Here is a 144,179-nt window from a genome sequence, read left to right as displayed (position 1 = left end):
TGCCTCAGGCAGTAACCTAGGACAATCCCAGTATTTATCTCATTTGTTTCTACTTTTTAAGGTATCACAGTCCTGTCCTGTCTGTTGTCTTATATCTCAAAATAGTAATTTTACATATTTTGTCCAGTTTTCTTCTTCCTTATGTTAGGAGGAAAATTAATCCTTGATGTTGGAAGTAGAAATCCATTCACAGCATTTTTGCATTTTTAAATTTAAAAATGTCAACTTCAGTATGCTTAAAAATCATTTGAGTGCCTTGATAAATTAAGATTCTCTGGTCCCACTTCAGAGTGTATGGGAAATGGTGCAGAATCTATAATTTTATTAACAGACTCAATAATCCTGATACAAGTAATGCTTAGGTAACATTTTGGAAACATTATTCAGGGAGCTAGCTAAATTCAAGATTTCTTTTTTTTTTTTTAAAGATTTTATTTATTTATTTGACAGAGATAGAGACAGCCAGTGAGAGAGGGAACACAAGCAGGGGGAGTGGGAGAGGAAGAAGCAGGCTCATAGCAGAAGAGCCTGATGTGGGGCTCGATCTCAGGACTCCGGGATCACGCCCTGAGCCGAAGGCAGATGCTTAACTGCTGTGCCACCCAGGCGCCCCTAAATTCAAGATTTCTTAAGGTATTCAGGATTTAGACAGGAAAAGATAACTGACATGGAAGTGAGGAAAATTGTAAAAACTAGAAGCATTTTTGGTAATACGAGTTACTATCATTATTCTGGAATATATTTTAATAGAAGCAATGATAATTTTTCACAACCTTTTTTTCCCTGTTATCTCTTGTGTGTATTGGATACTTACACAGAAGGCTGTAAATACTTACATGCTATGAGAATTGGAGTTTGAATACATAAAATTTTGGATTCAGCACTTTAGAAAATATACATAATGGGAATACTTCGAATGTTTCTCAGGTTGGCATGAGAAGAAATTGAACACAGTATCTCTATATTTTTTTGAATAAATGAATTAATAACCTTTGGGTAATCGTTATTTAACCTTTCATTATGCAGCTTTTCATACAAACATAGAGCGTTTTTTGTATGAACCTCTATACCTTCATTTATCCATTATCTAATTTGTATAATAGTCATTGTTTTGCCTTTTTTTTTGGTAATCACATGCCATTATCACATCTAACAGAATTAACAATAATTCTGTAGTATCATCCCAATCCATATACCGCATTCCATATGTTGTATTTGGTTATTATGTTTCTTGAGTCTTTTTTTTTTTTTAAAGATTTTTATTTATTTATTTATTTGACAGAGATAGAGACAGCCAGCGAGAGAGGGAACACAAGCAGGGGGAGTGGGAGAGGAAGAAGCAGGCTCATAGCGGAGGAGCCTGACGTGGGGCTCGATCCCGTAACGCCGGGATCACGCCCTGAGCCGAAGGCAGACGCTTAACCGCTGCACCACTCAGGCGCCCCTTGAGTCTTTTTTTTTTTAATTCTGTAAAATCTCCCTGCCCCTTTCTTGGTCTGTGATTTAGTAGAAGTTTCAGGTCATATGTTATATAGAATAGTGCTTCTCAACTTTAATAGTTGAGATATAAATTGTCCAGGGGTTTTGTCAAAATGCAGATTCTTCTTTAGTAGGTTTGGGAAGGGCCCTAGGATCTTGTAATTCTTTTTTTTTTAATTAAAACAAATTTTTATTTTTTAAATTCAAGTATAAGTAACATACAGTGTTCTATTATTTTCAGGTGTACAATAAATATAGTGATTCAGCAGTTCTGTTCATTACTTAGTGCTCATCATAATAAATGTACTCTTCATCCCTTTATCTATTTCACCCATCCCCCTACCCACTCACCCTGGCAACCACCATGTCTATTTTTAATTTTTTCAGAATTTAAACTTTTGATTTTATTTTTTTGTTGTTTCACGTTTTTACTTAAATTCCAGTTAGTTAACATACAGTGTAATATCAGTTTCAAGTGTAGGATTTAATGATTCATTACTTACATACAACACCCAGTGCTCATCACAAGTGCCCTCCCTAATACCCATCACCTATTTAAACCATCCGCCTGCCCGTCTCTCTTCTAGCAACCCTCAGTTTGTTCTCTGTAGTTAAGAGTCTGTTTTATGGTTTGCCTCTCTTTTTTTTTCTTAAATTTGTTTTGTTTCTTAAATTCCGTTTACATATGAGTGAAATCATGTGGTATTTGTCTTTCTCTGACTGAATTATTTCACTTAGCATAATACTCTCTAGCTCCACCCATGTCATTGCAAATGGCAAAATTTCATCCATTCTTTTTCTCATGGCTGGGTAATAGTCTATTGTGTATATATATGCCACATCGTCTTTATCCATTCATCAGTTGGTGGACATTTGGGCTCTTTCCATAATTTGGCAATTGTAGATAATCTGCCATAAACAACAGAGTGCATGTATCCCTTCAAATCAGTATTTTTGTGTCTTGTGGGTAAATACCTAGTGGTACAATTACTGGACTGTAGGGTAGTTCTATTTTTAACTTTCTGAGGAAAATCCATACTGTTTTCCAGAGTGGCTGCACCAGTTTGCATTCCCACCAATAGTGCACGAGGGTTCCTTTTTCTCGACATTCTCGTCAACACTTGTTGTTTCTTGAGTTTTTAATTTTAGCCATTCTGACCGGTGTGAGGTGGTATCTCATTGTAATTTTGATTTGTATTTCCCTTATGATGAGTGATGTTGAAAGATTTTGTATTTCTTTTTTTAAAAAGATTTATTTATTTATTTTAGAGAGTGAGAGAAAAAGACAGAGTGAGAGAGAGAATGTCAAGGAGACTCCCCGCTGAGTGTGGAGCTGGATGTGGGACTTGATCCCAGGTCCCGGAAATCATGACCTGAGCTGAAATCAAGAGTCAGCCACCCAAATGACTGAGCCACCCAGGTGCCCTGAAAGATGTTGTGTTTCTAATCAGCTCCAGATGATGCCTATTTTGATGGACAGAGAATCACACTTGGCATAGTAAAGTTTCATAGCCCTCTCTGTACATTAATTAATCAGAATCTGCGTTTAATAAGATCCCTGTTGATTCATATGCACATTAAAGTTTGAGAAGCGTGGTTATCAGATGAGAAAGCTGGACTGTATATAGTAAGGAAGATCTTTTTCTTTTTCTTCTTCTTCTTTTTTTTTTTTTTTTTTAACCTTTTCTTAGTCCCTTCAAAGTAGGGTCTGATTTGCCCTTTTTTTTTTTTTTTTTTATGGTCAGCTTCTGTTCTGATTGGTCAGTTTGCTTGTCTGATTGTCTGATGCCCATGCCATACTGGTTGTTAGCTTTTTTGAATATTATCTGTGGTTTTTATGTATACATGCATATGTTCATCTATAGATTACATTTTAATAGACTGCCAGATAGACATTTATGAGATACTCAAGGTTATAATGAACAAAATTTTTTTGTTTGTTGTAGGTTTTATTTTCTTTGCTTTTTTCTAAACACAAGGAAACTAATGTGTATTACTATTAAGTCATCATCAGATAATTAATAAGCATCTCATGGTTTACACAATTACCTTCTAGTACTTATAATTCCCTTTCATCAGCCAGTGCTTATAGTCCTTAATTTCTTCAAAACATTAGAAGAGTGTGTCAACTAATACTGAGAAATTAGATTGCATTTCTGTGTGCTCAACACTCAGACAAGCACTTGGCTTTCATTTTCTTACTGTCAGTGTTCAGGATTTTTCAGTATTAGGAAATGAAGAGAAGACATATTACAGAGCATAAGACTATTTGTTGAAAAATTGGATAGTAGTTTCAAACATTAGCTAGGTATATCTTAAGAAACCTTGAAATTACCAGCAAAGAGAGATATTCGATTTTTGAGGATTATTTAAAATACCAAAATAGAAATGTAATTTTAAAGCAGGGTATATTTAAAAAATAACTAATCTCAAATTACTTGCCTAAATTATATTATTTGATTTTCTTCATTATAGATATTCTTCTTTTCTAAACTCCAGGGGAAAGCACTTTTTAAAGATAATTTTTATTTTCATTTTTTACATGGTATTATAGTTGTATGCATCCATAAACAACATATACTGTTGTTGTTGTTGGTGGTGGTTCTTTCTTTCTTTCTTTCTTTCTTTCTTTCTTTCTTTCTTTCTTTCAGTGTGCTTTTGAACTTTATTTAGATGGTATCATACTTGTAGACATCATTATGAGCTGTGTCTTTTCTTCATTTAATACTGTTTCTGAGAAATTCCATGTTGTGGGACGCTTGGGTGGCTCAGCTGGTTGGGCATCTGCCTTTGGCTCACGTCATGATCCCAGGTGCTGGGATTGAGCTCCGCATAGGGCTCCTTGCTCAGTGGGGAGCCTGCTTCTCCCTCTCCCTCTGCCTGCCACTCCTCCTGCTTGTGCTCTCTCTCTCTAATAAATAGATAAATAAAATCTTAAAAAAAAGAGAGAAATATCCATGTTGTTATATGTAACAGTACTTCATTTATTTTACCTGCTGATCTATATCCATTATGAGTATATCATGAGTATTTCTTTTTCTGTTGAAGAACATTTAAAATGTTTCCAAATTTTGCTATTGCAAAGGATGCTGCAACAAGGTCAGGTAATTACTCCTTAGCATATATTTAAGAATTTTCCTTTTGTAAATACCTGGAGTCGGAATTGTTGTATTTTATCTGTGGGAATTTTCAATTTCATTAGATGATGCAAAATTGCTCTCTCTGGTGATTTTAATGCTTATGAACCCAGCAGCAGCATATGAGTTCTTGTTTTTCTTTATCCTTGCTTAACGCTGCCTTTTTCTTTTTTTGGTAATGCTAAGAAAACTGGCCTGAAAAACTGCTGTCTGTCTTCGCATGGTGTCTTGAGATAAGACACTCTGATACATGATTAATTTATTTAATGTTTATTGGTTAATTCCATTATTCTTGATGACTCAAGTTACCTCTTTCTAGAAAATTAGATTTCAAATTTCTTTTTTTTAAAAAAAGATGTGTTTATTTGATTTGAGAGAGAGAGTGAGAGTGCGTGGTGGGGAGGAGCATAGGGACAGGGAGAGAGAGTCTCAAGCCCACTCTGCACTGAGTAGGGAGCCCCCACTGGGGGCTTCATCTCATGACTCTGAGATCATGACCTGAGCCGAAACCAAGAGTAAGATGCTGAACTGACTGCACCACCCAGGCGCCCCACATTTCAAATTTCTTGACAATCTTTAACATACCTAAGTTTTATTTAGTTTTTCACTTTCAATATTGTTTAGTTTCAGCTTCCCTTTGTTCTGTAAGTCTTGTTGGAGATATATTTCTTTCATTAATTAAAAATTGTTTTCATGGATTTTTTCTTTGTCTTCTATAGAATGTCTTGTGTTGTTTCTTTATTTCGTCCTACCCTCATTTTGTAGATTTATTTTCTGATTCTTATTCTAAGATGTTGAATTGAACACAACTCACTTATTTTTTATCTCTTATTTTATAATACATGTATTTATGGCTGTAAATTAAGCTCTGATACAACTTTAGCTGCATCCCATGTGTAGTGCTTACATTGTTTAATTCTTAATATTTTGCTATTGCCATCTATTTTTTTCCTTCCTCCCAAGCAAGGCTGTTTTTACTTGCTGATTTCCACTTAAATTTTGTTATCAGAGAATACTGTGTCTGTGAAGCAATGCTTTGGCATTTTTGGACTCTTTCTTTGTTACCTCTTATGAGGTTATTTTTGTACATGTTTCATGTATATTTGAAAAGAAAAAGGAAGTCCAGTATTTATACCTCTTAGATCACAGTCGCTTGCTCGCTTGCATATATATATATATATATATATATATATATATATATATATATATATATAGGCTCCACACCCACCACGGAGCCCAGCACGGGATTTAAACTCACAACCCTGAGACAAGACAAATGCTTAACTGACTGAGCCACCCAGGCACACTGCTAGTTTTGTTTTGTAACACTTGATATACTCAGTAAATTTGTCTTGATCTATCAATATCTGACATATAGGGGTTAAAATTTTCCCCAAATGACTGAGGGCTTTTCAAATTCTCATTGTATTTGAACCCACTCTTGCTGTGTATGTATCAAAACTGAATACTTTATCTTATTTTTTTATTATAATTTTTTATTATGTTATGTTAGTCACCATACAGTACATCCCCAGTTTTTGATGCAATGTTCCATGATTCATTATTTGCATATACCACCCAGTGCACCATGCAATATGTGCCCTCCTTAATACCCATCACCGGCCTATCCCCATCCCCTACCCCCCTCCCCTCTGAAGCCCTCAGTTTGTTTCCCAGAGTCCACAGTCTCTCATGGTCCATTCCCCCTTCTGTTTACCCCCCCTTCATTCTTCTCTTCCTTCTCCTACTGATCTTCCTATTTCTTATGTTCCATAAATGAGTGAAACCATATGATTAATTGTCTTTCTCTGCTTGACTTATTTCACTTAGCATAATCTCCTCCAGTCCCGTCCATGTTGCTGCAAATGTTGTGTAATCATTCTTACTGATGCCTGAGTAATATTCTACTGTATGTATGGACCACATCTTCTTAATCCAGTCATCTGTTGAAGGGCATCTTGGCTCCTTCCACAACTTTGGAAAACAGTGTGGAGGTCCCTTAAAAAGTTAAAAATTGGGCTACCCTATGATCCAGCAATTGCACTACTGGGTATTTACCCCAAAGATACAGACGTAGTGAAGAGAAGGGCCATATGCACCCCAATGTTCATAGCAGCATTGTCCACAATAGCTAAAACAGAATGTTTTCGTATATACATAGCCATGATTGTTTTATCTTCATGAATTGTTTCTTTTATTATTATGTAGGAGCTATCTCAGTTAATGTATTCATTTTTTGCTTTAAGTTCTACTTACACTGACATTAATACTACCTCAGCCAGTTTCTTTTGGTTTGTAATGTTTGCATATCTTTCTTCATTTCTTTTGGGGTCTTGTCCTGTGAAGGTATTTAGGCTAACAGATCCAGCCTTTGAGTCAATGTGCACCTTGGTATGTTTTTAGTTACAGGGCTTGTGCCTGTGACTTCCATTTACTTAAGGGGCAACTGGATGGAAGTAAGCACTTTGCCAGTCTGGACCCTGGATCAACTCTGAATCTTCCCGTTGAAACCTTTACTTCAGATAGACAATATTTGATATTAATATTTCTTTTTCCTTAAATTTTTTTCTGCAGTTCTGTTAGATTTTAGAATTTCCTTCTTTTTAGATTTTAGAATTGTGCTTCATAAACTTGACTGTATATTGAATACACCTGCAGAGCTTTAAAAACTAGTGACGTCTGGTCTGGGTCTCTTCCCCCACCCTCAAACTATGATTTAATTAGTTGGGGGGTAAGGTCTGGGCACTGGGGTTTTTAAAAGCTTCCTAGGCAATTCTGATGTGTACTATTACCTAGCTCTGGGAGCTCTCCCTAGACAAACTTCTCTTTCTGCTAAAGCTGTTACTGGTTCTGGCTAGCAAGGGGAAGGAGGAGAATAAAGGGTCTTCTCGTTTAGCTGTAGCGTTACAAAGTTCTTTATTTACTTCAGGGCCCCTTAACTTCTCTTTTATATACTCTTTCTGAGATTTGCCTATCTTTGTAATTGTTCTTTCCTTTGTATAGATTTGTCCTGCATTCATTTGACTGTGGATTGACTGTGTTTTGTGTTCTCTGTCAATTTATCTTCTTCAAATGCCCCCACATATTTGATCAGGTTGATATCACTATTTATTGTTTTTTAGTACTATATTAATAATATATTGTGATATATTTTCTTGTATGTATAATATAGTTTAGCCCTAATACATATGTATTCTCTTTTTTAAGGGATTTCTGAAAGGGATGGTAGATGAATTTGGTCAGATTCTTTCCATTTTTTCTTAGAAAGAGAAAGAAGCGGGGGAGGGGCAGAGGGAGTGGGAGAGAGAATTGCAACCAGGCTCCATGATGAATATGGAGTCTGATGCAGGGCTCTATCCCATGACCCTGAGATCATGACCTGAGCCAAAATCAAGAGTCAGATGCTTAACCAACCGAGCCACCCAGGCACCCTGCTTAGATTCTTCCTTAATCTAATTTTTGCCTCTTCATTAAACTCTATCATTAAACTCTATCTTAAGTCATTGTATGAACTAATTGAATCTTTTTTGTTGTTGTTTCCTCATAAGCTATGCTGTATTCCTCAGAAATCTCTGCACTGGAAACTTACCTTCTTCTGAGATGACCCTACAGCTTAATAGTTTTCCTGGACTTTTTCCTCCCTGGGATTTTGGACCAAAGTAGGTCCTGGGAGAGATTTGGAAAGAAAGGGAAAAGATCATTTTCATGGCTCCAGAGGTCACACTCTCGCCATATTGAATTCCATATTCAGAAAGATATCAGATACATGCTTTACATCAAAGGAGGAAGATATAAAAAGGTTTAATATACCATTTTCAAGAACTAGTTTAATGTTTTAATACAAAAGAGAAATCTGCAATCATGAAATTTTATACTCTAGTAAAATGTCAGAGAAGATGAAATCATCCAGGTAAACTTATTCCTTAGGCAGTCTTAGAGGTCTTCTTGATGTGACATTATTAAAATTGGGGTGAAAAGTATGCATATAAGGTAACAAATGTGTTTTGCCTAAGACTGTGACTAAGGTTAATACATTTTATTATATTTTGTATTATGTATTTCTTACCTGATCTTTTGTTTTTCATTTTCTGTTGTGTTAAAACCTTAATTTACTATTTATTGTGCTTACAGAATATATCTAATCCTAGGTCCCAGGGAATGTATTTTGATCAGTACAGGGAACCATATAGTGACAGCTTTATGGATTAATATTGGGAAATAATAAATATTTACTAGATGAAATACACAAAACAGTTGAATAGATTTTGCTCAATCTTCTTTACAATAGTCACCAAGGGACCAGTTGAAAAATATCAGCGCTGAAGTGTTATTTTTTGAGAAAATTTATAACATTTGAAAGCAGAACTTTAAGATGAAGTTGCCAGCACAATCTTACAGCATCATCCCTAGGTACTGTCAGTAAGATTGAAATTTTTGATCCCTATCATTATTTTCTACATAGTACATTCACAGACTGGGCACAGGTAAATAATGTTCTTCTGTGAATTCAGTTCATCCTGCCAGTATCTTGAAAGGCACTTTACATCAATACTTTCTATCATATATCAACAGGGGATTACTAGTCTCAGCTCTTCTGATTGTATTCTGAAAACTCTGGTATTTATCTTAATCCTCTCTCTTTTCCCTTACCAAGATATCTTTTTCATATCATTCAGGCAATTTTGCTCAGCATTTTCTTTGGGGATTACAATTTCTTTTATGTCTCCTGGGGTCTCTTCTAATAAGTAGTAGAAAGGAATTAGGGACTCCACCTTTACTGATTTGTGTGTGTGCTAGTCCAATCTCACAGCAGTTCTTTTATATTCCTAATAAGCACTTTCAAAGATTCAGCTTTCCCAATTCTATGGTTGCCTCTCAGATGATTGACTTCTACCAATTAACAGCTGGTAAATGACTTTAGTATGAAAAAAAAGTCATGCTTGCTTTTTTTTTTTTTTTTTTTTGGTAGATGGGAGCCATAAACACAGTGTTATCATTGGAAATTTTTCTAAATAAAACATTGAGGGAAAAAATCCTATTAACTATTAAGAGGAATGAAGTAGAATTCAAATTTGACTGATAAAGACATATTTATCCTTTATAGCTTTAGTGGCACGGTAAATTTATTTATTTTCATGGTTCAATGATTCAAAGTTTAATTATAAAATAGTCTTTCTCAGTAAAATGACCTTTTTTTAAACCAGTAATTTTATTGTGACAATTTAGTGAGGACATTTAAATTTATTTTATTCGTTTTAATATGGAAACCAAACACAATTTTCCCCTCATTTTATTTAGGCTACCCTTAGGCAAAAACTGTAGCTAGTCCCTCTCAGTATCTTGGTTTTCTCTTTTCTCCACTTGTTCTTACTTTGTGATATTGATCCCTCTCAGGAACTCAGAGTTCTTATGTCTTCTGTTCTTTTGTCTTCTCTTTAAAACTCCATCTCAAGAAAGCATCATTTGATTCATTCAAATTAATAGACATTTTATTAAACTTTATGAATTTGCGTTTTAACACAGGACAAAGTTCTAATTTTGCTTACACACCTATAAATGAAATTCAAATTCAGCATAAGTTGGAGTGGGGATATTTGGGGGAAGTTTAAGCTTACTGTTGTCCTTGAAAATCATCCAATGAATGATTGCTTATCTGAATTTGTGCTGGGTTGTCTCTTGTCAAATCAATACCATTCCCGCTTCCTTCTGAGGCTGGGAACTATATTTTCAAGAATGCTCTGCTTCGAATGGTTCTAGATTAGCGTCTTCCAAATTCCAGTCTCCAAATTCCAAAAGAACAATAGAAGAAGTTCTTTTGCTATTGTCTGAGGAGATTAGCTTCCCTTTGCCTGAAGAACATATGATGAGGTCTCCTGAAGTAATCATCTTTCTGAAAAACGTCAATCATCCTTAAAATTCAGTTCCACGTCTTATCATTTCTTCTAGACCTTTAATTAGACAGAAAGCTCTATATGCCACAGGAAGATGGATACAAAATGTGACCTGGGAGGAGATACCAGACTTGCCAAAATGATCACTCTGTGCATATTTCTAAGCAAAGATTCTGGATTCATTGTTGTCTTGAGTACCTGGGAGAGGCTCTATAAGTTTGCTCAGTTGCTTGACTAAAACCTGAACCCAGTAGTGGCTATTGTTAGAGTCTGGGATTGATTTTACTTTCCTTACAAGCTAATAAGTTAGGCTATTACAGTTTCATGGAATACATAAGACTCTTGGGGTCAGATATAAAGAACTTTATTACTGTATAACAAGTAGTATGGGCATAACTTTTGCATCATTTCCCCTGTTCTCTAAGTCTCAGAAGGATCATTCAGAGGGCACAAGTAGATGATGTGCATGCTGTGGGTTTGTGTTTGTAGATGAGGAACAATGAGCTTGGGAATCTATGTATTCAATGGCAAGTGTATGCTTTGGCTGATGGAGACATTACTTCATACCTGAAGTGATGAAAACACACTGAAAACAGAACCATGGGAAATAGCTTGGGTAAAGAGCAATCAGGGCCTTGTATTCATGGAACTGGTAAGAGCATGAAGTTTTGCTCAGAGCCCATGGTGGAATGCCTTTCCCATAAGTCTCATCCTCTGTCCTACATGTTCTTGGTAAAACTCAGATTTTCAATCTAAGTCCAGGCTATTACCCATTATGACCTTTTCAAAGGAGTTTAGACTGACTTGCTGATGTTTGGTTTCATTGTCAGTGTTATAGGAGCAAGAGATGGTACATCTCTGCAATTAGCCAAATGTTTAGTAAAACAGTAACGGTACAAAACCAATCCTTATTCCCAATGGAGAGACGGTCTTGGATCAGTCTCTTCTACAGACAAACATACAACTTGAAGAGCACCTTCAGTTTGGGATTTGTTGGTAAACCTGATTTGGATGACCATTACCTTGCTTTGGTTTAACCACATGGACAGTGTAATCAAGTAGTTGCAGCCTTGATTGCTACACATAGCATAACCCAAGGCGGTTTGGATGTTAGAGGAGGCATATGAATTTGTCTCAGTTAGATTGAACCCCAGATGTGTCAGTCTTGTGTTTGTACACATACGAGAAGAGATACTTGTACTGAAGCTGATGTTGATAGCACCAGGAATAAGAGAATGGTTAAGGATCACTTCTGTCCAAATGGGTTTTTCTGCTTTTATAGCACATAGAGAGGGATGACAAACCCAGCAGCAAGTAGGATTGCCAGGTGCAGTTGCTGCTTGACTCAGAGCACAGTAATTGTTAAAATGCGCATATTCAACAATTAGTGGGAATGCTCATATTGGTTCCCTGACCTATTTAGTGACAAGGAGGGTCAAATGGAAGGCCCTGGAGCTGATGCTTCTTGCTATAATAATAAACAAATGCAGTAGAGCTTTTCTGCAGTGATTTCAGACATTTGTGGCGTCATCACACACTTGAAAGAAGTGAGAATGATGATTCATATTACATTCCTATTAAATGTCTCTTGTACAGAAGACAACAGCACTTGGAGAAGGTCTTAATCAGGTCGGGACTTCTTCAGCAGGTAGTGTTCTGGATGTGACTTCTTTACTTGAGCAAATTAACTTTGTCCGTAGTTCATGGTATACAGCTACTGATCAGGCATTCCTTTTTTTCTTTGTAACTTATTAACGAAGACAAATCAGAAGCAGTTGAATAAGAAGCAAAAAATGGAATACACAATAACTCTACAACAACAATAGCAAGAACAAAACAGAAACAGAGAACTTAAAAAGCAAATAAAAAGCCCCCCAAAACAACGGAATCCAAACCCTTTTTCACATTAAATACATCTTTGAACTACGTTCTAATTTTCCTTTTACCACTTATCTTCCCTTCAAAGTAACCTATATTCCAGCCACTCAATTTTATGCCCATGTCACTGTAGATTGTACCTCTCCCATTCCAGTAAACTGCTCTCTTAATGGTCATCAGTGACTGCAAAATTATATGTCTTTCTCCTCCTAAAACTTTCTCTTCTCTTGATATCCACAACCTTCTATTACATTGTTTCTCCCTTATAACATTTTTTCTTTCTTTTTTGGCTTGTCTCTCTTCTTTCCTTCTTCAGACTGTATTTCACCTTTTTTTCCTTCAGTTTTTATACATTCCTCCATACTAATTGCCCACTATCTTATAGTTTCAGTGACTTCAATTATCCCTTCAGCATGAGTGATTCATACATTTGAGTTTTAATCCAACTTCACTTCCAAGTCTCACACCAACATCTCTTTCTTATCAACATCTTCATTTAGATAGCCTGCAAACAGTGTGTTGCAGACCTGTTCCTCTTCCAAACTTTCTATGCGGTGAAGAAAGCAAGCTTTCATGAAGATAATATTTTTGCATGGAGTTGAAAGTTGTTCCAACATCAAAGTAAATTTTATAGGAATAAGAACTCCTTTGGAAATTTCTCCGTATTAGATCTTTAATGTTTAAATGTAAAATAGCTATTAGTAAGACTATTTTATTCCTACCAAATGCTAAGAGCCATGTAGAAAGCATGCTTTTATAGAGCAATTAGTCAAATGTTTAGTAAGACATTAATGGTTCAAGGAGGGATTATTGGTATAAATTTTAATTAGTGACAACACACTTCAGATCAGAGTGGAAACATGGTTTGAAATGTCTGATTAAACTGTTGAACATTGGGCATTTAGGGCACAGCATTTTCATTGTGTTTTAATGTAAGAATCATAATATATACATATGTATATAGCAAGTAAGTTAATGATTATGATTTTAATGAATTAAATTAAATTATAAAATATATTATAAATTGTATTTGCCTCAAGCATTTAGTTAATATTACATAGATATAATGGCTGTTCAAAATATTTTTGTTAATATGTAGCAGTTTTGCATTGGCAAAAGAAGACATTTTATTCATAATAAGTTGAAGGCATCCTAATGCAGGAGAAGCTTATGGGAAATAAAATTGATTTTTGTTCTTCATTCATTATATCAAATTGAATATGAGCCATGTAATGAAAAAATGCTTGGGATGAATTTATTTAAATACCAAAGATGTTATTAATCTGATAAGAAGATTCATTTAACTTTTCTATTTCATAAGCCTATTGAGTTCAGGGCTTCAGAGATCTTTTTCTGCATGGTGTACAAAGATGAATTCAAAGCTAGTAAATGGTGGGTAAAAGGAGAGTAAAGGTGGGTTAAAGGACATAGAAATAAAGAATCAGGAGAGTTTTAGGGGTAAGTGATATTTAGGAGGCCTTGAAGCGTGAGGAGGAGTTACATAAGAGGACATGGGAAAAACAGGTTCCAGGGAGAGAAAATAGAATGAGGCTTGAAGTGGAAACTGAGTGTCTGCATGGAGCTGAGATGAATTTAGCTTGACTGAATGTCTCTGGGTGTAATAAAGATGAAGATAAATTTGGGAAAAATATTATGAATAGATTTGAATACCTGGCTCTGAAGTTTGGACTTCTGGAGATAGTGGACAACTATAACATTTTTGAGTTGGGTGGGAAAATAAAGGGACTTAGGCTTTAGAAAATGTAATCTGACAGTGGTATGTAAACTGCATTGGTAGCTGGAGAGGGAGGAGATGGGTAACTGGTTTCCTTGCAGATGTGAGCTATGTGTGTGGATAGGGCACCATGGCGTTACTGCATTCCACATGGTGAAAATGGCTGTACTTTGCTCAGACCTGAAACTCCCGTTTCCTATGGGAATCCCGTATGAGCTCAACTATGTGCCACGTTTTCTTTGTAGAGCCCTTTATATGCAAATTGTTTTCTTTGTGCACATTTAACTTCCTGTTAATGACAAACCAACACAGCTTTCATTGGTTTTTGGCTTTCTACTGTTGAAGCCAGGACTTTTGCCATCCTTATTTTTCATTTTAGACTAATGTATGAAAATGTTAATTTTCTGGGACTCTCGGTTTTTCTGGTAAGAACAGGGTTTAAGAACCAAGCAGACATGTGTTTGATTTCCATTTCTTGCTCTTACTAGGAAAGTCATAATTCCTTGAGCTCCATTTCCTGACTGTGAGATGGGTCAAATAATACATAACTCAAGGTTTTTGAGAATTGTCAATGAGATAAATTATGTGAAGAATTTAGTGTATTGGCCTGTTCATATGGATGATCAATTGATGATGCTCGTTTTCCTCCTCATCTTAATTGACCTTTTGCAGAGTTCAGTGTTACTGATGATCTCTTTTTTTAAACTTTCCTTCCTCTTTCCTCTTCTGTAACACCTCCTTTTCTTGGGTCTTCTCACACCTCTCTCTGGCCTCCACATACTCTGCTCTTTGATTAGCTTTGCCCTCTCCTATATATTGACTTCTCTTGGAGTCTCATTCTTTGCCCTCTTCTCTAAACTATTCCTAGGTGATCTCTCTAATGCCCACAATTTCAACCAATTTCAGTCCAAGTTTTTATGTTTAGTAGAATCTGCCCTCTCTAGTTTCATATGCTTTTTTTCTACAGCAAGCTAAATGTACACTTCTAGGTATTATGACACAAATATTTGGAACTTAACATGTCCAAAACTTAGTGGGTTATCTTCTTCCCTTCCTGTTATATTTCTTCTTAAATTCTTAGTAATTGTGTCACTGTTACCGGACTTTTCCTAGGACAAGCCAGTGTCCTAGGAATTTTTCTGGATACTTCCTTCTACCTTACCTTCTTCTTGTGATCAACTGTTACCTCCTAAATTGTTTTCAAATATGCCTTTATTTTTTTCCTGAAAGGTCTGTATTTCAGGGCCTCTTTGCTTAGATTACTATAATATCCTGACAGGTTCACCTACCTCCTATCTCTTTCTTCTGCAAATCATTTTAGAGCCTTTTTCTCAAATGCAAATATTATCCCCATATCCATCAGGGTAAAACTCAAACTTCTTATCTTGACATACAAGACTGCTAGTGGTCAGACCATGCCTACTTTTTCAGCCTCATCTATCTCACTAAACTATTGCATACCTCAGGCTACAATATTAGAATGTTTTTGCAGGTTGTTTTCTCTATTTAGCATCTCTATCTTGTCTCCAAGTCTTTGCATATGCTTTAAACTCTCAGCTCAAAATCAACTCATTTAATATTCAGAAATTCTTATTAAGCGTCAGTTATGTGCCAGGCACTGTGCTGGTCAATCCTTTGTGAATAATTCCTTTACTACCAGTCAGTTTTCATTCTGACCTGTGCAGATCTCCATTATCAAATTGAATTGTCAAGATCTGTATATTTATCTACATCTTTTACTGAACCATGTGCTTCCAGAGGGCAGGAAATTTGTCTTATTCTTCTAGTTGTCATTAGCTCGTGACATACTCATAGATAATCATTAAATGTTGGACAAATAAATGAATGGTTATTTTAAGCAAAATGTTAACATTTCTTAGGGATATTTGGAACAACATCATTTTCCTTGAGCTTAGTAGAACACAAATACTGTTTCCTGAAATTCTAAACCTACTGGGCTAGAAAATGAGTGTTTTAAAATAGATGGAACACCTCAGCTTTCTAGTTAATTGGCGTGAATAATTTCTGACAGAAGGTTGAATATCAAATAGCTATCTACTTTGCCTCTCTTTTGTATTTATCATATATATTTTCATAGAAATTAGCAATAAACCAAAGAGATGTTTACTCACAGACACCATTGCTTTTCATTTGGGGGTGGATAATGAACACTAAGAAGGCAGGCAGAGTTTCCAGGGAGTAATTGATGTTGATGTTTTGTGCTACCATGTGGATATTCTAAAAAAAGAAGAGGCTCTAAACTATCATTACATGCCTAACAGTTACAAGCAAGGGCCATGCGGATCAATGATTCTTTAATGAAATGCTGGGTAGCACACACTGTCACTATCTTATTCTTACAAACAAGAAACAAGAATGAACTATTAAATTCATGGGCAAGGAGGGCTATTTGGATGGTATAACCCCAACTCCTCTTTTTATAAATGATGGAAATCAAGGGCCAGAGATGCTTAAGTATTAATTTGAGGTGACAAAACTAACTAGTGTTAGAGGGATGAGAGAAGTCAGACATTCTAACTAAAATTTCTTCTAGTTGTTTTAAGTTCTGGCAGAAGATCATACTCTGTACCATGTGGGAGCAAGGTTGATATTATATTCATTTTAAATAGGTACATTAATCAGTCATTAATTATATGTATACATTTATTACTCATATGGTTAATATTTATGTGTCAAGTAGCTCATAGTTGATATTAATTTTATATCATAAACCAAGATTTCACAGATTTTATTCACAGATTTTTCCTTCATTCGCTCTTGAAAAAAATCAGGATAATGTCAAGTTTCCCTTCAACTCTGGACAGATAAATGTGATTTTATAGTGCCTAATGTAGTTACTGACTTCAGGTCCTATGGAATGTCAAGTCTAGATTCCAGGTTTTATATTTCCAGTGGATTTCCTGTACTTCCTAGGAAAGTCGTTGAGGTGAGTTTGTACAGATGGTCAGGTCCTCAGGAGCTCTGGATTAGAACTTGCCTGGGAAATAATATGATATGAAGGTGGCCTGATGGTCTGGAAGTGGACAAAGATGGGGGAAGAGCAAGGTGGGTGGGGAAAGAGCAGTTGAATAGAAGAACTAAAGAAAAAAAAAAAGCAAGGACAATATTTAAGGAAGAAAGGAAAGAAGAAAGAATGTGAGGCGGGAAAGTTAGACCTAAAGGTGCATTGAATTCCTGCCTGTTATGGTAATATATCATGCTAGAAAACTTCAGTTATCTCATTTAATCTCACGCTTCAGGACTTACCCCATTTTATAGGTGAGGAAATGAGGCACAGTGGGGTGAAGTAATGTGTCTAAGCTACCTACTTAGTAACTGTCAGTACTAGGATTCAAATCCAGACTAAGTATCTTCTCTTGAAGAAGGAAGAAAAGGTCATGAAATTCTTCCCAGGATGCTAGTTCACAACTGGTAAGGACTACCTTGAAAATTTAATCCTTCCTTCTAGGCTGATTCAATGGCCCTGTAGTGCCTGCCTTTAGGAACTTAACTGGTTTCTTAGCAGTGGGGCCTGGAGAAAGTCCTGAATATTCTGAAGATTGAAAGATGGGAGGGGATTCTTCCATTGGCATATTGGTAGGAGTGTAAGAGTGAGAAAATTGAAATAATAGAAATGACAATAATGTTGGACCTCCCAGAAATGACGGAGTAATGGTTTCCTTTCTTTGGGTGCAAAAATCTGCATGTAAACAAAATGGAGACTAGTCTCCAAATAATATAGGGTGTATGTGTGTGTGGGGTGTGGGTGTGTGTGGTGGTGGTAGTGGTGGTAGTGGTTGTGGTAGTGGTCCTATTTATAAAACTGGGATGGGATTTGAAGCCTTATATAATTAAGATTGTAATTATACCTTAGATCTTGATTGTTCCAAAATAGGGTGTAACTAGGGAAGATTAGTAATTGCATTGCACACATTTAAGCACATCCAAATGCCCAACACCTGCATTAAAAATTTTTTTTAAAATTACAACTTAGAGTTTTTTTAAAAAAAGAATAATTTATATATTATTTTCATAAGAATGGAACAGTGTCATTACATGTAAAGAACTAAATATGGAAGATTACAAAGAAGAAAGTAAAAAAAACAGCAATTATTTGACAGAACAAGCACTTTAAACATTTGCTGAATAGCACTGAATATATCTTTGTGTGTATATACAGATAGAAAGCTAGGTAAAAATAATTTTGGAGCAGATGGGATAATTCTCTACTTGTAATTTTTAATTAAAATATAACATTTCCATATACATTTAATAAAAAATCTTGAAACTGAAGTAATTTCTTAACTTCAGACTAAATATTTGTTTTTTTAATCACAAAGTCATATTAGGCCTTGAAGTATCTCTCTAGAATTGAAAAATAAGAGGTTGGGTCATTGCATTTTGTTAAGTATACTTTTTCAACAATAAAGGGTAGCTACAGATTGTCAGCTACAAAAAAGACATTAGCATATTTAGACTTTCTTCCTACTCTTCATTTCCCTTTTATCTAGTTCCTTCAGACATTCCTGAGTTGATTTTACTTTTGCTGCATTTTTTGAACAACTTTAAATTTCTGCTGTCATGTTATATTTTATGTATTTTTGCAAGCCACCCTTGTTCACAGTAGGAACAAGGCAAAGTATAAATAAACCACAGATAAATATGAAGTATTGAAATTTATTATAATTCAGCATGTTGATAATCCTGACTCATGATTTACTAGTGATTTTTCTGTGTAAAGTTTTCTTCTGACATATCTTAATTACTGAAGGTAAGTTTAGAATATCACAGAAGTCTTTCTTTTTTAATCAATGTTCACCTATTCACTGATAAGTCCCATCATAAATTGTTGGGTCTCAATTTACCAATTATGAGCAGTAGGAAAAAATTTGCCTTTCTTTGTTTTGGTATTGAAATTATGTGTTCTAGTACAGTGAGGCCATGAGGTGAGTGACTTCTGGCTTGCTATTTTTAAATTATAGGTTGTTAAGTAAGATTTGTCAGGATCAGGGCCTAAAAATGAGTTACTTTTCACGTATCAAAATCCAAGTTGAAACACTGGCTTGCTCGTTAAGATTAATTAACTAGAGGTAATACTTGCACATTGGCTCATTAATAGAAGAAAAATTGGCTCACTCTAATCACTCACAGAATTTCAGTAGAAAAGTTAATGATCAATGTAAGCAAACCTCATATAAATACAACCCTTTTACTGTTGAGAAAAAAAACAACAACAACATTTTTTTCCCCTCCAAGGTAGAGATAATTACCTCATGTGCAATTCTCCTGCAGCTGTTTTCTCATCTTTATATGACCTCTCTTTCCTAGTGTTAGACATCAGAAACTTAACTGTTTCTGATCTTGTATGGTTGAGCAGTATTGGATGTAATAATAGTGGAATTAGACACACAGTGGCTCTGTCCTAAGTAGATTTGAACTTGGACAAGTTTCTTAGCCCTATGAGCCTCAGTTTGCATCTGAAAAAATGATGGAGGTGAACTAGTGGGTCTCTAAGTGTAAAATTTTTATTCTTAAGAAGAGCTTAATAAGCTCATTCTTAAATGAGCTATGTTGAAAATATAAGAGCTCTTGGGTGTTCCTTGTGTGAAGTTGCAATGCAACAATTTCAAAACATTCTTGAAACAAAAATATATTGACTTGCTTTAACTTGAGCTTTAAGTGGTTTTGTGGAATTGAGTGCCCAATCTTTTTTTTTTTTTTAAAGATTTTATTTATTTATGTGACAGAGAGACAGCCAGCGAGAGAGGGAATACAGCAGGGGGAGTGGGAGAGGAAGAAGCAGGCTCATAGTGGAGGAGCCTGATGTGGGACTCGATCCCAGAACGCCAGGATCACGCCCTGAGCCGAAGGCAGACGCTTTAACGACTGCGCTACCCAGGCGCCCCCTGAGTGCCCAATCTTAACACAGAGGGTCATCATTGATGATGTTTCTGTGATCAGCACCGCATTGCATCACTGAAACCCTGTAGTACTTAAAGCTATTGGATTGACAGTTAACTTTTTCCAATTCCCACTATGGTGGGAGCAGGTAAAGCATTAATTGTGGTGAAAAGGGGAATCTAGTTATTGGATAAAACAATATTCATATGCCTGGTCCCTCTGTTAAAGAAGATGTAGGATCCTGGAGGTCTGGCTACAGTGTTGAATTTTCATATATATTCTGTGTCTTCATTATTGTTCAATGAGAATGTTGTGTTACTCTTCTCCTTAGATGTTTTATATGTAGAAAACTAAGAGTTTTCTAGTTAGATGCTATCTTAATCACAAAATCGAATCCATGAGTCTTAATTTCTCTCACTAGGTAGAAAAAGTCAAACTAGATCATCTTTAAAGGTCCCTTAACTCCAAACTACTGTATTTGTTTAATTTGTGCTCAGAGTAATTGAGCCGTCTTTATTTTTCTCAATTAGTGATAATGTCACTCATTCTGAGTTTATCTAAACTACTGGATGTACACGCTGTGTGCTTGCAACCACTTTAAGATTGCTTTAGAGATGTTAGTAGATGGATACAATTAGATGTAAACCATTTAAAATGATAGAAAATTAGATGTGGTTAAGTCATTATTAGAAAAACAGTCTTTAAGAGTTCCATTCATCATCTGAGTTTAGCAGCCATGGTTCTCGTGTCTAGTTGGGGATTGCAGTTCTTTAATGCACTACTTCTCATGGGACTGAACATCATGCCCAATAGGAGTTACGTGTTTGTTTCTTCACTGAAAACCGAGACAGCTTCTTCTGGCAATCTTAGTGCAAAGTGATTTCAAAATAATGTTTAGCCTGTTCTTCCCTTCTTCCCTGCCTGGTGAGTGAGGAGATGTGGGCATGTTGCTTCCTGGTGTTGCATTGCTTCCACAGAGCACCGTTGTTGTAAATAAGGGAAGGATTAATGAAAATGGTGAAGTCTGCATCTCATTTCAGGGATTACTTTTTCAAATACAGTCTTTGTTCCAGAAGCTTAATATTTTTTCTGATTCTTTTTGTTGACAGAACAGTGGTATGTGGCGTAGTCAAAGAGTGCAAATAGTTTTGAGTCCACCATAAAGCTCTGTCTATCTCTGGTGCTCATTTTCTCCCTTTGTAAAATTTTGTAATATATGTAATTTTTTGAAAGATGGCATAGTACTTATGAGGAAGGGCTCTTAGATTACACAGGCTGATTTTGAATTTTGGCTCCAACCCTTAAGAACTGTGTGATTCCGTTTCGTTTACTTAGTCTAAGGCTCCATTATTTCAATGGTAAAAATGAGGTTAATAGTACTTTATGTACTATTAACCTATGTGCTATATTATTATGTACTATAATGCTCAGTACTTGTTCTGAGCATTAAATTAGATAATCCATGTAAAATATTTAGCACAGTGCCTGGTACCAATACATATTTATTAACTGTTGGCTATTATTATTAACTCTTACTAAATACAACACAGACCCACGTAGGAAGCACTCAAACTATTATGACTGAACATGTAGGAGGCTCGGTAGGTGTATCCTCAAGCAGTAATTATAGTCATTCTCTTTTCTTTGTATATCTATTATCTAATGTGTTCTGAGAAGATACTCCTGATAGGACATCTATTTAGGCATTAAATTATCGTGGAGATGACTCATGTTTGGCCTGTTCTACTTTTCCACTTCACTGGATTCTTTGTGATTTTCTTGAAATTAAATTGCCTTTCTTATTTCCAGCTGCATACCAGGTTGCTGTCTGGTGCCAGTATTTCTTAACCAAGAAATATCCAGTTAGTCCTTATTCTGATGAAGGAAGATCCTTAAAATTCTGAAACAGCTCTTTTATCTGGGACATTTAACAAATTCTAATTGCAAAGGACATATGGTACTGATTTCACTGGTAGTAAAGATCAGAGAACAACTATGATATAGTAAAGAGGGCACTTCTTTGCTTTTCCTAGAAAATGAATGCAGTGTATGGGAAAACCTTTCTCTGAGTAATGGGTGATTTCAGTTATTTAAAGCAAATGTTTTTCCGTAGAATATACACAATAGTAACGAGTAATATAGATAAACAATCCACAATTTTGCTTATTTATTTCATAGACTAATAGGTTTTTTTAAAAGGTAAAGTGTGGTAAAATATGTTTTTGGAAGGAATATTTATCAGAACAGTTCCTCTGTGGTAAGTTAATTTTTTTCTAAGGAAAGATGATTAAAATTTTCACAGTGTTTATGTATGTATATATATAAACATTAGAAAACATGAGGATTTGACTTATTTATTTATTAAATATTTTATTTATGTGATGGGGAGAGAGAGGGAGAGAGAGCAAGTACAAGCAGGGGGAGTGGCAGAGGGAGAAGCACGCTCCCCACCCAGCAGGGAGCCCAACGTGGGGCTCGATCCCAGAACTCTGGGATCATGACCTGAGCTGAAGGCAGACACTTAACTGACTGAGCCACCCAGATGTCCTGAATTTGGCTTTTAAAAATGTGTCATTATCCATTTTTTCAATTCTCACTATTAATGTGAGACTACAGTGTTGTATATACTGTCATTGCAATATACTATAGCACGGAGATTGATAGAGAGCATTTCAAATTACTGCTGGATTAGAGATACAAATAATCACATTTTTTGATCTATGTACATAGACAGAAACATAAACACATATACACTCACATATTTATATATGTAAAACTTTCTCTAACTCAGACTTTTTTGGGGAAAAGTCCCTATCAGCTAATCTAGTGAGAGGGGCAAACCTAGAGAGAGAGTTTGCTTTGAGCTCAGGACTGCCAATCCCACAGTCTTATATTTAAAGCGTCACTCCTCCATCTTCTGCCCTCCAACTCATCCTTTCTTTTTTCTTTTCTTTCGGAAGATATATGGGTTTATGACATACAAGCGGGCAGAGGAACACTTTATCATGATTACAGGATTCTCCTCAAACCCTGATTTTGTTGCTTAGTGAGCTAAGTGAGACCATGTTGAAGATCCTTTTTATCAAAAGGATATAGACTCCACCCTAGAATCAAAGCGATCGTCTATGTTATGTTTACCCTGAGTGTGATGGTCAGTAGAAGATGTAGGGCTGCTGGATGACCTCTAAGACTTGGAGCAGAATTGGCTTAGTACTTTCCTAGAGACCTTTGGCGGGGGTGTTGTAGCTCCTGAATAGCAGTTGGGTCTTCTGCGGCTGCATGGGAGTACATACTCAGAGGCTCCAAAAGGAAGCTGGGAAGGGAACACCTGGACAGGTCCAGACCTTTAACTTCTGTACTCATGACTGTGAATATCACATCCTACAATACTGAGATCCATCCAAATGTGCTTGCTTTTCACAATGACCCGTCCTGGAGGGAGGTCTAGGAAAGGGAAGGGGCAAAGAGAGGGTCTTAAGATCCTTTCTGCAATCTATAAGCCTCTGACATCCTTTTATGCATTCTGTTCTGTTTTGTAACTCTGGAGATTTCCCCTCCAAATACTCTTTTAAAAGTCTAATGATATATTTGATATCATACATTTATCATTATGACTTAGATGTATAAAAGTGAGCTTTTAAAGACTTTATTATTAAAGATAAATCATTTTATGAAAAAAGGAGAAAAATAAAGTAGTTGTTTATCTCTTTTAAATACTGTAGATTTGTTCACTTATTCCCTTACTTCTTGGTATTATAAAAATGAGAAGATCCTGCAATGTTCATGTTAATCTCTCATGGTTTCTCTGTGCCCTGGATTGTAGAATAAAATTTATCTTCTGTTTTAGTTACATACAGAGTTATCTGTCTGGTCTTGGAATGTATTGTTATTTCCCAGGGCAATAAATCAAGGAGGCTGACTGAAAGCTCTAAAATAGCTAAATAACCAAGTTGTTGAGTCACTAACAAGCATATGCAATTCATCACTTAAATGATATATGCCACAACAGGTAAGGCTTTGTGAATGATGTGCAATTGCCATCTTTTTATTTATTTATTTTTAGTTTTATCAGGTAAGTCGCTAGGGCAGAGAATATGAAGAAGAGGATATAAAGGGGAGAGAAATAAAAAAGGAAAGCTTTATATTATTGCTTTCAGAGGATAACAATTTGTTATTTTATAGAGCTAGAAGGGGACATTCAGGCATTAGCTCTTTATAATATAACACTGTGACTGTACTAAGGATGCTATTTTAATCAAGGGTCAAGAATAACACTTTTAACTGCTATTAATAAAGCACATATGGGGCGCCTGGGTGGTTCAGTTGGTTAAGCATCTGCCTTCAGCTCAGGTCTTGATCTCTGGTCCTGGGGTCCAGCTGCATCTGGCTTCCTGCTCAGCGGTGAGTCTGTTTCCCTCTCTCCCTCTGCCTCTCCCCGCTGCTTGTGCTCTCTCTCAAATAAATAAATAAAATCTTAAACAAAAACAAAAACAAAAAAACCCACATGTGATGTTGGTTTTAGTACATCTTAAAAAATTCACCTAAGCTGATTGTTCTCAAACTTTGATTTGCATATACATCAAAGCAAGGCTGTTTGAAATTCAGATTCTCAGGCTCCTTTTTAAGGTTCTGATTCACTCCTGGGGTGGGTTCCAGAAGCTGTGTTTTAAACTAGCATCCATGAGATTCAGTGTGGGTGGTTGGCACATTTCTTTCTCCTCTGAGTCCTGCCAGAACTTTGGAATGTCTGAAAAACAGGACAGTTGTTCTTAACAAAGTATAAGTAATTACCATAAAATAATATCAGTTTAAGGCTTGGTACCATCTCCTACCTACTATTAAATCCTGGTGTTGTGATTGCTTGTGTGACTTTGATGGTGTCCTCTTTGAGGCATCTTGCTATTCCTGTTGTTTGTGCCTGGTGGTCTATCTTTGTTGCTTAGGAACAGAAATCAATTGTGGTTAACTTAAAAAAAGGAACTCTATTCATAATCTTTTTCAAGCTCACAGAATTGCTGGGAGTCTGAAGGACCAATTTAGGGAAAGGAGCAGGACTCAAGGTAGTTGTGGGTGGGGCCAGGGAGACCTGTCAGGAAGACCCACCTGTGAGGTTGCCCTGCATGAAGACTCTGGGCCATGTCCTGCAGTCGCCCTTGCTGCCGAGAAGGACGTCAGCGCTAACATCGCTGTCTGACTTGCTCAAGAGTCAAGGTTTGGGGGAGAGTGTTTGTGATTTATTCTGTCCCCCTAACCCCCGCCCCCCGCCTGTTCTCTGGCTGGTGATACAGACAGGAGGGAAATCCTAAAAACAGACTTTTGAGACTGTTTTGAAGACTTACATCAAGCATCAGAGAGTACCTAATCTGTGCAGTTTTATTTCTTACAGTGATGCTGATGAGAAAGCATAGATATCAACTATATGATTTATTACTCAAGGAGACTAGTATAGAGTCAGTGGAAAAAGCAAAAGGTCATCTGTGTCCAGAAACTCAACTTTTAAATTAATTAATTCACTAATTAATTTGTAAAGATTTATTTATTTATTTTAGAGAGAGGGAGAGAACATGCATGTGAGTGGGGGAGGGGCAGAGGGAGAGGGAGAGAATTGCAAGCAGAATCTCCTCTGAGCATGGAGCTCAGAGGACATCAGGCTCAGTCTCATGACCCTGAGATCATGACTTGAGCCGAAATCATGAGTTGCTTAAGCTGAGATGCTTAATTGAGTGAGCCACCCAGCCACCTGCAGACCTCAACTTTTAATATTTTTCTTCATGACATTCAAAACGTAGAATTTCTCCTGTTAAGATATATATTCATGCAAGTTTTTTTCCGTTCTATTCTATATCATATCTACGTGTTTTAATAAGAATACGATGCTTTAAATGACTTATATGCAAGGAAAATGAATACATTACTAGAATACGACATATTTATCTTGTTATTTCATACACTTCTTTGGATGGTCCTGAATGTATTTATCGTAGTTGAAGAAGCATGATCTTATGCTATCACTAAAAGTGTATGACTACTTTTTTTTTTGCTTCTTCATTATATATAAATATACCAATCAATTTATGAAATAGACATTTAGATAACGAAGTTTGTTATCATTTGTTAAACAGAAAACCATTTAAGCCTTGTTAATTTTTTTTTGAAAATATTTCTTGACTGAGACAATATTGGATGCATGAAATAATTGAATATTTTTTGATTGATTGAAAACTGCAAGTTCCTTAGTATCTCTCTTTGGCTTTATATAGGAAAGTAAGCACTCCCTAAGGACTTCTGCTTATTCTTATTATTCTTCAATGTGCAGAACTAGGCGATGTGGCCATATCTGGTTTCCAGTTAATCTCTGTCCTCCTCCCTGTCCAAGAGGCAATCATTATGATTATGATCAAATTATGATCACATTTTATGAATTAGCTTTGCCTTCTCTAGACCTCATGTAAGTGGAATCATATATTATCTTTTGGATTAGGCTCTTCCACTTAGCATAATGTTTTCAAAGTTTATCTATGTTGTTGTGGATATCAGTAATTTGTTCCTTTATATTTCTGAGTACTGTCCATTCTGCGGATGCACCACACTTTGCTTATTAATTCTCCTTTATATGAACACTTGGGCTGTTACCACACCAGTCTTTGGCTATTATCAATGAAGTTATAATGAAAATTCTTACATAAGTCTTTGGGTGGACATTATCTTTTCTCTTTGGCTAGGATTTCTTTCCCATTGGATTTCACAAGGATGGGAAGCAGCATTAGGGTAGCTTGTATTATACCCATACTTTGAAATTGTGTGTGTTTCTGCAAAGGCTTATTCATTGTGATGCCAAGGAATCTGTTTCAGCCTGATCTCGTGAACTAGGAAATCAATCCTCAATGAGACTAATGTGTTATGTTCTACTCTTAGAGAATGTAACTTTAGGTTCTCTGGGAAGCAATGAGGATTGCAAAGGATTTGTTTTACTTAGGGCTGCCATAACAAAATACCATAGGCTAGGTGGCTTAAACAACAGAAATTTGGTTTCTTCAGTTCTCGAAGTCAGAAGTCCAAGATCAAGGTGCCAGAATGTTTGTTTTCTCCTGAGTCCTCTCCTTCACTTGTTGTCTTTTCACTGTGTCCTCAAATGGCCTTTTCTCCGTACACACACAACCCTGGTGTCTCATCCTTTTTAGTCCTATTGGATTGGGGTCCCATCCTTATGACCTTATTTAACTATAATTACTTCCTTAAAGGCCCTCCTTATTTCCAAAGACAGTCACATTTAACATTAGGTCTTCAACTTTTGAATTTTGGGGAGACACAAGTCACAATTCAGTCCAGAACAAGCTTTATTGAGATGTTAACACCTGTGGAAGATAAAAGGGAAAGATGCACTAATTAGGCAAGGAAAGCTTTCAAGCCATGGTGTAAGTTTATGAAGGGAATGAGGGAAGGAAGCAGAAGACGGTGGGGGAAACCTTTGCCAGTAGTATAGATCTTAGGAAACTCAGTGGAGAACTTTGGAGCTAATGCTAGCCCATTAGGACCTTGAATTGGGAAAAAATGGCTGAAACCTGGTACCTCTGCTGTGGTCTTTGGCTGAAGGCTTTGTGGGAAGAATATAGCCTTTAGGTTATAAAATATATCCATTTTATACCCCGATGGTTACCTTTGCTTATGTGACATTTTTCCCTGTAAATCTATAGATCCTTTGTTTGATTACCATAAGTAATCCCAAATCATGTACATCCTCCTCAGAATATTCCATAGATCAGGACTAATTGTCTATCAAATATGATTATTCTATTTTGTAGGCAGTATAATTACCAGCATTTTATAAGATCTTTAGACCAGGACACATGCCTTCTTTCTTTCCCCAGGAGAATCACTGCTGTCCTACCAAAAGAGAAGGGAAATGAATCAGTCCAGTTGCTTTAACTTTCTTCTCCCCAATAGATTGTCTAATACTTAAAATCCAGTTTATATTATTACCTTAAATGCCTAGGAAAGACAAGTTCATAAGATAGAAAGTAAATCAGTGGTTTTCTTGGACTGGGAGTGGGTAAAGGGATTAACTTAATGGACATAGGAGATCTTATTGGTTGGATGAAAAGGTACCAAAACTAATTTTTGATGATGGTTGCACCACTTGGTGAAATTACTAAGATCACTGAATTGTAAACTTGAAAGGGGTGAATTTTACTACATGTAAAATCATAAAGTTGTTAAAAAAATGAATGCTGAAAGTTAAAACACAAAGACAGATAAAAATATGTCAGATTTGGGAGAAAAAAACCTATCTGAAGAACATGTTTAAGTGCAATTCAGTATATCAGCCTTGTAAATCACAAACTTGCTTAGTTAACAGTTTTATCTTAAGATAATTCATTCCACGGGGCGCCTGGGTGGCACAGCGGTTAAGCGTCTGCCTTCGGCTCAGGGCGTGATCCCGGCGTTATGGGTTCAAGCCCCACATCAGGCTCTTCCGCTATGAGCCTGCTTCTTCCTCTCCCACTCCCCCTGCTTGTGTTCCCTCTCTCGCTGGCTGTCTCTCTCTCTGTCAAATAAATAAATAAAACCTTTAAAAAAAAAAAGATAATTCATTCCAATTATATTATTAAATACTCTATAATTTATAGGATAAATAATTTTCTTTAGTTTATCAAAAAAAGTTACGTAAAATTGAAACTAGGGTTCCAATTTCCTTCCGTTCCCATCCCAAATAAACAATGATAAGGATACAGTTATTTTCAAATCATGAAAGTAGGTCATTTTGAGAAAAATTGTAACAGGTATAAATAGCTTCCAAAACTCAAATTATAGCAATGAGGACGTTTGGTATGTCATGATATACAACGGATTGAGGAAATGCTCTGGAAGTGTTCCAAATACAGTGCATATGGCATATATTTGAATCCTACACTGAGAGGCTATTCTGCATTGTTGATCGTAAATTGGATGGTTAAGTAATTAAACTGTGAGTTTTTTGGAGGTGAAAGACATTGTTTTCGTGGCACGTTTTACTTGTACTGTTCTGTATATATTTAATAATAGTACCTTACTGAGCCAAATTCTTAAAGTAATTCAATTATAGTAAATGATAATACTCAACTAAGAGAGTCATTAATCACTTTTAATCTATCTCTTGCAGGCATAGGATTCTTTTTAGGGCATAGACTTTGCAATGATTTAGTTTTAGGCAATCATGTACAAGTGTATTTAGTTTTAATAATTCATGAAGTACTAAAATATTGAACAAATTTAATCAGATTCACAATCAATTTATTAGCTGGAAAAATATAGCATAGATTCATATATTTTAATTTGAGACTGTAAAGTTTATTATATGGTGAATGTTTGGAATGAATAATTTTTCATTGACTGTTAGAATTTGTAGGCCTCAGGAGAAGTCTAGAGATGCCCTCTTCTTTGTTACTTCTCCACTCATCTCTAGTAGCAAAAACATTTTTGTGGCACTGGGAATTTTCCCTATTCACCTGCTTGCTATATCATCCTATTATTATTATTATTATTACTATTATTATTATTATTAGCTTATGCCATTCCAGAATATTGGCTTCAGGTTTTTCCCCTTTGTCTTTGTTTCTCAAGGTTTGAGATAGGCACCAGGACCTTATTTCCTAGGCCTTCTAATGTCCTTCTTCACTGGCTTTAGGGTCCAGGAGGGAGTACTGGCAGGATCAGCTGCATTAATTGTCTCCTTGTCTCTCTGCAGTCCACTTGGACTTATTTGTTCTGCCTTTTGGTACTGAATGTTTGAGAGAAACTAGATTTTGGGGTTATAATAAAACGCATAGGTACATATGTACACATGAAAAGATATCAATTCATAAATTACTTGCAAGGCTTGATTGCTGGTTATCTATGGGTTCCCTGTTCTTTTATTTTTCTGTTTGGGGATTTTTTTTTTTTTTAAGATTTTATTTACTTATTCGACAGAGATAGAGACAGCCAGCGAGAGAGGGAACACAAGCAGGGGGAGTGGGAGAGGAAGAAGCAGACTCATAGCGGAGGAGCCTGATGTGGGGCTTGATCCCATAACGCCGGGATCACGCCCTGAGCTGAAGGCAGACGCTTAACCACTGTGCCACCCAGGCGCCCCTGTTTGGGGATCTTTAGACGTTTAATGGACCTTAAATAAATCATCGTGGGCATAGTTATCTCCAACCAAGTGTACTGGAGGGTAAAATCCTTCAATGAAATATGAAGAGATCCTTTGTTATGTGGGCAATTAAAAAAGAAACCAACTTAGCTCAAGATACAGAAAAACATATTGATTCAGGAAGGAACATACACACACACACACATATATATATGTATATATATATGTGTGTGTATTTATTTATTTATTTATTTATTTATTTTAAGAGAGGGACATGGGGGGTGCGCAAGGGGAGAGGGAGAGGAAGAGAGAATCTTAAGCAGGCTTCATGCCCAGCAAGGAGTGCAACTCAGGGCTGGATCTCACAACCCTGAGATCATGACCAGAGCTGAAATCTAGAGTTGGACACTTGACCAGCTGAATCACCCAGGTCCCCGCCCCCTTTTATTTTCAGGAAGGAATATTTAGAAGTCTTTGCTTGGAATATTCTGGATCTGAAAGTCATATTTGCTCAGACATATTGGGAAAACATTGGTTATATGTAAGTCTTCAGAAAATAGTGTGTTTAAAGAAAATTCTTACAGTGTGGAAGGCCAAAATTAAAAATGAAAGGTCAAGTTGAATTAAAAAAAACCCACAAAACTTGTCTTGGGATGCCTGGGTGGCTCAGTCAGTTAAGCATTTGCCTTTAGCTCACCTGGGATCAAGAGTCCTGGCTCCCTGCTTAGCATGGAGCCTGCTTCTCTCTCTGCTTGCCTCTCCCCCTGCTTGTGCTTTGATATCAACCTTCCAGCTACTCTAGGAATTTAGAAGTTGGGCTTTTAGGAGATAACAGGTAAGAGTTGCTTATAAGAGTTTTTTCAAGAAGAAGCTTAAGCTCTAATCAGATTCTGGAATGAAAGTCTTCTGGCTTTGACTAAACTGTGAAAGGTGAAAGGAGAGGACTTTCACTTATCTGAATTAATCTGTGGGAACAGAGGATTTAGAATATTGTTTTATTCACAAAGGAACAATGATTTAGTGCCTCATGTGTCAAAGAAAGAACTGAAAAAAGAAATTGAAACATCTTGGCAAGCTTTCTGTCTCTTCCCCTTGGATCCTTTTCATAGGAAGAGTGAGGATATTTTAATGAAAGGTCTCTTTGGGGTTTTTGCTCATTTTTTCTTTGTTGACATATTAAAATATTAAATGAAATATCAGATAATCTACTCTATTATTTCTCAATTTTTCCCCACCAAATACAACAACCTACACAAGAACAAACAAATAGGCAAACAGACAAATGTTTACACATCGAAAAGCTTAAGCAAATAGGAAACATGATATCTTAACTCTTCATTATATGGGTTAAATGATGATTTGAAAATCACATTGTTGTTTTGTGTCTTCTCCTAGAAGAACATTAAGGTATTAATAAAACTCCTGTGTGAGCAGCGTAGTCTGCTCAATATACCCATACTTGGTCTCTGTAGCAAGAGAGCAGAGCCAACTCAAAATTCCCCTCTGGCTAAATATGCTGTCTTTATATTCTTGTGCTCTGTCTCACTAAAAATTATTAAGCACATAATTAGCTAAATGATTTTAACAAGATAAAAATGATGCTCTTAAATTGAGATTTAAATTAAAAGTTTAAATTAAATTATGAGCTGTCCTTCTGGGGGCTGGAGAGACGCTTTTACAAATGGAAATTTCCTTTATAATGTAAATTTCCTATACAAGAAGGGAAATTTATGCTCTGTTTTTAGAGCTTTTCCTTCATCTACTCTTCCTCAATTGCCTTTAGCTCAAAATAATCCTTACCAAAGAGGCATATTTTGGGATGGCATATTTTGGTCCCTTTCAGTATATTTGCATTAATATAAGTATAATATATATATTGTGATCTAGACTGCATCTATGCTCTGTCTCTACCATCAACAAAATCCTTTCTGAAACATAAAATAAATCATTAAATAGTTCTTATCCTCTTCAAGCTTCCTTTTTTCTTTTTTTTTTTTTAGTAGAGATTTTAAGAGTTCTTAGGATAGGTTTTATCAAAGCAAAAATTGCATCGGACCAAGTTGAACAGGCAAAGACATTTTTCAAGTCTATTGCAGTTGGAGAATGGCAACAGAAGCAAAGGGCAGGAGGAGTTTTAAGCACAGACATAGGCTGGGGGAAAGTACTTGAGGCCGTTAGCGGGGGAGGTTGATTAATGGGATGTGCTGAGCACATTCAGTTATTTCCTGAGTTTGCAAATGTTTCTTTCTCTGTGATTAGGCCATCTGTGTTTATAATTGGTACTTGCCAAAGAAGTTAGGCTCTTACCCTCCTTAGAGACTGCGAGATAGGGGCTTTTCTTGATGATCGCATTTCAAAAAGGTTGGTTCCCAGGTCTTTGAGAAAGGTATTCTTGGGCTATAAAACTGACAAGAGGCCTTTAGAAAGATTTACATCTCAAAGGGGCAGAGAAATAATTTACAACTGCAAGTTTTCTAAAGAAAATGGTCCAAGAAAAGAGAGGCCAAGGCCTAGAGTCAGGAAGAAGACTGTTTCTTAGGCTGAGGGGATTGTTGAGACTCTTTTGGTCAGTTTATTTGATCAGAATCCTTTGCTTATGAATCTGAAGTTCCTAATTACACAGACAATACGTTGGTATTGAAGAAGCATTATGCCTGTATTTTGATCTTCAGTAACTTTTCTTCGCCTGCTAGACTAGATGATGTAAAATGTAAACAACTGGTAATTATTGATAATACCGATAATGGTGGATAACTTTATGTGAGCTTTTTTAGTAATGAAAAATTTTTAGACTACTTCTACCGTGAAGTTTTTGACATATTAATTGATGAGGGTTTTTCCTTTGCCTTACTGCTTTTTTTGAGAAATTTTGCTTCAATTTTCATCAAATATTTTTATTAGCACGTAGTTTAATTCCTTTGTAGTTGTCATTGAGGTAAATAGGTTGCTTTGATGTGAGAACTATTGAATTTCCTTTTATTAACCTACACAGATAGATTTAGCTAAGACCAAAAGCTCTGAATCTCTGAGCTTTTCAAACTCTGCTTTCCAGCATCCAGTATATAGCACATTAGCTCTATAATTTTTGTTCTTGCCAGGACAAGTACATCACATTTACTCCACTTTTAATAGACAAGAGACATTTCAATGACGTAGTCTGATTGTTTTGTTTTGTTTTGCTCATTTTTCTTGTTTTAACATAGCCTTTTCTTTCTGTCAACTCCAAGTTTATAGCAAAAATGAATTTTAAAAAATATTAGTATATCTGAATCTTGTTAGGAAAATATAATTAAAAATAAAATCTCCTGCCAACCCAGTGAGTCTTTTCTACAAAATGTAGATAGAAAAGAATGAAACAGTTTTATTATTGTATAGTCATTAAACCCAATTATGGTGCGCATCACAGTCAATATGCTAAAGAGATTGCAAAGACAAAAAGAAATACTACTTTTTATATAGCCAGGCAGACACAATCCATTACACACGTGTTAATTGTCTTTATCCCAGGAAGAATAAAACTGCATTTATCTTCTTGACAACCAGGAAGTTACAACTTGGAGCCAGGCACCTAAGCTAAACTCCTACAGAGACAGGGAGATAGGGCTTCATCCTCCCAAATGTTCACATTTTAAAGGGACAGCTCAGGACCCCAAGAAAGACCTTCCTGGGGTGCAAAACTGTCAAGAAACTCATTTAACTTTTTTTTTTTTTTGAGGCTCATTTAACTTTTAAAAAGATTTACATATATCTATATCTCGAAGAGACAGAGAAAGCATTTATAACTTTAGGTCTTTTAAAAGGAATGCTAAAGGTAAGGGAGGGCTGGGGAAGTGTAACCGAACCAATTGAGTCTGTTCCTTGATGAGTCACAGAAACTGCACCAGGTGAGTCGTTGCACAAAGAAAACTTTATTTGCTGCAAATAAGGAGATCATAGGGAATGGCTTCCAAAGCCCTAACTCCCTGAGAGAGGGTGAATGGGTACCTTTTGTTTAGGGTTAGGATGAGTATTTACATAGGGAGGCCTTGTCATTGTATATAGAGGCAAGCATAAAGTTGCCCACACACTTTAAGGAGCCATGCCTGTGCATACACTGTATGTTATGTAAGTGAGGCTGTGGCTCCTCCCTGGGTGGAGGAGCTTGATATTATAATGAGGTAAAGGTAATGGTAGGTCATTCTAGAGGTTCCTCCATGGTCAATCTGCGCAGTTGGGTGTCAGGGGTTTAGTTCAAGGATCTGGGAGGTCTGGGCTGACTGGAGGTCTCATCAGGAAAGTCACCATCCTTTGGGGTTTCAGGTTTCATGTACCTGAATTAAGAGGTAAGCCAGAAAGAAGAGCATAAGGAAAAATGTAAGACTGAGGTTAGTGAATTCAAGAGGGTGGGCGGTAAAGGTCAGGTCTTGGGGTCTAGCTGGCGACAGGACAGAAGTTCTGTTTTGCACACCAGGGAAACCTTTACATTTAAATATTTTAGATTTGTGTTCACTTTTATAATCTGTGCAACATTCTTTTAAATTATTTTCTCCAATTTTAACCTTATAGAACTAAAGGTAATCTATTTAGCCATATTTTAACAGATACAGCAGGTAAAACTCCCGAATAAGTGTTTTCTTGACTAAAGGTATCCTTTGTGAATTACTGAGACCACCTTTACATGTTATCAGAATCTATTTCTTTAAACGCAAGAAAAGGAATTAGATGCATATCTGAATTTTTGTAGTGATTTCAAATGAATGAGATTGAATAAGTAATTAATTGTGAGAACTTTTATTTGCCATAGGACTCTGTTTATTCTAGCTGTACCTAAATTACACAGCAAGATTCTTAAAGCTTCACATTTATTTATGAAATGGGAAAATTTGAATGGACATATTACTTTCAAACAGAATCATGTTTAGAGTCCATTTAAGGACTTTCATTCATTCACAGATTATTTATTGAAGGTCTACTGTATATAAATCATTATTCAGGGATCGGAGAAAGATTTAGTGAACAAAGGGACTAGATGTTTCCAGGTGCTAATGTTTACCATGATCTTAGAATGTTTAGGGAGTCAGGATGAAAATAATATTTGCATTTATATAATGTATTGGAAAGAAATATGTGTTCCTTAAGAAAAAATGTTAATAGATATTCATGCATTTCCATATTTTAAGGTTCCTCTGTTTGCAACTTTTCCACATATATCCCCCTGAGGTGATCATTTGCAGTGTCGCTGAGACATAGATTTGAGTTTAAGGTGCTGCAAAATAAGAGAGCTGCAAGTAAATTATCTGGTAAGTGAAGTTAGCTGGCTGCCGCAAAGCACATCACAATTTGACTCTGTAATTCTCTACTTCCTGTTAAGTGTGTATGTAATAATTCTTGTGAAGTTATTTAGTTTTTGAATTTTGGAGTTAATTTATATCCATTGTTTCCACATTTAAGAGAGTTTTAGGATATATCATTTTGTAAGCTGAGATTTTCTTATGCTTTTGGTGATTCATTGCGTCCTTTTTGTTTTTCACTTAGCATTTTTATAAAGCCTTTTTAGAAAGTTTAAATGCTAGGAGTGGAGGGATAAGAATGTCCATCGAAGATTTTTGTTTTTTTGTTTTGTTTTGTTTTGTTTTTTTTGAGGTTGTTTAAAGGAAAAACTTTAAGTTAGAGTTAGCAGAGTAGGGACTAACAATGGGATTGGTGGTACTGATTAGGGTAGAAGAATCCCATGGAGAAGATCTACCAGGACAGGAATCATTGCTCAAAGGAAGATTATTATCTAGGAATAAAAGAATTAGAACTTGTGTTTTTTCTTTTGTTTCTTTTTGTTTTTGATGCAGGAGATCATGTTCCATATGGATAAAACATGCAAGATATTATTCTGAGAAAAAAAGGCCATATAATTTTATTTAAAATGGTTTTATTCTGTTCAATGAGTTCTTAAAGTTTACACAAAAAGAGGAAGGTTGGGTAGTTTTTTTAAAACAATATTGGTTGTCACTCTTTGGCTTCAGACTCTTCAATCATTTTTCACTGCGGTTACAATGCAGTCCAAAGTCCTGAATGTGGGATGAAAGGCCTTCCACGGGATAGCCCTTAGCTACTTTTCTAGACCCGCACTCATGGGTTTACTCTTCTCAGCATCACCCACAGGCTTGCTGACCTTCCCTCAGTTCTCTATGCTGCGCTGTTTCAGTCCGCTGCGACTTTGCTTATCCTTTGCCCATCCTGCTGTCCTGGACGTGAGTCACACAGGAAAGGTTTCCTGGGTGAAAGGACACCATAGCAGAAAAGTAATTTAAACAAAGGGTTCTCAAGCTCCGGAGTCTAGAGAGTGCTCCAGACTCTCCCAGCAAGCTAGCTTGTTGAACTACAGATTCCTAGGCTTCCAGGGAATTTCAGATTCAGCAGATCTGGGAGGTAGACCCCAGAACCAGCATTTTAGCAAACACTACAGGGGCTTTGATGCAGGGGGTTCATGATCACATTTTGAAATAACCCACCTTAAAAGATGAGTAGCCCTCAGCTGGGCAGGAAGGAGTCTGGATAATGGAATAAAATGGCATTCCAGGCACAGGAACACCTTAAACAAAGCCATACAAAGCAGTGGTATGCTGGAGCTCGCTCATACTGGCTTGCCAAAGTTGGTTGGTAAATCTTCAGGAATTTTGTGTGCTACTTGTTAAACACAGCCATTAAATTAGATTTATATAATTTACAATGAAATAAGTTACATTAAAAGCAACAGTAAATAAACAGAAAACTCATCACTTTCTTATCATTTCACCACATTTACTATTATCTATGCTTTGTTAAGCTTATTTATGTCTATTGTGTCTGTGTGGTGGGACCGCTATGTAATTATGTGTTACTGTGTATGTTTTTCTAACTCCATGTTCAGTGACTCCATGTCAGTAGCTTGAAATAGGCTGTAACCAGAAGTATTTAACATGTAGAAATTGGCAAATGTTACAAATCAGGTTTTACCTACATCTCCTCCTTCCCCAAGCCTATTTATACCACATCACTGCATAAGGAGTGAAAGAGTTGGTTGTATCTAGTAAAATATAAGCAGTGTGATACTTTTGGAATTTTAGCTGGATGTAGCTAAATGTGGAGCTCAAGAAACATGTATCACCATATCACAGTGTGCTTTGTGACCCAGTTTTGAGACACATGGACTTTATTCTCTTGATGATAGGAAACCATTGTGTCAGTTGAGACTATAGAGTGCTGTCATAAATTTAATTTTGGAACGGTGGCTCTGTGGAGGATAATTTTGAAGCTGACAAAACTGAAGACCAGGAGACCATTCAGGAGGCTATATCCATTTAAGAGATGGTGATGAATCGGACCCTGGTATTGGGGAAATATTTAGAAGTTAAATTTGATAGTGATTAGATCATAAGAAAGAGGAAAGGGTCATGTATGACTGACATTTCCAACGTAGGTGACTGAATGGGTGTGATAACAAGCCCGTGAGATAGAGGATATAAGACCAAGAGCAAGTTTAGGTGAGGAAAATGATGTTTACACTAGAGATTTGTCGTTAGACATATTCATGCTCATTATAGTAGTTCCCAAACTTTTTCATGTTATGACACCTACAGAGAATGATAATGTGGCATATGAAAAAAAGGAAGAGGCTGCTTAAGGTTAGAGGCAACCGATTTCTGGAGGTTCTAGTCACCCCGGCTCCTGCTTTGCTTGGCTCAAAGCTGAGAAGATCAATATTGTGGCCCGCATATTACCTGCTGGAGGCATATCATTTGGAAGCTTCCATATTATACTCATTATCCTCTTGTATCTCTAAACTCGTAAGAAAGATTAGGGAAGAGGGTTGAGGATGAATGTGCATGTGTATGTGTGTATGTGTTACATAATATAATCCACATTGTAAAATGCTCACACAGCTTAGTTAAGTTACATATTTAATATTGATGTGACCTATTGGAAGGTAAGAGAGTTAAGAATGAGACACATATAAATTAAGACCCTAGCATTTCTTTCAAGTTTAGAGCAATTGCAGTTATTCTGATTGAGGGCTCTGTCACCACCATTGTAGCCTAGTGTTTCTTTGTTATTGCTGAAAAGAAGGAGGAAAATGCAATTGAGAATTGAGTTCCTTTAAGCTAATTGGGAGTGCAAAAGGAAGGAAGTTAATGTCTTTTTTTCCAGATAATCTTAATTGGCAATTATAGTAAAAAGAAAATTGAATATTTTTAGTATAAATTGAGGGAGAAGACTGCCCAAGTTCTGGCCTATGGCCAGAAGACTTCTAACAGCAAGAAATACCTAAATGTCTATTTCTTTAAGGCCTGAGAAAGTTGTCATTTTTATTTGCTATAAGGTACTACAGCATATGATTTTATTTTCTTTCTCAGACCCATATCCAGTTAAATCTATGTTTGTCATCATATTTTCTGTACTAAAAATGAGGAGATAGCATGGCTGGAATATTATTCTGTATTTATGGCAACAGTGAGATAAACTATATGATAAAATCAGGTTGTATAGATAAAAACTATATGATAAAATAAAAAATCCAGGTTGTATAGAAATAGTATCCACATGGCTATATATTTAATATGTTGTGTAAAAATTAAAAATCCTTTAGGAGCTCCCTTTAGGAGTCAGAAAGCAGATTCTAAGGGAGAAGATAAGCACACAGGCAATGTGGTGGTTGTACAAATATGGCAGGTGCAGAGTGTGAAGGAGACACTCCTCATTCACTGAGCCTGGAAGGGAAGGGAGATGGGAAGTTCTGGGAGGGAGTGTGAGTTGGGACTGAGTCTTCCAGGCACATGAGGGCACCAGAGAACATTGTTTCTGTGGAATTTCAAGTGGTGCTATATTACTAGGTTTTATGAGATGATAGGATGTGAGATGGGATAGACAAGCAAGGACCACAACATGAAAGCCAGAAAAAATTGCTAAAAAGTTTAGAATTCATCCCTGAAAGCAAACTGAGACCCACTGGTGGATTTTATAAGGGGAAAAATAGGAACAGTTTTGAGTTTTAGAAAGATTACTTAGGCAAGAGAGGGAAGACTAGGGAGGAAGGGGTTGACAGAGCCTGTAGGCAGGAGACCAGTTGAGGGACTTAACAGTCCAAGTCCAAGTGAAAAGTGCTGTAAACCTGAATTAAAGCAATGGTGGTGTGGATAGTGAAGAAGGGACAGATTCAGACCTGCTTAGGGAGTTTGGGGACTAATTGTGGTGAGAAAATGAGAGAGAAGGGGCAAATCGAGATTCATTTGGTCTAATCTATAGAGGGTACATAATGGTATTTTTTGCTGGCAGAGATGATAAAAAGGTTGAGCAAATTACAGTGCATTATATTGATTGCTGTCACTACCAATGCCTCCATTTCTAAAATATTGCCTATATGTAATCTTATGAGAAGTTAATTATTGACATCACGTGACTGTAACAGTGAGAAGACAAGAAAATTAATTTTGCATTTCTGATGAGAACTGAACATTTATATGAGGTAATATGTAAATACTCAAGGTAACAAAGTTGTTACTTCTGCATATTTTATTTTTATAGCTACAACTCCTTGTATTTGGAATGAACAAATAAAAAGAAGTGGTACCATATAACGAGATATTAAATAAATTAGGCCAATTTAGGTATATGAAGAATACATGTCAAAATAAACCAACATGCCGGAATGGGTAGCTTTATTTAACATGAAGGAATTATAGGAGATAAAACCAGTTTTACTTGTAATTTTGAAATCTGTATGCACTTCACCATTTTCATATTTGTGGTGTATTGGACATCTTTTGGCCATTGCTAGTGATTGCCTAAGAAATTAAATAAATCTCAACTTTACTGTGAAAGTGAAGCATATGTAGCTTAAAAAAATTGGGAAAATATATAAATGACTATAGATGTACTGTGGCTGTAACACATACCCTAACACATTAGGCCTGCGAAACATTTCTTCAATTTGTGATCTCATTTAAAATATGCACATAGAAGATATTAGAGTGAATCCCTTCTTCATATTGGGAACCAATCAGTGAGGAATAAAAGCAACTTTTTTGTTTGTTTGTAATCATTGCATATTTCATCTAGTAGATTTTAAAAATTTTATTAGTATGAAAGAGTAAATAACTCTTTCCTAAAAATGGTCATGTTTACTTTTAATTTTGGGCCCAGAACATTTTGCTTTTTCTCATGAACATACTGGGTTAGAAACTAGGATATTCTTCATTAATTTCAATAAAATGTCAGAAATGTTATTTTTTTTTAAAATCAGCAGTCTGTAGTTATGACTGCCAAGGTCAACGCAAAAACATAAGAAGATTAACGAGAGAAATCACACTAAAAACTTATACAGAAGTTTTTCTGTATAAGAGCTGTGAAAACCTGAAGCCTAATGATATGTCAGCCTACTCTTACAACAAACCAGCACAGAATGCCTTTAAAGCAATGGGATGTTGGTATGAAGTAATTACTGAGAAGCAAGTTGAGGTGTTAAGTTTGATACATTGTGGTCTTTTCTAGCTGGTCCAATTTGCCTCCATGGTAACCGTTGCTACTTCTCCAGCCTGACTACCATCCAGCTCTCAGCATTTTCTTTTAATGAGAGATATTCTTTGGTTGGATGCAATTTCATTTGCCACCATTTAGTTGGATTTTTAAAAACAATAATTCAGTGCTTAATTATATAAATTCTTGATTTTCAGATTATTGATCTATGCAGAAGTTTATGTTTAGATTTGAATTTCTGGCCCCTTTCACTTTATCTATTTTACTGGAATATTAATTCAGTTAAAAAAATTTCACAATAGCTTTGAACACTTTCAACAGAACAACTGCCTAATGGTCATGCCATTGGTAGTATGAGTTACTGGTTCCAAATTTTGCCTTCAGAAAGCTGAGAGGACAATGAGCTAATGAAGAATATTATGTTAATTTTATATTATTAACCCATTCAGTGTTTTCCTTCTTTAATAAAATATCAATAAAATGTTTTTAAAGTTAATTTATAATTTTTCTCTCATACTTTCTCCAGATATTAAAAAATAATTAGCATTTTTTTTTTCTTCTCTGTGAGAAGAACCTGGATTTTGGAGGCAGATAAATGCGGTATGAGTCTTGCCTTTGCCAGGTACCACTGTGGGCTCTGGTTAAGTTACTCAATGTCTCTGTTTTTCACCTTCTTCATCTGCATTGTTTAGGACAATCAAATTTATATGTGTGATAGTTCCTAGCACAAAGTAAGAAGTGAGCACATGTTACACAAAAGGTAACTCCTATTTTTAAAAATTTTTAAAAAGTTCATTTATTTATTTTTAAGTACTCTCCACACCTAAGGTGGGGCTCAAACTCTGGAGCCTAAGATCAGGAATCACATGCCCTTCCAACTGAGCCAGCCAGGCACCCCTACCTTTATTTTTGTTTGAAGGATAGGGAACAAAGTTATGATTATCCAGAGTTCTTCAAAAATCATTGCATTCTATCCCATTTTATATTCTTACCTAATTTTGTACAAACAAATTATTTGAAATCATTTATGAACATATTACAATAATAACAAGTATTAAAATTTTTTACAAGGAAAATTGTAGTTATACTTTCAAGGTCTTACACGAAGTTCAGAAAAGTGTGATGTGGCACAGTTCAACAGGAATTAAAATATAATAAAGTGATGCATACAATATTTAGTTCTGAGAAGATATTTTTCTCTTAGAATATATAAAATCATGAATTTGAGTCTTTTTATTGCCATTATAAAGGTGAAACATGTGCTACATGATGCAAAAAAGAATTGAGAACACTCATTGTCTATGCTTGTATGATCGAAAGAGAAATGACATTTAAATCTCGATCAATGTGAAGGGAATTTCAATTCTGTACAAGTAAAGAAGAAGAGACTTTCCACTGGCTCAAAAGCTCTACATAGGAAACCTAAAAAGATTCAATTTTTTCACAGTAATTGAATGGCCATGTAATTTCAGTTTTACCCTATAACTACACAAGTGAACCTTGGTTATGGGATGGAGAAAACTGAAACTATTTAAATTTTACTTCTATCCATTTTCTCCTTCCACAGGCAATTATATAAAATGTATTTTTATGTGCTATGGAGGAAAATGCAGTATTAACTTTTTGTGCAATATTAAAATTTTATCTTTATTCAATGTAATATTGTATACAGGACTTACATTCTAATTCTGTTAATTTAATTAAAACAGAAAATAGTTTATGTAGAATATATAACAAAATTCTTGGGGGGGTCGGAAAGTAGAAGAGAAAAAGCCCATTAACTAAATAATGTTTATTAGTAAAAACTACTTTAGGTAACTGAATAGAGGGAATAAACATATTGATGTCTATTCTTGCATATCTTTTTTAAAAAAGATTTTATTTACTTATTTATTTGTCAGAGAGAGAGAGTGAAAGAGGGAACACAAGCAGGGGGAGTGGGAGAGGGAGAAGCAGGCTTCCCGCCGAGCAAGGAGCCTGATGCAGGGCTCGATCCCAGGACCCTGGCATCATGACCTGAGCCAAAGGGAGACACTTAACCAACTGAGCCACCCAGGCATCCCTATTCTTGCATATTTTATAATGATCAGGGTATCCTGTACTGCACGCTTGATCTTCTCTGCAAAAATCCATCTGCTCCACTTTATTTTATTGTTTAAATGGAAACACCATCCATTTGTTTGCTTAAGTCAGAAATCTGTGTTATTTTAACTCCTTTTCTCTCACCTCCCTCATCCTATCAATCAAGGTTGTTAATTCCACCCCCCCAAACTTTTTCAGTCCTATTCACTTCTCTCCATTTCTGCTGCCACTGCCCTAATTTAATTCCACTTTTTGGCTTTATGAATAATGCTGTTATGAACTTTCTTGCTCACGTTTTTGCATGACCATGTTCTTATTTCTTTAGGTATATACCTAAGAGTAGAACTGCTTTGTCATATGGTAACTATGTGTTGAACATTTTAAGAAACTGTCAGACTTACTCTAAAGAGATTGCACCATTTTGCATTTCTACCAGTAAAGAAGTATGGGAATTCCAGGTTTTCCCACCTCCGCATCAACCCTTGTTACTGTTTATTATAGCCGTCCTCACAGGTGTGGGAATGGCAGCTTTTTATGATTTTGATAATGATGTTGAACATCTTTTCATGTACTTATTGGATACTCATATATCTTCTTTGGAGAAATGTCTAAGTAGGGCTTAATTCTCTCTCTCTCTCTCTCTTTTTTTTTTTTTTTTAAGTAGGCTCCATGCTGGGCATGGACTCCAATGCTTGGCTTGAAGTCATAATCCTGAGATCAAGACGTGAGCTGAGATCAAGCGTCTGATGCTTAACTGACTGAGCCACCCAGGTGCCCCTAAGTAGGGATTAATTCGTAAATGTGAGTGTTCAACTAAAGATCTGTAGGAATAGAGAAAAGCCTGATCCATAAGAATTGAGATAAACATATAGAAAAAATGACCCTAAGAAAGCAGTAATAATTCAGGAGAAAGAAATAAGCAAAGAAAACTCACTCTGAGAAGCAGCCTCAGAGACGTGTGAGATCTGCTGCAGCCACAGAAGAGGATGCTCTGGAAAAGGACAGTCTGAGCAGCAAAGGCTTTTTGGGTGTATAGTCCTAAAACCTCTCAGATGGGAGAGGAGAGCTCTGAAACATGTGGCTGGAGGTGGGAGAGGCTCAGACCTCCTTGCTGGAGTGTACCAAAAACATGTGCTTTCCAATTAAGGCGTGTGTTAGTGTGTAGTTAGTTCATTATATCCTGTTTGTCATTAGCTAATCTTGGAGGCTGAGATGACAGCCTGTATTTTGAGATTTTTCTTTTGCAGGATGTGGTTATAATTTTCTGCCCTTGAAATACAGAAACACATCCTAATTTAATGTTAAGTACTCAGATGGTAAGTACGGTTTGGTTTAAAATGTAAAATTTATAAAAGTGAATATTGGGGGGGCCTGGGTGGCTCAGTTGGTTAAGTGTCTGCCTCTTGATTTCAGCTCAAGTCATGAACTCAGGGTCCTGGGATCGAGCCCCGCATCAGGCTCTGTGCTTGGTGGGGAGTTTGCTTGAGATTCTCTCTCTCCCTCTTCCTCTGCCCCTCCCCCCTCTAAAAAATAAATAAATCTTTAAAAAACAAAGGTGAATTTCGTACTGATCTGCACATTAAAGACTTTGAACAATGAAAGAGTCCTCAGCTTTTATAGCAGTGTAATGAAGAGGGACTGGCGAAGATTTAGCCTTTTTCTGCTAGTCAAGTAGGTAAAAACAGAAGGGAAAAAGTCTTATTCAGGGGTTGGACTGCTGTGGGACATTAACTTGTTTGGTTATAAGATGCTTAAATACCAAATATAGTTAATGGAGCATTTGCACTTCCTGTTTTCACATTTCCTCTCTGTGCTCCCATTCATTAATTTATCCTAGTCATTCAGTTAGCAGTAGCAGGGCTAAGATTAGAACCTGGGGAGTCTGATTCTAGTTCCTATGCTCTTAGTATTCTCTTGTTTATTTTTGAGGAAAAGCAACAGAACAATTAAAAATGGTAGCCTTTCGGGGGCTTTGTCTTGGTTTAAGAGTGTTCATTTAACATCATCCTTTGCTAACATACTTATCCTGTGGAAGATTATCTACTCTAAAGCTAGCAGCAGAGATTGGGAGAAAGGGCAGTTGATTCCTCTCTGCTCTTTTTCTTTTTATTCACTATACACAATTAATAGGCCTTTTCTTCTCTTTAGTACCTGCTAGTATTGAGTGAACTTGGGAGAAATAAAAGGGAGCTCTGTAAAGTAAATAAGTCACCTCAGAAGCCATTTTCCAACACTATGTGATAATGACTTCAGGCTCCTCAGAATCAGAAATATCTGTTACCGGGGGCGGGGGGTGGTGGTGGTGGTTATAGCTTAAAGAACTAAAAAGAGGTATGCCTGGGTGGCCCAGTTGGTTAAGCGTCTGCCTTCAGCCCAGGTCATGATCCCAGGGTCCTGGGATCCAGCCCCACGTCAGGCTCCCTGCTCAGAGCAGAGCCTGCTTCTCCCTCTGCCTGCTGCTCCCCTTGCTTGTGCTCTCTCTCTCTCTCTGTGTCAAATAAATAAGTAAATAAAATCTTCAAGGAAAAAAAAGAATTAAAAAGGGAAAACAAAACACTGACTTTGGTGTATAAAATTAATACTAATGATAGTTATCAGTAAAAGTAATGAAAACTGGGTATCATCTGTGAATAATTACCTTATGTGTAACAACTATGATGAATATCATTAATATCTGTCAAATTTTTCCTGTAGGTTTTATTTGATTACAGCACTAAATTATGTTCAGATATGCCCAGGTTCTTTGGTCTGAAATCTTTAACTTGAATATCCCATTCTTTCATCATCATCTCCTTTCCTGCTAGGTCAATAATCTAGATCAAACTCATTTTAATTCTTTGAACCTGAGTGTGTCCATCAGTAAAATAAACGCTGTTACAAAGGGTTAATGTTAGAACCAAATAACGTGTAGCTGATGTGCTTGGTAGAGGCAGGCTCATTGCTGACACTGTATAAACATCTCCTCCTCCATTTTTCCCGTTTTTTAGGTCTTCAGATTCTTGACCTTCCAAGTTTACTTCAGTTCCTCTCTTTCCCTTATCCCTAAGCTCCTCATCTTCTTGTCCTTCCTATGAATTACTTCATATTTCATGTAATCGGACTTCTCTGCTCCTATGCCTGAGTGCTCAGTACAGCAAAGAAAATTACATGTTGATGGATTGGTCCCCCTACAAGTTCAGTTTTTATATTATTTGAACTCCCAATACCCTTTATCTATCCTTGTGCATTTCTTTGTTTGGTTCCCTTTCACTTGCACTTATTATTTCAAAAGTGTGTGTCCTTTCAAAATCCGCAATCTAAGATTCACACCGTATTATTCTGCTATGGTTTGAATGTGTCCCTCCCTCTCCAAAATTCGTGTGTTGAAATCCTAACCCCCAAAGATGATGGATTGGAAGGTGAGCTTTCGAAAGGTGCTTAGCTCATGAGGGTACAGCAGAATTCTAAATAATAAAACTGCCTTTTGTGCCTGAATTATCTACATATTTTCTAGAATGACCCCCAAGTAACACAAAGATTTGCTTTCTCACCTTAAAAAGAAAGATAATAGAATTAATTAAGTTTGTTTTGGTCTTCTCTAAATGTAATTTATTCAAAAACAGTTGTATGATTACTGAATTTGAGATAAAAGAAAGACTGATAAATCAAAAGAAAAGTAGTTTTTTAAATTTAATTATGTATAAGTAAGACTAATATAAATACATTTCAATGATTGTGTTTTCAGCGATTGGCTTTTAAGTTAAAGGAAGCATACTCATGTTTATGCATAAATACTGGTACAATATCTATCCATAAAATGGTTTTCTTTCTAGGTTTCATCAATCAGGGATAATCAGAGTACTTTATAATATAAATAAAAAGTCCTACCAGGTTTTCAAACGTTGGCACTGTTCATGATATGTTCTTATACCCAGGGTGATCTTTGACTACATCCTTATAAATTAATTGTGTATTATAACTTAAGAGAAGATTCTACTCTTACATTCTATTAGTGCTGATTAAAATAATGCATTAGCCAGAGCTGTTAGTTTTATTACCATGGCAAGGATAAACTGACTACATTTTAAAACCTGCACTGATGAGAAAACTTTAAACGGACAGCCAAGAATGTTTTCTAGTCCCACTTGCTTACAACAAAATCCTGGCAAAACTATAAAGTTGCTGTAGGGACTGGAACCAAAGCCTGGAGGAGGCGTTTTTGAGCACCTGCAAATATACTTCACATACAGTTGCCTTCAGCAATGAGGTACACAGTGGTTTGGTTATTATGTATTTACTATCAGGATAGATCAAAAGTTTCTCTTGTTTGAAAGCCACAGCTTTAACAGAGGAAAAAGTATTCCGTGGCCTTATGCTTTCCATCTGGAAAATTTCTGCCTACCTCTTTAGTGATTGTGGGACTCATTTTACAGTCACATTCATTAAAGAATATTGCAGAGTCTTATCTGTTAGCCAGAAACTACATTAGTTCTTATCACCTGCAATCTTCTGGAAAAACTGAAAGGAAAAATGGTGTTCTAAAATGCAAGCTTGCTAGATCACTGACGATCTTCAACTATCTTGGCTCTAGGTGCTCCTTTGAGCCCTAATGACAATTAAATCTACTCTTTCAGGATCTCATAGGTTGTTTCCATTTGCACTGTGACAGCTCTCCTAATGAGACTCAGTATCTCAGCTTCCATGATAGACATCACCCTATACCATATACACATAGCTAAAATTGACAAAGTAATATTCTCAGAATTATCATTGACACGAGGGAAAATAAAAATATAACTGAATGAAAAGGATAGTACTGCATGTTAGTGTTTGCAAAGTAATGTTAAAACGGTACTTAGAGGAAAATTTAGAACCTCAATTGAATTTACTAAAAAGGGCAGAAAGGTATGTGTTGTCAAGAATCTGGAAAAGAGGGTAAACAACAAAAAGTAGAAGTAAAGCAAAATAAAGATATGAGTAGAAAAAAATTACATAGAAATATTTTTGAAATAATAAGTTAAAAAGGCAAAAGACAATTAATGGAAAAATTGTGTATAAATCTTCAGCACGATTCATCAAAGAATGAAGAGATAAAGCACAAGGAAATAATAGTTTTGCCACAAAAAGGCAATATGACCTGAAATATATTAAGATTTAAAAAAAATTCTTAGGAGAAGTCTGTGAACAATTTTATGCCAGTGCCATCAAAACTTGAATAAAATAGATAAACTTGTAGTAAATGTAAATGAAGAAATTTAAAAAAAATAGAAATCCAAGTAAATCAATAAAAGTTAAATAAATTAAATCAGTAATCAAAGTCTTACTCAGCAAAAGACACTATACTTTGATGGTCTTCAGGATAAATACTATCAAACTTTCCAGAAGAGGATATTTCTTTTTTATATATGTATTTTTTACGTATTATTTTAATTGAGGTATAATCGACATATAACATTGTATAGGTTTAGGTTGTATAATGTGTAGATATGATACAATATATTACAATATTATTACCACTGTATCAATAGTTAATGCCTCCATTACCTCATATAATTCTTTTTTTTTTTAAGATTTTATTTATTTATTTGACAGAGAGAGACACAGCCAGTGAGAGAGGGAACACAAGCAGGGGCAGTGGGAGAGGAAGAAGCAGGCTCCCTGCCTCATCCCCCTACCCACTACCCCTCCAGCGACCCTGAGTGTGTTCCCTAGCGTTGAGAGTCTCTTACGGTTTGTCTCCCTCTCTGATTTTCTTATTTTATTTTTCCTTCCCATCCCCTATGTTACTCTGTTTTGTTTCTTAAATTCCACATATGAGTGAAGTAATATGGTATTTGTCTTTCTCTGACTGACTTATTTCATTTAGCGTAGTACTCTCTAGCTCCGTCCATGTTGTTGCAAATGGCAAGATTTCATTCTTTTTGATGGCTAATATGCCATTGTATATGTATATACCACATCTTATTTATCTATTCACCTGTCGATGGACATCTGGGCTCTTTACGTATTTTGGCTATTATGGACATTGCTGTTATAAACATTGGGGCACAATTGCCCCTTTGAATCACTATTTTTGTATCCTTTGGATAAATACCTAGTAGTGCAATTGCTGGGTCATAAGGTAGTTCTATTTTTAACTTTGTGAGGAAGCTCCATACTGTTTTCGAGAGTGGCTGCACCAGCTTGCATTCCCACCAACAATATAAGAGGGTTCCCCTTTCTCCACATCTTCGCCAACATCTGTTGTTTCCTGAGTTGTTTATTTTAGCCATTCTGGCCAGTGTGAGATGGTATCTCATTGTGGTTTTGTTTGTATTTCCGTGATGCCAAGTGATGTCGAGCATCTTTTCATGTGTCTTTTAACCATTGTTTAAAGATTTTATTTATTTATTTGAGAGACAGACAGCATAAGTGGGAGGAGGGGCAGAGGGAAAGCAGACTCTCCACTGAGGAGGGAGTCCGACTCGGGGCTCGTCCCAGGACCCTGAGATCATGACCTGAGCTGAAGGCAGATGCTTAACCGACTGAGCCACCCAGGTGCTTCTCTGTTAGCCATTTACATGTCTTCTTTGTAGAAATGTCTGTTCATGTCTTTTGCCCATTTCTTGACTGGATTTTTTGTTTTTTTTGGGTTTGATAAGTCTCTTATAGATATTGAATACTAGCCCTTTATCTCATATGTCATTTGGGAATATCTTCTCCCATTCCTCAGGTTGCCATTTAGTTTTGTTGATTGTTTCCTTTTCTGTGCAAAAGCTTTTTATCCTGATGAAGTCCCAATATTTTGCTTTTGTTTACCTTCCCTCTGGAGACATGTCTAGCAAGAAGTTGCTGAGCCTGAGGTCACAAAGGTTGCTGCTTATGTTCTGCTCTAGGATTTTGATGGATTTCTGTCTCACATTTAGGTCTTTCAACCATTTTGAATTTATTTTTGTCTGTGGTGAAGGAAAGTGGTCCAGCTTCATTCTTCTTCATGTGGGGTGTCCAATTTTCCCAACACCATTTTTTGAAGATGCTGTCTTTTTTCCATTGGATATTATTTTCCTGCTTTATTGAAGATTAGTTGACCATAGAGTTGAGAGTCCATTTCTGAGTTATCTATTCTGTTGCATTGATCTATGTATTTGATTTTGTGCCAGTACCATGCTTGTTTTGATGATTAAAGCTTTGTAGTACAGCTTGAGGTCCAAAATTGTGATGCCTCCAGCTTTAATTTTCTTTTTCAACATACCTTTGGCTATTTGGGTTCTTTTCTGGTTCCATACAAATTTTAGGATCATTTGTTCCAGCTCTGTGAAAAATGCTGGTGGTATTTTGATAGGGATTGCATTGAATGTATAGATTGCTTTGGGTAGTATAGACATTTTAACAATATTTTTCTTCCAATCCACGAGCATGGAATGTTTTTCCATTTCTTTGTGTCTTCCTCAATTTCTTTCATAAGTGTTCTATAGTTTTCAGAGTGCAGATCTTTTACTTCTTTGGTTAGGTTTATTCCTAGGTATCTTATGGTTTTTGGTGCAGTTGTAAATGGGATCGATTCCTTAATTTCTTTTTCTGCTGCTTCATTGTCATTGTATAGAAATGGAACAGACATCTCTGCATTGATTTTATATCCTATGACTTTGTTGCATTCCTATATCAGTTCTAGCAATTTTTTGGTGGAGTCTTTCAGGTTTTTTACATAGAGAATCATGTTGTCTGTGAAGAGTGAAAGTTTGACTTCTTCTTTGCTGATTTGGGCACCTTTTTTTCTTTTTGTTGTCTGATTGCTGAGGCTAGGACTTCTAGTACTATGTTGAACAACAGTGGTGAAAGTTGGACATCCCTATCATGTTCCTGACCTTAGGGGATAAACTCTCAGTTTTTCCCTGTTGAGGATGATATTCTCTGTGGGTCTTTTGTAGATGGTCTTTATGATAAGACCATATACATACCCATGAATAGAGTATGTTCCCTCTATTCATACGTTGTGGAAGGTTTTTATCAAGAAAGGATGCTGTGTTTTGTTAAATGCGTTTTCTGCATCTATTGAGAAGATCATGTGGTTCTTATCCTTTCTTTTATTAATGTCATGTGTCACATTGATTGCTTTGCAAATATTCAACCACCCTTGAAGCTCAGGCATAAATCCTGCATGATCGTGGTGAATAATCCTTTGAATGTATTATTGGATTTATTAGCTAGTATCTTCTTGAGAATTTTTGCATATATGTTCATCAGGGATATTGGTCTGTAGTTCTTTTTAGTGCGGTCTTTATCTTTTTTGGGATCAAGGTAATGCTGGCCTCATATAATAAGTTTGGAAGTTTTCCTTCCATTTCTATTTTTTGGGACAGTTTGGGAAGAATTGGTATTAACATTTCTTTAAATGTTTGGTAGAATTCCCCTGGGAAGTCATCTGGCCCTGGACTCTTGTTTGTTGGAAGATTTTTGATTACTGATTCAATTTCTTTGCCAGTTATGGGTCTGTTCAAGTTTTCTATTTCTCTCTGTTTCAGTTTTGGTAGTTTATATGTTTCTAGGAATGTGTCCATTTCCTCCAGATTGCCTAATTTGTTGGTATATAATTGCTCGTAATATTCTCTTATAATTATTTATATTTCTGTGGTGTTGGTCATGATCTTTCCTCTGTCATTCATGATTTTATTTATTTGGGTCCTTTCTCTTTTCTTTTTGATAAGTTTGGCTAGGGGCTTATCAATCTTGTTCATTCTTTCGAGGAACCAGTTCCTAGTTTCATTGATCTGGTCTACTGTTTTTTTTTTTTTTTGATTTCTATATCGTTGATTTCTGCTCTAATATTTATTATTTCTCTTCTCCTGTTGCATTTAAGCTTTATGTGCTGTTCTTTTTCCAGCTCCTTTAGGTGTAAGGTTTGGTTGTGTATTTGAGACCTTTCTTGTTTCTTGAGGAAGGCCCGTATTCCTATATGCTTCCCTCTTAGGACTGCCGTTGCTGCATCCCAAAGGTTTTGAACTGTCATGTTTTCATTTTCATTTGCTTCCATGTATTTTTTTAAAATTCTTCTTTAATTTCCTGGTTGACCCATTCATTGTTTAGTAGGATGTTTTTTAACCTCCATGTATTTGTGAACCTTCCAAATTTTTTCTTGTGGTTCACTTCAAGTTTCATAGCATTGTGGTCTGAAAGTAGGAATGGTATGATCTCAGTCTTTTTGTACTGGTTGAATCCTGATTTGTGACCTAGTATGTGGTCTATTCTGGAGAATGTTTCATGTGCACTCAAAAAGAATGTGTATTCTACTGCTTTGGGGTGAAATGCTCTGAATATATCTCTGAAGTCCATCTGGTCCAGTGTGTCATTCAAAGCTCTTGTTTCCTTGTTGATCTTCTGCTTATGATAATCTGTCCATTGCTATGAGTGGGCGATTAAAGTACCCACTATTATTGTACTGTTATCAATGAGTTTCTTTAAACTTGTTATTAATTGATTGATATATTTTGTTGCTCCCAAGTTAGGGGCATAAATATTTACAATTGTTAGATCTTCTTGTTGGATAGATCCTTTAATTCTGATATAGTGTCTTTCATCTCTTATTACAGTCTTTTTTTTTTAATTTTATTTATTTATTTGACAGAGAGAGAGGGAGAGAGAGCTTACAAGAAGGCAGAGTGCCAGGCAGAAGGAGAGGGAGCAGCAGGGTCCCCACTGAGCAGAGAGCCCGATGTAGGGCTTGATCCCAGGACCCTTGGATCATGACCTGAGCTGAAGGCAGACACTTAACCAACTGAGCCACCCAGGCACCCCTCTTATTACAGTTTTTAAATGTTTAAAATCTATTTTGTCTGATATAAGGATGGCTACTCCAGCTTTCTTTTGATGTCCATTAGCATGAGAAAAGATTCTCTGCCCCCTCGCTCACCTTCTGGAGGTGTCTTTGGGTTTAAAATGAGTCTCTTGTAAACAGCATATCCATGGTTTTTTTTTTTTTTTTTTTAATCAATTCAGATACCCTGTGTCTTTTGATTGGAGCATTTAGTCCATAGAATAATATTGAAAGATACGAATTTAGTGCCATTGTATTACCTGTAAAGTCACTGTTCCTGGAGATTGTCTCTCCTTCCTGGTCTTTGTTACTTTTGCTCTCTCTGCTCAGAAGGTCCCCTTTAATATTTCTTGTAGGGCTGATTTAGCGTTCATGAATTCTTTTAGTTTTTGTTTGTCTTGAAAACTCTTTATCCATCTATTCTGAATGAAAGCCTTGCTGGATAAAATATTCTTGGCTGCGTATTTTTCCCATTTAGCACATTGAATATATCATGCCAGTCCTTTCTGGCCTGCCAGGTCTCTATGGACAGGTCTGATGCCAGCCTTATGTGTCTACCCTTGTAGATTAAGGACCTTCCCCCCCCCCCTCTCTTTCTGTGTATTTTTCAATTTTTACTATAATATATCATGGTGTTGACCTATTTTTGTTGATTTTGAGGGGAGTTCTCTGTGCCTTTTGGACATGAATGCCTGTTTTCTTGCCCAGATTAGGGAAGTTCTCAGCTCTCATTTGTTCAGGGGCGCCTGTTCAAATAAACCTTCTGTCCCCTTTTCCCTGCTCTTATTCTTCTGGGACTCCTATAATATGGATATTATTTCTCTTTATGGAATCCCTGAGTTCCCTAAGTCTACCTCCGTGTTCTAATAGTTTTCTTTCCCTCTTCTTTTCAACTTCATTGTTTTCCATAATTTTATCTTCTGTATCATTGATTTGATCTTCTGATTCATTCCTCCTCTTTTTTATGGCCTCCATTTGGAACTGCATCTCAGTTATAGCATTTTTAATTTCAGCCTGACTAGATTTTAGTTATTCTATTTCTACAGTAAGGGATTCTCTGGTGTCTTCTATGCTTTTTTTCAAGCCCAGCTATTGTCTTTATAATCATTGTTTTAAATTCTGGTTCAGACATCTTATTTATATCCATATTAATGAAATCCCTGGTAGTGTGTACCGTCTCCTTTCTTTGGGGTGAATTTCTCCATCTTTTCATTATGTCCAGAAAAGAAAGAAGAAAGAATGAAAAAGAACAATAACAACAAGAATGAAAAACAAAACAAAAACTAAATTCTGGGTGTGTTTTAGTCTGTTTGTTAAAAGAAACCAGTTTCCAAATATAGAAAGAAAGAAAAAAATATATAAATAAAATAAAATGAAAGGAAACAAACTTTTAAAAAATATATAAAAATAAAAATAAAGAATTGAAAAAATAAGAAAATAACAAAAAAATAATAAAAGACTGAAGAATAAACATACAAAGAATGCTATATACTGTTTTCCCCTGGAGCTGAAGCTTTGCAGCTTTCTATGATCAGTAAAATTGGTGGACTGAGTTGTTTTGCTGGTCTTCTGGGGGAGGGGCCTGTTGTACTGATTCTCAGATGGACTTACCCTAATGGAAATGCACCTCCATAGTTCAGGGAGGCCTGGCTTGGTGTAAGGCACTTCCGATTCCACTATGTGCTGCTGTTTTGCTTCCTGATGGCTTTCAGCACTGATGGGCAGGATGAATATGGTGGCGCCCCACTCTCTAGTCCTGTAGCTGAAAATCCATGCCCTCCACCCTTCAGTGAGCCTTCACAGAAGAGCAGTCAATCATTCTTGTCTGCCCGATTTTCATCTGAACTCTGTGTTCACCTGGCCTCTGACTGAGTGTTTTTATCTCAGGCATGCAACTGAGTTTCAAAACTTGAAATTTTAGGGACTTCTGTGGTGCGGACTGACACTCTTTCTCCTGGGGAAGGTATTGCTAGCTTCTGCCTTTTGCTGGACCTGTCTCAGGAAAGTGGTCAGAGTGGTTCGCAGTTTATGACAACACAGAGTAGAAAATCAGCATCTAGACTCACTGTTCTCAGCTGACTTCCCTGCTCCTATGGTTGGGAACTCTGCTGCACTCAGGCACCACCCGTGGGGTGACCCTGGGGATCCTCAGATCACACTGTCACACCAGGGGTTCTGCCCCACTTCAGCACCTGAGCACTTTTAAGTCAGGCACATACCCCACTGTAGCAGACTTCTAAACTTCTGAAAGTTCTGATTTTGCATTCCGGTGCTTATAGTATTTTGTGGTAGCCTCCTTAAGCAGGCTCTCTCCCTGCCACCGTATCCTCAGCTATATCACACCAGACCTCAAGTCTCCACACCTCCTACCTTCCAAATTGTGGTCGCTTTTCTACTTGTAGATTTGCAGCATCTGTGTTCTCAGATCTCTGATTGATTTCTCAGGTTTTCAGAATAATTTGATAGCTATCTAGTTGTATTTGAGGGATGACACAAACTTAGGGTTCCCCTACTCCTCCACCATCTTAAATCCTCCAATACTTTACTATTTTTTAAAAACATTTTAAGCTGATATAATATCTATCATCCAACTATAGATAAAGTTATAATGTATTTCCATTATGTTATACACATTTTTTTTCTGTATGTTTTAAACCCTTCAAACAACAAAATAAAGACTGAATCAATCTGGGATTGCCTCCTGGATAAGGAGAATAATTTTACCTCTTCTACTATTATATAATTTTGTTTAATCAATGAGGTATAATTAAGGCAAAAAGTGAACAAGTGTGTGGAAACTGTAGCTTTAAAATAGTCAACTTGTATTTTTAATAGAACAAATAGTTATCTATTATATATTAGTAGCTTGCCCTGTTATGTCTTTAATCTAAAATATAACCATTTTATTATATATTGAAAAGACAGAAGAAATACTGAATATAAGAAAAAGGTAAATGTTTTGAAGGAACTTGTAGTAGATGAAATATAAGTACTTTACAATTCATAGCTTATAAATTATGTAGGCTGATGTTAGCCTATGAATTGTAACTCCATGAATACATTAATGTTTCCTCTGTCTTTTAACTCAGAAATTTAAGGTGAAATAATATTTTGTTTAGTATAAATTATATGTGCATGACAGGGAAGTTAATTTTCTTTCCAACTGTTTCCTCAGAAGTGGGTTATAAAATCTACCTCATGAATTTTCTCTTTAAAATGTATTTATCTGGATCAAAAAGTATTTGATCCAAAAAATATAGACCTCAGATATCTCAGATAAACATTATTCATTTAATAGTTAATTATGCATTAAATTCTGTGGATAAACAAAATATTGGTAAGGATAAGAAAACAAATCAAATTTAGGATGATAAATTACACAATCCAAGGATGGTGATAGTTATTGTATCACTTTTGTGTCTTCAAATTGAAGGTGCTACATAAAAATCTTTATATACAAATATATACATTTTGGGAATACTTTGTAGGTGCAGCAAAAAATTGTGAAGAGTCTGCTTTTTCTTTCCATTGGCTAGATGCTCAGTGTACTCTGTATGTTTCTGTCAGTTTATTTTTCACCTGTTGTGTAAACAACTTTATCTGACTTGTCACCTACAAAATATATTATGGTTTGCATTTGTTTTCTATTGCTGTGTAACAAATTTCCACATGCTAGTGGCTTAAAACGTCACACATTTACTATCTTATAAATTCTGTGGGTCAGGAATCCAGCATAGTTTCACTGGTTTTCTGCTCCAGATCCCTACAAGGCTGAAATTTAGGCATTGAAAGGAATGGGTTCTATCTGGAACTCAGGGTCATCTTCCAATGTCATTCAAGTTATTGACAGGATTCAATTCATTGAAGTTGGAGGACTCATGGCAATCTCCAACAGAATTCTGACTTCTGTCTTCTGAAATGAAGTTTTATGTAGCCTAATCAAATGAGTGACATCCTATCATATTCACAAGTTCTATCCACACTCGAGTGATAGGGATAATATAGGGGGCAGTCTTAGGATTCTGTCTACCACGGTGTTTAATGTTCTGATCCTTATTTTAACTAATGTAAAAACAAAAACAAAAATGCTATCAACCTTTTTCTCCTCTCTTTCTGTTATTGTTCCTGAGCAATTAAAAACAAAATTTTCTGATAATAACTTGCATGGCTGGTGGTGGGTGTATTACTGATCTCTGAATTAAATTTGGAGAAGCAGATAGTTATTACTTGGCTCATGTTGCTTTGGTAATTGTGTAATGGTTTCTGCATTTAGAGGTGAATGAAATGCTGTGAACTTTGTCAATTATAATAAATTGCTTGATAGGGACTAGTATTTATTGAGGTAGGTAAAATTTGAACTTTTAAATAAAATTGTTATTGATTATATTTGAAGAGCAAAATTAATGGAGTAAAATAGACAGTATGTTGTCTTGGAGATATACAAAAAATGAGCTCTGAAATTTTATGGAATATTATAGTGAGAAACTTGGGGGGAAATTCTTGTTTTTAGATTAGATGCCAGAAAAATTTATGTTCCTTTTGCCTTCTTTTTAAGCGATGATAATCTTCATTTTGTTTTTTTCAAAATAATGAATGTGGGGGTGCCTGGGTGGCACAGCGGTTAAGTGTCTGCCTTCGGCTCTGGGCGTGATCCCGGCATTATGGGATCGAGCCCCACATCAGGCTCTTCCGCTATGAGCCTGCTTCTTCCTCTCCCACTCCCCCTGCTTGTGTTCCCTCTCTCGCTGGCTGTCTCTGTCTCTGTCAAATAAATAAAATCTTTAAAAAAAAAATAATGTGAAGTGGATTAGTCAAGGAAATATAATACCTATATCATTTTTCTCTTCCTTTTTTGAAGAGCAGAGAATTGAGTTTCATTTTTTAAACTAGAATAATTTGACCAATTGTGAAGTTGGTTGAGGTCACAAAATAGAAGTAGGTAAATAAAAATGCTGTATTTTGTATTGTTGGCTACTTTCAGGACCTGGTAAATTAATGGGGAGATACTTCAAAGAAAAGATAATAAAAAAATTGAAGGCCATATGAAGCAAATTTGTGTTCTTCAGACATAATCCTACAATAGATAGAAGTACTGTCTGAAGAAATGGATTAAATAAAGGAAAAAGTATAGATTTAAACTTTTTAGATTTAAACCAGTGAATCCAGGTGCCAACTCTTGCCAGTCTGGGTAGATTATAAATTATGTCACATTATGGGACCCATACAGCACAACAAATGTGAAGTCTTCATATTTCTGACCTCCATGCTCTCCTCCTCTCATTCCCAGGAGTGATAAAAACAGTTCAGATAATGGGACTGGAGGAGATTATGCTAAGTGAAATAAGTCAAGCAGAGAAAGACAATTGTCATATGGTTTCACTCATTTGTGGAACATAAGGAATAACAGTGAGATCACTAGGAGATGGAAGGGAAAAATGAAGGTGGTGTAAACAGAGGGAGAAATGAACCTCGAGAGACTATGGACTCCAGGAAACAAGCTGAGGGTTTCAGAGGGGGGTTGGGTGGGGGGATGGGCTAGCCCAGTGAAGGGTATTAAGGAGGGCACGTATTGCATGGAACATTGGGTGTTATACCCAAACAATGAATCATGGAACACTACATCAAAAACAAATGATGTACTGTATGGTGACTAACATATCATAATTAAAAAAAAAACAGTTCAGATAAGAAGTTCTAGATGTAGTTCTACTGTCCTTTAATATCTGCTTCAACTACTAGATTATGAGGTTAGTCCTGGAAGGTTTCAAGTGTGAGATTGATGAATAACAATTCCCAAGTGCTATTAAAAATAGCGTAAAGAAGTTTAAGTAATGATTATAGAACTGGCTTTCTGGAATTTTCCAAATTGTATTTCTGTTAGAGAAAATTTAAGCACATGGAAATTCTGTGAACTTTTGCAATTTGAGGCAGCTATAATTGATTCTGTTAATCATTAATTACATAATGCAGATCCTATTGCATTTAATGGCCTTTGCTTTAAAGCAAATTATAAATTTAATCTGAATTCTTATTTTTAACTAGTATTTATACTTAAACTGATATGATTATTTAGATTTACCTCCCAAAATTTATAGATTAATTTTTGTAAGCAGTAGAAGATCATCCTTTATTTATGGTTGACACAGAAAAGGGGTAGTACATGAAGGGATAATGGATAATTCTACCCGAATAAATTCTTGAGAGTTTGAGAAATGCTTACAACCTAATAAGAATGGAAAATATTGAGATTCTTACTTACAACACTTTTTATAATGGATATTGTCTATTTAGACTGTGTTCCATTTTTTTCCTTTCACAAAGATTTAGATATTGGATTATTTTTGATAGCAGTGTATATTTTGCTTTTCATTGTATAGAGCCCGAATCAGAACTTTACTTTGGCACATTATTATAATTCTTTTGGTACATAATTACAGTTAAATATTTTAGTTAATAGGTAATATAGAACCAACTATAAACATATATAAAATAATCTTGGTGAAAATAAAGATGAATCAAAGATTGTAAGAAAAATTATATCATTCACCTCTTACATTTTGTTGGAATCACACCAAAGCCATTTACTAGAAATTTAGTAGGTATTATTTATAGACTTCAGTTGATTATAAGCAATTCAGTTTAATTTTTTAAACAATGAGATTTGGTAAGTATATCATATATTTCCAGAAATTAGAAATAGTGCCTTATATTAAACCAAATCCTTTTGAGTTATATCATGGTAACAGGGAGACAGAGAATTAATGTTTGAAATAAAGTGAACATATTAAAATGTGCAGAGCTGAGTTTCAGTAAAAATTAGAAAAAGGAATAATAAGAATACAACAAAGCAACTACTTTCCTGCATATTGAATAATATCTTCAGCAACCAAAACTAATTGGCTTAAGTAACAAATGAGCTAATAAGTAGTTTTAAAGATAGAATATAGAAATGCAGATAATTGCTCGTGTTCCTTTGAAGTAGTGAGTGGTATTCTTTTTCATGTTTTTCATTTCCAAAAGGAAATATGCAAGCTATTTATGTCTGATGAATTTATCTGAACTCGAAATTAATCAAGCCTTTTTTCCCCCTTCTTAGTATATTCAATTGTTAAGTCTAAATGACTGGAGTCAATTTTTAAAATGGATTTAAAATGGGGAAAGTGGAGGAGTATTAATGATAGTGCAGTTGACTTTGATTGGGGCATAAGTTCAGAAGAAGAATAATAGCAAGGCCCTGAGTTAAGTACTATAAATAGAATGTTTATATTAGCAAGCTGTAATCATTCTGAAACATATGAACTCAAGCAAAGTATCTACAAGTTAAGATGTAGTCAAGTTTTAAAATAGCAGTACAAGTTATTTCTAACGCCTTCATTCTCCATTTCACTGCGGGCTCTGATGGTTATATTTGACACTGCTTTATCCACCAAAGCAACTTAGTCTCCAATTTTCCTATCTTGAATTTATATTATATTGAGACATCAATTAACAAGATACTTTCTAATAAATTTTGTTGTCCGAAATTTTATCATGAAAAGTGGATGTATTTCTGATTCTGCCACTTACCTGCTATGAGATGTTCAGGGGAAGTCTCTTTGGTGAGATGATAATTTGAGCTGAGACCTAAATGGTAAAAATCAGCCAGTTCTACAAAGATCAGGAGGAAATAGTTATAAGATCAGAGGGAAGAGACAATGCAAAGGTGAGAGTGAACTTAGAGTGTTAAAGGAATAGAGAGGTGTGTGTTACTGGAGTTGTAATGAAACGGGGAGAGCCCAGGATGAGATAAAAGGAGAGGCAGGGGCCTGATCAAGTTGGCTTTTGTCCATGAAAGTTGGATTCTGAATTTTCTTCTTAGAGTAATGAGAAAGGCAGCCACTAAAAAGTTAATATATTTCTTATTGTGAAATATATCATACACCAAAGGGTGTATATCTACAACTTAGCTAAAGAAATAGAATGCTACCTACGTTACCAGATTACCTTACTCCCTTCCCTACAGGGTTTCACTCTCCTGCTCCCCACCAGCCTGAATTTTATGGTTTGTCTTCCCCAGATGTTCTTTCTAGCTGTTTCATATGCTGAAAATCGTGGTTTAGTTTCCCTCTTTTGAACTGTAAATATTGGATTGATACTGTATATCTTTTGTGACTTGCTTTTTTGGCTCAATATTATATACTTGTATTTCATTTGTTTTTCCTGCTGGATAGTATTTTGTTGTATTATGACACCACAATTTATTTATTCATTGAATTATGATTGATATTTGACTTATCCCCTGACTTATCCATGAATAAATTATGAATAAACAATGCACTATTCTCCAAATAAACTTTCATTGTATCCTGATACACACATTAAGAGTTTCTCTAGAGAATTGTTGGATATAGGACATGTGCATTTCCAATTTTAGGAGGAAATACTGAATTGTTTTCCCAGGTGATTGTATCAGTTTGCATATGTACCAGCAGAGGATGAGAGTCCCATTTTTCCATATTCTCTCCAGCACTTGGTATTGTCAAATTTTAACTCTTTAAAACCAATGAAACCAATCAAATGAAGTAAAATATTAAAATATTAAATATTAACTCCTTATGGTTTTACATTGGATTTCTCTGAATGAATGATATTTTAGTGTTTTTTTTATTTTTGCCTTTTTGGGGATTCATTTTCTTTCATTTATTAATTTGTAAATGTGTGTGGTTTTAAGGCATATTCTAAATATGAGCCTCTTTAGTTTTATTTGTTGCTGATATCTTTCACTCTGTGGCTTTTCTTTTTAATTCTGTCAATAATGTATTTTAGTGAACATACATTCTTAATTTTAATTATTCTATTTATGACCCATTTCTTTTACAGTTAATGCTTTTGTAATCTTCTTAGAAAGACTTCTAATATTCCAAGACATGAAATTTATTTTCCTGTATTATTTTCTAAAAACTTTATTATTTTGCATTTCACATATATTTACAATTACTATGAATCATTTTAGCGTTTGCTATGAGGTCAACTTTCTTTTCTTCTCATATGAATCTACAATTCTATGTGGCTTTGACTAACTCTTACTCATAATTGCTTATTTGCTTATGTGTTTAGTGATAATATCCAATTGAAAAAACTCATCCCTTAATCACTGCTCTGTTGTGCTGTATTTGCTGTAAATCAAGGGTCCAAGCATATACTGATTTTCACTCCTTGCAGATAATCTCTCTTTTTTCTCTCTTTATTTTTCAGTCTTTACTTTTCTGCATTTTTATTTCAGTATATTAGGTGTGTTTCCTGTTTTCTTCTGGAGGGAGTCTTGGTATGCACTTTCTGAAATTCAGAAATGGTTATTACATCAGTTCTGGACAACTCTTGGTCATTATCTCTTTACATGTTACTTTTCTGTCATTCTGTCTATTATTTCCTTCTGGACCGCTAGTGATATATATATATTAGTCTCATTTGATCTACCATATCTTCTAACCTGTTTTCAAATTTTTCATCTTTTTCTCTTGGTGAATTGATTCAAATTTATATTCTAGTTTATTAGTTTTTTCTCCAAATATGACTAATTTGGTTAATCCAAGCATTGAGTTTCTAATATCTATTATTTAAAAAAATTCTAGATATATATATCTGGTAATTTTTCTAATCTGCCTAATATATATTGATAATCTTTTATTTCTTTGTCTTATTTTTCAACATCTTATTTTTATTTCCTTAAATATACTAAGTATATATTTTTTATTTTTTTTAAGATTTTATTGATTTATTAAGTATATTCTATATACTTAATTCCATAATTCCATTTTATGTACACTAATCATGAGCTTTATTTTGTACTGTGTGGACATTGCTAACTCTTATTCATGATTTCTTGTTTCCTTGTGAATTTAGAAATTTTTAACTGTGAGTTTATGTGTTAGGCAATATAATGGCCTTTAAAGATGTGTATGTCCTAATCCCTGGGACCTGTGGCTTTGTTATTTTACATGGGAAAGGGATTTTGCAAATGGGATTAACATTATGAACCTTAAAATTGGGAGACTGTTCTGGTATTTTTAGGTGGGCCAGGGCAAATCACATGAAATTTATAAACTGAAGAGAAGGGAGGAGAGATGAGGCACAAGAAAGGATAGACCCACTATTACTGGCTTTGAGGATGAAGGGAAACATGAACAAAGGAATGCCAGCAGCCTCTAGAAGTTGGGGAGGGACATCACTGACAGCAGCAAGGAATTGAGTTCTTGGTGCTAAAAGGATAACTAGTATCCCGATTTGCATTTATATTTACTTTGGTTTTTAAAAGATATATTTATCTATATTGTGTTAAAGGTAAGTTGTTTGATTTTAGTTCTTTTTGGTTTTAATTTTTTTAAAGTTTATTTATTTATTTTAGAGAGAGAGCATGAGCAGGGGGAGGGGCAGAGGGAGAGAGAGAAGCAGACTCCCTGCTGAGCATGGAACCCAATGCAGGGCTTGATCTCATCACCCTGAGGTCATGACCTGAGCCAAAACCAAGAGTCAGATGCTTAACCAACTGAGCCACCCAGGCACCCCTAGTTTTTAATTTTTAAGAAAAGTATATAAGACTTTCAGTTTCTGCTCTGACGTGGGCTTCATCATGTCTATCCTCACAGCAGGGAAAACACTGAATAAAGTGGAAATTGATAACTCTTTATATAGGTCCACCAGAAAATTGAAGTTACGTGGCAAATTTCTGCCCTGTAAAATGAGAGACAGGTGAATTCAAAGAATCAGCTTATGGGGAGCAGAAACCACAGTAATAACTGGTAGGAAAACATAAACAATAATTAACAGATTGCTGGAGAAATAACCCAACCAACTCTCCTGGAGCTAACAAGTGATTAATAAGTGATTATAGCACCATTATAGTATAAAAGTTAATATATGCCAGTTGCTTTTCTGTATACCAGCCATGAATAATGTGAATTTGAAATTAAAAACAATACTACTTATAGTGGCACCAAAAAATGAAATTTTTAGATATAAGTCTGACAAAATATATATATGTAAAAGAAAAACTTCAAAACTAACGAAAGGAGTCAAAGAAGATCTAAATAAATGCAGAAATAATCCATGTTCATGGATAGAAAGATTTAACAGTATTAAGATATAAGTTATTCCCAGTTTGATCAATGGATTCAATGAAATGCTAATCAAAACCTCAGCAAGTTATCTTGTGGATATTGGAAACTGATATTTAAGTTTGTATGGAGGAGCAAAAGAACCAGAATAGCTAACACAACATTGAAGGAGAAGAATGAATTTGAGGGACTGACAGGTCTGATTTAAAGATTTCATGTAAAGCCATTTAAAGATTTTATGTAGCACTGAAGAAGGAATAAATGGATAGATCAATGGAACTGAGTAGAGAACCCAGAAATAGTCACACAAATATATGAACAGATCTTTAACAAAGGAGCAAAAGCAATTCAATGGAGAAAGGATAATCTTTATAATATATAGTGTTGGAACAACTGATGCCTACAGGCAAAAAGGAAAGAAAGGAAGGAAGGATGGAAGGAAGGATGGAAGGAAGGAAGGATGGAAGGAAGAAAAGGAAGGGAAGGAAGAAGAATCTAGACACAGTCCTCACACCTTTTATGAAGAACTCATTATGGGTCATAGATTTCAATGTAAAACACAAAATTTATAAAACTTATAGAAAATAACAGGGGAAAATCTGGGTGAGTTTGGGTTGTTGATAATTTTTAGGTACAACCAAGATCCGTGAAAGAAAAAATTAAGTTGGACTTCATTAAAATTAAACACTTGTGCTCTGCAAAAGACAATGCTAATGGAATGAAAAGACAAGTCACAGACTTGGGGAAAATATTTGCAAAACACTTATTTGATAAAGGACTTGTATCCAGGTATACAAAGAACTCTTGAAACTCAACAAGAAAACACGTAATTCAATTTAAAAATAGTTTGCTAAAGCTCTGAACCTCATTGAAGAAGATAAAATAATAGCAAAGAAGCATATGAAAAGATACTCAGCATCATCTGTCATTAGAGAATTGCACATGAAAGCAACAATAAGATAACATTACACACCTATTGGGAAGGCTAAAATCCATAAAGCTGACAGTACAAAATAATTGGCAAGAATGTGAAACCACAGGAATTCTCATTCATTGCTGGTGAAAAAGCAAAATTGTACTGCTACTTTGGAAGATAGTTTGGCAGTTTCTTACAAAGCTAAACATAGTCTTACCATATGATCCGGCAATTGCATTCCTAGGTATATACCCAAATGAGTTGAAAACTTATGTCAGTGCACAAATTTGCTTATGAATGCTTATGGAAGTTTTATTCATAATTGTCAAAAGCTGAAAGCAACCAAGATGTCCTTCAATAGATGAATGGATATACAAACTGGTAATCTATGCAATGTAGTATTATTTAGCAATAAAAGTAAATGAGCTATCAAACCATGAAAATACATGAAAGAACTATGAATGCATATTGCTAAGTGAAAGAAGCCAGTCTGAAAAAGCTATGTACTGTATTATTCCAACCATATAACATTCTGAAAAAAGCAAAGCTATAGAGACAGCAAAAAGATCAGTAGTTGCTAGGGGTTTGAGGAGAAGAAGAGAGGGAAGGAGAGAGGGAGAGAGATATAAATAGGTGGAGCACAGGGCACTTCAGGGGTGGAGAAACTATTCTGTATAGTACTGTAATGGTGGATACATGACATTATACATTTGTCAAAACCCACAGAATTGTACAACACAGAGTGAATCTTACGTAGTTTTGGACCTTAGTTAATAAAAATGTATTATTTCATCAATTATAAGAAATATACCACACTGATGCATGATGTTAATTATAGGGAAAATTGCACAGGTGAGGAGATATATGAGAACACTGCACTATTTGCTCACTTTTTCTCAATATCTAAAACTGCTCTACAAAATAAAATCTATTGATAAAGCAAAAAAAAAAAGAGAATATCAGACTATAACAGGTATTTTTACTCAGTGTTTTGCAAATGAAAGCAATAAATTATTTTATATATTTATACATTTTACATTATTTATGTATCATGTATGTTATATAATATTCCACTTATGACTAGAGCACAATTTATTAATTCTTCTGTCAGTGTTCTTTGGATTACTTCAAGAGTTTTTAATTATGTTCAGTGCTGCTATGAACATTCTTATACAAGTCCTCTGGTCTATATTAATTAGAGTTTCTCTATATTTAGAGTCAACTTGCTGTAATACTATTTTAACTTATACTTCCACCAGCAAAGTGTAAGAAATACTATTTTTAATACCTGTGATGTTAGGCATCTTAATTTTTACCAATCAAGTGATAAAAATGAGTTTTCTTTGTTGCATTCCCCTGTCCACTTATGGAAATGACAGTGTTTGTATACATTTATGAGTATATGCTTTTTCCTCTTCTATAAAATGCCTATTCATGCCTTTTCTTCATTTTTAATTAGGTTGTCTTTTTTTGTAATGATTTGTTCTTAATGTGTCCTTAATATTATTTTTCCTCAGTTTTGAAAGGTGTCTTTAAATTAATAATTCTTAATTTTAAATAGTTAATATATCATGTCTCTTTTTTAAAAAAATAGATTTCACTGGTTTATTTGTTTAGAGAGCATGTGAGTGGGGGGAGGGCCAGAGCGGGGGGAGAGAGAGAATCTCAAGCAGACTCCACAGTAAGCCTGGAGCCCCACTTGGGGCTCAGTCTCATGATCCTGAGATAATGACCCCAGCCGAAATCAAGAGTCAGGCACTCAACTGACTGAGCCACCCAGGAGCCTCAATATATCATGTCTCTTATAGTTAGCACTCCTTTCTATCACGTTTAAGAAATACTTCTGGGGGCGCCTAGGTATCTCGGTTAAGTGTTGGACTCTTGATTTCCACTCAGGTCATGATCTCAGGGTTGTGAGATGGAGCCCCATGCTGGGCTCTGCGCTGGGCCTGGAGCCTGTTTAAGATTCTCTCTCTCCTTCCTCTGCCCCTACTCCCTCCTCTCTCTCTCTCTCCAGAAAAAAAAAAAAAAAAAAAAAAAACTACTCTATCACAAAACCAGAGAGATATTTACTTATCTTTTTTTGCTAATAGTTTTAAAGCTTTGTTTTTGACATATAAGTAATTGGTTTATCTGGATTTTTTTGGTATATAATATAAAGTAGGAATGCAATTTTTTCTTATTTTTTTAAATTTAGGTAACTTTTCAGTCTCATTTATTTAATAAATACCTTCTTCTTCACTAATCTGCCAGAACGTCTTAGTTATATATCAAAGTTCCGTGTATGTGTATGTCTGCTTCTGGGCCCTTTACTGCATTGTTTGTCTGTGCCTGCAGTAGTACCACAGTGTCTAATTACTACCCCAGAAGACCCAAATTCTAGCAGGGTGATTCCTTCTTTGTGTTCTTCTGTCATTGGCTTTTTACATGTCCATATAATTTTAAAATCATTTTATCAGTTCTAATTAAAAAATACCCTGTTTGGATGCAGACTGAAGTTGCACCGTGGCTAGAGATCAGCCTGGGGAGAATTGACAACTTTATATATTAAGTGTTTCCATCCATGAAGACTGTATCACTTCCTTTAATTTTTTTGTTTTATATTTTTCCCTATAGAGTTTATAAACATCTTTCATTAGACCTATTATTCATCAGTATTTGATCTTATTGTAAATAATGTTTTATTTGCCTTTTAGATGATTCTTGCTTGTATTTAGAGATGCAATTGATTTTTGTGTTTTGATCATATGTCTAAATTCTATATGCTAAATTCTATATGCATTATATTCTGTGGAAGTATGAATGAATAAGTGTGCACAGAATGGGAAGCGTAGTAGAGGGAACTCAGTTTTCTTGAAAAAAGTACTTCTGAGGTAAGACTTTTAAAAGCATTTTAGGGGCGCCTGGGTAGCACAGCAGTTAAGCGTCTGCCTTCGGCTCAGGGCGTGATACCGGCGTTATGTGATCAAGCCCCACATCAGGCTCCTCTGCTATGAGCCTGCTTCTTCCTCTCCCATTCCCCCTGCTTGTGTTCCCTCTTTCACTGGCTGTCTCTATCTCTGTCGAATAAATAAATAAAATCTTAAAAAAAAAAAAAATAAAAGCATTTTAAATTCCAAAAAAAAAAAAAAAAAAAAACAAAACCCAAAAAACAGACAAGCTTATGAAAGTTCAAGCTACAGTAAAGCACATAAAGGAAAGGGACTCTATTCTGCCACCTCACCCTATGGTAATAATGATTATTTGCAGTGTATCCTTCTCAGACTTGTTTTTCTCTCTCTTATTACTTCCTTTATGTATATAGGTTGTTACTAAATAGGGATAATAATTTACGTATTATTTTATTTCAAATAGCTATTTTGGACGTTTAAAATGTCAAATTGATGTAGATTTTTATTATAACTCTAAACTATAATCCATTCCCTTATTCAGAAGCACTCTAGTTTAAGGATCATAAGTTTTATTATGAATCATAATATGATTCATCATAAGTCTTAAATCATCTACTGCAGTTTCTACTTACCCTAGAAAAAGGGAAATGCTTTGGACAACAGCTCCAATCTCCTTGCCTGAGCTGATATATTACACACAGTTCAGCACAATATTATGAACCAGTTTATTTCATGGCAAAACCTTTTTTTTTTTTTTTTTTTGATGCTATGTTCAAACAGTAACCTTGTCAAAAATAACATAGAGAGTTCGACTTATCTTAATTCCAGCCTCAGCCCTTAGTGAACATGCATTTTGGTGCTGGTATTTCCCATTGTATTCGTATCTCATCTGATTTGCAGCTACCATAACTAAACTGCTTCACAGAATCCTGCTATTTCCTCTTCATTGATATTTCCCCTTCTCAAAACTAGATTTACCTCATTCTAGCTTTTCTATTCCCTCTTATTGTAGATTTCATAGCTGGGCTTTTCCTGCTTCAGTCTTTTTATGTCAATCTGGTTTGAGTATTTTGGTATTGCTTTGCTTATGATCACCTTATGCAATTTAGCCTGTTTGCTCACTTTTATTCAAACTGATACAATTTTTAAAGATCTTTAAAAATAAGCACCAAATTGTATTATTTTAGTTGTTTCCAAATAACCTTGATAATGAATTTTTTCAAATTGGTTTTCAAATACAAAACTTTAAAAAATATTAATTGTAGAATGATACTCAAGTTTTTTTCTGCATTGAGGCATTGAGATAGGAAAATCTTAATTTCATTTTTTTTCATGAAAGAAGAGACTTTTAAAATGTTACCTATGTTTATGCTTAGAAATATATGTAAACTTTTATTTCACAAGACACTAGGTTTCCTTTTGTCCTGGCAAATATCCAGAAGTGCATTGAGAAAGTTAGAGAAAGATGATTATTTATTTATGTGAGATATTTAGTTTATCTTTGTTTTAGTGATTTTTTTCTTCCTGATTTATGAGAGACTTAAATGACTTTTTATGACTTTTCTGATCAGATAAGAACCAATTAAATACAGAAATTAAAAGTTCACATCAAGTTAAATGCTTTTTATGGTCATAATAGCACTTCCTCTAATTTTAGAGTGCTCTAATCAATGCATTATTTCTTTTATTAATAATACTTTGATATATGTTTACCACTCTATTTTGCTCTTCCTCTTCAGAAATAGACATTTATCTACTCTTAATACATAAATTTATAATATTTGAATTTTTATTATTCATGACCATTTACTAAAATTTTCATGACGACTTTGCTTGTAAATGAAGACATGAATTATTTACAAATTGGTTCTTTTTAACTTTACCTCAATTATATATCATATTTGATAGATGACGCTCCTCTATTTTTATCATAGTTGAGGTCTCACAATATTAAAAATATAACATGCCTTTATTTTTTCTTACTTCTTACAAATTAAATATGGGTTTGTGAAATATTTTGATGTCAGAAAATGTTTTTATATGAATTAGTACATCAACTTTTTTGAGCTGTTTCAGTCAGTTATTACCTCAATAATACCGCTACAACTCAGTGGCTTAAAAGGATACTTACTTGCACACTTATAACTCTGCCGTGGCTATGCTTCTGGCTCTGCTTCTGGCTGCAAGTGTGTAAATCAGCTGGGGAAGCTCCGTTCCAAATGTCTTTTGGTCCCCAAATTGGAGGGAAGTAGCTCTGTGGGGCCATTTTTTATTTTTATTTATTTTTTCGTTAATGAAAGGGGTGGAAAGCTCCCAAGGTGAGCAGAAATCTCTTAAACCTTGGGCTTGAAACTGACACTCTTTCACTTCTGCCTACGTTTCAATGGCCAAAGCAAGTCATATGACCAAGTCCAATATCCATGAGGTGGGCAAATGTACTTCCATGGAGGTTTGAGATAAGGAATAAATATTTGCTGAAAATCATCTAACCACACTGCCCTTCTACTGTTGATTAATTACTACGTTATTTACAATAAATGCAATTTGTATGCTTTTGTGGCCAATAAAAATTTAAATTCAGAAAAAATCCAATTATATATTCACAAAGAATAATTTGATTTGTGTTTCTTTGTGTTGATACTTAGAACAAGTACTTCACATTTTCTGAAATAATATGCACCAGGATTTTCTCACTAAAATCTGTACTGTGTATTTTTAACCTCAAATAGTCTGAATTTTCAGCTTGATCTGTGAGCTTTTTGTAGAGATTAAAGTTGTCATGAAAATAAGATGAAATTATTAATGCTTTGTAAGCATTGTGTGAAAGAAATTAATTTTCTAATGTTTATAGGTCCTCTTTTGGTCTGTAATCTCATACTAATTTGCTGGGTGTAATTATAGACTCAATCATATATACATTACTTGTTACTTATACAGTGCAAGTCTTAAACAGTATCATGTTGATAGACTATTTCATCATGCAATTTCAGTGTTATTCCAGTCATATCAGGCAGTATTACCCGTTCTTCCTTGTCCAAATCCTAAAATTTATACAAGATTGTATAAAAAAGAATAGTATTTCTTTCTTTTCTCCATCCCAATGATAAGATAAATTGAGTCCTATTTGAAAGTGGAAAATGATGATCTTTAATAGAAATTGTGCCAAAAATTCTCTGTGCTCCCCTTTTAATTGTTGGTATTTCTCATGGCTTTCTTTTGGAACTTCTCTTTGTAATTTCTCTGGATAATATCACCACCTTTTGTGGCTTATCTTTAATAAATACCTTTCAATTTGCTGATGACTCTGGTACATACAGATCATGTCTCCTTCCCAAGTTCAAAATCTATATTTACAAAGTATTATTGGTCATCTTAAACGAATATATTATAAACAACGCAAACTCAACATATTAAAAATTGCTTCAGTTTCTTGGTCAATGACACTGTTCCCTTTTAAATTCTGTTTGGTTAATGGCATTGCTGCTCACATAGTCTCTTAAGCAGGAAACTTTGTTGGTCCAGAAATAAACACCCAGGCCACATCCGAACTTGGAGAACAGAGTATCCCCTCTTCCTACTATCAGGGTTTATTAACCTGACCACTCTGTGATTTACTTAATTCCATCATAGTTCAGTTTCCTTAGTCATCAGCTAGTAAGCCCTGTGTTTTCCCTAGCCCTCTCTTCTGGTTAATTACTGATGTGTACAAACCAACTCATAACTTAATGGCTTAAAACAATATTGTATTATTATTGCTCAGGTCGATGGACTCAGGGAGGCAGTTGTTACTTAGAGACTTTCCTGCAGTTCCAGTCAGATTTTCGATTGGATTGAAGTCCTCTAAAAGATTGACTGGGCTGGACGTTCAGAATGACCCAGTCACATGGCTGACAGTTGATGTTTGGCGGGGCTGTTAAGCAGAGCGCCTACATGTGGCCTCTCCGGTAACTTGGACTTTCACAGCTTGGCAGGTGAGCTCTGAGAAGGAGTGTCCCAAAAGCAATTTTTACAAAAGACAGGAAGCAAAAGCACCAGGGCGGGTAAAAGCTATTCCTGCTAGTGACAGAGTATCATATCTGTCATATTATATTGGTCAAAGCAGTCTTAAGATGGTGGAAAAATAAACTTTGCTCCTCACTGGGGGCAAGGTCACTTTGTAGAAGAGCATTGGAGATGAGAGATATATTTGCAGTCATTTTTAGAAAATACAGTCTTCCACAACTTACAAATCTGAGACTCTGGGTAAATTTATCAAAAGCTCAGTTGTTGAAAGATCAGTTAACAAATGACTTGTATTTTATTTTACCACTTTACCAGTTTATCTAAAGCTTACTTATTTAAGTGATTTTTAAAGTTTAAAGTAATACCTAAGGGGCCATTGGATTTGAGGGTTTTGGAAATTCAGGGTTCTGGAAACTTCAGACTCTTCCCTGGCCCTCAATCTTAACCTTTTATGCCCTCCTCCCCCCTCCTTCCCTGGTCTCCTTCTCTACTTCTCTCTTTTCATCTCCTGTCCCTTCTGCTTCTTTTTCTCATCTCTCAGCCCTCCATCTGCCATTCCTTGCAGTGGCATCTCAAGCCTATGCTCAGTGTTTATCGTCTTTTCTGTCCTTCTCCCAGCAACTCCATTTACTCATTTTTTTTTAAAACATAACACTCCCATAGTACTTATCACATTGCTTATTTATATTATTTACTTTTTTTATGTCTCTTACTAGACAGAGCAACTGGAGGTCAAAGACAGTGTCTTATTCATCTTTATAGCTCCATTACCAGGCTTGACTCAGAGTAGGCCATCAATAAATGTTTGCCTATTGAATTACTTATGATTCAGAAACATCTTTGATAGCTTTTAGTGCAGGTCCAGAAACAAGATGATGAAATTTAACAGCAGTAAATATAAATTTCATTATTTAGGCTCAAATGGTTTGCTTTAGTGCATTTGTGAATGACTCTGCTTGTTGGCAATTCATGTGAAAAAATTCTCATGGGATTTTGGTAAATACAGTTTCAATATTAGTCATGTATTAAAAAATATAGTACAATGTTAGGCATGATGAAGACCCTGGAAATAATTTCATTTAAGGAAATATAAAAAGGAATGAAAATGTGTGACTTGGAGGAGACTTCGAGAAAATAAGATCTTTTTTTTCAAGCAACTGGTAAGCTAGCATGTGGGGATTCTGCCAGCTACTATGTCTGTTCTACTTATGCATTCTGGAATGGGGGAAATAACCACAGGACGGATTCATGGACCCACTGAGTTCACTGTGAGATGGACCTGAGCTGAAACTCCAATGATCACCTGACCTTCATAAGTCCCTACTCTAACTGTGGACCCTAGTGATGTTTTGGGTCTTTTGGAATTAGTGTCAGTTCAGAGCCAGTGTGCAGTAGTCTCTGAAAGTTCTGATTATTTCTTTTGCCCCAATCTGCAGTTAGTTTAGTAAAAGGTTTTAAGTCCCTCTGGGAAGACTGGGAGAGTGATTACCAGTATACATTTTTGGCTGTGTACTAGGATCCTTCTTCAAGGGGGAGGCCTCCATTTCATTCATGGGATTCTGGGTTTGTAAACTGGCTTATATCAGGAAATTGATTGAGGGGCCATGACCCCTGTTTTATGATTCAGGTTAGACTTTTGTTCACTTGACCTAGAATTTTCCTGCTTATACAGATCAAGTAAGAATTTAGTGGACTTTCCCTTTCAATTCTACGAACACCATGATCAGTAAGCAAATGCCATACTGACTTGCCATTTGTAACTTGCTCACTGTGGGTAGTCTTTTGATCCATGTCTCAGCTAATCAGCCAACCAAACTGTCAGAGACTCCTCTCATATCCCCAGACTGTAACATTAGATGCCAAATCTTCTTCATGAGTCCATTCAGTAAATTCAGCCTGATCCAAGTTTATATACCTTCCACCATTATTCCATACCCTTGATATCCATTCCCACATATCTTCCCTGGATTTCTGTTTGGAAAACTTAAGCAGTACTTTTGGAGTGTTAACACATCTTCTCATCGGTCACCCTTTGTCCCACATGAGAGTCAATGGTGTGGTTTCAATTTGAATGCTAGCAAGCTCAGGACCCAGACTGTGAATAGATATTTCAGTTTGACTCTGAAGGCAAGAAAAAATAGATTGGTTCAGTGCTAGAAACATATTTCTCTAAGACTCAGTAAATTTACTTTTATAGAAAGTATTCAGAGAATGAAGACTTGTGCCTGGGACCCTTGAGATGGATGCCTATCATCAGCTAGTCCTTGTTTCCCCTAACAAACACTTGCTCAGCAATATGTGCAAGATATACCTTATGGTAAAAACAATGTGTTTTGCATCATTTTTACTTTTCATAGGTTTGAGGATCATAGCCTAGAGGATCATGTAGAAGTTACAATGCCATAAGTAATTTTAAGATTCAAGATCAGAGGTGGAATTATAAGAGCACTGAATTGGAGGATGAACTAAAAGGTGTGTAAGATTCTTTCAAACTCTGAGGTTCTCAAAATGATATGGGAATGCAAAATGCTTGTTCCTTCTAATGCTGATGGCTCATTTCTTAATTCCTTTTAGTAAGTTGACACTTTAAGAAATACTCACTTTTGGAAACAAAACACTAATTTACTTATAAGTTACAATATAAATGAATTGCATTTATAAAAATACCTAATTTGACACCGAAAAGAAAAAAATAATTCAATTGAAAAATGGGCAGAAGACCTGAACAGACATTTTTCCAAAGAAGAATTACAGATAGCCGACAGACACATGAAAAGTGTTTAACATTACTCATCTTCAGGGAAATGCAAATCAAAATGACAATGAGACATTACCTCACACATGTCAGAATGGCTAAAATAAAAAAATGCAAGAAACCAGTGTTGGTGAGAATGTGGAGAAAAAGGAACCCCCATGCAGTGTTGGTGGGAATGCAAACTGGTGTAGCCACTGTGGAAAACAGTAAGGAGTTACCTCAAAAAATTAAAAATAGAACTACCCTGTGATCCAGTAATCACACTACTGGGTATTTACCCGAAAAATACAACAACACTATGTTTATGGCAGCATACAATAGCCAAATTATGGAAGAAGCCCTTGTCCATCGATGGATAGTTGAATTGATAAAGAGGAGGTGTTTATATATATATAAAATGAAATATTATTCAGCCATAAAAAGGAATGAAATCTTGGCATTTGCAGCAACAACATAGATGGAGCTCTGTCTTTGTCAGAGAAAGACAAATACCATATGATCTCACTCTTATGTGAAATTTAAGAACAAATGCGCAAAGGAAAAGAAAGAGGCAAACCAAAAAATAGACTTTAGAGAACAGATGGTTACCAGAGGCGGGCGGGGGTGGGGGGGAGATGGCTGAAATAGGTGATGGGGATTAAAAGTACATTATCTTGATGAGAGCTGAATAATGTATAGAATTGTTGAATCACTATACTGTATACCTGAAACCTATTTAACACTGTATGTTTAATTATATTGGAATTTTTAAAAAAGTGAATGGATGCTCTCAAAAAAACCCCTAATTCATCATGTAGGCTTACTCCTGGTGTATCTTAGTGAGTTCAGGTATTTTCTTTCAGACAAAAAATATTTATGAAATTTTTAATTTTTTTCAGATTTAATAATTTAAAAAATTTAATTGAAAAAATGGGCATGAGAGGTGACTGAACTAAAAAAACCTTTAAATATTTTTTAAATAACTTTGGGTTATTCTGTTATAATTACATCATTTAACAAAGGAAGGGTGATATTCAAATGTTTCTTCATTATTTAGGAGTTAGCGTTGGCTGGTCAGATAGAAGCCTATAAACTAAGATTGGGAATTGGATTCTGCGATAACAATGATTGCAAATATTACACTTGCAGGATCCGGTGGTGGTTTAATAAAGAGCTTGTTTGCCCTTCTCAACCTGTGATGCAGTACTAGTAAAGACATAGAAAAGTAAAACATGCACAAGCCCTGGAAAAAACGGGGTAAGGGCTTACTACAAGAAAGAAAGTGATAATCCCATGTTCTTTAAAATTGATGAGGATAGCTTAGGAAACAGTATGAAAAGCTCCATTCTCTGAACCAAAACAAAGATTTTCTGGAGGATAGGTGGGAGATTTCTGTCAACATCTCCATGGCTTTAGCTGAAGGATAAAGAAAGAATCTACGTAACAGGTAGAGGATCAAAATTGAAAACTCAAGAATTGGAAGATATGAAAGGACTTGTGGGGGTTGAAATCCTAAAGTGGGAATTATCACAGAATTAAATGCACATTCTAGAAATTACTACTGAAAAGGAATATTATGTTTTAAAAGGGGAGAGTAGGAACAATAGACTGAGTCTATGTTTCCAAAATCAGTCAAGAGAAAAAAAAGAAGGGAGTGAGGTGATAAAAAGCACAACATGACTTCATCTTCTGTATGGTGCTGACAAGAGTAACTGCTTCATTTTTCACTTTATACTTAGACAATATGGACTGTCATGAGTTTCTAAATGTACACCAAGGCTTAGTTTTTTCCTCTTTTCAAGAGTTATATCCCGTTGGTATATATGAGACTGTGGAATTTTTTATTTGTCCTTCTTGAGTTGTCCACTTTTTAGTTTTCCTTATGGTAACATACTCTTCCTATACCCACTGTCTCCTTGTGGAACCCTATTTTACTTGATGCTGGTTACTGAAAATTCATGAACACAGATATCCCCGCAGTGTGCTACTCTATATTCCTTTACTCTGTTACGTATTTATTCTCCACCATGGGCCAGAAGAGTTTGTTATTAAGGAATGTTCCGGTGTAGGAGAGGAAGATTAAATCTATATGCTAATTGTGATTCGTCTATGGGAAAGCACTCAAAAAATAAGACCCTTTACAGAGACTTCCCATTGGTCTGCTCCACTTCCTTCCTTCTGTTCTGTGCTCCAATCTGAGCCTCACTGACAACAAGAAGAGAATCTCAGATTGCTTTTTCAAAGATGTCCAGATATAGTGACTATAAAGTTATAAAGAAAGTTCGGAAAGAAAACAGGCAAATATGAGTCAAGAAAATTGGGTTATAAATTTAATTTTAGACAACATGGAATTAATGGCTAAAACATCATATAGGACATAAAAAGATATAGTGTAGTTGTGAACATATTTGCAGGCAACAATATAGCTTTAACATAAATAGAGCAAAAGCTGACAGAACTACTAAAATAGGTAAATAAGCCAACAACAAATGAAGGTGATTTTAACATATTTCTCTGAGAATTTGGTACTAAGAAAGAAACAAGCAAAGATATTTGAATAATACAGGTAATATGCTTTTGCTCATATATAAATTTATGCCCACCAAAGAGAGAGTGAAATATTCTTTCCAAGCATACACGAGATATTTATAAAAATTGACAGTAAACTCATTGAAAAAGAAAGGCTCAACAAATACCCCAAATCAATTCCATAAAGAGCATACTGTCTCACCAAGCCCAATGCTGCTAAACAAACCTTGTTTTAAAAAGGAGCTGAGAAGAGGGGCACCTGGGTGGTGCATTTGGTTAGGTGTCTGGCTCTTGACTTTTGGCTCAGGTCATGATCTCGTGGGTTGTGGAATGGAGCCCTGCACAGAGACCTTGCTTGAGCCCGTGTTGGGCTCTGTGCTCAGTGGGGAGTCTGCTTGAAGATTCTCTCTTCCTCTCCCTCTGCCCCTCCTGCTGGTGCTCTCTCTCTCTCTCAAATAAATAAGTCTTCAAAAAAGTAAATAAGGAGCTGTGAAGAAGAGTTACAAAATTCCTAGAAGAGTGAGGCATAGCTAAGTCAGCTTATATTTAGGATTTGTGCACTCTGTGCATGTGTTCTATTCCAGGAAACATTTATTTAAAGACCTAGAAATTGCCCAAATTTTAAAAAGTTAAGTTAAATCCCACTGGAGCTTTGGTTGCAATTACATTAAACCTTGCAAATAATTTGGAAAAGATGAACATCTTTAAAAATTAACATTTAATTTTATTTTCAAAAAGTCAATCTTTAGACAGCCAATATCTATTTAAAAACATGTAGTTTATAGAAACTATCTTAGAATGGCATTCTTATAATCATATAACTTGATTATTTTGTTTTCTTGATATTGGATCATTTAAAAGTTGTTTTGGTTAATGCAATTGTTTAGATAGATCATGGTACAGATGAATTCAATGTTGTAGCTTTTATTGATCCATTTGAACTCATATGAATGGCAAGTCAATATTAGCATTTTACTGAATATATTTGAGTAAAATTGCAAATAGACTGCACATGTTGTATCTAAAGACAAAACTTAGTTTATATTTTCTGTGTTTATCTTACATGGAGACGGGTTGATTTTATTGTCAACCAGATAACAGCCCCATAGCCTATAGTTTGCTTGTTTTACTACTGACTTGAAAGATATTTTGAATTTTGAAACATGCCTGTCGTAGGCATATCTATTCTATGAGGCTTGTTTATTTCTTTACACAAAGAACATTTTTGAAAATGAGATTAGAAAACTGAGTAATAAAGCAATCACAATACCAGAAACAACTAGCAGAGCTTTCACAGATTGGGTAGGAAATGAATCAATTGCTTATCTCTGTCACTTCTGAGAGTATAGTTTTTTATGAATTCGGAAATATATTCAGCATATAATCCTGATTGTAATAGTAAATTCCTGTTACTCATAATAGTTTATGCATCATTTAAAGGATAATTATACATATTATTTATAGCTTGTTTCTTTGGTCAAATTTGATTTGCAATTTCAGATAACATAAATACCGGAATTTCAAAATGCAAAGAGGAATGTGACCTATGTTCTTTAAGATATTTTCTAGCATTAAAAATGTTCATGGTCTGTTCTTTACAAATATCCTTTCAACATACAGTAACAAGATTGTAAAGGGCTATTATTACCAAGAGAGATACTAGCTTGATCCAGATGATAGAATAAATGTAATTAGTATAATTTTAATAATAAGCTTCTTTGGTTAATTGTTATTTAAACCACTTTAAAAAACCCTGATCTACATATTTTTTCTTCTTAAGAATTAAATTCTCTTTTTAAAATGTGTGACTGGAATTTATAACACTTATTGTTGCATTACATTCATGACAGACAGAACAAAGTTAATTCAATTTCTTTTAATTTTTACTTCTCTATTTGTATAAATAGTTGCTGATATGAAATTAAATTTCCTTTAGTTTTTGGTTAGAATTTTCTGCTGTGGAGTATTTAGTTAAATTATGATGAGTATCGGCGGTACTTTTCTTCTTTTCTAGGGAGAGGTAAATCTCCTTGGAACTACTGAAGTCATCTTTTCTCTATTGTCTTGAGAAAGGGGTTATAATATAAATATGTTATATTTAGATGCCCAATGCCTGGATCAATCACTGAGGTTGCTATCACCAGAACCAGTCTAGACCCAATGCCACTGTAAGGTGGTTGCCTACACTAGGAAAGAGTTACATTGGTGAAATGAGAGGTTAGCATTGAGGATAGTGCTTTAGGACATCCTCAGGATACCATGGTGTTCTGCACAGGTATAGACCCTTATGAATAAGTTGGAGAGGAAAGGAGTGTCATTAATGTTAGGCTCTTCCTTCTCCCAGACCCTCCAAATCTCTTTTATCTCTTATTAAAAATAACCTGGAAACATATTATTGAACTTTTCTTTTTTTTATAATTTTCTCCAGTTGTCAGTGAACTTTCTAGAAAATGAAATTTCCGTAAGTGGATGTTTAATTGTGTCAAATGATTTTTTTAGGGTCAATTAATTTTACATTTAACCTGTGTCTCAAATTTGTTTTGAAGAAATTAGTATCTGCTCTTCTATTATGTTTTCTCTAAAATACTTAAATTGGAATTTTGATGGTATATATATAAAGCTGAGATGCTTCTGATTCGGGAATATTTCATTTAGTATCTTTATGCAAAGAGGCATGTTTTGATGAGTGAAGTTTGATGTGGTTTCCAAAGCATTGCTCCAAACATCAATATTTCAGCCATCCAGAAGATGTCGCTATTGTGTATAGAATGTATAAAAGAAGAAAGAAAAAAGCCAATAACTTTTGTACAGTTCCATTCTGTCTCTCCTAATCTTGCTAAATTTCCTCTGGAGCTCTTTGAAAGAAAACAGTGGGGTGAAACATTGTCTTCAAGTTGACAGGCAGCGAAAAATTACTACATTCATTGGACAGGCATGCCAGTCAGTCATACTCCTACATCTTTTCATTTGAAAAAAAGAAATTAAAGTACATGGCAGAAAAGTTCCACCTCAGTTAATAATTTTGTATGGTGCTAAGTGGGAATTAATAACCACACAGTATATTTGTTTTACCTCTAGCAAAAGAGTGTGTCTATCATAAGTAAATTTAGCAGACATTAATTAAGAAAAATCAAACTGTTTTGCAAATGTCTGTGATTAAAGTAATAGTTCATTTAAAGCAGAGAATAAGCTGCCAAAATATACATTTTAACTTAAGATATGAGTGTCACTAATAGAATACATTCTTAATCTGTACTCTTGTCTGTTAAATTAAAAAAGTTCTTTTTATAATGAAAATGATGGCATCCCCTTACTTGGTGCCGTGAAAGACGTTTACCAGAGGTTTACTTCAGTTCTTATGAAGTTATTTTTCTGTTCAGGCAAAGAACCAAGATCGGTGGGAGCTTGTTTGTGGGTGAAGAACTTCCCTGGGCATATTTACTATAGGAGCGAACAGTGAGGGGAGGCAGGTAAACAAGAAGTGGATCCCACTTGCCTGAAAGGCTTAGCAAAGTGATGTGGTCTGAACAGCTGGATATAATTTGGGTCACTGGTTGGTATGACAGGCAGGATATCAAAGGTAAGGCAATTAAGCAACATCAGAAAGGTTTCCCACTGAGTGAGTTATTTATTTATTTATTTATTTATTTATTTATTTATTTATTTATATCTTTCTCATAAAATGTTTTGTTATTTTACCCTTCTCTTCATTTAGTCCCTAATCAAAGTCTGTCTACCTTTAGTAAATGCATTTATGTAGTAAGAGAAAATGACTTGTATTTTCAAATTTAAATAGTATTCCCTTTTCTCTTTGTTAGTGAAAGCAATCATCAAATCTTTTTCTAAAGATATGTAAAATTTTAATTTATAGATGATTTGTATTTAGCTAATGCTTATCAAGTGCTTACTGTGTATCAGGTATTATTTCGAGGGCATTACATGGACTACCTCCTCTTCACAAATCTGTGAGGTGGGTTCTAATATGAGTGAAACACAGAGGAGGTAGTCAGTTATCAAAGGCTACTATGCTAACGAGAGGCAGAGTTGGCATTCAAACCCAGGTAGTCTGTCATTAGAGAGCAGTTTACACTTTTCCATATTGTTTCATTCTAAAATGTTTGAAATACACCATTTAGTTCTGGTTGTCTCTGTATCATAAAATTTGTTGTCTTGCAATTTTCTGCTGAGAATTAAGGGCAAGTGGAAAGAAGAGTTTTCAGGATCTTCCCTATCCTACCAATATAGATGGAATAATTGATCCTGTTAAAATCTGGACACTGTTTTTATTTTTTCTATTCATTTTAAACTATCTTGAGTATTTAGAAGAGCTAGGAAATATTTAATATTTCTCATATAATTTTCTATTTTTAAAAAGATGGTAATATATTTTTTAAAGATTTTATTTATTTACTTGAGAGAGAGTGAAAGCGAGAGAGATCACAGAGGGAGAGGGAGAAGCAGACTCGCTGCTGAGCAGAGAGCCCAATATGGGGCTCGATTCCAGGACCTGGGATCATGACCTGAGCCAGAGGCGGTCGCTTAACCAACTGAGCCACCCAGGAGCCCCAAGATGGTAATTTTTAGTGAAGGATCCTTTGAACTGTGGTCTCATTTCTGACAAGAAGGATTTGAGCTGTTTTCAGTTACAGGTTTATGAATAACAGTACCCATTTGAAAGGCTGCGATTAGGGTGAATATTTTAGCCCTACTTGTATTAATCTTTTAGCCTGTTAGAGTATTGCAAAATTTATTGACCCATGAATGACCTGGGACCTAACATAACAGATAGCTACTTTATCAGTTTAAAGCTGAGCTTAAAACAATGCATTCTAACATATATTTCTAGAAATATTTTTTTTACTATAAAAGAGAAGAGAAACACCTTAAAATAAATATCTATGCTAATTTTTGTGGCTTATTGATTCTAACAACAACGTGAGAATCTTTTGAGATTTCTTAATTGAGATTAGAGGTGATGAATAATTTATTACCCAAAGGCCAAAAGGATGCAATGGATTTGTACTGACAGATACAGTAGAGATTTTCAGAAGATAAGATCACTAGGCATTTCACTTGAACCACTTGCTTTATTTTTTTCATTTTAATTTTTTATTGAGATATAATTGACATATAACATCGTGTAAGTTTAAGGTGTACAGTATGTTGTTATGATACATCTATATATTACAATATGATTACCACTATAAATACCTCTGTCATATCGTGTAATTATAATTTCTTTTTTTGTGGTGAGAACATTTAAGATCTAATCTCAGCAGCTTTGAAGCATAGAGTATTATTGACCATAATCATGATACTTTGCATTAGGTCTCCAGAACTTATTCACCTTCTAGTTGCCAAGTTTATGTTCTTCAACATCTCCCTAACCCCCTGCCTCTCAGCCCCTGGTTAGCAGCATTCTACTATGAGTTTGGCTTTTTTTTAGATTCTACATGTAAGTGTTAATATAATATTTGTCCTCTCTGTCTCACTTATTTCATTTAGCATAACGCTCTCAAGGCCCATCCATGTTGTTGCAAATGGCAGGATTTCCTTCTCTCGTGGCTGAATAATATTCCAGTGTGTGTGTGCGTGTGTGTGTGTGTGTGTGTGTGTGTATGTGTATCACATCTTCTTCATCAGTTCATCCATTGATGGACCCGTGGATTGTTTCCATACCTTGGCTATTGTGAATCATGCTGCAATAAACTTGGGCAGTCAGACAGTTTTTTGATACTTTGTTTTCATTTCCTGTGAGTATGATAGAAGTGAGATTGCTGCGTCATATGGTAGTTCTGTCTTTAATTTTTTGAGGAACTTCCGTACTGTTTTTCAGTGGCTGCACAAGGGTTCCTTTCTTCTCCACATCCTCACCAACACCTGTTATCTCTTGCCTTCTTGATGATAGCCTTTCTAACAGGTGTGGGGTGATATCTCACTGTGGTTTTGATTTGCATTTTTCCGTTGATTAGTGATGGTGAGTGCAGCCTTCCATAGCTCAGCTGGTAGAGTGGAGCACTATAGACTGGACATGTGAGGCATTTGTTTTAATCATGTATAATGCTTTAGAGTATAGCAGGAAAATCCCAATTCAGAGTGCCTTACTTCTTACAAAATGTATACATTTAGAGAGTAATGCAATTTTAAATAAATAGATTAATATAACAAATACTTATTAGTCATCTTATTATCAGGTCAAATAACTTAATGAGGGATATATGACAGTAAAACTCCTGCTCTTATAAACCAGAATGGAAGGGGCAGGGATTGTGACTATTTCTATCTTGTAGGTTTACAGAATATATAATTCTTACTGCTTCTTTCTGTTTTTAGAGTAATCTTGGGTAAGCAGTATAGTTCCTTATAGAATTTTTGGTCTAGTTGGGGAAACAAATCATAACTCTATTTCTATGTGTCTTAGATTTATGAGAGTATAATTAATTATTGAAGGGAAGAAAAGATAAAGCTAGATGAATTATATAGGCAATCAGATTTTTATGCATTCAGGGGGAGGGAGAGCTTGTTGTAGACTAAGGAAATCTGGGAAGACTTCATGGGTGATAGGGAGCTTGAACTGGGCCTTGCAAAATTGGTAAGGTTTAGAAGGAAGAAATGGCCAAAGGTGACTTCCAGACAGATGCAGGTGTAGGGAGACAGCACTGAGTAGGGAAGGTAAAGTTAAAGTTAAAAGTTCCTGGGAGATAACTTTTGGTTGACTTAATGCAAACCAATTTCTATTGGTAGAAATTCTCTTTAGAGTACATGTGATGCTGATAATAAGGTCTAGGATTGCACTGGGTTAAAGAACTTCATATTAATTCCAATTCAGTACTACTGAAGGGAAAAATTCTCTTTTTATTTCATTTTCCCATAGGAGAAGAATATATATTTCCTATCAATTAAATTACCCTGGTAATTGAATTTTATATGTGTGCTCAATAATATATAGTTCCAATATTTCTGGGATTACATTTGTGATAAAATTTGCTCTGAAATAGAATCTGCTAGAGTGATCGTGGCTTAGGAATTGATAAAGCTAATGCTCTTTCCTCTGTATCAAGGATACTGTTTGAACAGTCTTTTTGGAACTGGAGGAGATATTAGAGTACAAAGTGTGAAGACATTTATGGAGTTTTCCTGAAAAATGGGATTCTATTAATCTAATACCGCTCTTAAATACTATAATAACAAAATAACATTCTCTGAACGAGGGAGCATCCTTGATATAATAATGGAATTTATCTAAGAAGTAGAAAACAAATTTTCAACTCTAACTTGAAATTTGACATTTATTTTTCTGTCACAGGGAACAGTTTCAATTTTATTTCATAGTTACATAATTAGGAATATATATATGATAGAAATAATTTTCATAAATGACAACATAGTGCTTATTACAGTTCAGTTGCACATACTAAATATTAACTAAATTTTGAGAGCAGCTGATAAATTGAAGTAATTTTAAAATAGGTGATTATATAAAATAATTTTTTGTCAAAATAATTGCAAGACTTGAAAAGGGATCTTTTTTGATGGAGTAAAAGAATTTCATCTGGATATCAAAAGCAGATTTTAATAAACTATTTTTCCTGATAGTACTCAATAAAATTTAGTTATTTAGATGCTTAGATGAGAGCTGGAATGAAGGTTACACAAAATGCCATATTTTGAGAAATTGGATAGTTTATCCCAGTTTAAGTATGATTATAAGCAAGTGTGATTTTAAGCATATTTTTCTTAGCTAAATATTGATAGAAATTTAAATATTCAAAAACTTTTATCAGCATTCAGTCAGGAAATTATTCTTACAATCATACTTTAAGATAGTTGCTGTGATAAGTCACAGAACCAATTCTGTTAAATTATACTCCATGTAGGGCATTTTGATGGCCATTAAACATTAGCAACTGTGGCATTTATAGAAAGTATCTTTTGGTGTTTCAGTCCTTGATGCTTAGCAGTCATATGAACAGAGATTTTGTAGGACCAGAAACAGAAATCAGATCACCATTGGCTCTCACTCTGTTGGAAAAATATAAAACGGGTTATTTGGAATCTTGTCTATTGTGATAGTATGACAAGTTTAAGCACACCCTCAATAAATACAGTAGCTATTTCTCTCAACTGTGGCTTATTCTACCCTTTACTGAAATCTCTATAAATTTTATGCCTGGTCAAATATTCTTTATTTTCTAAGATTTTTATTTGACCCTGCTGACTTTCTTTTCCATCACATTCATATGGTTTGGATATATGGTCTGTGGTTTCCATCTGTTTTCATATTTCAACATTTTCCTTAATCACATGGGTATTTGTTTTTGTATAGCCATAGTGCGTGGGGGTTTCAATGAATGCTATTGAATTTACTGTCTGTGGATAGTTCCCTGGGAGAACAAAAGCATATACACATGCATATAAACATTTCCTTCCCTTATGAAATGGTTTACCAAATTTTGACTAAAAATAAAAACCTGAAACCACTTTAATTTTAGTAGAAGTGGTGACACTAGGGGTTTCCCCAATATTCAAGTAAGAAATATGAAGCACACATGTTAGAGGAAAACCTCCATATCCCACCTTTTGTTTCCATGTGGAGGGACTTCATGGAGTGTAAAATGTCCAGTTTCTTTCTCCACATTTCATTCACTCCTCCAAGAGAGAATAACCCAAGTTTGGGAGAAAGAACTGAGCAACTATATTCTCCTTCTCTCTGTCTCTTGTTTTCTTCATTCTGACTGCCACAAAGTGCTTGAATTTGGGTCTCCTGCCTGCCTTTGGGCAGAAGCCTGAAACAGTCCTGCAGTGCTTTTGCCTGAAGACATGTCTTTGAAGTATCAAGATACCTGGCAAAATTACAGGTTGAAAACCATTTTCTCCAGTCTGTTTCATTAGAAACAAAGGTAATAGTTAGCGTGAAACTTCAGTGTATCTCCCAATTGTTTTCAAACCTAAAGGAGGAACAGTAAGTATCATTTATTTGACTCCTCAAGCCCCAGACTATCATAACATGCCCCCATCCTTTTGGTTTTATTTCACAAGATAAACTCAAGCTCTTATTTTCACCTCACTGGGAGAAATGTTTTGTTCTCTCAGCACTTTTTCCCTGGTTCTAAATGATAAATTTAACTTAGTAGAAATGAAGTACTATTAAAAATCTCTAAAGTTTTGCCTCAGAAAATGAAGCAATTCCAAAAGAATCACATTTTAAGTTTGTTCATTACCAAGTACACAAAGAATGACTCTTTAAAAGTGATGAAAATTTTTTAGGGTTTTATTAATATTTTATATTTAATATTAGTTCAACTCACAAATTGTAGCAAAATTTGTACATGTAATTTCATAAAAAGATTTTGGCCCTGTACAAATTGAAAAGTGACTATGATGAATTAAAATATTTTCCTTACTTTTATAACCTCTTTTCATTTGCCTTTCTGCATTTCTGTCTATATTTGTCTTGTGGATAGAGATTTGAGGAATCTCCTTGTGCTTAAAAAATGTAGGAGAGCGGTAGTGTGGCTGTCACATATATCAGTTTGCCAGGTATAGTCCTGGTATATGATTGTTGTCTCAATATAATTATTAGTAACAGTTCTCCTCACTCTGAAAATCTTATAATTAGGATGATAAATTATATGATCACCCCAAGAACAAGATACATAGTTACTGGTATTTGTGTGTGAAATCATACTTTTCAGTGCTTTAGTATTACTTGTTTCATTCATTTATCTTCAGAATTTATCTTCAGAAAAGTTTCTGTTAACTTGCACTGATATTTAGTTGTTGTTTTTCAGTTTAGTTTTAATATTAATTTTCAAATTTGTTTTGATTTTGAGTTTATACTTTATTAATGCATATTTACGTGGAGATGGTAATCATATTCACTTCCTAGGTTTAGTAGGAGGAATTAGCCCAGCTGTCTGTGTATCCTGTAGCACAATTTAATTTTTTAATTTTTAATTTTTTTCTCTCCAAATTTTTATTTAAATTCCAGTTAGTTAACATGCAGCGTAATATTGGTTTCTGGTATAGAATTTAGTGATTCATCGCTTACATACAACATCCAGTGCTTATCACAACAAGTGCCCTCCTTAATCCCCATCACCCATTTAGCCCATTCCCTGTCCCCTCCCCTCCAGCAACCCTCAGTTTGTTCTCTATAGTTAAGAGTCTGTTTCTTTGCTTGCCTCTCTTTCTTCCCCATGTTCATTTGTTTTGTTTCTTAAATACCATATATGAGTGAAATCATATGGTATTTATCTTTCTCTGACTGACTTATTTCACTTAGTGTAATACTCTCCATCCATGTAGTTGCAAATGGCAAGATTTCATTCTTTTTTATGGCTAATATTCCTATCTATCTATCTATATCACTTTATGTATATCACTCCTTTATCTTTTCATTAGTTGATAGACATTTGGGCTCTTTCCATAATTTGACTCTTGTTGATAATGCTGCAATAAACATTGGGTTGCACGTATCCCTTCGAATCAGTATTTTTGTATCCTTTGGGTGAATGCCTAGTAGTGCAATTGCTGGATTATAGGGTAATTCTATTTTTAGAATTTGGGTCTCTTTTTGAGGAATCTCCATACTGTTTTCCAGAGTGGTTGCACCAGTTTGCATTCCCACCAACAGTGTAAGAGAGCTCCCCTTTCTCTGCATCCTTACTAATACCTGTTGTTTCCTATATTGTTCATTTTAGTAATTCTTACAGATAATTTTGACTTATATTTACCAGATGATGAGTGATGTTGAGCAACTTTTAATATGTGTATTAGCCATCTCAATGTCTTCTTTGGAAATATGTTTATTCATGTCTTCTGCCCATTTTTTAACTGGATTATTTGGTTTTTGGGTGTTAAGTTTGATAAGTTCTTTATAGATTTTGGATACTAATCCTTTATTAGATATGTCATTTGTAAATATCTTCTCCCATTCCATAGGGTGTCTTTTAGTTTTGTTGGTTATTTCCTTCATTGTGCAGAAGCTTTTTATTTTGATAAATCCCAATAGTTTATTTTGCTTTTGTTTCCCTGGTCTTAGGAGACATGTCTAGTAAGAAGTTGCTATGGCTGATATTAAAGAGGTTGCTGCCTGTGTTCTCCGCTACGATTTTGATGCTTTCCTGTCTTACACTTAGGTCTTTAATCCTTTTTGATTTTATTTTTGCATATGGTATAAGAAAGTGGTTCAGTTTCATTCTTTTGCATGTTGTCCTCTAGCATCATTTTAAAATTATTTATGATGATGAGACTTTTTAATACAGATTCTGCATTAGCTAGACTTAACTTGTAAGTAAGCCCTGCCATTCAATTTTAGTGCCTGATTTTATTTGTGTCCAAAATTGCATATATCAAGTGACCTCTAAAGTCACTTCACTTTCTGGGGTACTTGGGTGGTGCAGTCATTTAAGTGTCCGACTCTTGATTTTGGTTCAGGTCATGATTTTAGGGTCGTGAGATTGAGCCCTGTGTGGGGCTTCATGCTCAGCATGGAATCTGCTTGACATTCTCTCTTCCTCTCCCTCTGTCTCTTCCACTTGTACACTCGCTCTCTCTCTTTCTAAAATAAATAAATAAATAAATCTTAAAAAATAAATAAAGTCACTCGACTTTCAGAGCGTTGGTAAAAATATGACTCTTTTTTTTTTTTTTTAAAGATTTTATTTCTTTATGTCAGAGAGAGAGAGCACAAGCAGGGGATATGGCAGGCAGAGCAGGCAGAGGGAGAAGCAGGCTCTCTGCGGAGCAAGGAACCCGATGCGGAACTTGATCCCAGGACCCTGAGATCATGACCTGAGCTGAAGGCAGAGCTTAACTAACTGAGCCACCTAGGTGTCCCAAAATATCTTTTTTTTTTTTTTTTGCCTTAACAAACAACATTGGTTTATTTCTTTCACATTCCAAATCCAGTGTGGGAGCACATGAGTCTCTGGGGGCAGTGAACTGTGCTTGTACATTTCACATTCTTTTTTTTTTATAATAATATTTTTTTATTATATTACATTAGTCACCATACAGTACATCCCTAGTTTTTTTGTTTTTTTGAAGATTTTATTTATTTATTTGACAGAGAGAGACACAGTCAGCAAGAGAGGGAACACAAGCACGGGGAGTGGGAGAGGAAGAAGCAGGCTCCCAGTGGGGGAGCCTGATGTGCGGGCTCCATTCCAGAACACTGGAATCACGCCCTGAGCCAAAGGCAGACGCTTAACAACTGAGCCACCCAGGCGCCCCTGTCCATCCCTAGTTTTTGATGTAAAGTTCCATGATTCATTACTTGTGTATAACACCCAGTTCACCATCACTATGTGCCCTCCTTAATACCCATCACCAGCCTATCCCATCCTCCCCTCTGCCCCCCCGCCAAAGCCCTCAGTTTGTTTCCCAGAGTCCACAGTCTCTCATGGTTCATTCCCCTTCTGTTTATCCCCCCTTTCTTCTTCCCTTTCTTCCCCTACCGATCTTCCTAGTTCTTATGTTCCATAGATGAGAGAAATCATATGATAATTGTCTTTCTTTGCTTGACTTATTTCACTTAGCATTATCTCCTCCAGTGCCATCCATGTTGCAGCAAATGTTGAGAACTCGTTCTTTCTGATAACTGAGTAATATTCCATTGTATATATGGACCACAACTTCTTTTTTTTTTGTCTGCTCACATTTATTTATTTTTTTGAAATTTTTTTTATTATATTATGTTAGTCACCATACAGTACATCCCCAGTTTCCGATGTAAAGTTCGACGATTCATTAGTTGCGTATAACACCCAGTGCGCCATGCAATACGTGCCCTCCTTAATACCCATCACCGGTCTATCCCATTCCCCCACCCCCTCCCCTCTGAGGCCCTCAGTTTGTTTCTCATAGTCCATAGTCTCTCATGTTTCATTCCCCCTTCTGATTACCCCCCTTTCTTTATCCCTTTCTTCCCCTACCGATCCTCCTAGTTCTTATGTTCCATAGATGAGAGAAATCATATGATAGTTGTCTTTCTCTGCTTGACTTATTTCACTTAGCATTATCTCCTTCAGTGCTGTCCATGTGGCAGCAAATGTTGAGAATTCATCCTTTCTGATAGCTGAGTAATATTCCATTGTATATATGGACCACAACTTCTTAATCCAGTCATCTGTTGAAGGGCATCTCAGCTCCTTCCACGATTTAGCTATTGTGGACAATGCTGCTATGAACATTGGGGTGCATATGGCCCTTCTCTTCACTACGTCTGTATCTTTGGGGTAGTGCAGTAATGCAATGGCTGGATCATAGAGTAGCTCAATTTTTAACTTTTTAAGGGACCTCCACATTGTTTTCCAGAGTGGCTGTACCAATTTGCATTCCCACCAGCAATGTAGGAGGGATCCCCTTTCTCCACATCCTCTCCAACAATTGTTGTTTCTTACCTTGTCAATTTTTGCCATTCTAACTGGCATAAGAACTAGGATGCTGTAAGGTGGTATCTTAGTGTGGTTTTGATTTGAATTTCCTTGATGGCTAATGATTTTGAGCATTTTTTCATGTGTCTGTTAGCCATTTGTATGTCTTCATTGGAAAAGTGTCTGTTCATATCTTCTGCCCATTTTTTGATTTGATTATTTTTTTCCCATGTATTGAGTTTGAGAAGTTCTTTGTAGATCTTGGATACTAATCTTTTATCTGTAGTGTCATTTGCAGATATCTTCTCCCATTCCGTGGGTTGCCTCTTACTTTTTTTGACTGTTTCCATGGCTGTGCAGAAGCTTTTTATCTTGATGAAGTCCCACATGTTCATTTTTTCTTTTGTTTCTCTTGCCTTTGGAGATGTGTCATGAAAAAAGTTTCTGTGGCCGATGTCAAAGAGTTTGCAGCCTATGTTCTCCTCTAGGATTTTGATGGATTCCTGTCTCACATCGAGGACTTTCATCCATTTGGAGTTTATCTTTGTGTATGGTGTGAGAGAGTGGTCAAGTTTCATTCTTTTGCTTAAAGCTGTCCAATTTTCCCAGCACCATTTATTGAAGAGACTGTCTTTTTTCCACTGGATGTTTTTTCCTGCTTTGTCAAAGATTAGTTGCCCAAAGAGCCGAGGGTCCATTTCTGGGCTCTCTGTTCTGTTCCATTGGTCTATGTGTCTGTTTTTGTGCCGGTACCATGCTGTCTTTGTGATCACAGCTTTGTAGTACAGCTTGAAATCCGGCAATGTGATGCCCCCAGCTTTGTTTTTCCTTTTCAACAATTCCTTGGCTATTCAGGGCCTTTTTTGGGTTCCACACAAATTTAAGGGCTGTTTGTTCCAGTTCTTTGAAAATTGTCATTGGTATCTTGATTGGGATGGCATTGAAAGTGTAGATTGCTCTGGGTAGCATAGACATTTTAACTATGTTAATTCTTCTGATCTATGAGCATGGAATATTTTTCCATCTTTTTGTGTCTTCTTCAATGTCTTTCAAGAGTGATTAGTAGTTTCTAGAATATAGATCCTTTATGTCTCTGGTTAACTTAATTCCGAGATAACGTATGATTTTTGGTGCTATTGTTTTTTTGATTTATTGAATTTATTTGATTCAATTTGTTCAATTCAATTTATTTGATTTATTTGTTTATTGATTTACTGTACCATCCTCCAATTCGCTAATTTGTTCTTCTGCCTCATTTAACCTGGCCATCAGAGCATCTAGTTTTCACTGCATTTGATTCATAGCATTTTTAATTTCTGCCAGATTTGCTCTCATTTCCGCCCTTAGAGATTCCCTAAATGGAATGGATTCCCTAATTTCTCTTTCTTCAGTCTCATTGTTTGTGTATAGAAATGCAACTGATGGGGCGCCTGGGTGGCACAGCGGTTGAGCGTCTGCTTTCGGCTCAGGGCGTGATCCCGGCGTTATGGGATCGAGCCCCACATCAGGCTCCTCCGCTATGAGCCTGCTTCTTCCTCTCCCACTCCCCCTGCTTGTGTTCCCTCTCTCACTGGCTGTCTCTATCCTGTCGAATAGATAAATAAAATCTTTAAAAAAAAAAAAAAAGAAATGCAACTGATTTCTGAGCATTGATTTTGTATCCCGCCACATTACTGAATTGCTCTATAACTTCTAGTAGTTTGGGGGTGGACTCTTTTGGGTTTTCCATGTAGAGTATCATGTCATCTCCGAAGAGAGACAGTTTGACTTCTACTTTGCCTATTTGGATACCTTTTATTCCTTTTTGTTGTCTGATTGCTGTTGCAAGGACTTCTAGTACTATGTCTAATAATAATGGTGAGAGTAGGCATCCTTGTCGTGTTCCTGATCTTAAGGGAAAGGCTTCTAGCTTTTCCCCATTGAGAATGATATTTGCTGTAGGCTTTTCATAGATGGTTTTTATGAGATTGAGGAATGTACCCTCTATCCCTACACTCTGAAGTGTTTTAATCAGGAAAGGATGCTGTATTTTGTCAAATGCTTTTTCTGCATCTATTGAGGGGGTCATATGGCTCTTGACTCTTTTCTTGTTGATATAATCTGTCACACTGATCGATTTGCGAATGTTGAACCACCCTTGCATCCCAGGGATGAATCCCACTTGGTCATGATGGATAATCCTTTTAATGTACTGTTGGATCCTATTAGCCAGGATCTTGTTGAGAATTTTGGCATCCATATTCATCAGGGATATCGGTCTGTAATTCTCCTTTTTGATGGGGTCTTTGCCTGGTTTGGGGATCAAGGTAATATTGGCCTCATAGAATGAGTTTGGTAGTTTTCCTTCTGTTTCTATTTTTTGAAACAGCTTCAGGAGAACAGGTATTATTTCTTCTTTGAATGTTTGGTATAATTCCCCGGGGAATCGATCAGGCCCTAGAGTCTTGTTTTTTGGAAGTTTTTGATCACTGCTTCAGTGGTCTGTTTAAAAAATCAATTTCTTCCTGTTTCAGTCTTGGTAGTTTATAGGTTTCCAGGAAGGCATCCAATTCTTCCAGGTTGTTTAATTTATTGGCATAAAGCTGTTGATAAAAGTTTCTAATGATCCTTCCTATTTCATTGGTGTTGCTTGTGACCTCTCCCTTTTCATTCATAATTTTATTAATTTGGGTCCTTTCTCTATTCTTTTGGATAAGTCTTGCCAGTGGCTTATTGATCTTATTTATTCTTTCAAAGAACCAGCTTCTAGTTCTGTTGATCTGCTCTACTGTGCTCCTGGTTTCTAATTCATTGATCTCTGCTCTAATCTTGATCAACTGCTTTCTCGTCCATGGATTAGGCCTGTTCTTCTGTTCCTGTTCCAGCTTCTTGAGGTGAGAATATAAAAGCTGCATTTTAGATTTTTCTCTTCTTTTGATTTAGGCTTGGATGGCTATGTATTTCCCCCTTAGGACTGCTTTTGCAGTGTCCCATAGGTTTTGGACTGTTGTGTTTTCATTCTCATTGGTCTCCATAAATTGTTTAAATTGATTTTTGATTTCCTGGTTTATCCAATCATTCTTGAGCAGGATGGTTCTTAGTTTCCAAGTGTTTGAGTTTCTTCCAAATTTTTCCTTGTGATTGAGTTCCAATTTCAAAGCATTGTGGTCTGAGAATATGCAGGGAATAATTTCAGTCTTTTGGTATCTGTTGAGACCTGCTTTGTGACCCAGCACATGATCTATTCTGGAGAACGTTCCATGTGCATTCAAAAAGAATGAGTGTTCTTTTGTTCTGGGCTGTAGCATTATCTATATATCTATGAGGTCCATCTGGTCTAGTATATCATTCAAAGCTCTTGTTTCTTTGTCCATTTTCTGCTTAGGTGATCTATCTATTGCTGATAGTGGAGTGTTGAGGTCCCCTACTATTAATGTATTTTTATCTATATGTCTCTTTATTCTGGTTAAGAGTTGGCTTATGTATGTAGCTGCTCCCCTGTTGGGGGCATAGATATTTATAATTGTCATATCCACTTGTTGGATACATCCTTTAAGAATAATATAGTGCCCTTCTGTATCTCTAACTACAGTCTTTAGTTTAAAATCCAAACTGTCTGATATGAGAATTGCTACCCCAGCTTTCTTTTGAGGTCTGTTGGCATGAAAAATGGTTTCCCATCCCTTCACTTTCAGTCTGTATGTATCTTTAGGTTCAAAATGAGTCTCTTGTAGACAGCAAATGGATGGGTCATGTCTTTTTATCCAATCTGCAACCCTGTGGCATTTATGGGAGCATTTAGGCCATTCACATTGAGAGTGATTATTGAGAAATATGGTTTTAATGATGTCATGTTGCCTGTAAAGTCTTTGTTTCTATAGATTGTGACTTTCTGTTCTGTATCACTCTTGGGGCCTTTTTACTTTTATAGAACCCCCCTTAATATCTCCTGTAGGGTTGGTTTCGTGGTTATGAAATTGGTCAGTGTCTGGTGATTCTGGAAGGTCCTTATTTCTCCATCAATTCTGAATGACAGCCTTGCTGGATAAAGGATCCTTGACTGCATGTTTTTCTCTGAAATAGCTTTAAAAATGCGCCCCCAACCCTTTCTCTCATTCCAGGTCTGTGTAGACAGGTCTGACGTAATCCTGATATTTTTGCCTTGGTACGTGAGAAATTTCTTTGCCCTGGCCGCTTTCAATACTGTATCCTTGGATCTAATATTTGCGAATTGCACTGTGACGTGACATGGCATACGTTTGTCGTGGTTGAATTTGGGAGGGGTCCTCTCTGCCTCTTGGACATGAATGCTTGTTTCCTTTGCTAGATTAGGGAAGTTTTCAGCTACAATTTGTTCAAATATCTCTTCTAGACCTCTCTGTTTCTCCACCCCCTCGGGGATGCCGATGATTCTGACATTGGAACGTTTCATTGAGTCCATAATCTCCCGTAACCTACATTCTTGAGATTGGATTTTTTGAGCCAAGTTTCTGTTTTAGCTTTCGCTTTTACCGTCCCATCCTCCAATTCGCTGATTCGTTCTTCTGCGTCATTCACCCTGGCCATCAGAGCATCTAGTTTTGACTGCATTTGATTCATAGCATTTTTAATTTCTGCCAGATTCGTTCTCATTTCCTTAGAGAGTCTATATTCTCGTTAATATTTTTTTCAAGTCTACACATCATCTTGACCATTGTTACTCTGAACTCCATTTCTGATAATTTGGTTATATCCATATCCATCAGTTCTGTGGCAGAGGCCACAGACTCATTATCTTTTCTTTGCTTGGGGGGAGTTCTCCTCCTCGTCATTCTGATGAGGAGAGGTTGCGGGGATGCCCAGAGCCCAAATTATTGACCAGGACACAGGCAGTGTGCACTTGTTTTTTAGGGACCTTAGGGATGTGGGCTTCTTGATTTTTCAGCCTGCCTTCTGGGGGAGGGACCTGCTGTGCTGATACTCAGGCAACCCTGTTTGGGTAGAGTCGCCTTGTCCCCTGCGAGGGGGGATGGGGATGGGCACAATGTGAGCTCGTATTTCCGGGCTTTTGTTCTCTGGCGGCTTTCCCTGGCGGTTTTCTGTGGCTCTTCTGAGAGTCAGAGCAGCAGTGGCTCAATCCCAGCCTCTGTCTCAGAACAGAGAGATCGCAGTCCGCTCTCCACTGAGCTCTCCTGGCCTCTTTAACTCTTTCTGTTGGTGCTGCTAAAAACCCTGCAGCGTCCCGGGTTGTGTGCCCCACAGCTGGCGTTCCAGCCCTCACTTCCAGGGCCCGCAGGTCTCTGTCCTTTGTATTTCTAACACTGCCAGCCACCAGCTGCCCCCTCGCACTCCGGAGCTCTGTTTCAGTGTGGTTCGCACGCACTCCGGAGCTCTGGTTTTCAGACTGGTCGCGTGCATTCCCAGGCTCATGGTCTCAGTCTGCTCTCTCAGGGGTGCTGGTTCGCAAGTCAGACCACTCTCCAGTGCAGGTGGCTACCGCTTCCTGGTGCCCGAGTGCAGAGGCTCCCTCCCCCTTCTTTTATCTTCCCATATCTGTGCACGGATTCATGGCTCCCCGCTTCGTACCTCAATACTCAGTGCTGGAGATGTTCATTTGTAGAGATCCAGATGTATCTTCCTGCGTCTCAGGCTGATTCCGTAGGTTTTCAGGATGGTCTAGTACCTATCAGCTCGACTCAGGGGACCATCTGAAAAAGGGGACCCCTCTCCTCTGCCATCATCTTAACTCCTCCTCCCAAAATATCTGACTCTTAAGATGGAATGTTCTTGTGCCAAAATAACAAAAGTTAGTCCATTTCTACACTTGTACTCATGTTGAATTCTTTTAGCTGTTATTAAGAAAAAAATATTTTTTTGCAGTAAGAGATCAAGTCACTTTGCATTTTAATATAAGACTAAGTTGTTTGACAAACTGTGGCTTTAAACTGGCAAGAAAATGACATGGAGTATTGGAGAAGTATGCTACCCTTATTATTGTATAGTACTAAGAAAGAATAGTCGCAGAAGTTAATTATAAATGATATTTTGTAAAGAGAAGGTCAGTTTTCATATCAACCTCATTTAAATATTTCACAGCAGTTCAAATAAAGAAGTTTTGGAAGAATCAATTTATCATGGCATTTAAACTCAAAAGAACCAACAATGTACTAGGCATGTATGTGTGTGTGTTTACCATATTTACAACTTGAGAAGATGTTGCCCTAAGATTCTGCCTTTATATATAATGACTTGAATCAATGAATTACTAGTAAATGTTTAAATAAATACATAATAAGAAATTATTTTTAATGATTATTTTTAATGTTAAATTTTTTGGTATTCACTGTTAAGTAGAGTAGCCTATTGAAATAATGCTTCAGTCAATCAACTTCACTGTTAAAAAAACATAACAATAATGTTGAATGCGGTCCCAGCATGCCCCAAATCAAAGAAGTCAGTTTAGTAACATTTATGTGAAATCTGTCATTGACAATATAGCTTCAGAAGATGTTCAACATATCAAATCAGTTTTTTCAGTTTAGTTTTAATATTAATTTTAAAATTTGTTTTTGATTAGCAGTTTATATTTTAATTTATGTGGATGTACTTAAGACTCATGATGATGAAATTATTTGTCAAGAATAGGATTTAGGGGCACCTGGGTGCCTTGGTTAAGTGTCTGCCTTCAGCTTAGTCGTGGTCTCAGGGTCCTGGGATCGCCTGTGTCAGGATTCCTGCTCAGCAGGGAGCCTGCTTTTCCCTCTGCCTGCCACTCACCCTGCTTGTGTGTGGTCTCTCTCTCTCTCTCTCAAATAAATAAATAAAATCTTAAAAGAAGAATAGGATTTAATAAATATTATTTCCTTTGAAAAGAGTTCATTATCCTATGGATGCTTGATGAACTCTGCCCTGAAAGACATGGAACTGAAATATGTAGATTAGAGGTATATGAGTGATATACTCATATACTCAAAGACTGGAACTGAAATATGTAGATTAGAGGTATATGAGTGATAATGATTTTGTCTTTTAGGGTAAAGTTGTCAGACTGCTTAAATTTGAATCTTAGCTCATTATCCAAATAATTTATAACCTTGATTAAATTACTTAACTCCTATAGACCTTATTTTCTTTGTCCATAAAATGTCATAAAGCTGTTCAAAAGATTGAATAACAACATGTATGTAGAACACCAAGCACAGTACTTAGCATGTAGAAAGCTGTATAAGTGGTAATTATTATTATTTTTAAAAGATATTTGTTTATTTTACAGATAGAGACCGAGAACAGGAGTGGGGGGAGGGGCATGGGGACAGGAAGAGGGAGATAATCTCACACAGACTCCCAGGTGGGGCTCAATCCCACAAGCTTAACTGACTAAGCCACCCAGGTGCCCCAATGATAATTATTATCATCATTTTATCAGTAATAGTCATTTTAATTTATATCTCTGGGTTATGATTTTTTTTTGTTCAGTGTTTTTATGACTGTTTTGATCACCTCTTTGTCACCCTATTGCAGTCTATTAGTCACATGTACTCACAGTCTGCTGGAGGAGGATACCACACACCACGTGCCACAGGTCGGTGATCTTAGGAACAGAGGAACAAGCAGAGGGCTAAGAGAGCAGACTTTGTAGTGACAAGAGGGTTCCTATGGGAGGATGTGATTGGCTTGTTCCAGTAATTCTGAGGGCTGGCGGTAAACTGAAGCCGGGGGTACAAGGATAAGTAGGCACGGTGTCTGGTTTCTATGATAGGCTTGTTTGGCTAGGGGATTTTGTCTCTGAGAGCAGCGTGGAGCAGGGAACTGTGGTTAGGCCATTTGGGGCCTTGGAATCAGATGTCAAGGCAACACATAATATTTGTTTCAGGCCTTAAACCACAATGACACTGGTTTAATGCCAGAGCTGGATATTAAGAGGATTTAGGTTATTAGTATCAATAAATCCACATTACCGCTACCATCAAATGATATGGACAGTAGGATGCTTCCAGATGCAGATCTTCCAATTTGAATTTATGTTTTCTTGGCTTCTTTTTTAGTTTTTTTTTTGGGGGGGGAGTGGGAGGGGCCCTCAATTCATATCATAAGATGTTCTATACTTAAATCAGTTTCTATAGACTCAGGTGGCAGTTTCGGTTTAAAATAAAATTTCTGCCAAATGTACAAAAGTTATTGTGTCTTTTTAAAAAATATATCAGTTACTCTTTACGTTTTATATTTCTAAGCTTTGGGCTGATGTAGCCACTTTGTATTTTCAGTTTAAGTGTTTCTGGGTGTGATTACCAGGAAACACATTATACCAATGTTCTGTAATCTAAATGAATATACCAACTTGCCAAAGTAAAATTTAATACGGGTATTTTAGCTCCTTAAGTACTATTCGGTGATCTCTTTTATGTACTTTCATTGCAATTGTCATCACACAATATATATGGTGTGTAGTAAAATAGAGACTTAAAAATACTGTTCTTTGATAATTATTGCTTCTCTTAATTCAATATAGCCCCAGGTTATTGACTTAGAATGGTTGTAATATATAGAATGCCAATTTTAAGCTCTTTTCGTAAATGCTTAAAGTTTCTCATTACTAGATATTGAATCTTAAATTTCTGATTTCTAAATTACTTCCTCTGTTGGGTTTATAAAGCTGAACTAAATATCTTAATTATTAGAATACAATTTTGGTAAATGTTAATAAAACTCTATAAGATACCTAACTTAGTCCCAGTTTATTAGATCCATTATAACTGACAGTGACAATTAACATACTTAACATAATTTAAAATTTATAGTATTTGAACTAATATATAGTAATTTGAACTAATATAGTGATGTCAGTTTTACAAAGTCCACAAGGATAATACCCATATTTATAATTAGTAAGCATGAGCATTGACTGTAATTTATCATATTTTTCCAGTAATTAAGTTGTCCTTTCCTTGGACTTGAAAATAAAATGTTATAAAAAGAAAAAGAAGTAAGAATAGTGTTAAAATTCTCTCATTTTCTGTTTGACATTGATTTGCATATGGTATATGCTTTCTTTTTTAACAATAACATTGTCAAAATTCCAACTTTTCAAAGATAGTTCATTTCGATATACCAAGATCAAATTTTGAACCCAAATTTACTCGTTAGTTTTTCACTTAGTCTGATAAATGTTGAATATTACTGTGCTTTCCTCAAAAACATAAAATGTCCTGTCACGTTCCCACGAATGAGCTGACACCATGAGGTAGTTTGACACACAGTTTGGGATCTACAGGTGTAAGGAAAAATTGTTGGAAGGGACCTCAGGGAATATTTGGAAATAGATGAAACTCAGCTAGTCTTTTGTCTTTTGCCCTCCATCCTTCTGCTGTTTCTTGCTTGGAATGTATATACAATATCTCAAGATAGAGTAGCCATCTGACAATCACAAGAATGAAGGTGGTACCCCAAAAATGAGACAACAATAAATTAGAGGGAAACTGGGTCCTGGATAACTCTTCTGCCAGTCCAATGAGTTCTGGATTGATTACAAATGGACTTTTTGTTATATAGGAACCACACTGTGGTAAGGTTTCTATTGAATCCTGCTCACTGCAATCCTAACAGACTTCATCTAAAATTTTAGCTATGCCCTCCATCAATGTATCAGCCTGAGTTTTTTTAGCTGAGTTTAGAAAAGTTTGTGCATCTTTAATGGATAAGCTGACTAACCCTATTTATAACAACCTTTCCAGACTTTTTTATGTAGGACATGAAATTGCAGAGACATCAGGCTATTATCATTGAAATAAATGAAAATGCCAGTATCCACCCATTCAACATTGGCAATCCTGCTTGTTTTCGGTTTCACTTTATGTCTTCCTTCCATGCTGTCTTGCTGTCACCCAATATGAAAGGTCCAAGGACAGATGCTCTCACTTTTATTTTAAAATTCATCCTTGAGTTTGACTTAAAAATTATTTGAAAAAGAACACTTGCAGGCAACAGAGAATCTTTCTGGGACTGTGGGTGGTAAAGGAACAAGAGTCAACTATTTCAAATACAAAAACTCTTTTCACAGTGTATCAAAGTTTTTAAATGTTAAAGATGAGTAGAGAAGTTCTTGTAAATGGGTTTGATTCCTTGATTTCTCTTTCTGCCACTTCATTATTTCCGTATAGAAATGCAACAGAATTCTGTACATTGATTTTGTGTCCTCTGACTTTACTGTATTTGTATATTAGTTCTAGCAATTTTTTGGTGGAGTCTTTTGAGTTTTCTACATAGAGTATCATGTCATCTGCAGATAGTGAAAGTTTGACTCCTTCTTTACTGATTTGGATGCCTTTTCTTTCCTTTTGTTGTCTGATTGCTGAGGCTAGGACTTCTAGTACTATGTTAAATAGCAGTAGTGACAGCGGACATCCGTATCTTGTTCCTGACCTTAGAGGAAAAGCTCTCAGTTTCTCCCCACTGAGGATGATGTTAGCTGTGGGCCTTTCCTATAAGGCCTTTATGATGTTGAGGTATGTTCCCTCTATCCCAACTTTGTTGAGGGTTTTTACCAGGAAAGGATGCTGTACTTTGTAAAATACTTTTTCTGCATCTATTGAGAGGATCATATGGTTCTTATTCTTTCTTTTTTTAATGTTGTGTATCACGTTGATTGATTTGCAAATATTCAACCACCCCTAAAGCCTAGGAATAAATCCCATGTGATTGTGGTGAATAATTCTTTCAATGTCCTGTTGAATTCAGTTTGCTAGTATCTTCTTGAGAATTTCTGCATCCATGTTCATCAGGAATATTGGCTTGTAATTCTCCTTTTTAGTGGGGTCTTTGGTTTTGGAATTAAGGTAATGCTGGCCTCATAGAATGAGTTTAGAAGTTATTCTTCCATTTCTATTTCTTGGAACAGTTTAATAAGAATAGGTTTTAACTCTTCTTTAACTGTTTGGTATTTTTCCCTTTCCAACTCTAGATTTCAAAGACCATTTTATATCCTTACCTGTCCCTCCCACCTCTCTATTCCCTCTTCTTCAGTCCAGACAAATAAATGCATATTATTTCATTTACAAGGAACAGGGGAAGAACTTTGTTGCCCAAGTTCAGAAAGTTTTTGGCGTGTGTGACTTAATTATTGTCTATCATTTAGACCCCTTTCTCCTTGTCATTGACCTTAAATGGAGAGCAAAAATCTTCATAAATTAAGGAAGGACATTAATATTTACTGACACCTACTATGCACCAAGTTCAGGTAAGTACATTCGCATATATTATTTTACTTAAGATTTCAGTTATTTCAGCATAAGAATGAGAATATGTAAGGCAAGGTGGTGTGATGGGAGGTGTGGGAGTCCAACAGACTGGGTTTGCATCCCAGCTTTGTCATTTAGTAGCTATTTGATCTTCCTCAATACTTCAGTGGAGGTATCATTATTTCTATGTTAAAGATAAAGAGACCAAGTCTCAGGAGGACTTAAGGTTTTAATCGTTTATTTTTTATTACATGAGCTAAACTTTTTAGAAAAACAACCTCAACTGGCTGCTTGGATCCACATACTTCGTTGAAACACGGTCCTTTATAGTGCTAGTTTTCTGTTTTTGTAAGAATTCCATATGAGTTTTGGAATTTTGTTCTTACAATTTAGAATTGAGACCATTTGCATTCATTTTACTAAACAATTGTAAATGAGAACTGAGATTACTTGTGTCAACATGACTAAATATTTATTTCAGGAAATTCTTGCCCAGGAAGAGATTGCTAACTTGGGCAAAGAACAAATGTACCAAAAAGACAGTCCACTTGTGAAGGTGTGCTTCATCTTCATATGAAGAAAGCACACAAAGTATTCTTCATGTGTCCATCCATCCTAAACTATTATATCATGCACTTGCCCAATCCAAAATTTGTTTCCTGCCTTGAAACACCAACCTTAAAGCACTTCATCTTAGACCCCAAACTCTATATAAGTAGCATTTTCTAATATCCTTTTCTTTTGGGGACACTCCCATGACTTTGTTGATGGTGGTGTTCTTATTATAGTAAGTCTTAAGAGTTTAGGTTTGTTTTCTGATGGCTTTTTGAGAAGTTTTCATGAAATACCATTGGTAATCATAATTGCTGTGTAGTAAAGAATTAACCTTACCCACAGAGAGATCTTAACTTTGTTCATGAGAGATAATTTCTAAGCCCTTGGGTTGACCTGCCAATAAGAGTGTTGTTGTTTATCTGTGGGCCTTGGGTCACACTGAATAATCTAATAATGTGATTATGGTATGGGCTTTGGGCCACACAGCTCAGCCTCCATAGGACCTGGCAGCTAAAGGTCAGTCATATAGGTGGTCAATCATGTCTATGTGCCTAAGCCCTACTGAAGACTCTGGATACCATGGCTTGAGTACATATCCCCAGTTGGCAACACTCTATGAATATTGTCACACACCATTGCCTAGAGAAGTTAGCACTGTCCACAACTTCGTTGGGAGAGAACAACTGGAAGTTAAAGATGTGAAACTATTTTGGACTATGTCCCTTGTGTCTCTTCCCTTGGCTGATTTTTCCCTGTATCCATCTCCTGTTAAGATACCATCACCATGAGTATAATAGCTCAGTGAATTCTGTAACTCCTACTGGTAAATTATGGAACTTGAGGGTAGTCTTGGGGACTTGCAGTTGGTGTCAGAAGTGAGGGTTGTTTTGGGAACTGCTGAACTTTACAGTTGATGTCAAGTAATGGTAGTGCTGGGCACTCCTGAACTCTGTAAGCAGGTACTCAGTGATGACATAGCACACTCCATTTGGAATAACACACACAGGGATAATTCTAACACTTACCAATTTTTCCTTCTCTTTCATGGTAAAAGACGGAATAGACACATGTTGAAGAATAAGAGCATCCAGTTATAGCTTTAATCTGTTAGGATATAAATGAATACATTCTATGTATTTAAAAACCAGAAAGTATAGAATAAATTATAAATCATAATAATATTATTACATTTGCACTTTTCTGATTCCCCAGAATTTTTTATTTTTATTTTTAGTTAGAGAGAGAATGAGAGAGTGGAGGGTGGAGGGGCAAAGGGAGAGGGAAAGAGAGAATCTTAAGTAGACTCCACCCTGGGCATGGAGCCTGACACAGGGCTCAGTCTCATGACCTTGAGATCATGACCTGAACTGAAATCAAGAGTCAGACAGTTAATCAACTGAGCCACCCAGGTCCCTCTGATTCCCCAGAATTCTTATAAGGAATCTTTACTCACTAAAGAAGAAATTTGGATTCACAGAGATGAAATATTCTTCCCAGACCCATGGGAATAATAAAGTCTTTACATCTAGGTTTCCTGATTAAAAATTCAGGGTTGTTTCTTTTTAAAATATATCATATCTTATCCCAGCTTCCTCCATAGAAAGCTACAGGTGCACATAAACCTGTCATGAAATAGATTATCTGATACACATTGTTCTGTAACCTCAGCAATATATCACTGTGACATGAAAATTTTTGACACATTCTTTTGTGTTTTCTTTTAGTATTTTCTCTCTTTCCTTATCCCATTCAAGCAGGTAATCAATTTTGTGATTTTTCCACCTTGGGAATTTACTGGCTAGATAGAAGTTCTGGCTGGCTAAAATATAAATTGTATACCAGACATTTCTCCTGTTTCCTGTTTTTTTGTTTCCAAAAGCTTAAGCCCACTGAAGACAAAAGAGTCCAATGAAAGAGAAAGAGGTCTTAAAGGATATAGAGAGGGGTTTCCACAGACTACAAAATTTTTCCTTGTTTGCTGGTGATGAGGGGAAGGTCTATGGATTTCATGCACTAAAAAAAAAAACTACCTGGTTAAAAAAATGCCTGGTTATGACATTTAGATGTGGAAGTCCTCAGAGAGAATGGCCATTAGGTGCATCAGGAAAACTGATTTCAGTCTAGGGTGTCCTAACTTCATTAAAGACTTGGTGTCTAATATGTGCTTACAAAAGTGATAGAGTAAACAACAGATCTGAAAGGTACATGTAGGCTGGAATAATAGAGGATTAAGTGATAATCAGTATAAATAAATGATGACTAAAGTGCCCCCCCACCCCAATATCCTAGTGTTGACCAGGACCCCAAGACCTTAGTTCAACCCTAAGGAGGAATCTCAAGAATGGTTAATGTTTGAATTTCATTTCAGCCTGGAAAGATGTAAGCTTGGAATTTAAATAAATTTGTACAAAAAAAGTAATGAATCATTTAAAAATTTCTTATATATTTAAGTTTGTGAACTCAGTTCCTATCTGCTCATCATTCCTTTTCTTTTTTCTTTCTGATAAGGATTTCTTTAGTATATCTCAGACCTTTTGTTTATTTCAATCTTTTAAACAACAATTTAGTTTAGATGTATGTCTTAGGAACATATATTTCTAGATTTCTAAACAATTTAAGTGCTTCTGTCTTTTTTAAAGATTGTTATTTTTATTTATTTATTTATTTATTTATTTTTAAAAAAGAGTTTATTCATTTGAGAAAGAGAGCGCTAGTGAGCAGGAGCAGGGGGGAGGGGGAGGGAGAGAAGCAGCCTCCCCGCTGAGCAGGAAGCCTGATGAGGGGCTTGATCCCAGGACTGGGAAATAATGAACTGAGCTGAAGGCAGATGCCCAACCATCTGAGCCACCCAGGTGCCCCTTATTTTATTTTATTTTATTTTATTTTATTTTATTTTACTTATTTTTTAGAGTGAGAGAGAGAGAAGGCATGAGTGGGGGGAGGGGCAGAGGGAGAGGGAAAGAGAATCCTACGCAGGCTCCACACCCAGAAGTGTGGAGCCCTACATGGGGCTTGATCTCCTGACCCTGAGATCATGACCTGAGCTGAAATCAGGAGTCAGAGGCTTAACTGACTGAGCCACCCGGGTGCCCCATAAGACTGATTTTTTAGAGCAGATTTAGGTTGACAGCAAAATTTGAGAGGAAGGTACAGATTTTTTATATACTTTTTATCCCCACACATGTATAGCCTCTCCCACTATCAACATCACCCACTAGGTTGGTACATTTGTTACAATTCATGACTGTACATTGACACATCGTAATCATCCAAGGTCTGTGTTTACATTATGATTTGCTCGTGGTGTTATCCATTCTGTGGTTTGGACAAGTGTATAATGACATGTATTCATCATTATGATATCCTACAGAGGATAGACTACATTTAAAAGAATTGCATGTGTAGCTTTTAATGATCTGGTAACTTAAAGACCTTCAAGTCCAGTTATCTGTGACAGTGACTTTGATCACCTTTTGGAGGAATTTCACTAGGAATACACACTTTTCTGGTTCTTATATTAAATGGGAATCCTAGGAAAAATGATTGATAATGAGGAAAAAGCTTAAGCATATGTTATTTCTTTGTTTTCTTACCAGAAATCATAATTTTATTTTCAATTAGGGGTATACTTTTATTTTCAGTTAGCTTTTAAAAAAACTTTTCATAAAATGACAAGAAGTAAATGAAATAGTGTTTATTCAGAAAATAAGTTTATTGATAAAAATGATTTTCCATTTTAATCCAAATAGTATGGGATGAGTGGGATAAGTGATAATGTTAACATAAAATGTGTATTAAATTTTCCCTTTTGTTTTTAAATAAATGAGATTACTTCATTTCTGCTTAGTTTATATTTGTAGGATATATCCATTTTTCATGTCTTTCTCGCATAGGTGGAATTTATGATACATACAAAATCAAAGCTATTACTAGTTACTGAAACAAGAGCAAGTATCTTTTGAGAGTTTATTATATGCCAGGTCCTTCCTTTAGTATTGTACAAATAGTATATGGGTTAATCCTCATAACATCTCTATGAGATAGGATTTATCATCATTCCAATTTTAGGATTAAAGAAATGGAGGCATAAAGAGATTCACTTTTTTGCTGATGTTCCTGAAGTTAGTATTGGAGTATTAGAATCAGACAGCCATACTCCTAAGATCTATCTTTCAATAGTGTTTATTTTGCTCAGTCTTTAGAATACAAAGACGAAACTCTATTGTCTCTATTCTCAAGACATTTACAATGTATTTCCATAAAAAGCAATTGTTTTAAAGGAGTAAACTGGTTGAATAGAAGTGTAAGCATGAAAGTCTCCCCAGAACAGTCTGAGATTCACAGAAAAGGTAGAAGGAATTTGAGCAGAACCTTCTAGAATGAGTAAGAATTTTTCAATTGCTAGAGCAAAGGTTGGTGTTTAGGTTGAAGAAATAGTGGGTGAAATTCTAAAGGCTTGGAGAGTTTTGTGTATCTGAAAAAGAAAAATAATAGATATTAAAGTTTAGAAGCAGAGTAGCTCCCTTACAAAAATATGTCCTGAAGTTTTGACAGTTCTCTCTCTCAGTTTTACACAGACACACACACACACACACACACACACACACACACACACACACAAGTTGCCTGAGAAAAGATATGTTCTAGTCTTCTAAATTACTGAGAAATGACACCTCTATATTTTCCACTGTTGACAGCTTGACACTATTTTTTTCTGCTCAAAAAAATAATTTGGACTTTATTGGACAGCCCTAAAGGTTTAGAGTACAGTCTGTCCAGCAGAGCAATTGCAGTTTTCTACTGTTTTCACTTATTTCCATCTTTAACAACACAATTACAAATAAATGGTGACTGCCTCAGCTGTTGCTGAATTGATGTGAGGAAAAATATGGTAAGCAACCTGGTAGGCTTAAGCATTTAAAACTGTGAATTACCCAAGGTAAGGAATATCCAGTTTCAACAGATTTAGTTAATGAGCAATAACGTTTTCAGTGGAAGACTAAAGTAGTTTTAGCATGGAAGAAAGCTAAACTGTACTGTCAATAGGTTATCTTTCCAAAGTCTCTTTGTTTCTTCCTAGTTTTAAGAAAATGAAAAACAAATAAGAGGATTGGTGTATATACAGATTCATATTTATAAATCTCATAATCGCGTAGCTTTAGTAATTAGAATAATCATGGAACTATTATATGTATACATTTTATCTCAAATTACATCCATATAGTTCAGATGTTCATGAGCAATTAAAAATTACAATTTGTTTTCTAGTACAAAATAAAAATGTTTTGAAGAAAACTCCATATGAATGGGGAGAAGGGAGGCAAAACAACATTTCTCATAGCCTTACTATCCAGAGAAGATTTTAACATCTGGTGTTTTTTTTCAATATCTTTATGAATGAGGTATGAATATTTCCATATTTCTTTTAATCTATTATAAGTGGGCATAGATTTATAGGATTATAATACTAATAATTTGATAATTAGTGGGCATAGGATTATAATAATACTAGTAACTTGATAATTATAGTATCTTATTACACAACTATATAATTCTGATTTGAGTGGATTAACAATCATCATCAAATTCATGGAATTTTGCCTATATAACTATCAAATTTTACTCCCTTTGTGGTTCCTCTCAGATAAATATCAAATGATGTTTTATTTTTTGATACATAGCAAGTACATTTGATATGTAGCACATGAGGTATCATTTTTTGATATGTAGGAAATGCATGCCTTTTAACATTTGATGTCTGTGTGATAGTTTTGGAAAGCTAATGTAGCCTGATTATCAGTTGGGGTTTCCCGGCCACTTCAAAAGTGGGTGGGCTAGGTTGACCCTCCATGTCAGACCCTTTGGAGTTTCACAGTCCTCTGTGGCACTTGTGTGAATTCCCCCAGAACTTTCATTCGTCAGTAACCTCTTCCTCTGAGTTGCTGGTTCTGTTGATTTGACTCGTGGTTATGGATTATCTCACCTCACTTAACAGGATGCTTTGGCTACCGTCTCTGTTGGTTCAGACCTGGAATTCATCTCTGTTTGTATGATTTGTATCAAGTAAATGAGCAAACAGACAAACTAACAAAACTCTCACTCAAACCATGTGCCTGCTTTATTTACAAGGAAGGTGTGTGACTATGTGAGTTTGGGGGGTATAATAGTCTCACAAAATAACCAACTTTAAAAATGAATATTTCTGTCTTCAAAGGTCTCCAGCTGCTCAACAAATGGGGATGTTTCACTGACCATCTCACATCCTACAGCATTTCTGCCTCAGACTAGTTTGCCAATTTTTTCTCCCTTGCCATGTTCCTATATTTTCCTTTTCCCCCTTTTCTGCATTTTTTGCATATTCCAGTTAACCCCAACTTATTCTCAATTTTTTGTGGAGAAGTGAATTCATGTCTTTTACAACCTCTAACCTCAAAACATTGCATATGCAGACTCATTAAAGAGCTCAACAGAAGAAGGGTGACTTTCATTTATTAATTCTAAGACGGCAGTATCATAAATATCATTTTTTCCATTATGCTAGTTTTAAAAACAAGATAATTCTCATGTTTTATAAAATATTGGCAACACCAAATATCTAGATCTAGCATTTAGAAAGTCAGTAAATGCAACCTTTCTTCTGTTTCCTTTTCCTTGTCCACCTCTTTTACTTCATTTTTTATCTTCTTCCTTTTAGCTTTCCTTATACAAATGACTTTACAAAGATATCTGTATTTAAGTACTTTTAAAATATTCTGAAATTCAGCTTTGAAGTAAAATCCAGAAAAAATTGTGTGGATCTTTTAAAATATAACTTTTTGGTCAGTAACTATGACTAGTTTAGTGTATTGTATAATATTGAACATTATATATGGTATAATTATTTTTTATAGTATTTCATTGTTCTTATGGATAAGATGGTTTAACTTGTGCTAAGAACTGAAGGTAAAAATTCCAGATCCAAAGGCAAATTTGGAAATTAGGAACAGAAATACTAGGTAATTTTAGATGGAGTAAAAATAAGAATGGGATAAGTTGGATGGTCATCAGGCCTCTGAATTTCCTCAGAATTCTAATATGTTGTTATGTATCATACGGGAATATTCTTTTTTCACCAACAGCTTGCAAGTTATGAATTTTTAGTTTCCTCATTTTAAAAACAATCTTATTTATAACTAGTCTTGGGGTTCTAAAAGTGTGAGACACAATCAAGAATTTAGAGAAGTTTGAGTGGCTCTGTATAGCTGGACTATAGAATTACATTAGGAATATGACAGAAATTGAGATTGAAGGTATGGGCAAGGAACAGATGAGAGAATCCAAGTTATGGGGTAGGGGGACAGTTATGAAATTTATTCTGTAAACAGTGAGGAGCCATAGAAACATTTAAGTTGAAAGTGATTTGGTCATTGTATTAGGAGGTGTTCATTAATAATGCTGCTCATTTATTTTCTGGTTTGCTTTTTGGGGAAGAAAGAGCAGTGCTGTTGGGCTGGAACCACACCAAACCCATGGCCTATCCTTTTACTGCTTGGACCTTTGAAAGTGACCATTACTGAGATACTATTAATAGTTAGAGCTATGAGTAAAGTACTTTACTACTTTATCTACATCTTTTTTTCTTTTGCAGTTTCATTAAAATATGTTTGTGTACATGTGAACACCTTTCATTGTGTTTCCCAGAAGAAAAGTGGATTGAGACTGGCTAATCTAGAGAATGTGGAGAGAGGCCAGTAGGAATACCAGTTGGAGATGATCTCTGTCATCTTCTTGAAAGATGATGTGATCTGAACTAAGTAGTGTTTTTGTGGGTGGAGGAGAGGGGATGCAGGTGAAAATGTCAAGTAGTTTAATTAGTAGAAAATGATCAACAATAGCATGTGGAAAATGAAGGAGAGAGGAAGAGTTAGATAATTGCAACTTTTTTTTTGTGCGGCTGATTGTACACTGAGATTCAGGGAAATTCACCTGGAGGATTAAATTTTGGTAAAAAATCGGTTGAGTGGGGTGGGAGGAAGTTCGTTTTGAATATATCAAGTGTAAATGTTCTGGTTCTTGATGGTTTATGTTTTCAGAACCCTCTGCTACTTGCTTTAAATTTATGTTGAATTTTCAGTAAAGGAGGAAATTCCATCTTTACAATTTAGCAAAAGCAGAATGATATCTATGGTGATATAAAGAATAATTGCAAAAATTTAAGAATAGTCTCCAATTAACCTCTGCTCCTCAGTGACAGCTGGAAAAGATTTTGGCCTATGCCTTCTATTCATTTGTCATTATTATTTCTTACCAGCATTATATTTGTTAAGACGTAAGACTTTATATCTAGTTTAAGAAACTAGATAACCTTAACAATGATAAAATTACAAAACTTAATTGTGATTAATTGTAAAATTCCTTTTTCTCAAATTATTTTTTATCATGGAAATTTTCAAATATATGCAGAATTAAAGATAAGTACTTAATAAACCCCATGTACCCATTACCCAGCTTAAGCAATTATTATGGCCAATCTTTTTTCATTTAATTCCCTCTCCTCCTATCCCCCAGAGCACTAAAAACAAAGCAGCTTTATTGAGGCATAAATTACAATCTATAAAATTTACCTATTTTAGGTATAAAATTCAATGACTGTTGGTAAATTTTCAGAGTTGTACAAACATCTCCACATCCAGTTTTAGAACTTTTTTTTTGTCATTCCAAAGAGATTCTTTGTACCCATTTTCCTTTGCTCTCTTTCTCACTCTGAGACCCATCTACTTTCTGCCTCTGTAAATTATACCATTCTTTTATTGGTAATGGGAATAATATTTACTAGAGAGTTGTTCTTTGAGAAGTTTCTCAAACCATATTCATATAATTTTTGGTGATCCTGTGATATAAGTAGTCATTATCTTCATTTTAGAGATGAGGAGACCAAGGATTAATTAAGTGATATACTCAAGGTCACATCTTAGAGATGATAAAGAAGTCACTCAGTCCAAACCTGCCAAAAACTCAGCCTTATTATTGTACGTGCAGTGCTTTATTGCTTTTGCCATTGTGTTTACGAATGCTTTCATGTGTTCAAATATCCATCATTTTCTATATTTATAGTATCAGATTTGGTGTGATGTTTTGCTTATTAACTCTTGTTAAAAATCTGTTGCTGCCCTTCCTGTTTACTCTTACACTGTGTTCCTGAAGATGTTGCAATACACTATTTCAATAACTAGATTTAAAAATTTTTTACAGGAATAATAACTTTTAAAGGTACATGTAACTAAAATTTCTTACACCTCCTGGAATGCCACAGAATGAAGAAAAATGGTAATTCTCCTATTGTTATTAGTATGACTCAGAAGATTCTAAAATTTCTTCCCTTTCTGCTTATAAAATAATGAAGTTTAGGAGAGGTGAGGTACAATGTAGTTAAAGTTCACTGTTTTTTGTTTGTTTCTTCATTAATTCCTGTAGTTTTATAACAGATGATTTAAAGGAGCCAATCTAGTAGTTTTTGCTCTCTACTAAAAAATTGTTGGAAAGAGTTTTATGGCCCTTATGGGATCATCAGAACTATTTGGGGAGCAAACAAAAAAGAAAAAAAAAACCCAACTTTTGTCCAGGCCCCTCATCGGCACTGTTTTTTTCTTTTAAAGCATTCCAAGTAATTCTAGTGTGCAGTCAGAATTAAGTCATAACCTGCAAATCCAACATAACATTTACTTGTGGATTTCTGTGCTCTCTGCCAGAGTCTCCTTCCCAACGTTGTATTTACTCTGCTATGTCCAGAGTTGCATGTAGATTTTTTTTATTTTTAGAGTACCTATTATTTGATCATCTTAACTTGGCCTTTTGCAGGACACTTAATTACAGAGATACTTTTCATCTTTACTGACTGTCAGATAACTGATTTCTCAGTTGTTCCTATCTAGTGTCCAAACTGCCTAAACCATCCTACCTAGATCATTTCTGACTTCTTCAACAAAGCATTTCATTGCTGCCTTAACTTACAAAATGTTATCCCGAACCTATTTGACAAGTGTTACAGGTTTCACAGCAATCTGAAGGAATGTGTTTCCACTGATTCAACACCATTGCTTGCAGATTTTTCCACAGCTCACAACCAATGACAGCACATTTCCAGTCAGGTAGAAAACAACTAGTCATTCTAGTATATCAGAACATAGAGATAGGGAAAGTATTTTTCTACAGGAGATCATTAAAAGGAATTATTTTTTCAGAGGCACATACAAAATAAATTTATTTATGTGTTTTTTCATGTGTGGAATGAAAGCAGGTAACTTTCATTTATTTTAAGCATATAAAAATCTCTTAATGTCTACTTAGGTTTCATATTATGTCAGTACAGCAGAGGTGAAGGTAAAAAGAAAAAGATAGTATGAGAGAAAAAGAATAGGAAAGAAAAAAAGAAAGAAATGAGAGGACAGAAGGGCTATTTGCCAAGAGATTAAAGGAGTGGAAGACACTTGTATCAAATGAAATGGAATCTACAGTCACCTCATTTCATTAGATGGTACACAGTGTCCCCCACCTACAGCCCCTGGAGAAGGGGGACTGGAACTAAACCCTTGGTTTACTCATTAATCCTCTGCTTCTTGGTACAGGGTTGCATGTCCCAAGGAAGGGACATCTTAAAAACAAACAAAGCTTGTACAGAGTTACTTCTGGGTTTACAGAAGTCTAGGGGAAGACACTAGGGAAAAGGAAAATGAAGAGCAAAGCATATGCTGGTGGAGGGTTGGGGTGGGGGGATGGGGAGAAGAGCTTCAATTAGAAGGAAAAGGAGGGAACAAAAGAGAGATAGCGGCAAGAGAGATGACAATAATGTCATCTTGTCTTCTTTGCAATGCTTCTCCTTTCACCTGGAATGACATTAGACTCATTGTTCAACTTGTGAATACTTGTTCATTAAGTGTCAACTTAAACATCACCTCTGAGGGGAGACCATTTGTGAGTCTCCAGGCAGAATTGATCACTCCTATACACACATATACATGTACATACTCATAAATGTACTACATTAATTTGCCATATTCCCCTTATACTTCTCATATTTTCGTGCATATTTGAACAAATACTTAAAAATATTTATAATGAATAATTCAAAATTATTCAAAATATTTGAACAAAGAATTCATAGCCCACTAACGTTTTTTATCACAGGACTCTATCTTATTAAACACCAATTTTCCCATATTTACAGACATGATAATTTTCCTTATTTATAGGAGCCTTCAATTTTTCTGCCAGATGGGAGATAGAAGATACCACTTTAGCATTTGATTTGTTTTCAAAATTCTGAAAAAAACTTTTGTCAAAATTTATGACAGGAATTTCAAAAGAGTTACTAAACCATATTAGACAATCATTTAATAGAGAAAAATAAATGTTAGTGTAAGCAGTTAACCTCAGCCAAGACCGCCAGCATTATAACTCAGTAAATCCAACTTAGTCTAATAGGAAATATTAGAGACACAAAAGGAAAAGCCATATATGTTTTATTTGTTTGTTTGTTAGGGAAGTCTTGCCCCTAATTTGAACTCATTTGACTCAGATATAAAATCTCAGGAAATGTAAGCCAACAGAAATTCCACTTCTTTCTCAGCCAACATAGTAGCACTGTGGAACAGCTGAAAACCACATTTTCCTGTGTTCGTAATTTAATTCTCTTCTACCACCTGCATGTGGCAAACAATTCTCTCACAGTTGCCAACTATAGATTTGCCAGCTGTTGGAAAAAATGGAGGATAAATTTAACTCTTTAAAAACATTTTGACTCACTAGTTACACTCACATGTCAATCACCTATATTCTGGTTGTCTTTCTAATTGGTCATCTAGAATTCTGCCACTGCATAAATGGAGTGGTGTTGTTGGTTCAGCCAGTTGGCATTGTACTGAGGTAATTATTGCTATTTGAAGTTATTTATCAAAGCTGTTGAAACTAAGGGAGAAGGGTGGGCAAACCTGTCTTAAGTTTCTGTGTCTGACTAGCTGAGAGAGTTATGATTAAGGGAGTGGTTCAGCCACGTAAGTGGTTCAGCTGCATAATAAGTATGTAGGGTTCTGCATACTTGAATTCAAATCCTGCTTCTTCCTCTTTCTGGCATTGTGACTTAGAAGCAAGTTTTATTATCTCTCTAAATTACAGTTTCTATATCTGTAATATAGAGATATATTTATCTTCCCTATTTATTGAGCTTATATTATGTACAGGCACTGGATAAGTGCTAGGGGTGCAATGGTGAACAAAACAGCTATGGTTATTGATTTTATGGAGCTTATAGCATAGAAAGGGAGACACACATTAAGAATAGCTGCAAATAAATCCGTTATTTCAAATTGCAAAACTGTTGTGAAGGGTAGTATTGTGAACTGTAAAAGATCATAATGTGAGAATCTAATTTAGATCGAATAGTTAGTGAAGCCCTCTCTAAAAAAAATTCTATTTGATTTGAGATTGGAATAATGAATAGGAGATCCTTTGTAGAAGAATAGAAGCAAAGGAGGAAAATATGTATTTCGTAACAGGAAACAGCATGTACAAAGGTCCAGCACTTTCAAGGAACTGACGACAGGAGTGAGAATGGTGTGAGTTGAAGCTAGAGGTAGAGACTATAGAAGGACTTGGTCATATGGGGACTTTGAAATACCCTTTTTGAAAGTAATATGAATTTACTGAAGAAGGGTTAAAGCAGAAGAATGATAAAATCAGATTTGCTTTTTTTTTTTTTAGATTGGCATTTTTAAAAGTTTACTTCGTGTACTATTTTGAGAATGGTTTGGGGAAGGGAGACAGTAGACAAAGCAAGAATGTCGTAAGTTGGGTGGCTCTAGCTGTGGTCTTGGGGAAATATGATGGCGGCTTCTAATATGGTTGAAATGAAAAGAAAGGATGGAATTCATAGATAAAGAACACATCATTAGACTTCACAATTGATAGGGTATAGAGTAAGATGTGGTAAAGGAGACAGAGTTGTCAATGTTGACCCTTTTTCAGTCTTGAGGAACTGGATGTATGTTTGTACCATTCAGTGAACAAGGAACCCTCAAAGAAGATTACCTCTGAAAAAAAGACCTCTGGCACATGTGACTTTGATACATTTGATACATCAAGGAGACCTTCAAATACAGACATCTGAAGCTGTAGAACATATTAAAAATGATGACATAAAATTGGGAATTATCCGTGATTGGTTAGATTGCCTGGGGAGAAAGTAGAGTATAGGAAAGTAGATTATAAGAAAAGAAGAGGGCTAATCACTGAACCCTTAGGGATATCAATATGAGTAGTCTAAATAAAACATTAGATGCAGGTGTGGGTGACTCAGGAGTGACTGACAATTTGGGAGGAATGTGGCCTCGTTGGACAATATATATTCAACTTGGTAAGAAACCGTTAACTTTTTTTTTTTTTTAAAGACTTATTTATTTTCGAGAGAGAGAGAGAGAGAGCACAAGCAGGAGGGGCAGAGGAAGTGGGAGGTAGAATCCCAAGCGGACTCCGAAGTGAGTGCTGAGCCCTTTGCCGGGCTCAATCTTATGACCCTGAGGTCATGACCTGAGCCAAACTGAGAGTTAGGTGCTTAACCCACTGCATGACCTAGGCACCCCAGTGAAACTGTTTTTAAGAGTAGCTATACCATTTTGCATTTCCACCAGCAAAATGTATGAGTTCTAGTTTCTCCACAATCCTGACAGCACTGGGTACTGTCAGTATTTAGCCTTAATTTTTTTTTCTATTTTATTAGATGTGTGTAGTGGTATCTCGTTGTGGTTTTCATTTGCATTTCCTTTATGGCTAGCAAAGTTGGTACTTTTTTCATATGCTTATTACCTGTATATTTTCTATACATTTTCTGTAGTGAAGTATTTGTTCAAATATTTTTCCCATTGAAAAAATTAGGTTATTTATTTTCTTACACTGGAGTTTTGAGAGTTCTTTACATATTTTGGATATAAGTCTTTTTGGAGAGGTGATTTACAAGTATTTTTTCCCAGCCTACGTAGTTTGTTTTTTCCTTTCCTTAATAAAATCTTTTGCAGAGGAAAGGTTTTGGATTTTGATAACGTCCCATTTATCATTTTTATCTGTTATAGATAATGCTTTTGGTATTTTAGCTAAGAACTTTTTGGAAAAACCATGATCTCTACACTAAATTTCCTTTGTACATTTGTAAAAATTAATTATCCATGTAAGTATGGGTCTATTTCTGGATTCTCTATTCTGTTCCTCTCATCTGTTTTTTGATCTTGTGCTCAGTGCCACACATAGCTTTATATTAGATCTCAAAAGCAGATTGCATTACATTAGTTTTCCAACTTTGTTCTTCGTTATCAAAATTGTTTTGGCATTTCTAGGTCCTTTCCATTTCCATGTGAATTTTAGAATCAGTTTTCCAGTTTCTACATAAAAGCCTGCTGGGATTTTGTTTGGGATTGGGTTGAATCTCTAGAACAACTTAGGGAGAAATGAGACAGAACAAGCTTCAGTGAGGGAAGAAATAAAATTCATGTTTTGTCTTCAATGGATATGCCATTGAGTGTTGGTGTTTGGACTAGTGGGCAAAAGAAAATGTGGAGCATGCTTAAAAAACTAATTACTGAAAAGAGAAGACAGAGAAGAAAAAGAATGTTTGGCTATTAGGAATGAAAATCCTAGTAGAATCAATGAATGATTATTAATTATTTTGGATTCAATATGGATGTAAGAGACATTGAAAAGATACTGAGTGATTTAAATTTGAGAGAATGCATACTATATTCACATAAAAGGAACATTCAGGACTTAATGATTGCCCTAGTGAATGCAAAGCAGAGTAGTTATTTTAGCTGGGGAGGGGAGAGATTATACCAGAAGAGTTGAACTAAATTTTTGTGCACTGCAATTTCTGTCTTAAATAAAATAACAGTAACCACTGTGATGCTATCCATTTCCCTAACTCAAATGTCTATAATTAAGCAGCTGAATTCACCCATCCCTACTTATTATAAGTGTCAGTTTTTAAACCTTAAGTAGCTTTTACAGTGCTCCTCAACTGAACAAAATTTAACAAAATAGAATAAAAATGTCTCAGGGATATCCAAGAACTAATGAATAGATGGCTTGTTTCCTTGCTCTCTAGTCTTTATTAATAGATACAAAAAGAACTATATATTAGGGGACTTTCCTTATAGACCTTAAAGTTGCTGCTTTCCTACCATATTTATTTCTTTTACTACTTTAGTACTCAATACCATTTGAAATACTTAGAGAAGTGCCTTAAGAGGTATGCAATGATACAGAGACTAAGAAATAAGGGACTGGATAAGGAATTAGTGTAGGAAGACTGGATGTACAAATAAAACCCTTGCTTTATAACATGAAAGTGTTTCCAAGCGGGTTTTGTTGGCTTATCAACACCTCTGCCTTGAGCAATAACAAAATAGGAGTTAACATTCCAAATGTTTGGTTTGTAAAAGACAGGTAGCTAAGATCAGATCTAACTGAGGAACACTAATGGCTTTGTTTCCCTGCATTTCTCAAGGTCAATGTGGTTATGTGTAATAGTTAAAATCAGGCTTGAGATGAAGTAGAGTCTATACTCTGCAATAATCATCCTCTAAATAGGAGTTGTTTTCCGGAAGGGGAGTTTTTAAAGGTCTGACATCACCATTTAATCAAGGGCTTAAGATTTTGTGGAAAATATATGGACTTGTAGGGTAGATAATTTGATCTTCCTTCCTAGGGATGCGTCTTGTATGCCATCCACTTAACACATCTGTGATATATCAAGACAAGGTTTTGAGCTTTTCAGTGAGAGAGGGTTGAATATATCGAATGAATGATAGAATTAGAACTAGGATTTTAGTTCCCTTAATTACTAGTTCTCTATTCTATTTACCTTAAAAGTAAAATTGAACCTCCAACAAATTAGATAAATACATTTTCTTATAGGAATTTGGTTTACAAGTGTTACAAAACAACCACAACAACAAACCCCAGACCCCAAAATAACCCCTCAAACAACCCTACAGCCAAATATCTGTAAGCCTCACTATCCTTAAAAGTTTGGAAAAGTAGTTGATGATATTCTGCTAAGACTTTAACATTGACAAGTTTCCTTCGTCTTATTTAGAATTGCTTCTGCATTGACTCACTCTGACTGCAGTATCGCATTAGCCTGCTTTACAAATGGGTAATGGAGAGATAAGGGGATTAAAACTTTTGGAGACATATTTGGCAATAAACAATATTAAATCTTTCACTAGGCTACCGACAGCATTTGGACAACACACAGATCAAATCTTGAGGCACTTTGAGTCACAAAATTGAATTAAAGGGTCCAAGAAGCAATGTGAAATGAAACTGTGGATTTTAACACACCTGGGACTTTCTGGTATCCAAACAATAAGTCTCTACTTTTTTGAGCACAAGAAATTCTGAATGTCAGCATCAAGACAATGTGAAAGTCTCAAAGATAGAATTGGTTATAACACAGGAGCTCATTAAAGGGAATATATGAAAGAGTTTTTTGAATTTTATTTTAGTATGTATTTTTTATAAATTCTCAAAGCCCTTCAGGGCTCCATCTGTCATCACAATTTTCAAGACCTGTTAAATAGAGTTTATTATTTTTTTATGTAAGTTGTGGATAGTTGCTTATATACTATGAGATTAGCACATTCATCAAGCAGTGGAGACTTTTCCTACGGAGTGTTGCATTTCCCTTTATAATTAAAAATACTTTTAATTAAATAAATACCTAATTATAGTTTAAAATGTCAAATAATGCTTAGTGTTATTAAAAATGGTCATCCCTATCAATTTCCCAACACAATCTTCTGGTGTTTTGGTTGTTTCTTCTGGCATTTGCCTCCATGTGTCTAAACAGATACTACAGTATTTTGCTTTGTCATTTTTGGATGTTATATATTGGCTTCTTCCTGCAGTAATTGTAGACTTTACCTCTTTCCTGCTTATATCTCTATTTCCTTATATCTCTCTTATATCCCTCTTTCTTGCTTCCTTACCTGTGTATGGTGATATTACATTTTTTTTATTAAGTCCATAGTTACTCTTCTCATTAGTATGATTATGTAGAAAAGGTTAACTGCCAAGCCAAGTGGTTTTTTTTTTAAGATTTTATTTATTTGAGAGAGAGCGAGCGAGAAAATGTGTGCACAAGTGAGGGAGGGGCAGAGAGAGAGAGAGAGAAGGAGAAGTAGATTCCCGCTGATGCAGGGCTCAATCCCAGGGCGCTGAGATCATGACCAGAGCCTAAGGCAGACTCTTAACTGACTGAGCCACCCAGGCGCCCCTGCATTTCTGTTCCTGTACAACATTTTATTTTTCAGCTAAGAATCATTACATTTTTTTCTGCTTTGAAACTTACCTCATTTTATTATTTGGTGTTTTTTGCTTGTTTTTCTTTCATTTGCTTAATTTTCTTGAATCTGTGGTATCTTGGTTCTTTCACCCTCTCCAAGAGCTCAGTTAAATTTTCATTAGTTTTCCACAGAGTCAATCTTATCAGTTAATGTATCTGCTTCTATTTGATTTTCTTCAATGAACTGGTCATCTATCTGACAAAATTCCTCTCTCCTCTGCTGTCCTCTCTCCTCTCCTCTCCTAACAGCTGCTATTTTGGAAATTCCTTTGGCCTCTCCTCTTAGATCTCTAAGTTTTCCAAGTTTCCTGTCTCTTTTCCTTGCTCTGTATTCCCCTTAATGATACTGAATATCCAAGAGATAAAATTTTGACATTCTGAATTCCAGAAAATGCTTTTTTCTCTGCCCATTTTTTGAGTAATGATTTGGATAGATTTACACATTTAGGTTAGAAGTAATTTGGCCTTAGAAATTAAGGCACTGTTCCACTGCCTTCTAGCCTTCATGCTGATGTGCTTCTCTTCATATGACCTAAATCCTTTTTAGGATTGTCTCTTCTTTCCTGTTGTTCTGAAATTGTATAAGGATGTGCTTTGGTGTAGATTGTTTTACATACATTTTACAGGCACTGTTTAAAAAAGACTCATTTCATTCTGTTCTAGAAAATCTTCTTATAGTTTTTGTTTTAAATAACTTTCTTTTATCCACTTTCTCTGTTCTTTTTTTTCTAGAAATGCTTTCCCCTCCCAGACCAATTGAGATATAATTGACATATAACATTGTGTAAATTTAAGGTGTACAATTTGGTAATTTTATATATATATATATATATATATATTTACCACAATAGAACTTCTGAAAGTTCTTTAATTCACCTTTGCGCTTCCTTGTCCTATCCCCTAGTTCCTTCGCTCCTTTCTTCCCTTTCCAGTTCTCTTTCTTTCTTGTCCCTCCCATCCCCTACCCTCTCTCCTCCTTGTGGTGCCTTCCTCCTCTATCACTTTCTCTCACTACTTTCTTTGAGAGACTTTGACTTTATCATCTAAACTTTTAGATGATAAAGAGATAACTCATTAAAAAGGAAAACAAACTTCATGTCATAGTTTTAATTCCTAAGAACATTTTTTTGCTCTGTATTTATTTTGATCCTTGTAGTCTTTTTTTCTTTAATAGATGTCTTATTATCTTTTATCTGAGGATATTATTATAATTTATTGTAAAGTTTATTCTTTTCTCTTCATTATCTCTGTATCATCTGAGTTCCTTTGTTGGTTTTGGTATGTATTTCCATGTGGAGATTTTGCTTATGTGTTTGGTATTTCTTGTTTTATCATTCATTTTAAGAGTAAGTCAACTAAAACTCTGCTGGAAATTATATGCATTGGTGGGCATTGTTGAATCATGGGTTCTCCCTAGGCTAATCAGGTAACCATCGATGTTTTTTCTTCTTCTTTCTTTTCTTAAACTTTGGATCTTCACATGTCAGTATATAAAATCAGAGATTGACTAATTTTTTTCCTGTAAAGGACCAGATACTATATATTTTAGGCTTTATGGGGGCTATATAGTCATTGGCACAACAATTCAACTCTGCCCTTATAGTGAAAGGAGCCATAGACAATATGTAATTGAATGGGTGTGGCTATGTTCCAATAAAACTTTATTTGTTAAAAAAATGGTGACCTGAATTTGTCCCAAAGGCTCTAGGTTGCTGAACCTTTTCTGACAACATTACTCTTTTAGGGGTTTAATTTCTCTAGAAATGATTTCTCCAAATTTTTATGAAGAGTGGAGGGTAAGGCAGAAAATCAATCTGCTGATGTTCTAGAGCTGGGTAAGGGAAAGAAGCTGGGGGTTGTACCATTTAATATGGAGATCATCACTTAGCATGGTCTAGTATCTCACCGTTCTCTTCTTCTGCTTGATATCCCCAAATCTGTGCTCGTATATTTCATTTTATTGATAACACTTTTTCAAACTAATGTGAATATGAAATACCTAGGGATCTTACTGAAAGTAAGTTCAGATTTACCAGGTTTAAACCTGGGCTGGAGAGTCTGTATTTCTCATAAGCTTCTGAGTGATGCAGGTGCTGCTTGTCCTAGGAGAACACTTTGAATAGCAAGAGCATAAATACCACATCTTCTTTAGATAGAACAGAGAAAATGTGTGTTCTTTCTAGAGACTTTCAAACAGTCCCAATGTTTTCAGCCCCATTTCTCACTCCTGCCTTGCATGGGTCAGATCCCCAAGTCTTTCCAGTCTTCTGTGGGGAGATTGATTGCCTTTTTTGTCCATGTCCTCTGTAGGCAGCTAGATTTTAAATTCCTTATCCAGGTCATGTCCAATTTTTTTCATATGTATATATATATATATATGTATATGTATATATATATATATAATATGTATGTATTATATATATATAATAACACACATACATATATATTTTGGGGTTCCTTTCTTGGTTTCTAACAAAGATGGAGTTTATACTTTGGATTTTTAAAAAATATTTGTAGCATTTTTTGAGAGAATAAAAAGGAGAACATGTTTGAAGTTGAAATTGAATTAGAAAGTAAATCATCGTAAAAGATTTTCTTGAACTACGTTTTGGCACTCCAACTTAATAACAAATCAAATTTTTGTTACATCCACCCTGAAATGGCACAGGAATGTAAATGTATGTGTACAAGTAACAAATTCCATTTCTGGAATAATACTTTAAAATGTTTGCTGAGGAAGTGGCAATCATGGTTATTAATTATTGGACTTCAGATTTTTGTCAGATTTGAATTTGGTATTGAAAGGATCTTTAAGAAGAGCTTCATTCCTCACATTTCCATTATCTGAATTTATCCCTTGAAATATTTATATTAATAATAAGATGAATTAAAAAAATAAACATACCATTTTGTAATGTAATCACTCATGGCCAGCCTGAGGCACAACTGGGAGGTAGGTGAAATTTGTTTTCACTATCCTAATTCCTAGCATGCCTTAACTTATCCCTGAAGTCCCATCTTATTCTGAAAAGCTTCCCCTCTGCCTTATGACTCACTGTTCCATGTCTAGATCCTTTCTCTTTATCACTCTTTTGTGTCTTGTTCATAAATAGTAAACACTGAATCATAATATAATTTACCAGTTTAGTGTATTATAAATAGGACATTGTTAATGTAAAGTGATGGATTTTTACATGGTATTTGAGGAGTTAGGGTATTCTGAGAGGAGACATATTATTATTCTACTAGTCCAGAAGTATCTGAATGCTTGAAATCATTACACATAATCTGCTTTGTCTTAAAGAGTATTGGATTGGAAGTCACAAAGATTGCCATAAAATAAGACATTGGATAAGTTACTAAATTTCTCTAACATAGGGAATTGGCTTAGATTCATTTTGAAAATATATGCTATTCTCTTATATGCTTCTAAACATCATATTGTATTAGTCAGTCATGTTAAGGATTAGTATATATTCAACCATTGTTCTTGGAAGAACAAAAATGAAATTGCATTCAGATGTAAACTCTTCCTGAGGAATATGTGATTATTGTGCATATTAGGTCAGAAAATATATTAAAAATTATACTTTACATGCAAAAATTTCATAAGAAAGTATTACTAGTTTAAAATGTTTTATTTTCGGGGCGCCTGGGTGGCGCAGTCGTTAAGCGTCTGCCTTCGGCTCAGGGCGTGATCCCAGTGTTCTGGGATTGAGCCCCACATCAGGCTCCTCCGCTGGGAGCCTGCTTCTCCCTCTTCCACTCCCCCTGCTTGTGTTCCTTCTCTCGCTGGCTGTCTCTGTCAAATAAATAAATAAAATCTTTAAAAAAAAATAAAAATAAAAAAATAAAATGTTTTATTTTCGTGAAATAAAGCTACAGAGAAAAGAGATTACTTGTGATATATTTCAAAGAAAACAAGTGGCCAAAAGTCTTTTTATTTTCTCAGATTATCTTTATTTCTCCTGGTAATAAAATTAATAAGTGCTTATAAGTGCTTATAAAAATTCCAACAATATGGATTATTATTTGCAATGTGGAGTCTATCTTTCCATAAGTTTTATACATATAAAATATCTATGTATAAATTTATTTACTTTAATATTAAAGGATAACACCATACATAGCATTCTATAATTTGATTTCATAGTTCTTGGAATTATAGGTAATAATGAATTCTGTGGAGAGCAATAAAATATTTTACATTACAGAATCTGATTTCATAGTCATATCTATAAAACTCGTTAGCTATAGCAGTGTTACATCCTAATGAGTAAAAGGAATGCCTAATAAAATTTGTCACTGAGCATCTAATTTATCTCTTATTTTGACAAACATATTCTAATTTTAGTTATTTATGAATTTGTGTAATAGCAAACCAGTGAATGGAATAATAGTTCTTAAAAGTTATTGCCTTAATATTATGAGACTGTATTATAATTGTGTAGTTTTTGATGAAATGTATGAAGGAGACTTTAGTGAAATTATTCTACTATGGAGTAGTAAAAAATCATTATATATGTGAGCATTGACAGAATCTTATAGTTTGAACAAAGATGTCTCTGGATCTTTGTGCAAAGGAACTACTTTTCATTTTATTGGAAATGTGAGCTCCTGAGGGGGATGAAGAATTAGGAGCTGAAAGTGAATGGCAAGGGAAGTGGTTATGCTACCTGTGTATCATCCCATTAGTTGGGAATCCCAAGAATCTACAGAGAAAACTGAAATTATACAGAAGATCCCAAACTCTGCTTTGGGGATTCATGGTTGAGCAATGGACTGGTGACCATTGCCCAATCTCTTCTGCTCTTGCTTCTGTAGGTGTGTCCTTTTGAAGAGTTAAAATAGTGTGTTTGAGAAGAAGCAAAGTGGATGTTAAAATTTAAACCTCTTGGGACACCTGGTTGGCTCAGTTGGTTAAGTGTCTGCCTTCTGCTCAGGTCATGATCCCAGAGTCCTGGATTCGAGTCCCACATTGGGCTCCTTGCTCAGCTGGGAGCCTGCTTCTTCTTCTGCCTGCAGGTCCCCCCCCCCTTGTGCTCTCTGTATATCTGACAAATAAATAAAATAGAAATATAAAAAAAAAATTTAAACCTCTTGGAGACATCTAGAAAATACTTCTGATATGCTAGACCTACCTCCCCATCCAGACCTTCCTTCACCAGACTCTACCCTCAGCAAAGATAGAGAAAGGGTAATATTTACTGGGAATCCAATTCCCAAAGAATTGATGGCATGTCTTCGTGGCAGTGTTCCATACTGGAAACACAGAAGCTACAGAATTGACTCTAAGATTTGACTTCATGTTACTTTCAATAACATTTTTCATGATGATCCTCTGACTATAGAACAGAGGGGCAGATATCTCCAAACATTTGCTGATGGTTTGTGAGTTGGTCACTTTGTATCCTTATAGCATCTAGTCCTACACATTGAGCAGGACTTCATGACAGGAGAGCTATGCATATGTGCCAGTCAGACCATGGAAAGTCAAAGTCAGGCTTGGCAATTATGTGGCACTCATATTTCCATTCTCAACTCCTACACCCATGGTAGAAATTCCTAACCCAGCATGCCACTCTTTCTCACTGGGCTTAAATGTCACCTCAGAATTCTTTTCACATAGAGTATTCAAGAATCCAGTCCCAAGTTTGAAGTTTGCAAGTAAAATGAAAATGAATTTAGTCTTATGTCCAAGCCAAGAATGAAACTCAAAAGAAATTAAGATAAATTCCTTTGAGATCAGTCATGTCAGTATGAGCTTTTATTTATTTTTATTTTTTAAAAGATTTATTTATTTTATATATAGAGAGAGTGAGCATGTGCATGAGTGGGGGAAGGGGCAGAGGAAGAGGGAGAGAAGCAGACTTCCCACTGAGAGGGGAGCCTGAGGCAGGGCTAGACCCTGAGATCATGACCTAAGCTGAAATCAAGAGTTAGCTTAACCAACTGAGCCATCCAGGTGCCCCTCAGTATGAGCTTTTAGTGGCCTTCTCTTTTGTGGGTCTTGATGTTATCCTTATGGTAGACTTCATATGCTTTGTCCTCTTGTTTTTGCTTACTGCATTGTCCCAAGCGTGCCACTCTGTGGAGGAGTACTGTGGTGGTAGTTCACAAATGGTTTAATAGGTTTGAGTCCTGGCTCTGCCCTTTTTAAAGCTATGTTATTTAAACTTTTCAAGTCTTGGTTTCTTCCTTTCTCAAATAAGTGCTGTTATACATGATATATGAGGTAATCTGTGTGAAAACATGTTTTAACTTAACATTACATAAATGATGGGTATGTTTATTACTGATGAGGATTCCATTTGAATCTTCAACTAAACAGTGGAAACTGTACATAAGTTATGTGAAAAAGAAAAAAAATTATACTCATCAAGATACTGAGTGTACCTATTCTTGTTGGTCAGGTAGATTAAATTTAAAATACTTCAACAAAATACGATAGTCTCATCTTAAGTGACATGTAACTACATAAAGATGTACTGAAATTGATCACTAAACTCAGTAAATCCTGGACTTTTGCTTAAACAGCAATAAATGCTTAAAGAGTCAGTCTTCTGGTTTCTTTAAACCTAATTACTATGCTACTATTTAGACACTAGGTAGAAATATGCAAATGTCATTGACGAAATGGTCTCTCCTTTTCCTTAAATGATAAGTTTGGGAAAGTTAGAGTAAATTAGCTTGATTTGCACATACCCACATTTAAAGTTGATTTCCCAATAAATTTTGTGAAGTTTGAATTGGCATTGCAAAAACTCACTTGACTTCATTCCCAAACAAGGTTTGTTGTGGAATGCCTTATTAAAATAGTCCTTCAAAATAATATATTTATATATGGCATAATAAGGAGGTCAGTTAAAACTTGCTCACATACACAATTATCCTAGCTAAACCACATTTCACACAGTCCTTTCTATCTTGGTGGTTGTTGTACCTCAAGATCCTATCTTCTGGCTACAGTGGAGTGGACTGCGAGTGAAAAGTGATGGCAAGAATAGTATAGCCAAAGCCAATAGATTGGCTTAGCAGCAGCCTGTGACTTGTGCTGCTGTAAACAGGTGAACTGGGTCAATCAGATTCTCACTCTTGGGAATTTTAACTGGAAATACAGAGTCATTAGCAATAAGCATGCAGTCAAAGGATGCTTTCGGTAATTGATACACAGAAGTCACGTACCAACTGAAGTCACGAGGGAGCAAAATCTGGATGACTGGAGGAAACCACATAGCAAAGATGAATGACATAGGTAAGGAGAAAGAACAGGGACACGAAGAAAGCCAATTTTGCTCTTGATAGAGAGAGACATTAGCCAGCCCTTAGAGCTGATTCTGGTCCAGGTCCTTTATCCTTACAAGAAACTTCCTTTAACTGATATAAATTAAGTGGATCTCTTTTCCTTGCCTAACCAATCCATGTGATAATAAACACGACATACTTCAATTTTGCCTTGTAATCACACTTGGTTCTGATGTTTATTTTTAATATTTCCTTGTGAGAAATATCCAATGATATGGACACGAAACAAAGTTTTACTAGGATCCATGACTTTTAATATTTTACTGTTACATTGATGTTTGATAAGTTCGTGATGGCAATTGTGCCAGAGAGATTAGAAAGATTACTTTTGTTTCATTATAAGTAAGCTCCAGAGAAGTAGTTTTTCTATAGCAAATCTAGAAAGTACTGGGCACCAATTTTTGAAGTGAGCCTGGGGCAGATATTAGGAATGGCACAACATGATGAAGAATATATGTTCATTTAAGAATGGCACTGAGTCTGGATGAAAGGACATTAGAACAATAAAATAGATGTGGGGAACAAATTAAAGATGCTGATGGGGTATCTTGAAATGTCAGGAAGTTACCATGGTTTAACATTGTACTTTTTAAAAATTGTTATCCAGAAAGAGTAATTTATTTTTTTGTAAATAGCAAAGGTCAGAAATTGAAAATAGCAGGTATGTTACATTCATGATATTGCCAAGAATATGTTGCAGTTTTGCTTTACTTTATGAATATATTGCAAAAAAGATATTTAAAAAGGGAACAGGCTTCTATGAAAGCAAGCAAACATATGTGTAAAGTAAGCAGCTATCAAGAGATATATTCTGACTACAATACCAGGGATGTGCATACATTTATATTTTGCAACATCTTGGATGTGATTTAAAGGATGTTATGCACTGTACTTTGGAAATGTAAATTGTTCTGTCTTCTCTAAAGATAGCTTATCTTCTCTAAAATCCTTCATTCACAATATTTATTACTGATTTTATCACATCTGATTTATGTTATTTTCATAAATTGTTTCTTGGGGTAAAATTGTACTCAGTTAAATAGTAATTTAAAATCTGTCTTCCAAGACCGTAACAGAACTGTGCTGGGATGACATATTTTTAGAAGTGTGTTTTACTTGAGGACTATCATATTTTTGAGACTGGCAGTTCTAAATGAAATAACTGTTTAAACTGCTTGCCAGTAGAGAGTTTACCTGGTAAGAAAAATATTGGAAGTAGCCAAGTAGGAAGGTGTTTTAATTTATATTTCATTACAGCTACAAAAATGTGTTTTGCTCTCTTAGGAATATTTCTTTTCTATATTGCCTTCTCCAAAGTTTGAGTCACTTGCTTGCTTTATGGAGCCATAACCCTATGGAACTTTTGGTCCATTTAATTCCCTGTAACTGATGAAAATTGAGAAGGACAAATGCACCTACTTGTTCAAATTACACATTAATTGTTTTTTTAGAAGTCAGGAAAAAACTCAAATATAATACTCTGGAAACTGCCACCTTAATAAAGATGGTAGAATAAATATGTAGCAGTTTTGCTTTTCTTGTTACCTATATATAAACAATAAAGTCAGAAAATAATTAATCTATTTCTTTAACTGATGTACTGAGGAAATTTAACAAAGCTATTTGACTAAAGAAAACATGTTTTTACCGAGTGGAAACATTTATGATTTGACTTTGAAAAGTGTTGGACCATACAGTTGTTAAAAAATTTAGGCTCTATTTTGACTAAATGTTTTTATTTTTAAATGTATATCAGGCCAATAACTCTTTTGCTTATAACATTTTAAATCACTTGATTAATCATTGAAGGATGGTTCCTTTTCAACATAGAGATGTTTTTCCATATATAATTTCATCTATATTTTGTTATATTTCTTGGTAATGAAGTTATGAAATTATTTTTAAGTCTCAGAAGCTTTTTAGAAATACTGTGGGGTTCTGGTGATGAATATAATGGAACTACTTTGAGTTACATTTCACCTACCTTTTGATATAGATCTTATTACCACCAACTTATGATTCTGAAGAAATAAGAATAGCTGTATTTGTATAGACATTATGGCATATAAAGTTCTTTGGATAAATTGTGTGATTTGATCATTAAAAAACTCACTGAGATGGTGGGAATATATTTCCACTACTGAATAATGAACATTTGTATAATCTGTCCACAAATTTGGGTCCATAAAACTAGTCCAAATTCAGTGTCTTGGGTTTAGATACAATTTTGTTTTCCTAGAGGTTGCCGTCTTTTAACAAGGACTGAAGAAGGCATGTTCAGGTGTAATACTTATTTTATTGGCTGGAGAACAAAAAACAAACCAAGGATTTCCCGAAATAAAAGATATTTTGAGTGTCATTAAATATAGAAAAGAGTAATTCAGTACAAATCATATACCTTAATTTAGGCTCATTTTTAGTTGATCAAGATTCATAAGTCCTACACTATTACATAAAGTTAAAATGTCTTATGCACAGCAGCAAACATTTGACTAAATATTGAAATTGTGTTGCTAACTTTTAGTACTTTGAAACATCAGCCCTTTATGAGAAAAATTCTGAGAATAACTGCTTTAATCCTTCCATAATTAATCCTAAATAGGGGAAGATATAGGAAGCAGATGGGTCAAAGTTTCCTTTTAATTGAACATAGTCCTTTATTTGCAATAAATATGTTTCTGTTATGAGGCAAAAAACTATCTTGAACAAGAATCCTCCCCTTTGATGAATTGGAGCATTTAGTCAAGAGAAGCAGTTCCAAGAAAAAGTTCAGAAAGAAATTTATTTTTAGAGAGCCATCTCACCATTAACAAGAATAATAAAATGAGTGAATCATATAATGCAATTGGAGCCTGGTCCTGGCAATTATGCAGCCATTTACCCCTTAGTGACAACTTGGGAGCTGGAGCTGCAACACATTCTGGGTGTTGATTTCCTACAGGGAAATGTTTATGTTGTAGATGAAGCACAGGCTGCTTGGAGGACTTCAGATGGTTCTATTGGGTTGAGGATTAATGAGGTTAAATTAACTCAGTCACTTAATGCACATTTTATTGAAGTTCAAGCTGTTCAGACTGTTGCAGTTAATATGAGTAACCCAGAATGTTGCCAGTTAAATGTAAGTTACACATCAGGGATACCAGGGTCATTACTGACAGGAAGAAAGCAATTTTATTTGGTTGTGACATTTATCATAAAGGCATTCTTATGTTTTTAAAGACATCTTCATCTCTGTAACTATCTCTATGTATAAAGATAGAGCTATATCTGTAGATAGATGTATATATCTTTCAAAACATGAGAATGCCTTTATGAAATATATATATGAAGTATACATTATATACACACACACACAAACACACCATATATATATACTATGAAGTGTATATATATATTCTCCAAAATGTCATTCATTTCATTTAGGGGTTCGATTTTACCTAGGGAAGGTTGATGATCTTTTTTTTTTTTTTAAAGATTTTATTTATTTATTTGACAGAGATAGAAACAGCCAGTGAGAGAGGGAACACAAGCAGGGGGAGTGGGAGAGGAAGAAGCAGGCTCATAGCGGAGGAGCCTGATGTGGGGCTCGATCCCATAACGCCAGGATCACGCCCTGAGCCGAAGGCAAACGCTTAACCGCTGGGCCACCCAGGCGCCCTAGGTTGATGATCTTAACTCTACTTTTGTCCTGATTTTAGAGAGCAAAATGTTGACTTAAGAAAGATAAGTGAAATGAACAAAATTTCCTTAGTGCTTATGAGGAATGTATTGGGATAGCTGTTCAACCTTAAATCCTTGTGATATGTTAAAAACTATGTCCTGAAAAACTCCCATCTTGTATGAGTCAGGCACATGAGGCAAAGCCCTAGCATCCATTCATTGTTTATTGAGCACCTAATATGTGCTACCAGTTATGCTAGTACTGGGGATACAATAGTTCTAACTACCTTAGGTTTAGTATTTTTATTAGCTTCTTTAATTATGTGTGTTTATATTACAAGGGCTTTGTGGCTTTCTGTGGAGCATCCATAGGTATACTATTGGCTTAAAACAATCATTTCCAGATGTTTATAAACTAAATAAATCCTTTAGGAGATGGGATCAAATATTCACATAAATTACTCCATTTTTACTCTAGACAACATAGGGAGACTTAGGACCTCTTAAACGACAACACCCTCCTCTACCAAAGGGCCCCAAATCATGCTTTTCTAACCTTTCGTACAAGGTCCTATAGACGTTTTACGTTATATAGAATCTCATCACCGATTCCATTTCCTGTAGGCTGAGCTACTACTTGAAATGTCCCTTTTACTTTCAGGCCAGGCATAATGACATTGGGAAAAATAATCCAGAGCAGCTGCAGAAAAGAATGCAGGAGCTCATGGCAAGGCACCAGGAGTCTGTGGGCATGCTTGCCCCGTACAACTAGTGCACCGCGTGCTGCCACTTCTCTGCACCCTGTGGCCCCGTGCCCCCCTGCTGGAGAAGTAGGGTTTTGCCATCCCTGCTGAGTACAGGGCACTGAGAAGTGATTGCTAGAGGGAAGAAACGTTAGAGTTGCCAACCACCACTGCAGTTTTATTGCTCTTCTTGTCATTTCCCTACTGTTATTTTCCAATATTTCTCCAGCTTAAAGTCACAAATGGTTTTTATTTAATACAACAACCTTGTTATTAACTGCCAAGTTCTTTGTAGTTTCTTTGACTATACCTGACTCAGGCCCTTCAGGCATTTGGGGGCAGGAAGAAGAAAAAGAGATAAAAGTCAAAGAAAATTGTAGTGTGGTGCAAAGTATATTTAATGAGATAGCCAAGACACACATACATTATGGCTCGTGGCTCACAGATACTCAACACATTTTAATTTCTTCTTTGCTTGTCTTCCATATTTGTTTTGAGTAGGCTTCGTGTATATAAGACTTTGAAAAACAGCCAGAGTGTGTGTCTTTAACTTGGTTAGCTATCAGAAATTACTAAAATTTATTTTCCATAAGGAAATATAACCAATGGATACAAACAAAAATTCAGAAATTAGCTACTGTTATGAAGCATATGTGATATATAAACCCAAATTTAAAATATGCCTGGAGGGGCGCCTGGGTGGTGCATTTCGTTAAATGACCACCTCTTGGTTTCGGCTCAGGTCATGATCTCAGGCTTCTGCGATCAAGCACCATCTCAGGCTCTACGCTCAGTGTGGAGTCTGCTTAAGACTCTCTCTCCCTCTCTCTCTGCCCCCCAACCCCCAAATAAATAAGCAAATCTTTAAAATACCCCTGGAGAGGTTATATGCTGAATCTTTTTTTTTTTTTTTTGGCACATTCTGTATGCTTAAACTTAAGGTTAATATCTCTAGATGTGTTATTCATTAAGAATGAAAAAACATATTTATTCAAGGTTGGGTATGTATTAGAATAAAAAAACTAAGTTTGTTATACAGTTAAGATGGTAAGAATCTAAAATAGGAACAAAAAGAAAAATGACCAGGGTTTGTTGAAAGTTTAACTTTCAGAGTGTGATAGAAAAAGATAAATAGACATGTGTTGATGTGTCCAATTTTCAGAATGAAAAATTGAAGTATGTTATAAACATAATAATGGTAAATATGATATCTCGTCAGCATGCTGGAATTGACACTGTGAAGGAACTTAGACATACCAAGATCTGGGGACGAGGTCAGCAAATTTATAAGTCTGCGTTACCTTGATGTGGCAGAAGTACTCTTTATCATTTTATATGGAGCCAAAATAGAGCCTTGAAAGAAATAGCATGTGTTCTTTGATATCTGAGCTTGTTTTCAACGAAAGTATATAAAAATAGAGGAATTAGTTTTTTCCTTTTACATATAGTACATTATGTATATTCTAAAAATAAATAGATATATATTTGTTCTTTATTATGCATAATTGATATTTATGAACTTATCTCATTGTAGGAGAGTAAAGGAATATGAGCAGAGTTTTTTGTTAGAAAATAATTCAATTGAAAGGAATAAAAGAATATACAAAAACAAGTTAGGAAGAAGTACAGTATTTAGTATAGGTTAAGTCCAAAAATTTCATTATGGCTTAGGTTTTCAAAATACATTGCTGTCTCCCACCTTGTCTCTCCAGTCTCCTCTGCTCTGTTAAGTATTTTGCTAAGGTTAGCTGCATTGTTCACGTCAGTTGACAGTGGTGATGTAGAGAACTAAGGCAAAATAAATGTAGATAAAATTAAATCTCCGCATGACTTACAGCCCATTGCCAAGGCCTTGGGACAGGCAGAGTGACCTTCCTCAAGGAGTTAGCTGCCTGATAATATTTTGCTAGAGGCAAAAGGCAACCTTATCTTAATATTAAGCCTACCTCCAGGATCCTGCAAGTCTTCTTTAACGTATGAAAATCCTTTTGGAGCCTTCCTCTGTCTTTACTTCCCCCAACTCCAAAGTATATAATCAGCCATTCCTTACAACTCAAGTGCAGAGCTTTCTTCCCACAGGTCCCATCCCCGTCCTATAATAAAAACACCTTTTTGCAAAAAGGTCGCAATGTTGCAGGATTTCTTTTCCCTCAGTGCCCACGGTTCTTGGTCACGCCACTTCAGAGAATGAAGAGGTAGGCCAGACAAGGAGTGATGGGCAGCAAAGCAAAGTTTATTGTGTGATAGTACAAAGCCTCGGAAGTGGGAGGGGACCCGAGAGGGTTGCCGCAGGAGTTTCTAAGTCTAGAGATTTTTATGGGCTTGTTGGCTGGGCTATTCACATAGGAAAGGGTGAAGGGCTCCTTCCAGCATGGTATAAAATCCTTTTAAGGGTGGTTTCCTCAGGGTGAGGGCCCCTTATCCCTGCCTGCCTTTTTCCGACTATCCTTCATTATCAAGAATTCTTTCCTGGCCATTGACTCATGGACCCCACTTCAAACCATATCACTAGTACAAAGAAAAATAATTTAGCAAGAAGTTCAGCTGAGAATTTTTAGAACTACAACATAAAATTCACAGTAAAATATTTGAATGATACATATGACAACTTAAAGCGGAAAGCCTGTGTTTTCTAGTTGAAATAGAATTGTCCCGTTACACGCTGGTGTAATACAGAACCATGAAGATGAAAGTATACTGGGTAATTTCAGTAGAATATCCGATGTGATCTGCATTACTCGATTTTGTTGATAATGATTGAAGGATAGTCTTCCAACTATCCTTCATTAATAAGTTACAAGGTGCCAAAATATAAACTTTTCTAGGCTAATTTATGTTGTTAGAGAAATTGTGAGTCTTCATTTTCATTTCTTCCTTCATTAATTAAATTAATAGCTATATATTAAGTTCCTGCTCTGTGCCAGGCACTTTGCTAGGCATGGGGGAAAGTAATACATGAAGTAATGAGTAGTAAATAATAAGTAAAAGTATAGATGTACTGTAAGGATAAGATTTGTAGGTTGAGTTGTGTCCCCCCCCAAAAGATATATTGAAGTCCTAATTCGCAGTACCTCAGAATAGGATGTTAATTGAAAATAGGATCATTAGCTGTTAAGATGAGGTCATACTGGAATAGGATGGACCCTTAATCTGGTATGATTCCTGTACTAGTAAGAGGAGGAGAGGAGACACGGAGACCCAGACGTGAGGAGAGAATATGATGCGACCGTGAAGGCAGAGATTGAAGCACTGAGGGTGCAAACCAGGGAACACCAAGGCTCCTGGCAACCACCAGGAGCCAGGCAGTATTCTCCCATACAAGTTTCAGAGGGAGGATGGTCCTGTCGACAACTTGATTTCAGACTTCTAGCCTCCAGAACTGTTTGACAATAAATTTCTGTTAAGCAGTGCAGTTTGTGGTACCTTGTTACGGCAGCCCTAGGAAACTAATAGAAGCATGTTAGAGAAAATGAACAAAACTAATGTGTCTGGAGATGGATATGTTACAGGATTTTTTCTCTGTCGAATGAAGGGGTAGACCAGACAGAATGGTGGGCAGCAAAACAAGGTTTACTGAGTGACAGTAAAGTGATAGCACAAAGCTCCCAAGGAGGGAGGGGACCTGAGAGGGTTGCCACGGGAGTTTCTAAGTTTAGGGATTTTTCTGGGCTTGTTGACAGGCTGTTTTAATCTGATTAACCCTCCCTGTGCCTTGTTATCCAATCAGGTTTTTGTCACCTATCTGTTATATGGGAAAAGGTGGAGGACTCCTTCCAGGGTGGGTGTAAAATCTTTTTAAGGGTAGTTTCCTCCTGGGGTGGGGGCTTGTCCCTGCCTGCCTGCCTTCCAACTATCCTTCATCAGATACTAAGTAGCAGGGGCAGTAGAGGAAGGCAGGCCTGATCAGATCATACCTCAATATGGATATGGTATATCATGTTAAGGATTTTGATCTCTAAGATCAATAAGAAATCAGTGCATGATTTTAAGCAAGTGGTTGACTTGACTGTGTTTTGCAATATTAAATTGGAGTGGGGGCGAAATTAAATGTTGGGAGCCTACTTAGAAGGTTATTCACTAGATCCATTAAGAGGTAATGAAAAAGTGACTGTTAGGGACTGAATGCTTGTAGGCCACCCCCCTAACCCTTCATATGTTAAAGCCCTAATCCCAGTGTGATGGTATTAGGAGGTGGAGCCTTTGGGAGGTAATTATGTTTAGATAAGGTTATGAGGGTCAAGCTCCCAGATGGAATTGTGTTCTTATAAGAAGAGGAAAAGTTAGGAACCCCCCCCAAACCCCCCCCCCCCCCTCCATGAGTGCACATACATTGAGGAAAGGCCATCTGCAGGCCAGGTAGGGGGTCCTCACCAGACACTGACTCTGCTGGTGCCTTTCTCTTGAATTACCAGCTTTCAGAACTGTGAGAAATAACTGTCTTGTTTGAGTCACCTGTCTCTGGTATTTTATTATAGCATCCTGCGCTGACTGAGATAGTGACCTAGGGAGATTGCAGTATAGATGATTTAAAACACTTACAAAATAGGGGCGCCTGACTGGCTCAGTCCTTAAGCGTCTGCCTTCGTCTGCCTTCGGCTCAGGGCGTGATCCCAGAGTCCTGGGATCGAGCCCCGCATCGGGCTCCCTGCTCCGCTGGGAGCCTGCTTCTTCCTCTCCCACTCCCCCTGCTTGTGTTCCCTCTCTTGCTGGTTGTCTCTCTGTCAAATAAATCAATAAAATCTTTAAAAAAATTTACAAGATAAATTTGCTAGACCAGATGAAGAATAACAGGAAAGAGGGTGGTATCACGCATAACTTCCAGTTCTGCATTGTTTGTAGATGGACAATGGTGTCATTGACAAAGGGAACACTGGAAAGGGACTATCAGTTTCAGGGAGAATGTAATAATTTAGTCATATTTAATTTTAAGTGCCTTTGCAATATCAAAGAAGAGATGGAAGCAGTTGGAGATAAGGTCTGGAGCTGCAGTTTCCCAATTTGTCTGAGACTGTCCTGATTTACACCTGCTCTGCTAGCTTAATTAGTAGCATCTACTTTCACTCTCAGAGGTACCCTGGTTTGCGCAAGAGCTATATGATTACCCTACTTTTAACTGATTAATTTCTCCACTTAGAACTTGAAGGAAACCAATATATGTCATCCTAAAGTATGCCTTTTTGATATAAGAACTATTTTGAGTTGAAGGCAATTAAGCAGCAGCAAATGTGGGAAAAGCTCTCTCTACCCAATCACCCTTTTTCGCCTAAAGGCAGGATGACTCTTGACTCTTATCAGCCCAGAGACGGCAACAGTGGGGTATGCAAACAACCCTTGCTCTCATATATTCACTTCTGACAGTTTGCCACCCTTGAAACCACCTTCCTTTGTCTTGTCATTTCTCTACAAATGTATTGATCTTTATTGTAGATGCTATATAAGCTGAAGTAATAAGCCACCTCTTTGAGTTATTCATTCACTGGGTTTTCTACATGAAAATGTGAGATATACATGTTAATAAACATCCGGTTGTTTTTCTTTCAATTTGTCACAGGGGCCCTAGATGAGAACTTAGAAGGATAGAAGTAAAAAGATTTCTCTGTCCCCCCTCCTTACAAACTATTTCCAAAATCTCGTTTTTTGTACTTTGTAGGAGTATCTTTTTTTTTTTTAAGATTTTATTTATTCATTTGACAGAGAGAGAGAGACAGCCAGCGAGAGAGGGAACACAGGCAGCGGGAGTGGGAGAGGAAGAAGCAGGCTCGTAGCAGAGGAGCCTGATGTGCCTTGAGCAGAAGGCAGATGCTTAACAACTGTGCCACCCAGGCGCCCCAGGTAGGAGTATCTTGTATAGGAGTTGTCAGAGTATACGTAGACAGTATTTGAAGGCATGAAACCAGATGAAAGGCCATGAATGTAAATAAGGAAGAGCTCCAAGGACTGATGGCTCCCTGGAGCCATCCAACATAAAGAAGTGGGAGAGAAGAGGATGAAGGCACAGTAGATACAGAGAGGAGCATATAAGTGAGGTAGGAGGAACATCAGGGTAGTGTGATGACCTGGAATCCAAATGAATCAAGTGTTTGCAGAGAGGAGTGATTAACTCTGCCAAATGATGCCCACAGGTCAAGTAAGTAGGTAACTGAGAACTGATAACTGAATCAGCTATATGGGGATCATCTTCTAATTGAATTTCCATGGCTATTGGGAGGAAAGTCTCATTGAGTGGTTTTTTAAAAAGATGGAAGGATAAGAATTTGTGACTGCAGATATTTCCAGGAATATATATAGCTTTCAAGGGAGAGAAAAATAGTGGTAGCTGAGATGAAAAGCAAAGTGAAGTCAAGGGGGTATTTAGGATTCAAAAAATAATGGTCTGTTTATTCATTCTCCTATGTATGAGCATATAGGTTGTTCCTAATATTTAACATTGTTACACAATGTTGCAGTGAATAACCTTGTGCATATGTGTTTTTATATTCCATCAGTTTGAAGACAGCCAATTTTTTAAAACTGAGGAAGATTTATTTATCATCTGTTTATCTATCAATCATCTATCACCTACAACTAGCAACATGTATGAGCTCCAATTAGTTTAAAGAAATTATTTCATAGTTTAAAAAAGAACAAACGCTTTCTGCTTTGTTCTCAGGAGAACAAACCAATGTTTCAGCACAGTTAAAAAAAAAAGAAAAGAAAAGAAAAGAAAAGAAAAGAAATAGACATGGGTTAGCGAAGAAGTGGGAGGATAATGATGAGAGATAATGATGAGAGATAAGAAATATGGAAAGGGAAACTAGGATTGTTATTTCTAAAATGTTTCTTTTGTTTAACTGAGGCTTTATTGAGTTTTCTTTGTCTTTCTCATTTCCCAGTTCCTATACCTGGCTAGCTAAGATCTCTTCCCAAATAAACCTCTTAGACTTAAATCTTATCTCAGATCAAGGTTTGGTGGGGCACTTGTGAACACATACACAAATTGGAATCCATTAAAAGGATTTTCTCTCCATGCAATTATTATAGGTCATGATACAAAATAAAAATCCAGCTGTATTCTGGTTTTTCATAATATTTTTTTTATGGGAATGAGATTTCTGGGCAACCTACTGATATGGAGGGGAAGGACTGGTCCCAGTGGGTATAGCATAATATACTTCATATTAGAAAACAGAGCTCCATTCATTTCTTGTACTGTTCAGTTTTTTAGTGTTTAAATTAGAATTTAGATTCCCATATGTTATATACAACCTTCTAAAAATAGTAGTGAAGTCTATTAAGGATGTCCTACACATTCTATTAAATATATACATTTAATATTACAATATATTGAGACTGGGAGTGTTGGTCATTTGAAGTGGATATATGGGAACGTCTTCAAAAATCAAGAGAAATAAATACTTTTTGAGAGCTAGAGAGAGAGCGAGAGAGCGAGCTCTGATTCATACAGTCTTAAAGTACCTTGGCATTATGGGAATATATTATTTCAAAATGTATGAATCTAAAGACGATGCTATTTGTACGACAGCGTGTTTTATGTTATATTTAAGCTTAGTTCTACTTGACTCACCCAAAGTTGAACTTTAAGAACTTAAGTATCAAAACGAACTCTAAGTCTATTCTTTTTTTTCCTCTTTTAGTATTTTGCAATATTTTTTTCTGTTGGATTATCTAGGTGCAACATGGTTGTGTAGTGTTCTTTTATGGAATTCAACATTTAATGAGTTTTCTTTGAGCTTAGTATGTGGCATCTTTTTCAGACTTTTGAGAATATTGTAAAGGCCCTTCTTCAGCCAACATTCTGGATATGTTTTTTTGACTTCTATTTAAAAATATAAATTCATTTTTTTCTATTTCTTGTAGTATTCTTCATTCAAGTCCTGCTCTCCCACCGAAAGATGCATTATTCATGTAAGAACTCTCTAAAAATATTTAGTATGTTATGTGTCAAGACCTCTGTGAAACATTGATAATGCAAAGACATATATGTCACTGTCAAAATGGAAAAACTCTATTATAAAAAAGTGTATATATCTAGAATAGGTCTATTTTATTTTATTTTTTATTTTTTAATTATTTTTTTATTTTTTACTTTTTCATTTTTTCATTAAAAAATTTTTTTAAACATTTTATTTAAATTCAGTTACTTAACATATAGTGTATTAATAGTTTCAGAGGTAGAGTTCAGTGATTCCTCAGTTGCATAAGACCCAATGTTCATTACATCAAGTGCCCTCCTTAATGCCCATCACCTAGTTACCCCACCCCCCACCCATCTCCTGTCCAGCAATCCTAGGTCTGTTTCCTAGAGTTAAGAGTCTCTTATAGTTTGTCTTCCTCTCTGATTTTGTCTTATTTTATTTCTCCCTCCCTTCCCTTATGATCCTCTGTTTTGTTTCTTAAATTCCACATGTGAGTGAAATCATATATGATAATTATCTTTCTGTGACTGACTTATTTCGCTTAGCATAATGCTTTCTAGTTCCATCCATGTTGTTGCAAATGGTAAGACTTAATTTTTTTTGATGGCTGCGTAATATACCATTATGTATGTATACCACCACATCTTTATTCATTCATCTGTTGGTGAACATCTGAGCTCTTTCCACAGTTTGGCTATTGTGGATATTGCTGCCATATGTCACCACATTTGAATCTTTGGGGCAAATACCTAGTAGTACAATTGCTGGGTCATAGGGTGCCTCTGTTTTTACTTTTTGGAAGAATCTCCATACTGTTTTTCCAGAGTGGCCATACCAACTTGCATTCCCACCAGCAGTGTAAGAGGGTTCCCCTTTCTCCACATCCTCACCAACATTTGTTGTTTGCTGACTTGTTAATTTTAGCCATTCTGACTGGTGTGAGGTGGTATATCTTCCTGTGATTTTGATTTGTATTTCCCTGATGCCAAGTGATGCTGAGCATTTTTTCATGTGTCTAGAATAGGTCTATTTTAAACTGTATCAATTAAGTCTGTTAGATGGGGCAGAAACTGTCAGTGCCCTGCTCATATCCCTTCAATCCACCTGAAAGGTAACATGGAAACAAACATGCTAAATACTGATGCTTCTGTCTGGGAGTCAGGGAGCTAACTTGACAAGGAGTTACTCATAATCAGCGAGGAATGGGAATTGGTGGATAGATGCCACAGCCCCTCAGTAGGCAAATTCCGAGATGCATTCACTATGGCCTTCAGAGAGATCCCCACAGAAACTGGGCCCCAGTTGCCACATTAGCAATATACATTCTTTATTGATTCTTCCTGTATCTTGTTCATTGGGATCACTTCCCAAATAAACCACTTGCACTTAAATCCTAAGGATCTGCTTTTGGGAACTCACACTAAGATATTATTTAAATAAAGTATAAAAAAGCTTAGGTATTTCTATTTTCAGGTGTTTCTTATTTCAATTCTTTTTTTTTTTTTTTTTTTAAGATTTTATTTATTTGAGAGAGAAAGAGAGCACAGGCAGGGGTAGAGACAGACAGAGAATCTCAAGCAGACTCTGAGTTGAGCACGGAGCCGGACGTGGGGCTCAATCTCATGACCCATGAGATAATGACCTGAGCTGAAACCAACAGTCACATGCTTAACCGACTGAGCCACCCAGGTGCCCTCAACTCTTTTTTACCAGAAGGATTTGGAGATGAGAAATTTTGTTGACTCTCTTTGAAATTTTTGTTTCATTATCTGAATCAGGGCTTCTATCTGCCTTCTAGAAAATTGAAAAATGACTGTTCCTGAAGGGCCAATAGTCATCCAAGATAAAGCATCAATTAACACTTTGTTGCCTCCACTATATGTCTGCCTCAGGCAGGTACCAGACTGGAAGGGACAACTATCATGATTTCTGAAACAATAAAGCCGAGATTGTTATTTTATAAGGTTATGTAACATGTATGGGTTTGTTTTTCTAGACCTTTCTTACTATTCTCCTTTCAGATTTTGTTCTAATATTAAACTTCCTTTGATACCAACTATCTTGTCCTTAATTGTTATCTTTTTGGAGATCTGTAAATATCTGTATCTATATATGAAATAGAAATGAGTAAAAGTAAGGAAAAGAGTACAGAAATATGAGGAATATTACAGTTTCAGTTTCATTTCTCTCATTGAAACCTGCGTTAGAACTGGCCCCAAGTATAATGGAGTTTCCAGTTATTGGAAGAATATTAAAATGCCTATTTTAATCTCAAAGATCTTCTTCCACAATCTTTCCAAGTTGCTTAACAATCTCATGAGTATCTTGTAATTTGGAACTTATTAAAAAACACCTTATGAGTATCTTATAATTTGGAAGTTATTAAAAAAGAGTATGTGATCAAGTACAAAAAAATACACTTTTTATATTGCCTCAAAAGATGCTCTAACAAATGGTTTTGACTATATTAAATTACATACACTTATCATTTAAAATACCTTCTAATGAATGTAATTTCATTATGTGCATGTTCAGGATCAGCTAGTTAATGTGTTAGCATGAGCAAAACATAGATTGACAGGCTCACTGTCTCCTATTTCAGCTCTCAGGGGCCTGGGGACTCCTAGGAGGCAGCCACCACCAGAGCTGGAGTGAATGTCAGGAGCTTAGGATGGAGCCTGGGCAGTATTCTATGGGGGTGAAGATAATTGAGTGAGGGAGATGATTTCAGAGACTCAGGAAAACTGAAGAGTGGAAGATATAAATATCATAAATTGTTGAAAACAAATCTGTTTCAACCCTGCCTGATGAGAGATTAAAGTAATCATATAAAGAGGGTGATTATAGTGAAGAAAAGGAAATATGAAATGTTGGGACTTATGATATAGATTTTTCCCCCCAGATTCCCTTCATTTATGCCTGTTATCTATTATCTTTTCTCTTCTTCCTCCTTCTTCTCTTTTCCTCCTTTCCCCCTTCCCTCTTCCTCTTTCTCTCCTTTCTGTTTCTTTATTTTTCTTTCTTTAATATTTGTAAACTTTTAAATATACTCATATTTTTAATCCTGGCATATACAAAAAGGGAATGGAGACGACTGGAAAATCTAAAATGCCATGTATCTGTAAAAAAGTGCGATGAAATTTTATCTGATCAATGCTCTAATACTTATTCCCAACTTTAATGAAAGAACTTAAAAAGTCACAGATACAATTTAACATTAAATAAAGAAGAAACAAAATTTACAGTCCGCCAATGAGAAGATTTTGGGAGGAATTGTTACTCATGGCACGACTAATGGAATTTGTCCATGTTATCTGTGCTTTCCTGGGACGTAACAAAACGGCCAGTTTAAAGGAAGGTGGGAATATGCTTTTTTTCTGACATAGGTAAAAAAATCCAAAGTTTATACTAACTGAAAACTTCTTTCTCCTGCATGAATGTTATTTTTCTGAGGTAGAGAAACTAAAAACATTTGATACTAATACTGTTTTACTCAAACAAAACAAAACAAAACAAAACAAAACAAAACAAAACTGGTTTTCTCTGTATCTTGTCAGAAACCCAAAAGTTTCAGGGAAAACTCTGCAGTAAAAGGGATGTGTGAGAGTGGCAATGATTTATAGACTTTGTGGAGGCGAGGTCTCACCAGGTAATGTAGTGTAGGTGGGAGCTGAGATTTAGAATTAGTATTTGTTCACGTACTCTGTTCTAAGTGTTAAATAACTAGTGGTGGGTGTAAGAGAGGATCCCATTCTAGAGCTATATCCCCAATCTTAGTGAATGCTCCAAGAGAGATTTGGAATTGGGTTGAAAGCTGATCATATCAATCTGCCATCCTACTGTAGACTGTAGAATATGATTCACCCAGACCTCAAATTATCAATGATCAGGGCCAAAGACAATGTGCACACTCTTCATTAGCAAACCTTGAATATAAATAGAAATCTCCTCATTCAGGGGCACATAAAAATGTACCAGCAACTCCTTTGGTTATATATTGCTGTATAAGAAACCACTGTAAAAGCTCAGTAACTGAAAAAGCAACAATTTTATTATTTCTTATCATCTGTTGTTGACTAGACTTTGTGCCATGTATATTGGCTTGGGCTAATGCCATCTAGGGGCTTGACTGGGCTGGAGCATCCAGGATGGCTCACTCACATGGTTGGCAGTTGATGCCAACTACTTTCTCCACCATTGCATAGTAATTATAAGATTTTGGTGGCTTCATCCCACCCCTGGGATCCATAGAAGGAATCATAGGAGGGCCTATTTCCCTTGCCAGGGATTGGTTTAGGGCTAAGCCAAGTAATTCATGACTTCTCCATAAATTGTGGTGATTAGTTGAGGGATGGTTTAGCAGAAGTGACGACTGAGTATGTTCATTAGATGGTTGTAGGAAATAACCTTCTCTATCTTTCCTTGAATAAATTGTGTTTAGTGATCATAAACTTCTCACAATCATGAGGGAGGCCAGCTTAAGTAGGGAACAACAAAGGGACAAGTATAGAAATGAAGGAACTGCAGAGAAATGAATCTGGAGCCCTGATCAAACAATTCCTGAATTTCCTCTACCTCTAAATATTTAAGAACAGAGCCACTAAATCTACTTAATTGTTTAAGCTAGTGGGGGTTAGATTTTCTGATACTTGCAAGAGGAAGCATTCTAACTCAGAGATAAACCTAAAAAATGATACAAAAAGGATGAAATTAAAGGATGAGCATAGTGGTGGTTACTTAAGGGAGGAAAAAGAAATAAACCTGTGGAAATGTAATCAGTGAATCAACAAAAAATAGAGAAAAGTATTAAAAAAGGATGATAAGATAATGCAGAGGCTTTCGTATCTTAGGAAAGAATAATAATAGCAATAACAATAATAACAACAAAGACTATTCGAGTGCATACTGTGTGATTCTAAGAGTTTAGCATGTTTTAACTCTTTGAGCTCTTATGAAAAACACTATAAAGTAATCACTGTTTTAATGCTTACTTTAATGATCAGAGTTATGAGGCAAAAAGAAGTTTAGTAAGTTATATAAGTCATGGTAATAGAACCCGTGTTTTATGATGTGTAATTTAATGAAGATGCTTTGAAATTCTTGATGAATGGAGGGATGTTCTTGGATTATTTATATTGCCAAAATCAATTCAAGAGAAAAGGGAGCACTTAGACTAATAATTGTGGAAGAAATTTAAAATTACTACAGTAATATTTCAAAAAAAAAACCCCTATGGGATCAGATGATTTTATTGGTGAATTATTATAGAAAACAGATAATACATTTACAGTCAATTAATTTATGTTATAATGATACCATAATCCTGTTGCACATGCCGACATAATGAAATCATAGACTATTTCATGAATGTAACCACAGTATTCTAAATGACACACTTTCAAGTTATGTTTAACTTCACATTTAAATG

This window comes from Ursus arctos, unplaced genomic scaffold (assembly GCF_023065955.2).
Source record: "Ursus arctos isolate Adak ecotype North America unplaced genomic scaffold, UrsArc2.0 scaffold_1, whole genome shotgun sequence".
In the NCBI taxonomy this organism is placed as follows: domain Eukaryota; kingdom Metazoa; phylum Chordata; class Mammalia; order Carnivora; family Ursidae; genus Ursus; species Ursus arctos.
Note: the sequence above shows the minus strand (reverse complement) of the source record.